Below are 144,179 nucleotides of genomic sequence, written 5' to 3'. Positions count from 1 at the left end.
TATTTGTTGGTCGGAACAAAATTGGCTACTACGTCAACTTCTTCGCCCGAAAACTCTTGGCTACTACGTCAACTTCTTCGCCCGAAAACTCTTACATCGTCTCCGGTCGAAGAGGGGCATCTGTTGACACCCAATTTTGACCCTCCTTTATTCCAATTTATTTCCTCGGGCTTCTAAATTTATTGACGAGCTAAACACTTTATTTTCACTATTATTAATTTTCACTATTTTACTATCAACGTCACTAACATTACTTTATCACAAATTTCAAAATGGTTCGTTGTCATTTTATTTTCAAATTTTTGTGCTCGTTAAATTAATTATACTTTATCAAGTCTTTTATCTTCTACATATTAATTTCACATAGTATATATTGTACTAGTTATTAAATTAGAAGCCCAAGGATAATTAAATAAAGAAGGGAGGACCAATTCTTTCAGCCAATTAATGGCCCATTTTCGGACCAATAAACCGGCCCATATATTAAATTCAACAGCCCAAACGTGACCAGCCCATATTTTCCCATTACCAGTCCATATTTTGACTCACCAGCCCACAACAACTTATGTAACCCGCCCCACTATCTAAATAAAAGCCGAAAATCACGGAATATCTCTATCTTTTGTGAAAGTCAAAAAATGGCTTTTAACCTTTTTACATCATCTTTGCCATCTCATTTTCCATTCTCCGATGTTTTGTTTATGTGATCGGTGTGACTAAAATCTATTTGTAATTGTACGATTGATTGCTGAGACCTAAGCTGCTACAATTTAAGACTAAACTTCATTTGAGTTTGCCTTAGATACCAATCGACTACTCCCTCGTCCAGATGGAATACTACACTTAGATAAAAGATGACAAATTGAGCAGGCAATCAGTCGATAGCATATTCTGATGATCTTATTTCTTAAAGTCGAGATAAATGTGTACACCAAAAGAATATATTTTATAAATCAGTCCTCATTTTACTAACAAAATCAATTTTTCTTCAAACACGAACGTTTTTTCTCTTTTGGTCATCAACTCCGAATGTTTTTTTTTTAGGTCACTAACATGAGGTTATATTGAATTTAACAGGGAAGAGGTTTTTGTGTACTTATAAGATCGTTTTGGGTCTCTACCAAAATGGATTTTCATAATAAAATATCAATTTGATATCTAGCATCTATATATATCCATACTTTACACTTAGCTTAATTAAATTTGAGTTCGGTCGGATTAACCATTATTAATGGAATTTAGAGGATGCCTAATACCTTCCCTCTAGGTTAGTTGAACCCGTATCTAGAATCATATGGTTTCGTAGACTTAAAATGGAGTTAACTTTAAAAATAACTTTAGTTAACTTTAGGTGCCCTAATTCACCGTAAAATAATTAGGTGGCGACTCCTAACTTTAAATAACCCCGGAATTACCCGGATGTTATAAACTATTTTGACCCCGGTTAAAATAGGGTATAACAGATGGTCTTGTGTGTTTTGACGATTCGATTCAAAAAGTTAGAGATGCGGTTGCGTTTCTTTTTTGTAATGCTAATAGGGCAGGACTTAGAGATTTTAAGAATGCTTGTGTGGAAAATAACCTTAGACCTAGAAAAATTCAAGTAAAAATTGAGACTAGGTGGAACTACACTTACATTATGCTACAACAAGCATATGAGTATAGGATTCCCATATAACAAGTTCACAACAAATATAATATTAATAGTGATGATTGGTTAAATTTTTCGCATTGGGAAGATGTTAAAGAATGTATTGAACCCTTAGAAATTTTTTATAATGCAACTCTTGCTTTTTCTAGACAATTCTATCCCACGGTAACCGGAATTTTAGCCTACTTAGCGGAAATAGCTAGAGTTTTACAAGAGTATAAATATAAACCCGGTTATCAAGCGACTATTTTTGTAATGATAATCAAATTTAAGAAGTATTTTTCCTATCCCAACTTTATTTATTTTGGGTTCTCTTTTAAATCCTTATTTAAAAGTGTCTTATACTAAAGCATTGGTTGGTCAAATTTATACATTTTTAGAAATTGAAGAGGGAGTTCAACCATCTTTAGCTGAAGCCGAACTCGCTATTGATGACGAGTTTAGAAAAGTTTTTACTCATTATTCTAATTTGGAAGAACGTGCTACACCTGTTGCTCCACGCCCTACTACTTCTCAAAGTAGCAAAAAGGGCTTGTCGGGTTTGTCGCATTTAAAAGTTTTACATTCACAGCCAACTTCTTCTTGTAATGCAAACTTCGATGAATATAACTTTTATTTAATGCAGCCAAATGTGGATATCAAGGAACTGGATGAATTGGACGTCTTAGCATGGTGGAAGAAGTACAAGGCAAGTCATCCAATACTCTCAAGAATGGTTCGAGATATCCTTACGGTTCAAGTATCAACCGTGGCTTCGGAGAGCGCATTTAGCCAAGGAAGACAGCAAATTGGAGACCATAGACATTCATTATCCGTCTTTATCTTGCAAGTACTAGTGTGCATTCGCGATTGGATTAGATCGGAGCGACGCAACCAAAACTCAGAAGCGGAGGAAGGCGAAGAGGAAGAAATTGAAGATTTGATAGCAAGTGAACCGGACCAAATGAAATACTTTGAAGATATTTTCATGGCCGAATACGATATGAGGGAAATTAACGAAATGATTCAGAATTGGTGATTTTATTATTCTACTATTTCTTTACAACTCATGTATTATTTGCAAGTTAAAACAAAACTACAACTTGTAAATAAATGCTATCCAAGAATGAATAAAATATATGGCTCATTGAGCTTTCTTCTATTTACGTGTGTTCATATTTTTACTTTTATTAAGTTAGGAATATACCTAAAATATACTAAGAATATACTTATAATATACATCTACTTAAATTAAAAACTAGAAAGTTATATACTTGAAAAATAACTAAAATATATTAAGAATATATATTATAGTATACATATAATATATATTAAGGATATATAGTATACATAAAATATATTTGGAATATACTTATAATATATAGTATACATATAGTATACATATAACTATATAAGTATATATATATACTAGTTATGTGAGGCCCGTGCTGAGCCCGGGCCCAAACTCAAGATATAAAAGTAGATATTTTAACTAAAGAAAATATAATTTGTGTTAGTACAAGTGTACAACAACAACAACAATCATATACCCATTGTAGTCCCGCAAGTGGGTAGTTATATGAAAGCAAAATTTTCATTCCACTCCTTTAATATTTTAACTTCCATTTTGATGAAATTATTTACTTCAAATCAAATGTGGAGCCAGAATTTGACATTTATAACTTATGTATCCTAATTTTCTGAAGTTATTTAGTTCCAAATAAATAATATATACATAGTTAATGAACTTTTAAGACAAATACGTACTTTAACTTGTGCAGTGGATGGAGCTGCTTCTCTCTTAATTAGGGATTAGGGGTTCGAACATGGATATGGAAAAAATCTTTGGAGGAAGGCTCCTCCCGATAAGCGCGATACAGTGCGAATTATTTAGATTAATTGGGCTCAAATGCAAATATCATGCACCAACCAGAAAACCAAAGAACATGAAAAATGAGGTAGGAGGTTCGATAGTTTTTGAAAAGTAGACCTTAAAAATAAAAAAACAAAAAAATTGACTTACATAAATAAGATTAGGACCTAAAAGTAATTAACTAAAAAGTTTTAAAATTTTTGAAAATTATTGTGAGGACTACAAAAGTCCCCAGGTTCGATAGTTTTTGAAAAGTAGACCTTAAAAATAAAAAGCAAAAAAATTGACTTAAATAAATAAGATTAGGACCTAAAAGTAGTTAATTAAAAAGTTTTTAAAAATTTTGAAAATTATTGTGAGGACTATAAAAATCCCCACATTTGCTCATATATATAATAGTAACAAAAAGTTAATTTGAGGGATCATGTATTACCAAAATAAGTTTGGAAGTGTCTAGATTTATTGAAAATATACTTTAATATATATGCAATAAAAACCAAATACAAGGGCAAAATTGAAATTGCAAACCATTTGGTTAGCAAACTCTCCAACAAGAAAGTTGAGAACTAACTAAGGCCTACAAAATTCATTACATTGCCACTTATTATATATAGTAATATATATATATATATATATATATATATATATATATATATATATATATATATATATATATATATATATATATATATATATGTTTAAGTTATACATATAATATACATATAAGTATAACTTAAATATATAAGTATAGTATACATATAATATATATTAAGTATACATATAATATATATTAAGAATATATAGTATACATAAAATATATTTGGAATATACTTATAATATATAGTATACATATAAGTATAACTTAAATATATATATATGTTTAAGTTATACTTATAATATACATATAAGTATAGTATACATATAATATATATTAAGAATATATAGTATACATAAAATATATTTGGAATATACTTATAATATATAGTATACATATAAGTATAACTTAAATATATATATATATATATATATATATATATATATATATATATATATATATATATATATATATATATATATATGTATGTATGTATACTATATGTTTAAGTATAGTATATGTATACTTAAACATATACTATATATTATAAGTATATTCTTAATATATTTTAGTTATTTTTCAAGTATATACACGTATATGCTGTATTGCTGACTTGCTGTTAGCCTGTTAGTCAGTAAATATTTAAACTTTACTTATAAACTTATATAACATATGTAAATATACCTACAATATACTAATAAATACTATAATATATATATACTATACGAAAAAAAAAAAAGGGTTTTGGACTGTTTGAACCGGACCGGTTCCGGTTTTGGTTTTGTAACCGGTAAACCGGAACCGGTGGCCGGTTCCGGTTTTTTAACCGGAAACCGGCCGGTTCCTTAACCGGTTACCGGTCCAGTCCGGTCCGGTTTGACCCGGTTAACGGGCTTAACACATGGTCACTCGACTAAACTCGATATATTATTTGTATAATTCTGAATATACATCTAATATTAACTAAAGGAACACATGGTAAAACCAGACCGAGAGAAGCACTGGTTAGGGGTTGTGTTTATTTCCTCAAGGTCACAGGATTGAACCTGAGCTCCTGCACGTTTTATGCTCTTTTTTCTTTTTCTTTTTCTAAAGCAGTCTTTTAGCTTTCCTTTTTATATTGTTCTAAATCCTTTTTCTTCTATAATTCTAATTACCCAAAAGTAAAAAATGTGTTTCTTTTTATATTACATCTAATGACTTTTTTACCCCTTTATTTCTAATTACTAAGTCCCAAAAGGCAAAAGAAATCAAAAAACCCCGTAGGCGTTAAGTGACAATGAACCAAAGGCAAAAGAAATGATCAAAAACCCCCGTAGCTAATGGTGAACTCATTCTTTTGAAATCTTGGATTCGCCTCGGTCTGGCAGGATGTTGATGTTGATAACAATTATAAGAGGAGCAAGTGGATTTGGATCAGCTTTGAGAACTGTTGAGTAAGTTACTGAAAAAATGCTGACACTCTAAAGTCTTATTGAGAATGTTTATGATTTTACATATGGAAGTCGGTTTCGCGACTAAATACCAGAGAGAAAGGAAATTGCTACATCGATCCCTTTCATATACAATATTTTTTTACGATTGATTCTCTTGCTACTCAGTTGTCAGATTATTTTTAATATCTCTACAACAAAATGAACACACAAGTAAAAGATTTTTGATAAATTGTACTACTGCTAAGCTTTTTAATTTTCTTTGTGTTAAAGAACAATTTTTCCCCAAAATTCATGAATTTTTTGATACTATAGTTAACATAAAAAATAAGATGAAGTTTTTAAAATATTCTCACATTTTTTTGTCCCTTCAAGATTTTGGTTTATTTCTATTTATTTTTTAACAACTGAGCAAATAAATGATTGAAGTTATCACATTAAAATCGTAAGTTTGAAGTGTTCGGTTACACATTTTTGTTTCGTATTCACACACACACACAAAAGTTGAGGTGTTGACATATATAATTATTTTTTTTATGAAAAAAAAATATCTTGAGATGTTGGTAGAAAATACAATCAACTTGTGTTATTTCTCGAAGCACTACTTTTAAATAAAAATATATATATTCTCAATCGTGGATATATATAATTAGGTTTTGTATGTATATAAATGAATGTTTTTTTTTTTTTTTTTATCTTAACTAAATTTATAAAAGAAATCAACTGTTGCTAAGTGCATATTTTTCATAAATGCAGGAAGCGCGAACAGTTTCACTAGTAAATATATACACCCTAAGGAGCATCTTGGAGACTTTTACCACCTTCCAGGAAGGGTGCAATCATCTCCAAAGCCTCAACCAGAAAACAACCACTAATTACAAATTTTTGAATCGAATAACTACACTTTCTAGCTTGGTTTAGGTTTCTAAAGTATCAAAGCTTCTCCTGTATTTTCATCTGTATCTGTTTTGCAACCATCTTTGTCTGTACAGTTTTGTTCTTAAATTGCTTCCAATCCTTGGCCTTCCATGTGTGATAGACCAGTCCTCTCAGTATATATACATTGATTATATACATATTATGCATTTGTTCTACATAGAGTATAAAACTACGATAATTACTGCGATTAGGGGGTGAAATTATTTTTAGCCGACTGGCTAAAAAAGGTTTAGATCCCAACTTTTACGAATTATTGTTTTCATTTTGTTTTCATCTTTCTTTCTTCAATAATCAATTACTTGAAAGAAGAATCTTTTGGAATACGCTAACACTTAGACTAGCTAAATTGAAAAGGAAACCAAAAGGTTAAACATTTTTGTAATGTATTGTGTGTGTGTGTGTATCTATGTATTAATTATCCTTAAAATAAGAGGCAAATATTTTCTTTTCTTTTAAGAAATACACAACAATGAAGATAATACTAACTATTGAAAAACAAAAAACCAATTGTGAAAAAGTTAGCTTAGTAATTAAACATACTATTATCGAAAGCAAATATTCTTAAAAACATTAATGAGAATAAATTTTTCAGAAGTTCCTAAAATTTATGTAATAAAGTGTAGCAATGGCTTAAAGGCCAAACGTAGATAGATTTGAACCACATGACTACCAGCAAGATCAATCAGATAGCATTTTTTATTGACGTTGGCATTGCAGACCAACCAAAAAGGGCATGATCAAGTACAAGACGAGCATCACCGTCATTCGCTAGGAGCATCTTTTGGACAAATTGGAGGTAATAAATAACTGATGCCCATTGTGTTTGTCCAATCCGAGAGTCCGAGCAACCAAGCCAATAGCACACGACAAGACGAGGAAGATATGGGATGCAACAACAGCATTTGGTTCACGCCGCACATGAAATGCTAGGGGCTAAATTAGGCAACCGATTATACATAACATATTTCCAGGGCATTAGGTATGCAACACAGGAAATCGAGTGCCTTTACACTGAGAATCATATATGCCTTAAGACATTTTATTTTTTTCTGAACTTTCTGTTAAAGTATTCCAGTATAACTTACATAACATTGTAACTCCCTTCTTACTTACCTTCATGACTAAAAATTTGCATCCAAGTTCTATGTGGCAACTGGCAAGTGTAAATGCAGAGGAGTATTTAGTTACAAAAGACTCCATAATCCATCCTATAACAAGCTAGTTGCAACCATGTAACCTGTAACATACTAGTGATTCGCTGTACTTGCATACTTTTGTAAGAATTCATTTTTTTTGTTTTTGCCTTCTTGGGTAGTTTTGGACAGTGAATTCTGTTTCTTTAATCACTACAAGAAATCAGCCTTTTAGTGGCGACGTAACTCTCTACAAAACCCCAGAATGTCGCCAGTGATTAGTTATAGTGGAGACTATGGCGACGCTGCGACAACGTCGACACAATGGGGTCGTCAAAAAGGACACATTTGTGGCGACTTTACTCGCCTATTAGTTGTGTCAATAAATTTATCTTTTTACCTATTAAAAGCTTGTAAAACAATGAAACATCAGAATGGCGTAAAAATAGAAAACAGTCAGTTGTTAGGCAGGTGTATTTAACTTGAATTCACACTGATCTGCTGGATTAGCTCAATTATGTTTAGTAGAGATTTATGTTCTGCTCTCCATTTCATCTAGTTTTGTTTTGTCTAGTACTTCGATTATTAGGAGTCGCTTTGAATTCACCGTTGGAGTTCAAATTGTGTAAAAACAAAACCATATGATAATTCTATTAATATGCTTTCCATCATGGGCGGATTCACCCTGCCAATTATGGTGCACATGAATCCATGGCCTCTACACCAAACTAGGTTCTTGAATTTTACAACTGATGTACTTCATGTGGTCTACTCTCTGATGGTATCTGATGAATGTACATATTCTCCATTTTGTTTCATCCTTTGTTTTGTCTACTTCGATTATTCATTTATTGGAGTCGCTTTGAATTCGCTTTGATCATTCACCGTTGAATTTATTGTATAAAAACAAAACCATATGATAATTCTAGGAATGGTGCTTGCTTAATTTCCATGACGGCTCCAGTGGTAGCTGCATTAACAATAGAGCTATAACAATGTTTAATTAGCAGATTGCCGTAATAAGTTGCATTATGATATTCACAGGAGTAAAAGTGGTGTCAATGAGCATTTCATTCTTCATATTGTGTCTTATGGAAATGCTTATATGATTTTCTTCATTCATTCCTTCTATTCATAATTTTTGTTTTTGTTTTCGTTGTGATTTTTTCTTCTCTGTTTCTTGGGAGTACAAGCAGCAGTATTTAACAAAGTGAGCTTTTGTTCTGAACTAGCAAATGTAGACCACCAAGCAAAAAATGAATTTCATAATTCCATTCAACCACCAATTGAGATAAATTTCTGTTAAACTTGCATCAACCATCCCATTATAGGGGTGAAAAGACGGATCAGCAAGAAGTAAAGTATGAAGTGACTCTACACACACATTTAAAGAATCTTTTTCTTTGACAACAACAAGGATTGCTGCTGCCAAATTTACAGCACATTTTGAAACAATCAGTAAAAACTTTCCATTACAGAGGTCAACCAAAATTTGCATTGAAGGATCATCACATTCATCCCACCAACTCTGGACTGGAATTGGCCATAGTTCTCTTTTGAGACATTTCGATTGGAACCACCTTTCGTCAACAACATTATATCCATACAAATACAGGTCATTCGTAAACTCATAAAATGTTAGAGTTATTCATCACTGGCCGTCGCATGCATGCATTGCATAGTTCGATAATACCTTTACAAACTTCGAGTACTTCTGGACGACAAGCACTGTTGTTTAAATCCAAAGAGGGATGATCTTCAATGAGAAATTCGCACGTGGTCACATTGTAAAACAGCAAACGACCCATATGAGTGTAGGAAAACAATACAATTCTTGTCGGTTCACCTTCTTTTCCTACAACCACGCAACTGAAATATCAAAATTACCAAAAGTACCTTGACAAGCTCATGAGTAAAAGCAAAATCTATAATTCAGCTCATGAGTAAAACAGAGCAGATTCCTTGACAATAATGCAAGTCAAAATGTATGTATAAGTTGCAACCATGTAATCTACCACACACTCAGTGGCGGAGCTAGAAATTTTGTTAAGGGTGTTCATACTTGAAGAAGTAAATAATTTTTTTCAATGAATGAGTGCACCAAAATTTTTAAATCAAATGACACAATATTTAGTTAAACAATGACTTTTAAGATTTATTTATGTAAAAAGTAATTAAAAAAAGGTCAGAGTACACCTGCTGGAATGTATATACTGTTGTATTGTTGTTTCTTTTAAATATTAAAAATCAGGTGAGTAACTGCCGCAGAGAATCGATCCTGCATCTCGCGAGATATTTTGCACACCCTTTACCGCTTGACTAACTCCCCAAGTTGTAATAAGGGTGTTCAAATATCTATATGTCAGGATATACAACAGTATTTTATCTATACACACAGTGTAATTTCCGGCGAAGGGTGTTCAGGCCATGTAGCTCCGCCCCTGCACACACTAGTGATTAGCTGTACTTGCATACTTTTGTAAGAGTTCAACTTCTTTTTTTCTTTTTCCCTTCTTGGTTAGTTTAAGATAGTGAATTGTGTTTAATTCTGTGAACACATTATTCTTTTTTACCGATTAAAAACTTGTAAAACAATGGAACAGCAGAATGGTGTAAGAACAGAAACCAGTCAGTTGCTAGCAGGTGTATTATCTTGCATCACATTGATCTGCTGAATGAGCTCAATTATGTTGATCAGAGATCGGTTCTTGAATTTTACAACTGATAACTTCATGTGGTCTACTCTCCGAAGGTGTCTGATTTATACACATATTCTCCATTTCATCTCGTCTTGTTTTTCTAGTTCAATTATTCATTATTGCAGTTGGTTTGAATTCACTTTGACCATTCACCATTGGGTTTCAAATTGTATAAAAGCAAAACCACATGATAATTCTTGTAATGTGGCTGTCATAGCAAGTTGCATTATGATATTCACAGGCTGTGAAATCAGCGTCAATGAGCATTTCACTGTTAGATTTTCTTCGTTGAGCATTTCGCTGTTTGATTTTCTTTGTTCCCTCTTCTGATATTTTAGGCTTTTGTTTTTGTTTTAATCTTCTCTTTTCTGTTTCTCAAGCAATACAGCGAGTTTTTATTCTGAACTATCAAATGGTTCAAAACGGTTTCAAGATCGGTTAGTAACATCTCTGTTCTTATAGTAATAAAGTCTAATCATTACTAGTAGTCTTCAGGAAGTTGTACTAGCCTGGTGCTTGGACTTTGACAGACTAAATTGAATTCACTGGTATAAATTATTTTGAGTGCCATATGCAGAAGAATTGCTTAATACTCCATTTTTTTTTTTAAAAATTTGTGAGCTAAATTTTATGTTTCAATTGAGATAGGTTAGTAGAAGAGGCAGAGTAGACAAGCAAACAAAAATGAAACTTCATAAAGTCCAATCCAACCACCAATTGAGATATTATTACCAAGCAAAAATGAAATGTCATATAGTCCAATTCAACCACTAAAAAGAGTACTTACATCAAAATCCCATCATTGGGCAACGGCAAAAAAGAAGGATCATCAACAAATAAAGTATGAAGCGACTCTACAGACACATCTAAAGAATCTTTATTTTTGACAGCGACAAGGATCGCCGCTGCCAAATTTCCATCATCTTCAGGAATAATCAGTAGAAATTTTCCATTAAAGAGGTTAAACAAACGCGGTATAAAAAAGCAACTATCGTCCTCAAGCGGACTCATGGGTCAAATTGTCCATAGTTCCCTTTTGAGACATGTTGATTGGAACCATCTTTTTTCAACAATATCATATCCATGCAAATACAGGTCTTGTGTCAACCAATACAATGTTGAGTTATCCACCATTGGCTGTACTTGTCCGCGTATATGATCTAGCGTGTAAATATCTTTACAAGCTTCCAGCCCGTCTGGGGTATGAGCTTCGCCATAGTTGTAGTAGCAGGGATGGTCTTCATAGTGATATTCACCTGTAACTGCGTTGTAAAACAACATATTATCCGAAAGTCCTACAATCATTGTTGGTTCACCTTCTTTTTCGATAACCACACATTCATCAAGTTGTTCATAACTCTCGATATCCAACAGAGTAACCTTGAACCCGAGGAAAATTACTGAAAGAAGACATGATTGGTTCGTCTTTGAACATAGTAAGTATCATCATCAATAATAGTCCAGCCTCCTTCCCATTCACAATTTAGTTCTGCAAAGGGACAAAGTTGCAAGGGCTCTGGCTTAGGCCGTACCGTCAGAGCATAGCAGGCCCAACATTCAGTTTTAGGTTTATTGGTGTCGATAACGGAATGTAAGATCAATGACTTAACGTCGATGCGATACCATACATATGCCTTATTTGTCAAACCGTACAAATAGACAATTGGAGATTTTTTTCATGGAGCTTGAACTCTCTACTTTCGTTACCATTGAAGCAACTCTTAGGATTTTGGAATAATCGTAGTGTGCTAGGTTTGAATATATGTGATGAATAGGGTTAAGGACTCTCATTATGCATGAATATATTTGGTGAATAGGGTTAATGATTCTAATTATATAGGGTGATAAAATTAGCACATGAAAAGCCCAATCAATTCAAATTTTGGGCCGGCCACGGACCTGTCAATTTATCAAGGGAAAAGTGGTCATTTTTTTGTGCGGATTGTCCTTCAAAGGCACTGGTCTTTAATTTTTGTCCCTCAAATTGGTGGTCTTTAAATTTTGACCTTCACCTAATATTCCGAGCTTCTGGTTTCGAACCCCAACTCAGTAAAAAAAAAAAATCGCAAGGCAGAGGTTTGTAGCAAAGTTTGGCCTATTCGGGCAAAAGTTAGGTCTTAAGGCAGAGGTTTGTAAAATTCCAACTAAGTTTAAAAAAAAATGCCTTAACGCAGGGCAGAGTTTTGCCTTCTGGTGAAGGCAAAACTCTACCTTAAGGTAGTGTTTGAAACTCTGTCTTGCGAATTCAAACTCTACCTTGTGATTTTTTTAAAAATTTTTTTGACTGAACAGGGAATCGAACCAGAAATCAAGGAATTTTTAGCGAATGCCAAAAATTAAAGACCACCAATTTAATGGGAAAAATTTAAAGGCCAGTGCCTTTGAAGGGAATCGATCAAATGACCCAAAAGTGGGCACAAAAAAAAAGGCTCCATTTTAAGCAAATGACCCGCCTTGGCCGTTCGGCCCAAATTAATGCCAAGTGTTAGCCGCCTAGCCCATTCACTACAAAAAGAAAATCAGACTTTTGTGGCGACTTTAATCGCCACAAAAGAGCGAAAAGTCGTCACTAAAAGATTTGCTACAAAAGAACATGACTATGTTTGGCGACTAAAGTCACCACAAAAGATGGAAAAGTCGCCACTAAAGATCGATGAAGAAAATTCATATTGACCCTTTAAAAACAATATCCCAAACATGATTAATATGTGTATAATTAGTAAGTATACATTAATTATACATTTATTAAACAGAAATTATACACCAATGATACGATTTCTAGGTATACATTAATTATATATTTATTACAGAGAAATTACATTGATTACACCTCTATTATACACAAATTATACAATAATGATATATATTCTATATATATACTCTAGGGATAAATATTCTATACGATCACGATACAGTTTTTATACGTATGATACATTTTCTATACATATACAGTAGTGATACATATACAAAAATGATATAGTTTATATACATATGCTGCAATTAGTTGAAAAATGTATTATGATGGCCATCTGTGTCCTTTACCCATTTATCAACTCAGCTCATTTTGACTAGCCAAATTTAGTCCATCTAAAAGTTGAGTGGGTATGTAACCCAATTTACCCCCGAGAAACCTTGTCAATTTTTTTTAAAAAAAGTATTTGATATGTTGTATATTGCCAAATAAAGAAGAAAAGTGTTAGGTACTTAAATAAACAAGAAGAAAACAAAAAAGAAAATTAAAACTTAGTAGGAGGTGGGTTGATTGAGTTATGATTTATTGTTTAGCTCAAAATTATGGGCTAGTCTATTTCAGCCCAAGTAATCTTGACCCGCTTAAATTCAACACAATCTTCCCCTTTGACACATGTATAATTATGTTCGGAAATCTTGACGTTGCTTCCATATTAGGTGGCTTGTTAGGGTTTTGCAGTTCAATCTTTATATCAAAGTCGGTTCGTCAAACTATGGTCGACTATGACTTTGACAGAATGCAACTTCCAGCTTTCAGAATGAAAACTCACAAAAATTCCTTCTGGATGGATAAACAAATGTATAGGCTTTTGATGTTCCTTGATAGGTATACTAGCTGGTATAGGAGAGATTAGAGATAATCTCTTAGCATATATTTGATTTTTGTAAGCTTATGTGAAATCCTACTTGATTAAAAGAATGGAGTTTATTCCATTCTAAGTAGGTACAGGGAGTTTAACTCCTCTGTTGTGTATTCTGCTACTCTATTATATAAATATATATGATGCCATCTTTTGAGATGGGAGAGATTGATAAAAAAAAAAGATATGGCAAAAAAAAAAAAAGCTAAATGTATACTACAAGTCTGCAACTTATGAGTAAATCAGAGAAAATTCCTTGACAATCCAAGTCAAGATGTATCTATAAATTGCTACCATCTCTACTCCCCTGTTTCAATTCATGTGACACTCTTTTCTATTTAATCAGTCTAAAAAAGAATGACACTTTTTTATATTTAGTAACAACTTAACCTTGAACTTCAATTTTACTTTAAAGATGACTTATATCCACACAAATACGAATGACTTGCCCTAAATCATATAGTACTATTTTAAAAGTCTATCTTTCATTCTAAAATTTTGTGCCAGTCAAACACCTACATTGAGACTAAGGGAGTAGTTAATCTACCACCTACTAGTGATTAGCTGTATGCGCATGCTTTTGAAAGAAATCAAGTTTTTCCTTTTTCTTTTTTCAGTAATTCTGTTTATTTTGTGTCAAAACAATGTTCTTTTCTTTTTCCTAGTAATAAAAACTTGTAAACAATGAAACGACACTATGGCGTAAGAACAGAAAGCAGACAGTTGTTAGGCAGATGTATTAACTTGAATTCAGTTAATGAATTCCCTGTGAGCTTGATCAATGTCTTGTATTTGCATCGTAGGAATTAGATGACTAATATATGATAAGCACCATATCCTCAAAACAATTGAGATAAATTTATGTTAATAGAAGAGGCAAAGCGTGAATGAGACCACCTAGCAGAAATGAAATTGCATATATTCCAATTCAACTACTCCCTCCGTCCCAAAACACAAAGTTTAAAAAATAAAGGAAGACTTTTGAGATGTGTAGTCTAAAACAAGCCTTAAATATTTATGTGACTATAAATCATCTCATAAAGTTAAATTATTTCTAAATATAGAAAGGGGACAATTTTTTTTGGGAAAGACTAAAAAGGAAAGAAGGATAATTTTTTTGGGATAGAGGGAGTACCAATTATCTTAAACTTGCATCACCATCCCATCATCGGGCAAAAAAGAAGGATCATCAATAAGTAAAGTATGAAGTGACTCTATGACACATTTAAAGAATTTTTTTCTTTGACAACGTCAAGGATTGCCACTGCAGATTCTCCCCTATCACTATATCTGCCACTAGGAACAATCAGTAGAAACTCTCCATTACAGAGGTCAACCAAAGTCGGCCTTGGAGAAGGATATTCACTTTCATCCCACCAAGTCTTGGGTGGAATTGTCCATAGTTCCCTTTTCAGACATTTCGATTGAAACCATCTTTTTTCAACAAGATCATATCCATACAAATACAGGTCGTAGGTAAACCAGTACAATGTTGAGTTATTCACCACTGGCCGTACTTCCCTGCGTACATGATTTAGTGTCCTAATATTCCCATATTCACAAGCTTCGAGCCCTTCTCGAAGACAAGCATCTCGATGAGTAAGCTCTTCTAAATCCAAAGAGGGATGTTCCTCACTGAGAAATTCACCTGTGGACACATTGTAAAACAGCAATCGACCCCTACCAGTGTACCATTGAAAAAATACAATTCTTGTCGGTTCACCTTCTTTTTCCACAACCACGCAATCGGAATAATCAAAATCACCAAAAGTACTCTTGATATCCATTTCAAGCACTTTCCACTTTTTTGAATCAAGGTCATAAATTTCACCCCAGTAATTCTCTGTATCCCGGGGTTCCTCTCCTCCATCATCGCCTCCTAGAACGTATAATTTTCTACCAATCGAAGCGACAAAGGGCGTTGACCGGGCTAAATTCCTGGAAGAAGATGTGATTTTCCAGCCAGAACTAGGATTTCTTGCGTCGAGTTTAAGCAAATTCCTAGTGTTTTGCCCATTATAGAACCCTTCTGTATAATTGGTTCCGCCAACATAGTAGATATCTTCACCATCAATAGTCCAACTTCCTCCCTGTTCCTCATCCGTCATCCGAGCAAAGGGAGAAAGTTGCATGGGCTCCGGATGGGCCCGTATCGTCATAGCATAACACTTGGAGCATTCCGTTTTAGGTTTATTGGTGTCGATAACAGAATGTAAACGTAACGACTCAACGTCAATGCGATACCACACATATTTATTTCCACAAGTTTTACGGTGCAAATAAACCACTGGAGATCTATTCTTGGAGCTTGAAGCCTCTACTTTCTTTTCCATGGAAAAGGCTGTAATAATATGTTCAGATTTAGGGTTGATTGGAATAGTGATCAGAGTAATTAAACTTTATTTAAATAAGTGGTAGTTAAATACGCGAGTTAAAAGAAATATGATACCGTGAAAATAGGAAAACTTAACGACGCTGCTAGCTTCCATATTAGGTTGCTTTTCAGTTGAGAGTTTTAGGGTTGAATCTATATATAAGTCGGTGTGTTTTATATTTTTGTATTTGTACTAGGGAAAATGGCAATTTTAGTCCTTATGTTATAGCTTTTATTCCACTTTTGATCTTTGTGTAATTCAACTAAGCATATTTAACCTTCAATTAACATAGACGTGCGCATTTAGTCCCTCAAACTAACTGAAGTTAAAATCTTAACGGAATGATTACTTATTATCAATTTTGAGAATTAAAGAAAATAAAAAATAAAGGTAAGTGTGTTATGAAGCCTAGTCGCCATTGTCAAGCATCCATCGCCTACTCATCCCTCTTCATCTCTAATCAAATTGGATCTGAACTATACTGATGAGAAATGATTCTTTATGTTTTGATGATTTGACAAATCTTAGGGAAAGCTATGATTAGGTTCACTTGTTGAATTTGGTCAACCTTATGATATCTCATGTACTGCTATGTTGACATGCTCCTTGAAGAATCAGATGCAATCAATCACACTACACAAGCGACATGATATGGTTATGTATGAGCGACCAGATACATCTTCAGAGGGACCAGATACGTTTTCAGAGAGACCATATGGGATCAGGTCCCCAGCCATTGCTCGGTCAACTGTACAACTGTAAAGCTACTGACATCGCAGCAGTGCAACAAGAGAGTTGTTACAGCTCGTTCAAAAACAGATAAGGGACCAAGTCCCTGGGCCGTTGAAAAGTCAACTCTACAGCTGTAAAGCTGCTGACATTATAGCACTGTAGCAGTGCAGCAGTACAACAACAGAGCAACTTAACCCAATGGACCAAAGTTTATGGGTTGTCACCTTCACTCTCTCTTTACATATACAAACAGCATGTTCCAAGTGAAGACTCATTCTTGCAAAATCAGAAAATTGCTGACATCATAGGTATACATTTCCACCTCTTGAGGTGTTCTCAAGAACAAAGCTCGAACAAACAGAAGGATCAGTTCCCATCACTGAAGATATCTTAAGTCCTTAGATTTGTGTCACGACCTAACCCGCTGTGAGTGGCACCCACACTAACTCCCTAGTGGGTGAACCATCTACTTAACCAACAACCCAACCGATTACCAATTATTTAACCAATTTTAGATAAGTTATAAATATCACAATCGCAATAATAAACCAAACGTTCAGTCATGCCATTGAACAAATATAAGTGCGGAAATCCTAACTATTACAACCCCAAAATCTGAAAGTCATCGTACAAGGACACTAACCAAAACAGGTCGAAGGAAATAACAACTGTCTAGAATAACATAGTCAATGTCTGGAATAGAAATAGACATCAATGTAAATAGAAGATCTTCGAGAGGCCTGGCATGAATAGTAGCTCACCCTCGAATTTGTCAGCAACTGGCCTCACGCTAAATACGAGGTCTGGTATCGATCTCTAGATCACAATCTGCACTCAAAAGAATGCAGGAAGGTAGTATCAGCACAAACACTATGTACCGGTAGGTATCATAGGCCGAATAAGATTAGTATCATGTATATAATCATAAAATCAATAGAATAGATCGACTGGTCCAACAACACATAATCATACAACCATCAGCAAGAATCAACCAATACTGACAAGATAAGTCAACAAGAAGGCAGTAAATAGATGAATTCATCTCAACCACATCATCACTCTCGCACTCGGTCACACATCCGTCTCATATCTGTACACATATGCTAATTGGTAATGTTTGCCCAATAGCTATGACCTGCAGGGAACTCATGGTGTCCATGTACCACTCACTCTGAAAAGTCTAGAAATCATAATGCTAAGTGAGTAACGGATCATCTACCCAATAATAGTAATTTGGTGAAGAAGCCCCTCTACTTTTGGTCCTCTTTCATTGGGTGAACAATTACTAGGTGTGAATTATTCCTAACATTGGCCTCAACATGCATAAGATATCAATTCATGAGTTTTATATTCAATTTAACCCTTAACGAGCAGTTTTTATGCTAAAGTTGTCACCTTTATGAAACCCTAAGTCTCAAATCACTATTCTCATGTATCTAGAGGTTGAGTTCTCAAATGGGAAGTAATAATCTATGTTTTCAGATGATAAACCAACAATAATATTCGTAACCCATCTATCATTAAAGAGTTCTTAAGTCCAAGGGTTTCTATTCCTCAATTCACCATTATAGACCCCTTTAGATGATGTTGAATGATAATGTAATGAAGGAAGAACAGGTTGAGACTTACCTCTCAAGAGTCTTCTTGCCCTAGCCTTAGAAAATCACCCTAAGTGTTTCTTGGGAACTGTCTTGGAGTTGTGTGAATAAATAATTCGGAGTTAAGTATTTAAAACACAGTTTCTGCCCCCGTCGACCGCTGCAGCGTTCGATACGTTCGTTGTGGCGGTTTCGCTATAGCGGGTTGACCCTCGCTGTAGCGGACCTCACTAGTTTCCATGGCCCGTCATGGCGAGCACGAACTCGCCATAGCGATTCCGCTATGGCGGTTCCCCATCCGTTACAGCGGACTCCTTATTTCCCATTTTTTCGTGGCGGCGATTGTTGACACCCAATTTTGTCCCACTTTTCTCCGAAATATCTATTTACGCCTCTAGTATTTTTGGCGACTTAAAAAAAGAAAAAAAAAATAATAAATAGATAAAAAAAAATTAAATTATTTTAACTGGCTTTATTATTATTATTATTATTATTATTATTATTATTATTTTGTTACCAGTATTATTATAATTCACATTTTTTTTATCATTTCAACATTTTTTACCAGCTAGGCACACACATCACATTTATTTTCGCGTAATTTAATAATAGCATTTACTTACTGTTGAATTTCAAATATATTATTGCATGGCTATTACGGCGTCATTTTATTTTCATCTGAGTACTAATAAATACATACTTTATATTAGGAGATATTGTAGCACACTTAGGATATGATTAATTAAAATGGGTCTCTTATTTAAATTTACAAGCCAAACTATTTTCATCCAGCCCAATATTTTAAAACAACCAGCCCAAATCAGTTAACCCACATTTTATTCCCAACCCACATTTTAATACCCAGCCCAACATTTTTCACCCCCAGCCCACATTTAAAATCGACCCAGTCCAAAAATGGACCCGACCCGTTTCTTAATTAAATGAAAAACAGGTACGGTTCCCTCTCCTCTTCATTCTCATTCCCACCACGCCGCCCCACTCCCCTCCTTCATCCCCACCACCCACTCCTTATCTCTTTTCACCCACCGCACTTCCCTTTTTTGCTTTTCTCTCTCTCTCTCTCTCTCTCTTTTCTTCAACACAAAAGAACAAAACCCTATAAATAGTGGCGAGTTGAATCATTTTGGACAGACTGGAACACCAAAAATCCCCTAGAAAATATAAGTTTGCAGCAATCACAATATTCTCGACATTGGTTTATCGTACTAAATCAGCTTCTATTTTATTTCCCCCCCCCCCCCCCCGGTATTGCATTGAATCCAAGTACGCAAGCTCAGATTCGATAAATTCGAATTAAGTGTGTTAATTCCTAGATTGCAAGTAGGTGTAATCAGAATGTTGCTCAGTTAGTGAGCACCGCCCTCTTGATGCTTAGCACCGCCCTCTTGATGTTTAGCACTGCCTTCTATATGTTGCATGGGCTGAACACCGCCCTCTTGATATTTCTGCATAAGGCTGAGCACTGCCTTCTATCTGTTGCATGGGCTGAGCACCGCCCTCTTGATGTTACTGCATAAGGCTGAGCACCGCCTTCTATCTGTTGCATGGGCTGAGCACCGCCCTCTTGATGTTTCTGCATAATGTTGAGCACTGCCTTCTACTATATTTTGCGCTGATTAAGCACCGTCCTCTCGATGTTTCTACATTAAGGCTGAGCACTGCCTTCTACTATATTTTGCACGGATTGAGCACCGACCTCTCGATGTTTCTACATTAAGGCTGAGCACTGCCTCCTCAAAACAGATACGCTCTCTTTACTCATAAATTATCATTTTAACTATCCGAGGGCATCATAGTCTAAAGGCATCATTTTCATAGCCTAAAGACACCATTTCATGGCCAAAGGAATTTACTTTTATGCATCATCATCCAAGGGCATCATAGTCTAAAGGCATCATTTTCATAGCCTAAAGACAACATTTCATGGCCTAAGGAATTTACTTTGTGTATCATCATCCAAAGGCGTCATTGTCTAAGGGCATCATCTTCATGGCCTAAAGACACCATTTCATGGCCTAAGGATCTTATTTTTCATGACCCTAAGACATCTTAGCTAAAGACATCATCTTCATTGTCTGAAGGCATCTTCTCGTTGTCTAAAGGGAGTTTGCATCATGTTTAACTATTCATCGTTGAGCACTAACCATTTTATCCAGAAAAAAAAATCTTTTTCTTACCTCTTTGAACGAACTATGCGCACCTGATTCTCATCAAAGATGAGATACGTAGGCAACTCTTCTTGGGTTCGGTACCCTTATGCAAAAAATACAAAAAAATAATAATTTAGATTCATATCTTTGACTTGGTTGCTACCAACACAGTTAGGATTGTGCATAGGAAAGAAACAAGTAACAATCAATATGATGGAGAGGACTGACTTCGTGGTAAACCATAGATTCTTTTGGTACCTCTCATTCACACTTTAAGTGACACTTAAAAAATTCTCTTGCATGCTTGTAAGACAAGAACAAAACCAACCTCATTGTTTCATGTGCATTGTGTGGTGAGCTTTAGATAGCGTTTAATTGCATTGCATTGTGATCTAGAACTTGGCCTGAATGTCTGTTGAGGCGAAATTATGAGTAACACTCGGTATAGGAAAGGTTCGTAGGCCTTCTTTGACCCGTTTGAGCCTTTATAGCCACCAAATGACATTATCCCTAGCATTCCCCCTTTGAGCCTAAAGCCTTTTCTTTGACAACCACATCATAAGCCTATACCATTTCTAAGTGCCTACACGCACTATCCCTTTCTTGGCCCGACCTCCCTGAGCGCACTAAAAGTGTGCAACCGCGGATAGAGATCCAAGCTGAAGCTTCCAAAGAAAAAAAAAGGGATTCAACAGTCCCATAAAAAATAAAGGCTAAGAACGACCTCCAAAGCAAGAAGGAGCCCAAAAAAAAAAAAACTCAGTCATTTGGGATCTCGGACATACAACCCGTTATTCCTTTTTTATTTTTCACACTCCGGCATACAACCCGGAATTAGCATCAAGACTTCGGGCGTACAACCCAGGTCAATTCACTTAATCCCCAAAGAGTCTCGGCATACAAACCGAACTCCAAAAAAAAAAAAAGAGGCTCCAACTTGCAAAGGAAGTCGCACAAGTACAAAGAAAGGGACACTAAACGAAGCAGATCAGTGTCAGAGCACACAAATACAAAGCACAACCATAGTGAACGCTCAGGGAAGGATTAATCACTCCTTAACCAAATGATATCCTACCCTTTTTCCAAGCCTACATTACAAACCCATAACAAGCCCTACGTGATTCTATGCCAGGGGTTCTCATATTAGTGGATACTTACATGATGGCCAAGCTTATGGTATCATAATTGCATGCATTGAACATCTTTCTGACTATGAGTGTACTTCTCTAGACATCCCAAAGTTAAAAAAAATATATACTGAATATTTGTAAAAAAGGGACTTTCTTCCTAGTGAGGGTACGTGAAACATGAGGATAGACATAGTTCAAAACCTTTACTTGAAGCAAGACGAATAAATCTTGTCGATACTTAGGTATGTCTGAGGTACCACTTGAAGCTGTAGGAATTACCAATAAGCAAATCTTGGACGATAAAAATGGTGATTCTTATGCCCAATACTAATTGTTGGTACCAACTGAAGTCGAGGCATGTTATATCAATCATTGTTAAAAAAAACAAAAAAAAACAAAACAAAACAAAAAAAAATTCAAAATTCCATTTGCTTTGGCATGAACTACGCCTGACCTGATTCCCACGGTGGGATACGTAGGCGGCCTACACGGGCCTCGGTCACATTATTAGAAAATCTCAATTTCGCTTTGCTTGTAGTTTGAACTACGCTCGACCTGATTCCCTCAGTGGGATACGTAGGCAGCCTATGTCAGGCTCGGTCTCGTCATTTGCAAAAGCTCAACATCCTCCTACGCCAGAAACTGGGACAAATTTTAAGGGCGTCATCACAGCTCAACATCCTCCTGTGCCAGAAACTGGGACAAATTTTAAGGGCATCGTTGCAAAACGACATCGAGGGACATGAAAGTTGTGGTCAACAGAGTCATTAGACAAAAGAAACTTCGGAGAAGGGGCATTCGCTTTGTTTCACAATGTGTCACAGTTCCAATTGACCAAGACTTAGATATGGCCGGAGGTTACAAGTCCAGACAAAGTTGGAAGCATGAAGCGTCAAGAGCTAGATATTCAAAGTCAACACGAATCAACCCCCCTCCCCCCCAAAACTTACAATTTTTCTTTGGATGCAGATTTCCAAGTTGCGGAAGCTAAAATATGCAATGTTTACAGCCTTGCAAGGAGTGCGCGTAGAATGGTTTGAGCTTTCTTATAACAATTATGCTTTTCGAGTATCAATAATTTTCAAGATTTACAATGAATTAATGCTTGAGTCTTGCGAAAATTCTTTCGAACGTATCGATGCACAAATTTTTCCTATTGGTTTCAAATACCCCGCACTGCACATGCATTACTACTTTCAAATGCACCGCATATATATTGCTTTATTATTTTAAATGCCTTGTGAATGCTCGCAAGCGCACCGCACATGCATTGCTTTATTTTCAAATGCCTTGCGAATGCTCGCAAGTGCACCGCACATGCATTGCTTAATTACTTTCAAGTGCCTTGCGAATGCTCGCAAGCGTCCCGCACCTGCATTGCTTTATTATTTTCAAATGCTCTGGGTATGCTCACAGACGCATTGCACCGCACACACGCATTGCTTTGTTAATGCCCTGCGAATGCTCGCAGACGCACCGCACTGCACCTGCATTGCTTTATTACTTTCAAATGCCTTGCGAATGCTCGCAGGCGCACCGCACATGCATTGCTTTATTTTTCAAATGCCTTGCGAATGCTCGCAAATGCGTCGCACATACATTGCATTCAAATGCCCTGCAAAGGCACTACACAAATGCTCGCAAGTGCACCGCACCTGCATTGCTTTATTATTTTCAAATGCTCTGCGTATGCTCGTAGACGCATCGCACCGCACCTGCACTGCTTTATTACTTTCAAATGCCCTGCGAATGCTCGCAGACGCATCGCACCGCACCTGCATTTCTTTATTATTTTCAAATGCTCTGCGCATGCTCGCAGACGCATCGCACCGCACCTGCATTGCTTTATTATTTTCAAATGGTCTGCACATGCTCTTAGACGCATCGCACCGCACCTGCATTTCTTTATTATTTTCAAATGCTCTGCGTAAGCTCGCAGACGCATTGCACCGCACACATGCATTGCTTATTTAATGCCCTGCGAATGCTCGCAGACACACCGCACCGCACCTGCATTGCTTTACTATTTTCAAGTGCCTTGCGAATGCCCGCAAATGCACTGTACATACATTACATTATTACTTTCAAGTGCCTTGCGAATGCTCGCAAACGCATCACATATACATTGCACTATTACTTTCAACTGCCCTGCAAACGCATAGCGTCATGCCGTCTTAGAAAGCCTCATTTCTCATAAATCATTCGGCTTAAATATCCCATCAGGTTTAAGGCCTCATTAATCATCGCCGAAAGGCATCATTCTCATGAATCATCGGCCTAGAACCTCATTCGCATTAGCCTCAGCAAAGGCTATCACTTATTTAAATCATTGCAGCTTTTATGGGTTTATTCTACATCGCTTTACTTTCGATATTTATTTTTACTGACTATTTTATATAGTTTAAGTTTCGCAAGAGCCTTAGCACAACGTGGAACTATTTCTTCGGCAGCAAACTGGGGCAATGCATTGGGAAGGAAAGAAGACTTCCCGATAAGGGTCAAAGATCTACCTCGAACACTCGCCTCCAACTCCAAATATCCCGCGTGCATTCCAGCACATCCAATTTTCAGAATTCTCGAGTTCTATCATGATACCCAGTGTCATCATAATTCGACACTGGGACAATATTTTGCAAAGATTCGCGCCAATCGGGATTTTGTATTCATAGGTGTCGTAGTTATCCCAAAACTACACGCGGCCTGATTCTCGTGCAACCCGAGATATGTAGGTAACTCGGAGACTGGAGTTCGGTCGTAATCCTCTCAACATTTCTTTACCCTTAGTCCTCTAAAATCCTTTAGCCGGGACAAAATAGGCTACTAAGTCAACGTCTTTGCCCGAAAATTCTTTCATCATTACCAGGCAAAGAGGGACAAGTTGTTGACACCCAATTTTGTCCCACTTTTCTCCGAAATATCTATTTACGCCTCTAGAATTTTTGGCGACTTAAAAAAAGAAAGAAAATTAATAAATAGATAAAAAAAAAAAAATATTTTAACTGGCTTTATTATTGTTATTATTATTATTATTATTTTGTTACCAGTATTATTATAATTCACATTTTTTATCATTTCAGCATTTTTTACCAGCTAGGCACACGCATCACATTTATTTTCGCGTAATTTAATAATAGCATTTACTTACTGTTGAATTTCAAATATATTATTGCATGGCTATTACGGCGTCATTTTATTTTCATCTGAGTACTAATAAATACATACTTTATATTAGGAGATATTGTAGCACACTTAGTATATGATTAATTAAAATGGGTCTCTTATTTAAATTTACAAGCCAAACTATTTTCATCCAGTCCAATATTTTAAAACAACCAGCCCAAATCAGTTAACCCACATTTTATTCCCAACCCACATTTTAATACCCAGCCCGACATTTTTCACCCCAGCCCACATTTAAAATCGACCCAGTCCAAAAATGGACCCGACCCGTTTCTTAATTAAATGAAAAACAGGTAGGGTTCCCTCTCCTCTTCATTCTCATTCCCACCACGCCGCCCCACTCCCCTCCTTCATCCCCACCACCCACTCCTCATCTCTTTTCACCCACCGCACTTCCCTTTTTTGCTTTTCTCTCTCTCTCTCTTTTCTTCAACACAAAAGAACAAAACCCTATAAATAGTGGCGAGTTGAATCATTTTGGACAGACTGGAACACCAAAAATCCCCTAGAAAATATAAGTTTGCAGCAATCACAATATTCTCGACATTGGTTTATCGTACTAAATCAGCTTCTATATCCCCCCCCCCCCCCCCCCCCCCGGTATTGCATTGAATCCGAGTACGCAAGCTCAGATTCAATAAATTCGAGTGTAGATCCGAGAACCCGGCCCCCGCATCTCAGATTCGCTGCACTCGAAAAAGGTCAGCATATTTCCCTCCTTTAGTATATTGTTAGTTTTTTTTTTGTTTATCTGCATTAAGTTGATTGGTTATGATAAGTGTTAGTACAAATTAGGCAGATATATGTTAAGTGTTAGTCTTGTTTGGTTATGTCGTCTTAATTGTTAAGTTTAGTCATGTTTAAAAAGCATTCGAATTCTTGTTTATATGTTATTATCAGTTTAGGTTTTTGAATCAAGCATGCCAAATAATTAGTTTAATCAACATTATGCCTGTTTTAGCTCCTGTTCAGCATGTTGATTAGTTTAATGTCTTGTTTAGCTGCACCTCTCTACTATTTCTTAATGAATCCACCTCTATTATACTAAGAATATGATATCAGTAGCTCTTGGGCCATGTTTAAATAGTATCTCTCCTGTATAGCTCTACCTGTGCTATTAAATTCATTAATACAGAGTATGATGCATGCCTAATGGTCACTAGTGGTTTATACATTATTGGTAATTTATGTGAGTTGGATTAATGATATTTAAAGGGATTTTGAGCCATCATGTGACTAGCATAAGATCTGTTTTTTTTTGCAAAGGATTAGCTAGTTAGATAAAATGTGCTGTGTTCTTGTCTCATCAGTGTCAAAATGTGTTCTATGTGCTTTATATGCTTGTTAGTTAACTGGTAGATTAGTCTAGTAGATGTTAGTGTTAATAAATATTATGATAGTTTCTGCTTAGATTAGGCTTATGAAGTTTCATCTATGTCCAGCATATAAATTAGTTGGATAGTTAGCCTTAATATGGTCCTTCTGAGTCAGTTTTGTTGTTATGTTGCTTGTAAACTACCTGGTTGGCATCTCATGGTTAAAGTGCTGAAATGACTGATTTAATTTTGCTTGCACTCATATGGAATGAGTAGTGGATAATTTAGTTCTATCATACCCCATCTTGCTTAAATTTCTTAAACTGCTGGCCTGCCTCTCTGCCATCCATGTATATTTGCCTTGACTTAGGGTTGTTAATGTAGCATCACCTCTTTAAGTAACATCTAAGTAGGTCTCACTTGAATCCTGTGTTAGCATTAAGAGTCTGCTGCCTTGCAGCAGTTGTGAAGTGTAATGTTTGTTCTTTGTTTTACCTCATTTGTGATATAAAAAAAATGATCTTATAATAGTCTTTTGACCCTGATTCAGAATCTTCTATTGGTTATGTATAGGAAGGGTTCTAAAACCATGCTTGAATAATTTTAGGTTAGCCTATACTTATCTCTATGTTGTCTGTATGTTGGAAGGAGTTAGATTTTAGTACATGCTCTCCGTGCAAAGAAAAAAAAAAGAGAAAGGGATCTGGAGATATTTCCTTTTATTTTCTTTTGAACTTGACTATGCTTATGTGTAAGACCTGAGAAGACTGAGCATGCTGATTATACCATGTATACACCACTGTCTATGATTGCTGGTCCTTTATGTTATGCCATGAATAAAGTGTAGAGTGAGTTTATAAGTGTGAGTTTGCAGTTGTTGAAAGTTCCAAATGCTGTTGGATGTGTCCAAAATGTATGTCCTTGAATCATGACAGTCCTTTTGCTAAATTCTGTAATTTCAATTACATGTGACTTGTTTCCTATATGTTAGAATGGGGCTGGGAACATCTCTAAATGTTGTCTGAATCTTGTATATCTCTCCGCACATGCCATGACCTGCTTGCCTTCTCACTCTGACTGTTGCTTTACTATGCCAATCTGTGCTTGCTGATTCTCTTTGGCTTCTACATGACATCCCCTCCTCTTTTGACATGTCTCTTGGCTTGCTTCTACTCTCCTGCTCATTCCTTTGGCTGTATCACTACTGCTGCCTGCACTATATGATTTCTAGTCCTTCCTTCTCTTAAATTAGAAACTTCCTGAGTTTGGATACTTTTTTTATGGCAAATCTTGGAACAGTTGTGCATACTTCATGCCTGGCTATGCTTGGTTTCCCCCTTTGTATTCGATTTTATCATGGTCACACATGTATCATAATAATCCTGTTTCTTGTCTTGTATTCGCCTGCTGATTTTGGAAAAATGAAGCTGCCTATGTGTGTTTGCCTAAACTACTTGGCCTTTGTCTAGTTTGGCATTTGAGTTAACTTAAAGTGCACAATGCTTTCATATAAAAAAATGATAAGGTATGACTTTGTAGGTCCTTATTCTGCCTCTGTTCGTCAACACTAGCATGTGTGCTTATCTGACTTAAGCCTCTTTTTTTTTTTTTCCTTTGATAAGAAATGTGACTGTGAGTTTGAATATTTGTTTAGAAGAACTTATGACAACATGAGTTCCTTTTATGAAGTAGGTACATCATAGTCAGCTCTGTCCTTTTTTTTTATGAGTGAACTTGAATAAGCATAAAGCTTAAGGGGCTCTGTAGCTGCCATAATATATTAGATGACTGAAAGTCCGATCTTGTGTTTGGTCTGGGTCATGTTTAGTTTGTCAAAGCTGCCTGTGTTTCTAAGTTTAGCATGACTAATTGTTTGGTTATCTCAAATACATTGCATGAAATTACTAAAGCATAGCACCTTCTCTAAAGGTAGTTTAGGTTTCCCTACTCCTTGGAGCCATTCGTGTCTTTTTTGTGTGGTCTTTATCACCCTGCAAACTACCATAGTGTTACGACTGCTACTGCTGTGCTGCCTATCTGCTTGGCTATGATATCTGTTGTTTGGAACCATGGTTATGCTCGTAAGAATCTCCTATGCTGCTGTTTTGTTTCTGCCATTGTGTCTGCCCTTTGTTAACTATTGGCTGCTGTAATATAATGTCGACACTATACTTAGGAAATCACAGGAAATAAATGCTTCATATGATGAGAGTGTGATATTAAGCCTAGCTGCTACTGTTTCGATGTTTCTAAAATTGAATTTCTGTGTTTAGCATAGTCGATTGGTTGGAACATTTTCAATACATTTATAAGTGTTTTAATCTTGTTAAGGTAGTGAGGTTGTATATCTATGTATTTTGAAGTATGTTCATGAAAATACATTAATAGGGAGGTTATATTGGTCATTATGGATCAAGCTTAAACCCTCCCCGGTGTTAGCCATGCCTGGGATTCATGAAATCCCTTGGAACTTGTGCAACATCGGGAAGATGGGGGCGAAAGCTTTCCAATACTAACCATCTAGACATCCTTATGAATGTGTATATGCGAAGTATACTCAAATATACGTAATATATACATAAATTGCTTATTCTGAAAACTGGAATGGCTCTACTGTGTTTGGGGCCTGCTTCATTTTTTTTTTTGTGCGTTTGACACATTTCTGGGTCTGTTCCCCTCTTCATGGCTGTTTCAGCCCTGTGCATATTTTATTGGACTGCTTTTGTTTGGTATATGGGCCTCATTGCACATGCAATCTGATTTTACATGGCATAAATTTCGGCTGCAAGTTCTCATTTTGGGCTCGAACATTTTCTCTAATTGTTTTTTTTATTGTGTTGTGTATTAATACTTGGTTTCTTATTTAGGCCTTAGTTTTTGTTTGTTTATATACTAATCCTTTTCCTTTCATTTTTTTATGCATGATCATCGCATGCGAGTCCGAGGGACTCGTTCTTCTCCCGCATTCGGAGTTGGGCTAAAAGCCCAGCGAAATCTTCTCGGGTCATCCCCATCAGTTCTGTCTGCAACAAAGAAAATAGAAAAGATTCTGGGCCAAACCCCAATGGCAGAAGTAGAACACAGCAGCAGTCCAAATGGGCTGAGCCCATTATTTTATTTTATTTCTTATGCAGTTAACTTGTATTATTTGACTAACCCTCTACTCTGTTTGTTTTTCTTAGCTTAGTCGAATTATAGGGATTTAGTATGATTGGTCTCAGAATGATGGGTAGTTAATCTAAGGAAACTAATAGTTAATTCCGCAAGTTACATTTTCTTCTATTTATATTAAAATTATTTATAGCATCTATGATATTTTTTTTTATTTATAATTGAGTTTCAAAAAATGGCGTGAATACATATTTTGAGTTAAGGAAATCATATTTTATCCTTACTATCTTAGAAAATAATAAAATAAAAAATGGCATTAATACGCAAATACAAACTCAAGTATATTTTGTAAATAATTCTTGAAGTTGTTGAGTCAATTACGCATATTTTAAAGTATAGTTGATGATTGTTTGTTTCAAATATTTATTAAAACGCTGCACAAACCTGCATTTTCGTCTACTCATATGCAAATCATCTTTTGGCAAGTTTTTATTTAAAATAGCATTATTATTTAAAACCTTAGTAACCTTTGTAAGTTTTTTTTTTTTTTAATTAATGGCATTTGAAATTTCCCTTTTTTGCAAATTATCTCATTTTTCTGCAAATAGCGTTTTATTTAAAGCTTTAGCAATATTTATAAGTTTTCATTTTAAATGGCATTGAGGTTTTTTTTTTATGCAAATCATTATACTTTCCTATAAGTCTTATTAGCATTCTTTTTATTTTTAAACCTTGGAAATATTCATAAGTATTATTTTAAATAGCATTATTACATTTTTTTTTCTTTAAAATTTTAGCAATATTTATAAGCTATTTTTTTTAATTTTAAATATTATATTTGCATCTTTAGCCCTAATTAATTAACCTGAGTTTGGCCGGATAATCGTAGTTAACGGATTCTAAAGGATGCCTAACTCCTTCCCTTTAGGATAATATAGAATCCTTACCTTGAATCACACTGATTAAGCAGACTATTAACGGAGGTTTAGTTAGCTTTACCTTAATTAATAATTAGGTGCCCTAATTCATCTTAAATCAATTAGGTGACGACTCCTTAAAATAAATCAATTTAGGAATCTCCAATATGTTGTACTCTATTTCAACCCGTTTAAAATGGGGTATAACAGCGATAAGCCCACCGCTACTACGGCCTCGCCGCAGCAGTAATATGTCCGCTATAGCGATGCCACTTAACCAGTGAGCTTGATATTTCTCACCCAGTTTTCACTCTACAACTCAATGATTCATCCAAGGCCTTACAAACACAAACCAAACATGCAGATCAATGTAAAAACATGGTACGATCTCACTCGTGACCTACGGAGGTCTAAGTTACTACGTCACTCCCCCAATGGACACAAATCAAGTGTTAGCAAGCACAGCAGTCAAGTTTTAGTTTTTAGACTTCTACATTTTGAGTTTTTATTAGCTTGTTCTATCCTTGGGAAGGTACTATTAGGTAAGGTGGTCTAGATTTTCATAATGACCGAGCGGGTCGTTATGATTTGTTTGAATCTTTGTCTTTTGTTCTATAAATTGTAAATCTATTCTTCTCTTTTAAGAAGTTGTTTGTAGGTATTGTGAATTCTCAAAAGTTGCTTGTAGGAAGTTTATCTTCACAAGCTTTTGAGTGGTACACTAGGCTAGAGTTGTCACACCCCGAACCATGGCCTGGACGTAACACGGCACTCGGTGCCTGACTGCATGTGACCGAGCGAACCACATGGCTTGTTGAATCATCATGATACATAACATATGCGGAATATAACGTGAATGCATAATGAGCCTTTATAAAACATGGTAAGTCATAATACTTAATAAAATACTTGTTTAAGCATGAGTGAGCCAAAATGGCTATACGACTCCAAATGTCTGACATGACATAACTGACTTGTCTAGTCTATGAAACCTCTATCATGAGTCTGACTGAAAAACATACTTACTGGGACAAGGCCCCCAGCATACCTTTAGATGCATAATTAATCATAAAACAAAAGTTGACTAAACCCCGAATGAGATGGGGCTCACCAATAAGCTGATACGAATGTTGTCCTACTGAGCAGATGTGTCGTCCTGTATATCAGTACCTGCATCGTGAAATGCAGGCCCCCGAGCAATAAAATGGGACGTCAGCACATTGAATGTACTGGTATGTAAAGCAACCGAAAGAAACAACATGGGACATGGAATAACATGATAAGAGCTGAAACTGAAAAACTTGGACATGAACATGAGCATGAGTACATATGTATATATATAACATTAGTAAAAACATGATAAGTAGGGAGAGCAATAACTTATAACCGATCCATGGTCTGGTGCTTGCGTCCCGCCAGCAGAACACTCAGTCCTTGCCAGGGAACATGAGATTTGCTAAAATATGAAAGGATCCAGTCATTATGAGAGATCGTCCGGGACATGGGTGGAGCGATCCTCATCCTACGGTGGCTACGTAGTTTCAGGCTATCTGAAGCCCTCCTCGGTAATTAATGCAACTCCCAAAACATGAACATGTAAAATAGTGGCACTTTCTGCCCATGGTATATCATGAATCATAACTTGCTTGTACATAGTGTTCATGAATCATAACTTGCTTGTACATAGTGTTCATGAATCATAACTTGCTTGTACATGGTTTTCATGAATCATAACTTGTTTGTATAGTTTCATAAGATAACTTGTCATAGTCTTGCAAAACATGTTTTTGGTTCATGAGTAATAACAATAGTTCGAAATCATATATATATACTTGTCTTGAAAACATGCTTGTAACTTGCTGGATGAAATCATAAAGTTTCATATAAACATAATGAGAACACACGAGGAAGAATTCATGATTCATGGATTTAGCTAGGATTCCTAATATCCGTAATGGAAGATTAGGAATACAATGACGAACATAGATACAAAATTCATGTACATACATACATAATTACGGGCTACCAATATGTTGGGTTTAATGCCCTAGGATTTGAACTTCATAGATTTTACGAAAACGGATCATGGGGAAGAACGTAGAGATTCCCACATGTGGATGGAAGTTCTACATACCTTGACTTCCTGCTTTTGAGTGTATCACAATGTCCTTCAATCCCTTCAACTTTAATCTATAGCAATACCGGTCATAGGGACTCTATATTAGCAACAATATCCATGTTTTGTTCATCTAAGCATTTTATCAAACACTTGGTGGGCATGAAGCTCCACAACCTTCATTAATGGTGTTTTCTTCCCCCAATCCCCATTCTATTACTTCTAGCTGATTCTACAATCTCAATTAGATGTAATTGACATCATTCTTCATCACCCATATGAATACAACAATCCCAAGTCAACAATCCAAAAACCCTAGCATAGTTTATATAATTCTCTTTATCAAACCCATTTACTATTCTCCCAAGAACTTATCAACACTTTAATCATCATGAAACATCATAAAACTTACCTTGGTTATTGTAGGAATAAGCCTTGAGTTGAAATGCTTCACTTGAACAAAACCCTAGTTCCACCTTCTATGGAATTTCTTGACTTGAATGGATTTGATGTGTTTTTCACACTTAGTTTTGTGGATTGATGAAGTGGATCTTTTGTTTCACTTGGATTCTTGCATATGAAGTGTTTGGATGGCTCTAGAGAACCCTTGAGTCGTGTAGGAGAAATGGGAATGAAAAAAAATGGGTTTGGGTCTCTTATTAATATCTTAAAATCTGACCCATCGGGCAATTCTACGCCCATTTTTACGTTCCGTATAATGGTTTTACGGTCCGTATAACTTACCGTAAAACCATTCCAGTGATTTGGACATTCTGTGCTCATTTTACGGTGGGTTTTACGCCCCGTATAATGGTTTTACGGTCCGTATAACTTACCGTAAAACCATTCCAGTGATTTGGACATTCTGTGCTCATTTTACGGTGGTCTGAGTCAATTTTACGGACCGTAAAATTGAACCGTAAAACTGACCCTCAAAATATCATTCTCTGTGACCATTTGACGGACCGTATAAATGTTTTACGGACCGTCAAAATGTTATACGGACCGTCAAATGGTCCGTCAAAATTCTCTGCTCGGACAGTCTGTCGTATAATGGGCATAACTCTTTGCACAGATGTCCGTTTGAGGCCCATAATATACCGTTGGAAACCTATTTCAAAGGGCTACAACTTTCATCAAGGAAGTTTTCCCAAATTCCAAATTAATAATGGGGTTATGGTCGTTGGAAGTAATACCATCTATAAACTCACTTGCAAACATGCCCCATAGAGTGGCTTCCAACTTTTCTTTGCTCAAAACAATTTCTTATGACATAATTGGTTTTCAAAAAACTTCCTATAACCATCATATTGGTTCCATTATATTATCATCTTATGAGTCAAACTTTTCGTCCGAAGTTACGAGGTGTTACAATATCTCCCACTTAGGATCATTCGTCCTCGAATGATAACCATTCAGGATTCTACAAAAATTTCGCCAGAGTTTCCCCTGTAATAAGGCACTACCAACCTGTCACAACAACCCATAATATCATTGCCTCACAGGGCTACATCACAATAGCATTATAAATTGGCCACACACGACCAATAGCATGAAAAGAAAGCTTACATACCTCAAAATCTTAGTGCTTCATCATAAATCTCTTCTGCAGGCTGAAACAAGTGCGGGTACCTGGATTTCATATCCTCCTCGGCTTCCTATGTAGCTTCCTCAACTTTCTGACTCCTCCACAGGACTTTCACTGAGGCTACTTCCTTAGTTCTCAACTTGCGAACTTGACGATCAAGAATGGCTACAGGGATCTCCTCATAGGTGAGGCCATCCTTAACTGTTATAGCATCAGCAGGAACAACCAACGAAGGGTCTCCCACACACTTCTTCAACATGGATACATGAAAAACTGGATGAACAGCAGCTAACTCTTGTGGCAACTCAAGTTCATAAGCTACTAGACCAACCTTTCGTAGAATTCTGTAAGGTCCAATATATCTGGGACTAAGCTTCCCTTTCTTGCCAAATCTCATAACACCTTTCATGGGTGAGACTTTAAGGAACACCCAATCATCAACTGAAAATTCTAAATCCCTTCGTCTCACATCTGTATAAGACTTCTGGCGACTCTGAGCTGTTTTCAAACGCTCCTGTATTAACTTGACTTTCTCCACAGCCTGATAAACCAAATCTGGTCCTAACAACCCTTCTTCACCAACTTCGAACCAACCAATTGGTGATCTACACCTTCGCCCATACAGAGCTTCAAATGGTGCCATCCCAATACTAGCATGATAACTGTTATTATAAGAAAACTCGATGAGAGGCAAGTGATCATCCCAATTACCTTTAAAATCCAAGACGCATGCTCTCAACATATCCTCCAGAGTCTGAATAGTACGCTCTGCCTGGCCATCTGTTTGTGGATGAAAAGTTGTGCTGAGGTTCACCTTGGTACCCAATCCTTTCTGAAAGGATTTCCAGAAGTTTGCTGTAAATTGAGCACCACGATCTGAAATAATGGACACTGGTGTCCCATGCAATCTGACAATCTCATTAACGTACAACTTGGCATAATCTTCTGCTGAATATGTGGTCTTGACTGGCAAAAAGTGTGCTGACTTAGTAAGCCGGTCAACGATCACCCAAATAGAGTCATGTCTCCTAGCTGAACGAGGTAAACCTGATACAAAATCCATATTGATCATTTCCCATTTCCAAATCGGAATATCAATATTCTGAGCCAAGCCACCAGGCCTCTGGTGTTCGGCTTTGACCTGCTGACAATTCGGGCACTTAGCTACAAAATCTGCCACATTCTTCTTCATATCGTTCCACCAGTAAATCTCCTTGAGATCATGATACATCTTAGTGGAACCTGGGTGAATGGAATACCTGGAATTGTGAGCTTCTGACATGATTCGCTCTCTGAGTCCATCTACATCTGGGACACATAATCTGCCTTGGTACCTCAAGGTACCATCATCTCCCCCTTGTTCAAAAGCCGTCGTCTTATGCTTGTGAATCCCCTCTTTCAGCTGCAACAAGTAGGGATCATTAAACTGTTTCTCCTTGACTTCAACGACTAAAGAGGAAAGAGCACTATTCTGAACAACCACACCACCATCCTCGGATTCCAAAAGTCGAACTCCAAGATTGGCCAGACGGTGAACTTCCTTTGTCATAACTCTCTTATTCACGTCCACGTGGGCTAAACTTCCCATGGAATGCCGACTAAGAGCATCAGCTACAACATTCGTTTTCCCCGGATGATAGAGAATATCCACATCATAATCCTTAAGCAATTCGAGCCATCTCCTCTGTCTAAGATTTCGCTCCCTTTGCTTGAAGATATACTGCAGACTTTTATGATCTGTGAAAATATCAACATGCACTCCATACAAGTAATGACGCCATAACTTAAGTGCAAAAACTACAGCTGCCAACTCTAAGTCATGAGTCGGATAATTCTTTTCGTGAACCTTGAGCTGACGAGATGCATAAGCTACAACCTTACCATGCTGCATTAAGACACATCCGAGACCAACTCCCGAAGCATCACAATAAACCACGAACCCTTCAGTTCCCTCTGGCAAGGTCAAAACTGGAGCAGAAGTCAATCTTTTCTTCAACTCCTCAAAGCTTCGCTCACAAGCATCTGACCATTGGAACTTAACTTTCTTCTGAGTCAACTTAGTCAATGGAGCAGAGATAGAAGAAAATCCTTCTACGAAGCGCCGATAATAGCCTGCCAGGCCCAAGAAACTTCTTATATCAAAAACTGAGGTGGGTCTGGGCCAACTCTTTACGGCGTCAATCTTCTGAGAATCACCTTTAACACCTTCACCCGAGATCACATGGCCTAAGAATGCCACTGATTTAAGCCAAAACTCACACTTTGAGAATTTTGCAAAAAGCTCGCGATCTTTAAGAGTCTGCAACACTATTCTGAGGTGTTCTGCATGATCGGCCTCATTACGGGAATACACCAAAATATCATCAATGAAGACAATGACGAATAAATCGAGATAAGGCTTGAAGACCCTGTTCATAAGATCCATGAAAGCAGCTGGCGCATTTGTCAACCCAAATGACATAACAAGAAATTCAAAATGGCCATAACGGGTTCTGAAAGCGGTCTTCGGAATATCAACTTCCTTAACCCTTAACTGATGATAGCCTGTTCTGAGATCAATCTTGGAATAACATTGGGCGCCCTGCAATTGGTCAAATAAGTCATCTATTCTAGGAAGAGGGTACCTGTTCTTAATGGTGACCTTGTTCAGCTGACGGTAGTCTATACACATGCGTAAAGAACCATTCTTCTTTCGGACAAATAAGACTGGCACGCCCCAAGGCGAAACACTGGGCCTAATAAACCCCTTGTCAAGAAGATCCTTCAACTGGGCTTTTAACTCTTTTAACTCTGCTGGAGCCATTCTGTATGGCGGAATAGATATCGGCTGAGTATCGGGAAGTAAATCAATTCCAAACTCAATCTCCCTGTCAGGAGGGACTCCTAGAAGATCTTCGGGAAAGACCTCTGGAAATTCATTTACAACTGGTACAGATTGAAGAGTTGGAGTCTGAGCATCTGAATCCTTGACTCGAACTAGGTGGTAGATATAGCCTTTGGAAATCATTTTTCTAACTTTTAGGTAAGAAATGAATCTACCCCTGGGTACTACTGAATTACCCTTCCATTCTATGACTGGCTCATTAGGAAACTCGAATCTTACCACCTTAGTTCTACAACATACTGTGGCATAACATGAAGCTAACCAATCCATACCCATGATCACATCGAAGTCTACCATTTCTAATTCCGCTAAATCAGCTATGGTTCTGCGGTGATAGACTAAAACCGGGCAACCCCTGTAAATACGCCTAGCTATAATTGACTCCCCAACTGGGTTGGACACCTCGAAGGGTTCATACAATGTTTCAGGTTCAATACCAAATTTCTTAGCAACAAAAGGGGTTACATAAGATAGGGTAGATCCTGGATCAATAAGGGCATATACTTCAAAGGTGAAAACTGTGAGGGTACCTGTGACAACATCTGCTCTAGCCTCTGTATCCTGACGACCTGTCAATGCATACAAACGGTTCTGACCTCCGCCTGTATTGCCGGACCTTGCCGTTCCACGCCCTGCTGGGCCTGATTGTGACGAGGAGCCGCTGAATTTATGGATTGCGTCATATTACCTCCGGTTCCCTGTCTGGCTGATGGACAGTTCCTCTAAATGTGGCCCTTCTGTCCGCAACCATAGCACACATTTGTACCGATACGACACTCACCTAAGTGTCTCTTGGTACATTTGGTACAAGCTGGAATAGTATAGACTGACTGACCCACACTAGCCTGAGAATGAGAACTCGATGGTCTAAAGTTTTGCTTCTTGTCATTTCTGAAATTAGGGACTGGGGCACTGGCTGCAGATGGAGCGGGTCCTGCCTACCTATTCTTAAAGAACCGCCTACCTCCTCCCTGACTAAAGTTACTTGAAGATTTAGCCCTCTTGTTGAATTCTCTATCCTTTTGTTTCTGCAGAGCTTCCTCCTCCTTCAGTTCAACTTCATTACCTTGCACAAATGCCAAGATCTTAGAGATAGTCATCTTATCATTCTGAGCAGCAGTCTTGGCATCTCTATGCAATTCGGGTTTCAACCCCAGTACAAATCTCCTAACCGTTGCCCTCATGTCGGGAACCATATGAGGAGCATATCTGGACAGCGAAATAAATTTGAGATAGTACTCTTGAACGGTTAAGCTACCCTGCCTCAACCTCTCAAATTCCATAGCCTTTGATTCCCGGACCTCGATAGGCATGAAATGGCCAAGTCAACGAACTCATCCCAAGTAGCAGAAGATGCTTCCTCCCCTCGAGATTGTTCCCATGTCTCATACCAAATTTGAGCAACATCCTGTAATTGAAAAGCACCAAACTCTGCTGCCTCAGTCTCAGTGACATGCATAACACGAAACACTTTCTGTAGGCCATCAATAAAATTTTGCGGATCCTTCTCAGCCTTAGTCCCTGTGAAAGTTGGAGGTTTCATTCGCAAGAATTCCTGAGTTCTTGAACTATTTGACCCACTACTAGCACTTAAGCTAGGGGCTGATTCTTGTCGTTGCGCCTGGTTGGCAACAATCTGAGTAAGCAGCTGGATGACTCCTCTCATATCCATGTCAGAAGTGTTAGGAGGTGTAGCCGTAGGAGCAGTGGGGACTGTTGTTTGAGTCAGAACAGTCTCTTCGTGAGCTACTCCAGCGGCAGCTCTTTGGCTGGTGGCTGTCTTTTTCTTCTTGTAAGTTCTTTTGTAAGGCATTTTCTGAAAACACGTACACGCACGAATTAGGAAGCCATCCTAAAAATACTACTCTAACTGCACGATCTAGAATATGAAAGAAATGAGACAATCCTGAATGTCTTGGTGGTCACCTGTTTATATGTGTGGGGCCCTCACACATATAAAAGAGACCCCACTGGACACGGTTTCATAGACTCCCTAAAGATCCTTGAACCTAGGCTCTGATACCAAGCTTTGTCACGCCCCGAACCATGGCCTGGACGTAACACGGCACTCGGTGCCTGACTGCATGTGACCGAGCGAACCACATGGCTTGCTGAATCATCATCATACATAACATATGCGGAATATAACGTGAATGCATAATGAGCCTTTATAAAACATGGTAATTCATAATACTTAATAAAATACTTGTTTAAGCATGAGTGAGCCAAAATGGCTATACGACTCCAAATGTCTGACATGACATAACTGACTTGTCTAGTCTATGAAACCTCTATCATGAGTCTGACTGAAAAACATACTTACTGGGACAAGGCCCCCAGCATACCTTTAGATGCATAATTAATCATAAAACAAAAGTTGACTAAACCCCGAATGAGATGGGGCTCACCAATAAGCTGATACGAATGTTGTCCTACTGAGCAGATGTGTCGTCCTGTATATCAGTACCTGCATCGTGAAATGCAGGCCCCCGAGCAATAAAATGGGACGTCAGCACATTGAATGTACTGGTATGTAAAGCAACCGAAAGAAACAACATGGGACATGGAATAACATGATAAGAGCTGAAACTGAAAAACTTGGACATGAACATGAGCATGAGTACATATGTATATATATAACATTAGTAAAAACATGATAAGTAGGGAGAGCAATAACTTATAACCGATCCATGGTCTGGTGCTTGCGTCCCGCCAGCAGAACACTCAGTCCTTGCCAGGGAACATGAGATTTGCTAAAATATGAAAGGATCCAGTCATTATGAGAGATCGTCCGGGACATGGGTGGAGCGATCCTCATCCTACGGTGGCTACGTAGTTTCAGGCTATCTGAAGCCCTCCTCGGTAATTAATGCAACTCCCAAAACATGAACATGTAAAATAGTGGCACTTTCTGCCCATGGTATATCATGAATCATAACTTGCTTGTACATAGTGTTCATGAATCATAACTTGCTTGTACATAGTGTTCATGAATCATAACTTGCTTGTACATGGTTTTCATGAATCATAACTTGTTTGTATAGTTTCATAAGATAACTTGTCATAGTCTTGCAAAACATGTTTTTGGTTCATGAGTAATAACAATAGTTCGAAATCATATATATATACTTGTCTTGAAAACATGCTTGTAACTTGCTGGATGAAATCATAAAGTTTCATATAAACATAATGAGAACACACGAGGAAGAATTCATGATTCATGGATTTAGCTAGGATTCCTAATATCCGTAATGGAAGATTAGGAATACAATGACGAACATAGATACAAAATTCATGTACATACATACATAATTACGGGCTACCAATATGTTGGGTTTAATGCCCTAGGATTTGAACTTCATAGATTTTACGAAAACGGATCATGGGGAAGAACGTAGAGATTCCCACATGTGGATGGAAGTTCTACATACCTTGACTTCCTGCTTTTGAGTGTATCACAATGTCCTTCAATCCCTTCAACTTTAATCTATAGCAATACAGGTCATAGGGACTCTATATTAGCAACAATATCCATGTTTTGTTCATCTAAGCATTTTATCAAACACTTGGTGGGCATGAAGCTCCACAACCTTCATTAATGGTGTTTTCTTCCCCCAATCCCCATTCTATTACTTCTAGCTGATTCTACAATATCAATTAGATGTAATTGACATCATTCTTCATCACCCATATGAATACAACAATCCCAAGTCAACAATCCAAAAACCCTAGCATAGTTCATATAATTCACTTTATCAAACCCATTTACTATTCTCCCAAGAACTTATCAACACTTTAATCATCATGAAACATCATAAAACTTACCTTGGTTATTGTAGGAATAAGCCTTGAGTTGAAATGCTTCACTTGAACAAAACCCTAGTTCCACCTTCTATGGAATTTCTTGACTTGAATAGATTTGATGTGTTTTTCACACTTAGTTTTGTGGATTGATGAAGTGGATCTTTTGTTTCACTTGGATTCTTGCATATGAAGTGTTTGGATGGCTCTAGAGAACCCTTGAGTCGTGTAGGAGAAATGGGAATGAAAAAAAATGGGTTTGGGTCTCTTATTAATATCTTAAAATCTGACCCATCGGGCAATTCTACGCCCATTTTTACGTTCCGTATAATGGTTTTACGGTCCGTATAACTTACCGTAAAACCATTCCAGTGATTTGGACATTCTGTGCTCATTTTACGGTGGGTTTTACGCCCCGTATAATGGTTTTACGGTCCGTATAACTTACCGTAAAACCATTCCAGTGATTTGGACATTCTGTGCTCATTTTACGGTGGTCTGAGTCAATTTTACGGACCGTATAATTGTTTTACGGACCGTAAAATTGAACCGTAAAACTGACCCTCAAAATATCATTCTCTGTGACCATTTGACGGACCGTATAAATGTTTTACGGACCGTCAAAATGTTATACGGACCGTCAAATGGTCCGTCAAAATTCTCTGCTCGGACAGTCTGTCGTATAATGGGCATAACTCTTTGCACAGATGTCCGTTTGAGGCCCATAATATACCGTTGGAAACCTATTTCAAAGGGATACAACTTTCATCAAGGAAGTTTTCCCAAATTCCAAATTAATAATGGGGTTATGGTCGTTGGAAGTAATACCATCTATAAACTCACTTGCAAACATGCCCCATAGAGTGGCTTCCAACTTTTCTTTGCTCAAAAACATTTCTTATGACATAATTGGTTTTCAAAACACTTCCTTTAACCATCATATTGGTTCCATTATATTATCATCTTATGAGTCAAACTTTTCGTCCGAAGTTACGAGGTGTTACAAGAGTTAGTCTAGGTGTATTAGTTTGAATTCTCAGAAGTTGTTTGTAGGGTGTTTACCTACTTAAGATTTTGAGTGGTACACTTGTCTAGAGGTAGTCAAGGTGTATTAGTTTGCTTGACTAGAGGTAGTGAAGTGTTGCTTGCAATAGGGGTATTATAAGGGTTGACGGATTAAGTGTGTTAATTCCTAGATTGCAAGTAGGTGTAATCAGAATGTTGCTCAGTTAGTGGAGTTGAAATCCTACGTGGTAGGTCGTCGTTTTTAATCCCTTGAGCAAGGAGTTTTCCACGTAAAAAACTTGTGTTATTTTCTTACTGCACTATCTCAGGGAACTGGTAGAGACCAGATCCCTTCATACATTGTTTGGTGGACGCACGAACTACATCATATACCTTCACTGAAGTTAAGGACAAGAAATGGAGTCACCGTGTAATCAAATTGGGCCCGAATCTTTCTTGTCGAATTTTGAATAGCATTACTAAATTTTCTTCTTTTCTTACCTTTGTATAATTCTGTATTTTGACATATAATCTTTTTAATAATTTGATTTTAGCTTTACCATTTAAGGGTGGATGAATATATTGTGTTGCCAGATCTGACTCTCAAGAGGATAATTCAACTATTTAAAAAAAATATCACGACTATAAAAAAAATTGAAAATTTAACCTAAGAATTCTCCAACAAGAAGACGCCGATGGAAGTTACTAAGGAATCTCCCATGTACTGCTTGGATTTTAGTTGGTTAGACGGAGCTTTAGAAGATAGCAATTTGTGAAGTTGCAAGTTGAGACAGTTAAGGTAAGGTGTCTTTCCTTCTATATGTGTATAGGTTTATTCAAGCTCTGGATGTGGTTAGTTGCTACAAGTTGGTGGATGGCTGTGTGGTTGAGTTGAGGGTCATTTATAGGACGTTTTGGGGTTGTTCTTGTTGCCTTTGAGGTGTTGGATGTATGGTTGTTGGTTATGGTTGTTGTTGTTGTTGTTGTTGTTATTATTCTAAACTTTAGGAATAAAAATAAACAGGGGAGGTGTTGTCTGATTTATCATAGAATGAGTTTGTCGCTCACTAGTTAGTTGGTTTGTTTCTCTTGTTGGTACTAGTGTCATTTTATTTGTTGTAGATAAGCTTCTAGGCATGTTATGCAGTATGTTGGTATTATATGGTGTTGCGAGGCTGCTCTAATAATGATTTAGGTGCTGGAAATATAAGAGTGTTGTATATGAGCTAGTTGATATTTTAGAAGCACTTGGTTATTACTAATTAGTAAGTTGAAGATTGAATTGATGTAACTGAATTATTATTTGTGTGGTATGGTATGTTGGGTTGTTCTTGCTGTAGGAAGGGGCTAGAGATGTTGACATATATGTATTCATGTGTTATTGTTGATATTGTAAGGATTAGAAGGGAGTTAAGCGAAGATATATGCCGTAGAAACTCATATAGAGTGAGTTTCCATTCTTGGCTAATTGTTATGCCTCCCTTTATTGATAGTAGTGTTATTTCTTGTTGTAGCTTGACTTGTGAAGGAGGCTGGTCTTTCCATCTCAGTTCAAAGGTAGATTTAAAAGTACGTGAGGCTATCCCTTGATTCGCCGCTACGGCACAACATGCATTTATTGTTTCCTAAATGGCTATGAAGTTCAGAACTTATAAGCGTAGTGAATCCATGATATAAGTCTCATGAATCCCTTAAGAAAGGTTAGATGTTCAAAATCAGTTGTTAGTCAAGCGTTTTGCATCAGTTGTTATTCAAGCATTTTACTCATAGAGTTGAGTTTTCTAGTTGCTATGATGGGATTAGGGTTTTCCTTAAGTATGACGATGTTGTTGCTTGCAGAATATGATTAGAAGGATTTATAGAACACAGTTTAAGATAATTGGTACCTAGGATGAAGTGTATAATGACTTCCAGAAGATTAGTTGAGAAGTTGCATACCCTTTACTTAAGTAAGGTACGTTGAGAGCTTTCGGGTCATAGTATTTCAATAAGTTGAATGATATAGAAATAGTTGTTCTCAGATTCTTATGAGTGTAAGAGCATTCAAAAGTTGTTGTCAAGTATCATAGACTTTCTATCCGTATAAAGGATGGCTCTATTCTTATTGTTACTAATTTCTCGATAACAGAGTCTCTTTGTAAGTATTGTGTTCTTATTATTGAAGAGTTTTTTCAGAGCTATCGTACCTCTTTGGTTCAAGTTCTTGTAAGAGATCTAGCGTCTAATTTACTCAATCCACACATTTCTACGTACTAGTTTTACACACTTGCGTTGCACGTGAGTCCAATGCAAAAGTATATATGGTATGAATCATATTACAACCACATTGTACTTTAGCACGACTTTTTAAGCAAGTACAACTTGAAATTGATGAATAATCAGCCTACTCAAATGACGTCTTTATTGAACGACAAACGATTATTCATTCTCAGAACCTGCAAAATTTGAACAACAAAATTAATTGGTTGTTAAATGTATAATGAGTTACATTTTTATGTTATTAGGTTTGATTTTGAAATATATTCTATTATACCTAATACTTTCTATATGTGATGTTCTTAGTGTATGTTTCCTTTTCTTTTTGGTTAGTCTGTCGTGATTAGAACTCTTATTATGGATATTGATATCTTTCTTGAAAATGCAACATATAAATATTGTCGATGGGAGATCATTTCCCAGCCTAAAAAATAGGGAATGATGAATTCGTACTAATTTAATTTAGGGATAATTTCAGAGACCTCCCTCCATGTTTCGCTTCGTTTCACTCAACTCCCCTTTGGTTTACGTTATTACGCTTACCTCCCTTATTTTAGTTTTTTTTTAACAATTCTTTAACCTAATTATCATTAAAATAAAAAATTACAATATACCAAATTTGCCCTTACTAATAAATTTGTAAAGATGCTCTTTAGAAAATTCCCTCGAAATAAAAACACCATAAATATGCTAAATTTTAAATTTGAATTTAGTGAAAGGAAAATTTATGCTTACATCTCCAAGTTCTTACTTGTGTACATCAACTATAAGATAAGCTTCACCGGATATTAAACCATACACTGTAATTCATTACAAAGTCCAAAGTCATCCAAATAAAATACCCTGAATATTCCTACAAACATTTGGTAAAAATGCATATTCATGGTGCCCTTTTTCTGCACAGCAAATATCCGAAGTAATTTGCTACATTTTTCAAATCCCTACCTGCACTTTTCATTTATTCGATTAATAACTTCCGAAATTATGAACTGATCTTAAAGAACCAAGCGGCATGAATTTGGAAACCGAATTGTCAACAGAACCTCCATACCAATTATTCATCTTTTAATCCCTACCCTCTTTGGTCGATTCGAACAAAACGTTCATTTTGTTCAACTTTTGCCACAAAATTGAAACTTTGTTTTCTTTATAATCTATATCATACTGTAATTGATGCAATGCAATGCATTTATCACTATCTCTCAATTTTTGAGCTTGCTCTGATTCTCTTGCACATGAAACTCTAAAACTGAAGCCATTGAAAAATGAGGAAGAGGATGAAGAACGTGGAACAAATATTAGAAGAGAAAATTAGGGAGGGCTTTGACTAAAAGGGAGTTGCTTTTTATTTTTAAAGAACGTTTAGCAGAGAAGATATTCCAAAAGAAATAATTAATTAAAAAGGTTTAATATTAAAAAGGGTAAACTAGTCAAACTATAATTTTTTATATTAATAATAAATAGGTTAAAATAATTGTTACAAAAAAATTAAAATAAGGGAGGTAAGCGTAATATCGTAAACTAAAGAGGAGGTGAGTGAAACGAAGCGAAACTTTGAGGGAGGTTTCTGAAATTATCCCAAATTTAAGGAGTGAAAATTATTATAGTACAGAATATAAAACACACCGACCTATATAACGATTGAACCCTAAAAACTCTCAACTGAAAAGCCACCTTATTAGTCCGTCATGGAACTTGCAACTCAAGTATTCACTACCTATATAAACCTAACTTAATTACTAGGATTAATTATTCCAATTAATCCTAGATCTGAAGTTTATCATTAGAGCTAATTCCAATGGCAACGAAAATATTAGAGGCTTCAAGCTCCACGAAAAAATCTCCAATGGTTTATTTGAACGGTGGTGTAAGAAATAGATATGTGTGGTATCGCATTGACGTTGAGTCGTTACGTTTACATTCCGTTGTCGACACCAATAAACCTAAAACGGAATGCTCCAAGTGTTATGCTATGACGATACGACACGTCCCAGAGCCCATGCAACTTTCCCCCTTTGCTTACATGAATTATGAAAGGGGAGGAAAAAGTTGGACTATTGATGGCGAAGATATCTACTCTGTTGGTGGAGCTTCCAGGGATTTGCATAAATTCAACGTCAAAAATTCTAGTTCTGGTTGGGAAATCGCATCTTCTTCCAGGAATTTTGCCTGGAAAGATCCCTTTGTCGCTTTAATTGGTAGAAAATTGTATGTTCTAGGAGGACGCGATTACGGTTTAAAGACGGAATCTGAGAATAGCTGGGGTGAAATTTACGACCTTGATTCAAAAAAGTGGGGAGTGCTGGAGATGGATATCACAAGTACTTTTGGTGATTTTGATCATTCCGATTACCTGGTTGTGGAAAAAGAAGGTGAACCGACAAGAATTGTACTTTTTCCGTCATTCACTAATATGGGTGGATTGCTGTTTTACAATGTGACCACACGCGAATTTCTTATTGAGGAACATCCTTGTTTGAAATGGATTAGAGCATCCGGGCTAGTGGTGAATAACTCAACATTGTATGGGTTTACCAGCGACCTATATTTGTATGGATATGATCTTGTTGAAAAAAGAGTTGCGATCGAGATGTCTCAAAAGGGAACTGTGGACAATTCCACTCAAGTGTCGGTGTGCTGATACTCCAGAGCTAATTTTGATTGACCTCTGTAATGGAAAGTTTCTGCTGATTGTTCATGGAGTTGGTGCAGAATTTCCAGTGGCAATTCTTGACGTTGTCAAAGAGAAAGATTCTTTAAATGTGTCCGTAGAGTCACTTCATACTTTAGTATTTGATAGTCCTTCTTTTTACCCCTATAATGGGATGGTGATGCAAGTTTAACATAATATATCTCAATTGGTGGTTATATGTGGTCTCATTCGCGCTTTGTCTCTTCTATTAACATAATAAAGCTTTCTACTCTTGTACTTACATTCCGTTGTGGATCCCAATAAACCTAAAAGGGAATGCCCCATGTGTTATGCTATGACGATACGATACCTCCCAGAGCCGATGCAACTTTCCCCCTTTGCTCACGTGAATTCCCATGAAACTTTCCCCCTTTGCTCACATGAATTCAGAATTAGGAGGAAGTTGGACTGTTGATGGCGAAGATATCTACTATGTTGGTGGATTGTGAATCCACAGTCCCAGGATCGAGATTATAATAGTCCAAATCGAGATGTCTCAAAAGGGAACTATGGACAATTCCACTCAAGTGTAGGTGTCGTGAACCTTCTCCCAATTTTGATTGACCTTTGTAATGGAAAGTTTCTACTGATTGTTCAGCGTCAATCCTTGACGTTGTTAAAGAGAAATATTATTTAAATCTGTCTGTAGATTCACTTCATACTTTACTTGTTGATGATCCTAACTTTTGGCCCGATGACGAGATCATGATGCAAGTTTAACATAAATTTATCTCAATTGGTGGTTGAATTAGAATATCTATGAAATTTCATTTTCGCTTGGTGGTCTACTCTCCGAAGGTGTCTCATTCACACTTTGCCTCTTCTATTAACATAAATCTATCTCAATTGCTTTGGTGATGTGTTTTTGAAATAATTTTCTGTTGTATCCGTGTTCTCTTTTATGCACTATATGTGTTTGAAGATCAATCAAACTCGCACTTTACTAGAATTATCATATGCTTTTATTTTTTGGAAAATAACACTCTATGTCTATTCGAAGAAAATATTTATTCGAAATGGCTCATATTTCTTATATTACCCGAAATGGCCCTTTTATATATTATTATACACTTTTATACAGGTTTATACATTGTCTAAAGTAAGTGTATAATGTTGTATATTGTGTGTATAAACACTGTTGCAAAAAAAAAAAAAAAAATTGGTTGTGCGAATGTAAATAAAAATATGACTACGTGGATGTAATATTTTATGTTGGATTGTATATTACTGAAATTATACGATTTGAACTTCGATGTGAATGATCAAAGTGGCCTCAATGCGGCTCCAATAAATGAATAATCAACAGAGACAAAACAAGATGAGGCCCTATCTGTCTAGTTACTAGAGTCAAACCTCTCTATAATTGTCATTCGTTACAACAGCATTTCACTATAACGGCCTGATTTTCTCTGGAACAGATTTTTCATGTTATATTTTACTTCTCTATAACAGCATTCTGCCTATAACAGCAATGACATCCGTTATAGCGGTAAAATTACCTCTTTATAACAGTCATACTCAAATAGCGTGTAATAATATTTTGTAAGAAATATATTATGTGACAACAAAAGTGTCGATGAAGAGCCTCAACCTACTGCTACTTGGAGATAGAAGAGTCAAATGTTAAGCACTTAGACAGCCTTCAAGGGAAAGCTATTGAATTTCCTTTTGCTGAAAGTTTGGACAAAATTTTTCGTCAGTTCAAGCGTTATATTATCACTAAGAGACTAGAATTTATGAAACAGCCTACAATTGTTGAGTTCTTACGTCAAACTTGAAATATCTAAATTCTCAATTAATTTAAAATGCATATGTTCCATATATTTTAATTCTTTATCTGTGTGGTACAACTAGTTATGGTTTTAGTAGTAATTTATTAGTCTTTTCAATTTTTAATTTATGAGATATGAAAATCAATTGAGATTTTAAAATTTACAAGTATATTGTTTTCGTTTATAACATAAAAAGTACAAAAAGTTAATTGTTTACGTACTTTCATTTATAACAGCTAAATGTGATCTAAATATCGAATGCCAGTATACATGCACAACAATACCTCACTATAGCAGCCATGAAATTTTCGAACAAACGCTGTCACTATAGAGAGGTTTGACTGTAATTGCAAGTCATCCAGATGGAAGGCAAAAAATGGGAAAACTTTCTTTCATTGAAAGTTTTTCGTCTCCAGTAATTGAACGATGGTGCTATATACGATCCCAACTTCAATCGCCAAGCTCACTTTCACGTTCTGATCAGTAGCAAATTGATCCAGGATTTGCAGTTTATGGGTTCCCTCAACGAACTTAAGTTAATATACGAAAATATTTGAGTTCAAAATCACAAATTTATAGATATACTTATAGTTTTCTTAATAGAAATACAAGGTTTATGGAAAATTGGATCAATCTAACTCTTTTGCATATGACGCTCAATAACAGCATACCTATAATATAGTTAAAACTACAGTTATTGAGCGTCTATATCAAGTTAAAATTGTGAATTTAACATAGTCACTTTCACGAGTTGATTACTTAAAAATGTCACTCAACTGTAGAAAATAGGTCTACAAAGTCACATTTCTTTCTTTTGTAAAAGAAAAGTCTCTTTAACTTGTGCTATTTTACTCACACATGTCACTTTTTTTCTTCTTTTGTATCAAAAAAGTCACTTATCTTTTGTTGTTTCACTCAAATGGTCGTTCAAGGCGGAACGTGATATATCCGATTACAATGAATTGTGATACTTGGTTTTTGCAAGCAAAAAAATAAAACATATTAAACCAATCTTTGATCAGAATGTAGTGTATTTAAAAACTGTACGCCTGGACCTAGGTAATCTAAGCGGCATCAGGAAACTTTACGTAATTATACAATTTTAAAATAAACATCACAGAATTTTAGTAATATTTTCAAAATACAGTGGCCAGAAAATAGTCACTCCCTCTGTCCCAATTTATGTGATACTTTTCGCTTTTCAGGATTCAAATTGCATGAACTTTGACCAACATTTTAAGATGTATTCTTTCCACCAAATTGATATGAGAAAAGTTGTAATTTATAAGTAGTACTTTTCATGTAGTTTTCAAATATATAAATTTTAATCTTAAATATTGAGTTAATCTAATCCAATTTAGCTTTAAAGTTTCAAATTGACTCTCGAAAAACGAAAAGTATCACATAAATTGAGACGGAGGGAGTAAAAACCCAACGAAAATAAATTCTCCTTTTTTCGTCTCAATCAATCACTCCAAAACTGCATGAAGCAGCTGGGCTTAAGTTTAGGCGTAAGCCAGTGAAAATTACTATAGTACAAAAATATAAAACACACCGATGTATATAAACATTGAACCCTAAAACTCTCAATTGTGAAAAGCCACCTTATTAGCCCTTCATGGTATCATATTTCTTGCAAGTCAAGTATTCACTTCCTATTTAAACCTCTAGGATTAATTATTCCAATCAACCCTAGACCTGAAATATATAATTAAAGCAGTAATTCCAATGGCAAAGAAAGTAGAGGGTTCAAGCTCCAGGAAAAAATCTCCAATGGATTATTTGTACGGTAGTACAAAGAATGAATATGCGTGGTATCGCTTTGACGTTGAATCGTTACGTTTACATTCTCATATTGACAGGAAAAAACCTAAAACTGAATGCTCCAAGTGTTATGCTATGACACTACACCAAAAGAGGCTTTTCGTGGCAATATATTTTCCTTTTAGCGACAATAGTTATTGCCACAAAAATATTTACCGGCAATTGGTTAATGTCATTAGATCCAAGATCGGTAAAGCCTTTAGCGGCATTTATTGTTAGAGCTAAAATTTGATATTGCCGGTAATAATTGATTCTAGAATATAATTGGCGGCAATTAAGTTATTGCCGCAAATTAAATGCCGCTAAAAGCATATTTTGTTGTGGTGTGACCATACGGCCCCACCCTGAGCCGATTCAACTTTCTTCCTTTGCTTGGATGACGGATGAGGAACGGGGAGGAAGTTGGACTATTGTTGGTAAATATATTTACCACGTTGGGGGATTCAATTTTCCGGAAGGGCAAAACACTAGGAATTTGCTTAAACTCAACGCGAAATATCCTAGTTCTGGCTGGAAAATCACATCTTCTTCCAGGAATTTAGCCCGGTCAATGCCCTTTGTCGTTTCGATTGGTAGAAAATTATACGTTCTAGGAGGCGAGGATGGAGGAGAGAAAATTATACGTTCTAGGAGGCGAGGATGGAGGAAAGGAACCCCGGGATACAAAGAATTACTGGGGCGAAATTTATGACCTCGATACAAAAAAATGGAAAGTGCTTGAATTGGATATCGAGAGTACTTTTGGTGATTATATTGGTTCCAATTGCGTGGTTGTGGAAAAAGAAGGTGAACCGACAAGAATTGTACTTTTTCCATCGTTCACTAATTGGGGTCGATTGCTGTTTTACAATGTGACCACAGGCGAATTTCTCATTGAGGAACATCCCTCTTTGGATTGCGGTGCAGAGGGGATAGTGGTTGTATTGGTTTACCAGCGACCTATATTTGCATGGATATGATCTTGTTGAAAAAAGAGAGTTGCGATCGAGATGTCTCAAAAGACAACTATGGACAATTCCACTCCAGCACTGTTGGTGTGGTGATGATCCAGAGACAATTTTGATTGACCTCTGTAATGGAAGTTTCTACTGATTGTTCATATAGGTGGGCCAGCACATCCAGTGGCAATCCTTGACGTTGTCAAAGAGAAAGATTCTTTAAATGTGTCTGTAGAGTCATTTCATACTTTACTATTAGATGATCCTTCTTTTCACCCCTATAGTGGGATGGTGATGCAAGTTTAACATAAATATATCCCAATTGGTGGTGATATGAAATTTCATTTTTGCTAGGTGGTCTCATTCACGCTTTGCCTCTTCTATTAACATAAGTTTATCTCAATTGTTGTGTTGATATGGTGCTTATCATGTATGAATCATCTAATTCTTATGATGCAAATTCCAGACATTGATATGTGTGTGTGTGTGTGTGTGGGGGGGGGGGGGGGGGGGGCAAAATGAATTAAACTGTTTTTTGCATAACACACTCAATAACTAGTAGAAACCTATGTCAAGTTGAAACAGAGAATTCAATCTCGTCTAAGTCCAGCACCAGAGTTTATAAAGATGTATCTGGATAAAGATGCACCTTAACACCACATAATAGGCTTTACAACTAAAAGAGCAGAGATGCTACTAACCGATCTTGAAGCCATTTTTTAAACCGTTTGCTAGTTGATCAGTAAAATAACTGCAATTGCTGTATTCCCAAGAAACAGGAAAGGAAGTGCAGAAAATCAAATAGAGAAGTTCCATAAAACAGAATATGCAGAGTGAAAGAACTGGGAGTGAGTGAGGAGGTGCAAGAGGTTGAAAGTGGTTAGGTTTAAGAAGAGGTAGAGGTAGACCGATGAACTCAGGAGAGATGCTTAGAAAGGACATAACCTCAGATAGGAGAGTATGGAGGTAAAGGACTAGTCGGTAGTCAAGCGATTTCTCTCTTTTATGTGGGAGAGCATGGTTCTAGTATAGAGCACTTTTGCCGCTCCCTCTTCCACTACCTATGTTATTACTATGATACTATCATATCTTAATCCTCTAGTCTGTCATTACTGTTGTTTCTTTTACTTTGGCTGCCTTTACTATTTTTGTTGTCAATACTTTTCTTTTCTTTGGTACTTCCATAGTAGCTTTCTACTCTGGTATTTTTCTAACCTGTTTCGAAAAGTGACTTTCTTGAGCTGAGGGTCAACCGGAAACAATCTCTCTACCCCACAAAGGTAGGAGATAAGGTCTGTGTACACTCCACCCTCCCCAAATCCCCTTGTGAGACACGCTGGGTATGTTGTTGTTGTTGTTGTTGTTGTTGTTGTTGTTAATGCAGCTACCACTAGAGCCATCATGGAAAGCACATCACTAGAATTATCAAAGTGAATTCAGAGCGACTCCAATATATGAATAATCGATGTAGACAAAGCAAGACGAATGAAATGAAGAAGATGTAGGCCACATGAAGTTCATCAGTTGTAAAATTCAAGAACCAATCTCTGCTTTCTATTCGTACGCCATTCTCCATAACAATGTGAATACAAGCTAAGACACCTGCCTAACAACTTACTGCTTTCTATTCATTAACCATTCTGTTGTTTCATTGTTTTAAAGAATAATGTAGTAACACAAACTAAACAGAATTCACTATCTTAAACTACCCAAGAAGGGAAAAAAAGAAGTTGAACTCTTACAAAAGTACGCAAGTTCAGCTAATCACTAGTATGTGCATTGGTAAATTGCATGATTGCAACTTATAGATACATTTTGACTTGCATTATTGTCAAGGAATCTGCTCTGTTTTGGCCCCTGTCAGTCCCACTGTCAGAAATCTCTACTAAATGCTCATACACACCATACTGAAGCGCCGCGAGCATAAGATTTGAATTGTGCGTGCTTAACCTATGAAGCACTGCCACTGAACATTCCGTGTTCTTTGGAGTGCCATCTCTGATCAGATTAACAAGTGTTTCAATGAAAGAAAGTTTTCCCATTTCTTGTCTTCCATCTGGATGTGCTGCAAGTAGTAACAATATAGACAGGGCCTCGTCAATCATCACTACGTTTTTCTTCTCCAGTAATTGAAACAACGGTGCTATGATCCCAGCTTCAGTCGCCAAATGCACGTTCTGATCACTAAAACACAGATTGAAGAGTGCAGTTATTGCATCCTTCTTACCTCTGATAGTCCCATTACTTAACAAATCTATTAACAGTGCTATGCCATTTAATGAACTTATAGCTTCTTTATTTTCATCCAGCATAGATAAGCTAAACAATGCAGCTGCAGAGTTCTCTTTCGCACCAATATTTCCATTCTGTAGTATCTCAATTATGGCTGGAATAAGTTCTTCTTTAGATATAAGCTTTTTATTTGTTTCGTCAATCGATAAGTTCAAAAGTGCCGTCACAGCATGTTCCTTAATTCTTGAATCTGGATAGGATAGTAGTTGCACAAGCGGTGGGATTCCTCCATGATTTACTATTAATGTCCTATTTTCTGGATTTTCTTTTGAAAGCATCTTGATCGCTTTCACAGCCTTTCTCTGCACTTCTAACTCATTAGAGGATAAATCTTGAATCAGGGACAAAAAATGTCCATCAATTTCAACAGAGGGGCTCTCGGGTTTTGGAGGTGCCTGCTTTATAGGAGTTGAAAATTGTTCTTCTCACACCATTGTTGGATCAAATTCTTCAGAACAAAGTTCGGGGCCAATAACAAGTGCTCCAAAAATTTCCCGGTTTTTGGACATGTTTGGCAATTGGAATCCAGCAACTGTTTTATGTTCTCTTTTTCATATGTCTACAATAGATGACAATATGGGGAAAAAATCAGTCATACGACTTGTCTGCTAATACACATGTCCAGTAATTTGGATCCATCCTACTGGTATGTACAATAATAAAAAATGATACAGTTTCTTATCATATCGTACTATTTTTTCTCCTTTTTTTAGAGGTATGGTAGCTTGAAGAGAAAAATCTCATCTTAGAAGTAGTGAACTCACCTGCCCGGTTGAGACAGTAACGGGATCCGTCATAATCTCTAACGTGATTGGACAGAAAAATTCATTTGGAATTGCCAACGAAGTGGATTTCTCGTGAGCTTTAGGCATCAATAGTTCAGTTTCTTCGAGCCCTGCAAACCGTCTGAATTTGTTTAGAAGACCTACAATTTTTTGCGTCTCTTCCGCATGGCGACCTTTTTTTTTTTTAACTACTTTTCTTACTGATATTGTTTCTGCCTTTAGATTGTCAATAGTACACAAACCTAGCTTGTGCCCTAGTCTGTCTATGCTAGCACTATCTGCATTCCTATCATTCTTTGTGGACAGTGCAACCATCAGATCCATGGCGAGTTCCATGTCTTGACTATCATTTCGCCTTACAGCTCTTCTAAATTGCACTCTCAGTAACTCCACCTGAAAACAGTAAATGATTGACATCATAAATCTATATTTAATCATTAGTTCTGGTACTCCAAAAGTATCAAAAAATGTTTAATTAGGTAAACCTTTTGGAACATTTGAGCACGTTATAGCCAGCCAGTCGATACAACAATCTCCCAGAATAGGCTAAAACAATTGACTCACTGAGAATGCAGCATTGCACTAGATTTTTCAATTCCTTGAAAGTATCAGACTCTAAGTTTAGTTTCCTTTATGCAAATAATTAGTATGCCAAACTAAAATTACAGCTCAACACTTGGGTGACAGACATCAGCATCAACTTGTAGCTTTCTTACCATACCAAGAAGATATCTATTTGATCGTAATAAATACAAGTATGCCTCAATCCCAAACTTAAGAAGTTGGGGTCGGAGGCTATATGAATCTCATTGGCCATGTCGCTCCATTTAAGCTCATCTCAGGCCAATATTACATCCTCACTGTGGTGCAATATTAGGCAAAATGCTTACCATTTTTTGGGGCAAAAAAAAAAAGGTGTTTGCAAAATCTAATCAGAGAGGCAAGACTCTGGTCTCCATATACACTCTTTTACAACAATACCTCAGTTGTGCTCCCCTTAGCTCAAGTATCTGTCAACAGAGGCGAATCCAGGATTTAAGCTACGTTTATGGTTTTAGCATTGCACTCATTGTATTTTTTAAGTTATAGGTTCATATTTACTAATTGGTGCAACTTTCATGGATTTTTATACATAAATTTATGCTCCGCCTTGAAAGTATTGGACACAGATGAACCTAGTACTAATACTCTGCATCTACTTCTGTCAATCAGCAACGCGAAAAATGAGTTATGGAATAAATTTTAGTACTGTATATATTAGGTACCTGTTCTTTCTGTTCATCTGAAATTCCCAATTCATCATAAGGCATGCCCTTCCAGAGCCTGACTTAATCTTTCATACACAGAATGGGATCTTCCCATTACTGCCTCACTTTCTATGGCCTGCATATATGTAAGTAAAATTTAAAATAATTAACCAACCCAAAGCCGGTAAGAACTTACCCGCACCCTATATTTTCTTTACACTAAACCGATATACTTTATCATGGTTAAATAATAAATGAGGTGAAAAATGTACATAAATCAACCATAATTAGGTGATAGAAGAGTATGCAGATGATACATGTCATATATACTACTCTCCCGTCCCAATTTATGTGTAATGTGATATAGTTTGACTAGGCGCAGAGTTTAAGAAACGGAAGACTATTGAAACTTGGTCTAAAACAAGTCATGGATATTTGTGTGGCCGTACAAGTTGAAGTTTCAAGTTAAATTATTTCTAAATATAGAAATGTATCATTCTTTTTGGAACAGATTAAAAAGGAAAGTGTATCACATAAACTGGAACAAAGGAGTATCATTTGATTTGGTGTAAACACTGGATGCAGACACCATAATATGAGTTGTAAACTTGTAATAATACAATGATGACATAATCAATTAATTATAAGAAAAGGGGTTAATTACCAAGTAAATTTTGCTACCACAATGGCAAGTTTTTAACAATTTCTTGGCAGAAGAAAATGTTTTTTTCAATTTCATCAAACATTCGATGCCTGATTCGGGGATTTGTCCTTCGAAATCTCTAATTTCATCGAAAAGAGGTAACAAAAGCTTTAATCTTTCAACAAGTTTATGACATTCCTCTCTTTGTGATCTCCTATACTCTTCATAAGATCCAACGGTATGAATAACACCGATAAGTTCGCGAACCAATTCTTGTTTATCTTGTGGGCTTGTTTGGCAACTTGATCCGAATTCTTCCTCCACTGTTACCCCTTCTTCAAGCTCGGGATCCCGACCCATCGCCATTTTTATGCGTCCGAAACAAATTCCCTAGAAAAATTATAAATTGATAGAGTGTTGTCTGTTTGAAAGTTGAAAAAATGAAACCAAAACCCTAACCTAATCTTTTTAAGAAAAAGTTAAGGCTTTGATTTCTATTATAGTCAATCAATGCTCTATTTTGGGAAAGAATAAAGTTGGGATGGTTATATTTGGTTCAAAGTTGGAGGAGAAGATGACACTAAACATTTTTTGCGGGGATTTTGAAAGTTCGTTATGTTCGGTAGTCCCCAAAGCGCGCTCTTATTTTGTACTTCGAAGGGATAAAGATAATAATCTCATGAGATTATTTTATCCTGTGTAATAAATATTATTTTAGTTCAGAATTATTTTATCTCACCATTTTAGTATAAACAGTGAGATAAGTTATTCCATATAGAAGGTAGGGTAAAATAATCTTATTGGATATCCCTGTCTATCCCATCCAACCAACCAAACGATAAAGTATTGACGGGCGAGAATTCAAGATTTTAATTCTATGGGTTCCGACATAAAAAATTTCAATAATTTATACTCTTTTAATGAATTTTAATTTAAGTTAAAATTACTAAATTCGAATGCATCCATAACTTAGTACACCAAATCCGCCCCCAGGTGTGGTGTATGTTGAGCAAGTGTGGCTTTGGCTTGTTATAAAATGTAGAGTAGAACGAACTACGATAGATTATTACTTAACTCAACCTCATAGTAAAGAAAAATAACGAGTGCAATGGTATTTTTGCCAAAAAAAAAAAAAAACTAATAATATTGGACAACCCCAAGACACCTATAATAATTGCCATAACATAGACCACAAATAATACATAGGTGGACACTGGACAGTAATAAAGAAAATTTGTTACCCATTGGTATACATATAATGAATTGCATCAGCCTTCTTTAGCGTCTTTCATATATGTGTTTTAGTCCCGATTACTCACATGAGTATAGAATCTATGCTTGAGCGTCCTATTGGACGCTTTATTGGACGCTTTACGGGATAGGTGAGAAATCACTCTACATCTTCTTCTGTTTTTGGGTTATGATTTTGTCGAGCCAACTAGCATTCTTTCTCACTATGTATTTTCCGAACAAAAAAGATCACATACTACTAAATGAAATTCGCTCTTCAAGAAATCACTAATGAAATCTAGATGAACATGATATATATATGCATATTTTTGTTAAAATTTATGTGATAATAAAACTAATTTAACATACGTACATTATTATTAAATCATAAAATGTCAAACTTGTTAATACGCTGAAGTTTGTTCAAGTGTTTGACAACTTGTATTATACATGCGCAGAGTGGTGCTCTGCTCGCACTAGTTCTTCTCATTATGTGATTGATCATTGCAATTTTCTCTAGCTTAATTTGTTAAATTATATATAGTAAGATGGAAAAGGTAACAAGCTGAATATTGGTAAGAGTTCCTAGTATTGCAAGTTTACATGTGATTACTAGATATTATATCTATTAAAACAGTAAAATTATATAATTATTTTATGTCATGTTAAATAACTAAACTCTGATCATTATAAGAATATTTGTTTATTATCAGTTTTTATACTTTTATCCAAAACATGTAACTACTTATTTTTAAATCAGTTTTAATATGAACCTAAAAGCGTTTTCCAACACTTCATGCTTATCATCTATTTTTTGTCACGATAGGCTAATTACAGTCACAAAATTATTTTGCCACAACACTTCATGCTTACCATTGTCACAACCCAACTAGGGGCCGCGACGGGTACCCGATACTTGTACCGATCACCCCTTATCTCGTATCGTACTTTTACAACTAGGTGGGCCGTATAGACTATACCGTATCTTTTTTTTCTTTTTTTTTTTCTGTTACTTAACGCTAACATTAATAGCATAATTGTAAACATGGACTAATAAACTTTGCTAGCACCTTATACAACGACGAGGACAACAAACGTACAAAACATCTGACTGTACATATCTGTCTACGAGCCTCTAAACAAAGTACATCCACATATACAAGAAGGGTCGGGTTCTACCGTGCCCGAATATATGCACAAAAGTAGTACCAAGAAACTGAGGCTCCGGAACAACTGGAGCGCTGCCACAGTACTGCTGATGGAGCTCCTAGGAGTCAAATCTATCTACCTGCTGACCTGCGCGGCATGAAACGCAACGTCCACAAGAAGGGACGTCAGTACGAGTAATGTACCGAGTATGTAAGGCATGAATAATAACATACGGCAAATATAGAACAGGGATAATGACATAAAAGAGATATAGCGCATGTCATGAGGTAGAAACATAACCTGTACATATAAGTGCACGTTGGCGGATACCATGCATGTTTAGCGCTGCGGAACGTGCAGCCCGATCCATGTGTGCATATACTATAACATATTGCTGCGGCACGTGCAGCCCAATCCATATACATATAATACTTTGCTTTTTTGGAAAACATTTCTTTTCATATATATATAACATAGATCATATCATATTGCCGAGGCGTCGGCTCCGGTCCATTTAACCATATATCCCGCGTCCGGGCATCCCGCGTTCGGGACGATATCATGTACCATACTCCAACTGATCAGGTGGCTATGCGTCTATAGCGCCTTACCTTTCCCCATCTTCCCCATATACATTTACATATACTTATAACATGTATACAGCATGCATGAGAGTCCAAGGAAACCATGTTCGCGTCGGAGTGACGTAAGGTCGGTAGCCCCCGATTACATTATGGAATAATCATGATCGTCATGTCTCACCTTGAAGGAACTAATATTATAAGGCGAGACTACTAATGGAGAGTAATATCATGAGAAAACATAAAACAGGATCATAAGGTGTCGTTTCGTATACTTTGGAATCTTTAAAAATAGTCATCATTCATGAATAGAGTTGAGAATTCAAGAAATAGCTCAACGTTCTCATGTCGACACTGAAATCATGAACTTGGAACCTTTAATCATGGAATCATCATTGTCATATTCTTCATATAAACATTTTCTTCCTTGACATCATCCATGTCATTGTAGAACATATTCATCGTAATCGTCATAGAAATATTCTCATTAGAATAATTACGACACTTGTGAAGGCTTTAGTGTAATCCGATTTCATTTAACAAGTTGTAGATGTTAGATGCAATTGTTTCAATAAGATAGGAAAAACTTAATTCAATTCTATTGAATGAAAAAGGGTCAATTTCAATCTCGGATTTCTAGGAATAGGATCGTCCCCGAGGCTCGTATTCAAACTTAGTATGTTTAAGACATGCCAAAGAAGGAAGGGTGAATCCTTACATACCTTTTTCCGCTCCTTATGCTATTCCAAATTCAAGTTCCAAATCCTCCAAAATCTACAAATTGGTCACATTTACCAAACCTTAATTAGAGCATTTAGAAGTGGAATCTTAAAGTAACACTTGTCTACCGAAATTTCGGCAGCACTTCCCCTGTAAATACACCATCCCCAAAATCTAATTTGGCCAATTTCAATCAACAACAATCCGGGAATTCAACCCGGCCAAACTATCAACATAATGTCAACAACCATTCTAACAATTTCCATATTCAATCCAAGATACATTCTAACAACTCAATCAATATACTACTTCCTTCAAGACCTTTCAACCCCAATAAAAACAATAACAACTTAATAATTTACGCACTAACAACATCATATTCCATACACGCAAGAACATCATATTCAATTTATATAATCTCCCAAAACAAGCCTCCAACTACTAAACTTCACTAAGCTCATTAAGCTTTTATTTGCAACAAAAAAATCCACAACACAACAACCAAAATACTAAATAAACTTGCTCACCATTCCTTCATGATTCACCAAATATACACGGCTATACATATAATATACAACTCACGGCCAACATCATGCACACATGGCTACAACTTCACTAAAATCATCCAACTTCCATTATTAACATAACACCCACAACAATAACAACTCAATACTAGATAAAATAATTAAAACATGATTTCTACACACACACATACATGCACGGCCACACCCCTATATTCATATTCCTCATGAATTTCATCCATTTTTTGTACACTACAACATGCACCAATATCCATAACATATAAAGAAAGAATTAAACCTTACCTTCTTCCTTACTTCTTCACTTGGATAGAACTCACAACTTGCAAGAATATGGGTTTTTCTTGCTCCAAAGACCACTTCACTTTGCTAGGAACCCTTCAATTAGTAGAAAATGATTTTTAAAGAAATTTTTTTTCCAAGTTTCTTGTGGAACTTGCTCTTGGCCGAATGGCCTTGAAAATTTCTCCTTTTTCTCTTGTTCTTTGTTTTCTTGAAAAGTCTAGAAAGTCCCATGGAAAAGATGACTAAGTCATCTTTTATTTGGTCTCTTAAACTTCTAGTTGGGCCTAAGCCCACTCCAATTGGATGACTCAAATGGCCCATTTTAATTCCCAAGTCCATATATGCATTTGGGTCTTACAACTCATGAAGGATTTTTATTTTTTTCAAATTCCAAATTTACCCTTAGTCTCTCTCCATATTTCCATGAGTCATATCGCGAATTTCCCTTTTTGCCCCTAGCCTTCCTTAACGTTTCCACTTCAAAATTCTTCATAAGCAACTTGTATGCCAAACAAAATGAAAATAAGGCCTTACTTGTTATCTTCCCGCAGTTATCTTGAATCATCTGATTGCACAAAAATGCGGGATATAACAACCATCTAATCAGCTAATCCAAATAGGCTAATAGTCACAATTTTTTTTTTTTTGTCACGTTAAAGTAACTAAATCTTGCCTACCATAACAGTAAAGTCACAAGACTTTTTTTTGGTCATATTAAAGTAATTGTATTTTACTTACTATGACCGTGGAATCAATAAAATAGAAACACCGTATATAAAACAAATTAACATACTGAAAAGGTAGAAACTACTCACATTGGAACAATGTCATTATACCCTTTAAATAAAATAAAAAAGATTTTGACGAGAGATTGCCTGGTCTGTGGTGTACGCCATCTGCAGTTATGCAAAAAAATTCATTTGGGTTCGCAAGTCCCCAATATTATCGGCTGTATTTTATATAAAATTCTGTTTATTCCATTGAAGACCGTAATCAAACTGTATTTTTCTTTAATTAAAAAGAACAGATAAAATTACTGATAGACGTTGTTCCTTACATGGCCTTCTGTGCTGATACATTTGTTACAATTAACTCCCACTATTGGCAACAAGGTACTTTTGTACAATCTAAAATAAGTAATCCCTTCCTCCTAATTTATATTACGATATTTGAGTGAACACTCAATTAAATAAAGAAATACTTTTGAAGCATGATCTAAAATAAGTTATAGATATTTATGTAGCTGTAAGTTAACTAACTGACAGTAAAATGAGAAATTAAATTAAATTATTTCAAAATAGGAAAATAACTTTTTTAAAATCTAAAAAGGAAAGCATATCAAATAAATACCTAAGATATGAACCTATGTCAAGGGCACTCACAATATATATATATATATATATATATATATATATATATATATATATATATATATATATATATATATATATATATATATGTGTGTGTGTGTGTGTGTGTGTGTGTATCTTTTTTTTTAAAATTGTTTTTATTACATAGGGGGTAGGGAAAGGGGATATGGGGAGGGGATTACAATGTGGGGATTCGAACCCTCACCAACAAAGTGAAAGTTCAGGTAGCAAACCAACTAAGCTACTAGATTCCTACTGTGTTTACCCTTAGTGTAATTTTCCGAAGTAGTGAATTCAATTGAACTTAACATTATAGATAGCTCCGCCATTGGTGTCATTATCTCGTACTTTAGAAAGTAATGAAGTATGGAGTACATATATCTAACTTAAATTGAGATTGCTCTTTTCTAATCATAAACACACAGCAAATCGATGGCAATATTTTGTAAATGCTACTTAGCAAGTTAGTAATGTCATATAAGTCATTTTTCATTTCGCGATGATTGAATTTTGTTAATAACTAACACCCCTAGAGAAAACAATAGTAATTCATAGTCTTCAAAAAAAAAAAAAAAAGAGAGAGAGAGATATTTTGCCTAAAGAAGCGTGAAATCACAGTTGTAAATGGTAATCTGTGTACAAACATTATTGTTGGAAAGATCTCGAGACTGATTTTTTTAAATTTTTTTTAAGTAAAAAAGCCAAGCCAGCACATCATTAAAAAGACCTTTAATATGAAATTTTTTGAATGGGAACATACACGACTTTTCAACTTACCCCATAATAAATCTACTAGCCGTTAGTTTCAAAAATATGAAGGAAAAAAACAAAAAATACAATACCTATTTTCCCTTTCTGATTTTCTCAATCTTCAATGACTTACAAAAACAACCCATTAAATACTCTGTAGATAAAGAAAGAGAGGTACTTTTTTTTTCAAGATTTTTCTTGTCTTTTTTAATCATTTTGGGTGTTATTTTTGCAAAAGATTGGATCTTTTTGACAATCAGTGTAAAGGGTTCTTGATTTTGCAGGTTTTATGATTTGGGGTTTTTTTTCTTTAGCTTGATTCTTGATTGTCTCTTTAAAAAATAAAATTTTGGGTGTTTAATATGGTTTATTTTTGTCTTTTTGAAAATCATTTGGGGGCTATTTTTGCAAAAAGATTGGATCTTTTTTAGAATCTGTGTTAAGGGTTCTTGATTTTGCAGGTTTTATGATTTGGGGTTTTTTTGTTAGCTTGATTCTTGATTGTTTCTTTAAAGATTGACCCTTTTTTAAGAAAATAAAATTTTGTGTGTTTAATATGGTTTGTTGTTCAATCTTTAATCAGGTACAAGATGATTGGATCAGATGAAAATTGTCAAGGTGTTATCAAGCCTTCAAATCTTCAAGGTAAATTTTGAATAGATAAAATCATATATAGTCTATTGCATTTGATTTAGATTAAGGTATATTAAAACCCCAAATTTATGAGATGGAAAATAATCTATGGTTTTGTTATTAGGGGTAATGGGGAATAATAGAAGGGCTCTAAGCACAATAAATGGGAATATAGTTGAAGCTCCATCATACCCTTGTAAGATACACAAGAAAAATGGCATCATTGAGTAAGAAATGATTAAAGTCTTTAATCTTTTGAGTTCCAAGATATATTTTTTTCACTCAATTTCATTAACCATTTTGATCTTTCCAATTCTTTTATAGCAAGAATGCTGATAGTGCTAAGAATCCTCCTCCCATCCCATGTCATCGACCAATCACGAGGTCTGATTCTAATTCTTGGTTGAGATAGTTCTTAGTGTTTAATACTTTTATCATCTAGTCTATTTTTTTTTTTTTGTTTTTAATAGTATGGGGGATTCTTGCTGCTTCAGGAAGTATGCTGCACAAATGGCTAGCAAGCAACAACAACCAACCGTCGAGGTACATTTTTCAAAAAAGTGCCTTGTTGAGTGTTTTTTTTTTTTAGCGAACTTATACCACTAGAAAGTGTATCTAGCGCGGCCTTGTTGAGTTTTATTCTATTGGAGATGTTTATGGTGTTGTGTTTCATAGGTATCAAAGCCACCGGTCCAAAGAGCACCTAATAGAAACGAATCAGAAGGTCGAATCATTATTGATGTAGAAGATTATAAGGCCAAAAGTGACTATGCTGTGCCAATGTTTGTGCAACACACGGAAGCAATGATGGAGGAAATTGATCGGATGGTATAATTGATTTGATCTGTACTTCTTTCATTCCGGATGATCTAGACTGCACTTTATTTTGTGTTTTTGCGTAGGATGATGAGATAGAGATGGAAGATTTAGAAGAGACGTTAGTTGCAGACATAGATAGCGCTGATAAAAAGAACACACTTGCAGTTGTGGAGTACATTGACGATATTCATGCTTACTACAAGAAAGCTGAGGTGAGAAATTATTTCCACTCTCCCCACACGTTTTATAAGAGCTCAATTGATTTTCTTAACGTATATGGATAGGGACTTGCTATATAAGTTATTATATAGGCTTCTCTATCTGACGCACCGCTATTGAGATGATTGATTCTTATTAATATGTTGTATCATTTACAAAAAATGGGATTATCTTTAAATATAAAACTGACTGAACTATTGTGAAACAAAAAGCTGATCATGAGATGTGGCTAAATTTTTCACTTGAGTAAACTATGCTAAGCCTTGAATGGGGACTAAACTATGCTAAGCCTTGAATGGGGACCTACTTTAGTTAACTTTCTCCGTGAGGATGTTACTTTTACAAGTATTTCCTTTTTTATTTATAGCCGATCCCAACTTGAATTGGACCGAGGATGTTATTTTTATAAGTATGTCCTTTTTTTATAATTGTCTTTTACTTGTTCAATAAATAAAATGAGCTTAAATGAAGAAGTGGGGATTCATATAGCTGACCCCAACTTGATGATTGGGAATGAGGCTTAGTTGTTGTTGTTGCCGTCGTCGTCGTCGTCTTGTACTTGTTCAAGTTCTCTCTGTGTCTTTCTCTACACCCAAAGAATGACTGAATTATATAAAACATGTATACCTGACTGAGGGAGTCACTTTTATGAATTCCTTTCTTATTTCAGGGTTCTGGCTGTGCCCCTCCAAACTATATGGAACAACAATTTGATATTAATGAGAGGATGAGAGCTATTCTCATTGACTGGCTGATTGAGGTATAATAAAAACTATGGCCCACCGCCTCTCCGAATTCCATGAAGCAACCAACACAATGATTTGCAGCCTCACTAATAATATCCTATCAAATCTGTAGGTACATTACAAGTTTGTACTGATGGAGGAAACTTTGTACTTGACCGTAAATCTTATCGATAGATTCTTGGCAGTCCAACAAGTGGTTAGGAAAAAACTCCAGCTTGTTGGAGTAACGGCTTTGCTTCTCGCCTGCAAGTATGAAGAAGTTTTAGTTCCTGTCGTTGATGATCTCATTTTGATCTCTGATAAGGCTTACACCAGAAAAGAAGTGCTTGATATGGTAAATTTTAGTGCTTTCTTAGTTTTTGGCCCGCCGCCCAAAATTAATTACTGGCATAGCCGAAATATACAAAATCTATACACTAATTATGTATATTATATGTATTATTTTCGTATACTGTATATATATTGTACGTATACTTATACTTGATATACAAAATCTACATTTGCTGGCTATTTTATAAATTAGATCATCAAAAGGCATTGGATCTCCAAATTTTATGCTTTACCTGAAATTTAAGTTTCAGCCCCTCTAATTTAACTAAAATTTCATGATGTCATTGCCAAAGTTTTTCCAGCTGACCATATAACTTTGATTGATTACTTTCTGCAGGAGAAGTTGATGATCAATACCTTACAGTTCAACCTATCAGTGCCTACAGCAAATGTGTTTATGAAGCGATTTCTTAAAGCTGCTCAGTCTGATAAGAAGGTTACTGGAAATTTATTAAATAAATGAATATAGTACTAGAGTATTGCTTAGAGAAATGACTAAGTACTGACAATTTTTGGTTACTCTTGGATCAGGTGGAGCTCTTGTCTTTCTTCATGACCGAACTATGCCTCGTTGAGTATGAAACTCTTAGGTTCCCTCCTTCAATGCTAGCAGCTGCTGCAATATTTACTGCACAATGTACTGTACTAGGTGTGGCTAATGAGTGGAGTAAAACTTGCGAGAAATATAGCAACTATACTCGAGATCAGCTCTTGTAAGTACCTATTTTACTTTCTTTGCAAAGATGATCTATTTTTCTGGAATGCACGAAGAGACAGCTCAGAGTGTTGTGGTTCCTTCTTCTTTATTTTTTTTTTTTTTTTTTTTTTTTTAAATTTAAACAGGGAGTGCTCGAAACTGATGGTTTCTTTCCATCAGAAGGCTGCAACTGGGAGGCTTACTGGCGTGCACAGAAAGTATAGCATCTCTAAATATGGCTTTGTTGCAAAATTCCCACCTGCTTCTTTTCTTTTAGAAGCTTTTACCACATGATGTTGAATGTTGTTGGAGTGGAGAGCAACTCTAAGCAACATAAGTTGCCTCTGGCCAGTGGTATTAGATTTTCGCTTTCAGTGGAGATGTGATGTGTTTTTGTTTGATTATATGGTTCTATGTACCAAGATCCAAGTACTTCTATAAATTGTTGATACTATTTTGTGAATCTAACAGTTGTATCCTATATGGTTCTATGTACCAAGATCCAAGTACTTCTATAAATTGTTGATACTATTTTGTGAATCTAACAGTTGTATCCTTGTCTCTGCTATTTGTGCTGATAATCACTTGGCAAATCCTTTTGTTTGTATAATAATCACTGTAGTGAACCATGGTTCAGAAGAAAAGTCTTTCCTGTTTTCTTCACATGCATAGATATGCTATGAAAAAGTTGTCTTGTGAATCTAACAGTTGTATCCTATATGGTTCTATGTACCAAGATCCAAGTACTTCTATAAATTGTTGATACTATTTTGTGAATCTAACAGTTGTATCCTTGTCTCTGCTATTTGTGCTAATAATCACTTGGCAAATTCTTTTGTTTGTATAATAATCACTGTAGTGAACCATGGTTCAGAAGAAAAGTCTTTCCTGTTTTCTTCACATGCATAGATATGCTATGAAAAAGTTGTCTTGGGGACGCCGAAGGATATGGCCTCGTAATGGTTGAAACCACGAAGTTTCAAGTTCAAAACCTAGTAAATGCAAAAAATGCTAGGCGATTTCTTCTCATCTGTCCAAGTTTTGTGGACAAATTTACCCGGTACTTGTGCTGGTTGGAGGTATTAGGTACCTGTGGAATTAGTCAAGATGCGCACAAGCTAGCCTGGACAACCACGGTCATAAAAAATAAAGTTCTCTTGGGGGGAGCTGAATATCCTAACCAACTATAATGTCTCTTGACCCCTCTATGAAGTTAATTATGGTAACTGAAGAAAGCCAAGTTAATGAGGTCATTGTTGACTTCGGATGAAGAAGATATGACATGTTTAGCAAGTAACAAAAAGTCCTTTGAGCTTTTGCTTACTTAGATCCCAGCTCTTGTATAGTTCATTGCCCCCTATACCTAGATATTGGTGGCCCAACTAGATGAATTCAAATCTCTGTATTGGTGTCTCTCCCTTGTAATTGTCGCTCGTTTAAATCACGCAAGCTTTCATTGTTCTTTCCTGAACATTGTTTCCTTGACATTGGCCCGCAACTCTAAAGGTACGATATTGACTGCCTACCCTAGCATATTGAGTGCAATCTAGCAGGCATCCGATTGGCCTGAAAGTGAACCACTCTTTTGTAACAAGCAAGCTACCATTCAATTCTCTTGTAGAGACTATTTCCTTGACATTGGCCCGCAGCTCTAAAGGTATGATACATGCAACCTCGCTTACAGACTAAGTGCAATCTAGTGGGCACCCGATTGACTCAAAGTGACCACGAACATCAAATAGTTTTGTGTTATGTCGCCTTTCCAAGACATTTCAGGAATGCACCACGTTACAGTCAGCTACTTCATAAATTTGCAGTGAGATCTTGAATTTGTTAGAAAATTGACTTCAAGTGACGAAAACAATTGGTGATGAGGTTTCAATAGTTTAATCAATCACATGTCCAATCTACAAATTATAATGAATTAGTTAGAAAATGACTTCAACTGGAAAACTATAGCTGATGAGCTTTCAATAATTTAATCACAGATCCAATCTACAAATTACAATACAACAGTCCTCTTCTATTTAAATATTTTATTCATATTGATCCATAAAAATTGACAAGGCTGATTTAACAATACATAGATGAAGATTAATATTGATTCACAAACTCGTGTACTTTAAAACAATCGCCCACTACACAAATAGAGACTAAAATTATTATTTGGTCTCTCTAATTTGAATTTGGATATCAAAACAACTTTTCTAGAGACTAGAGCCTGTTTGGATGGGCTTAAAAAAAGCAGCTTATAAGCTAGAAACAGTATAAACTAGAAACAACTTATAAGCCAAACGGGTCCAATTAATTTTTTGAGCTTATTTTAAGCACAAAATGACTTTAAGCTGGTCAGTCAAACACTCAAAAAAACTGAAAACAGCTTATAGACAACTTATAAGCTAATCCAAACGGGCTCTAGATTTATCATTTATTATAAGTTATCAATTAATGCTCATATTAAATAGAATTACTGCAAGTAAATAATTTCTTACACAGTTAATGCACATAAACTCAAGTTAGTTAATTGTCCACAATTATATTTTACCATTTCTTTTGGGAAAGTTAAATGGGATTATTTTTTTCTGGTCAAAGGGGTAAGATTCCATAGTACAAATCACAAGTTATTTCAACTTCAAAGCTTACCTTCTCAAGTAACGAACAATCCAAAGATCTATCAAATCACAAACAAACTCCTCTTTCTTCCCTTTTCTTTTTTGCTTTTGTTTTTTTTCTTCCTGTTTCTCTTCCCTCCCCTCCCCCACCCCCCACCGTTTTTTTTTTTTAAATACTCTAGTATAACAACAACAATAACACATATCCAGTGTAATCTCAATTTATACTCTAGTATATTAATAATTTTTTAAACTATTACTTTCTCCGTTCCAATTTATAGGGGGTGTTTGACTGGGCACAAAGTTAATAAAAAAAGGAAGACTTTTGAATATTGTGGTCTATAACCAGCCAAAAGAAATTGTTGTGGCTAGAAATCATTTCATTAAGGGTAAAATAAGAATATTAGAGTTAAATTGTTGCTAAATATAGAAATGTGTCATTATTTTTTGGACTGGCTTAAAAGGGAGAGAGTGTCATATAAATTTTGACGGAGGGAATATTTCTTCGTTTGTTGTCTTTTGTCATTTTCAATTTATTATGAACTGTGTTATAAATAATTGATTTACTACCGTCAAGCGATATAGTGGGATGAATAAAAAAATTCGCCCTTAATTTAAAAAAAAAAAAGAAGGGAGAAATAGTTTTGTACCCTTTTACAAACTTTTTTTTCTAATTTTATGATCTTTTTACAAAATATCTTTATTTTTTTACACATAAGAAATAATAAAATAATAAGAGATCTGAAAAAGTCATTTTCTTGTATGAAAATTGTAAGAGTGAAAAAAAAAAAAAAAAAAGATCTCATTTCCTAGGAACTCGAGAAATTCCTGAATTAATCGGAAATTCAAAACTGATACTCCCTCTATCTCAATTTATGTGATACACTTTCCTTTTTAGTATACCCAAAAAATAATGATACATTTTTATATTTAGAAATAATTTAACTTAAAATTTCGCCATTTACCCTTAATGAAATGATTTATAGCCACATAAAATATCTATGACTTGTTTTAGACCACAAATTTCAAAACTATTTCTTTTTGCTTAAAATTCGTGTCTAATCAAACTATATAACATCTGAAAAGTCATTTTATTTTACTATTGAAGGCAAGACATCTCATTTCCTAGGAACTTGAAAAATTCCTGAATTAATAGGAATCCAAAACTAATACCAAACATTCATGAAACCAAAAAAAATGGATATGTCCAAAAGCTAAAAACAGAAAAGAGCAGAGCAAGTGTTTCCTACAATGCAATCCTTGTCCATTATGGGGTCTAAAACCCCAAAATCCTCTCTCCTCAAAAGAAGAAAAGAATAATAGTCACAAAATCTGTATTCCCTATAACAACCCTATAAACCCTCTCCCTCTTTCTCCTACCACCAATCATCGCCGCCGCCCCACGGCAACGCCTCAAGAGATATGGTGGGATGAATAAAAAAAATTCGCCCTTAATAAAAAAACGAAGAAACAGTTTTGTAGCTCTTTACAATTTTTTTTTTTTTTTAAGTTTTATGATCTTCTTACAAGATATCCTCATTTTTTCACACAAGAGCTATTCCCTCAGTCCAATTTACGTGACACACTTTCTTCTTTACTCTGACAAAAAAAAAATGTTACCTTTCAATATTTAGAAATAATTAATTTTATGAGATGATTTACAGCCACACAAATACCTAAGACTTGTTTTGGATCAAAAATTTCAAAAGTCTTCCCTTCTTTTTTAGATTCCGTCCCAAGTTAAATGATGCTACATATGGATCACAAATTTCAAAAGTCTTGCCTTCTTTCTTAGACTCCGTCTCAAGTCAAATGATGCCACATAAATTGAAACAGAAAAAATAATAAAATCTCGTTTGCCGTGAACTCGAAAAATCCCTGAATTAATCAGAATTCCAAAACTAAGGGCCTGTTTGTCCATAGATACCAAAAAAAATATTCTTTTTTTTTTGGAATTTTAGAGTTGGAGTTGTGTTTGGCCATAGTGTTTGAAATTGTAATTTTTGTTGAAATGTAGTTGTAAAAAGTGAAAAAATCACTTTTTTTGAAAAATCAAGTTTTTTTTTCGTTTTTGGAATTCCGGAATACAACTTCAAGTTGTATTCGGAATTCTTATGGTCAAATGCTGAAAAGTGAAAAAAGTGAAAAAAAAAAATCTGAAATAAAGTAAATAATTCTTGTGGCCAAACACCCACTAAGGAGCCGATTGGACATGATTTAAAACCATGAGATGAAATCATATTTGGACATGCAATTTGGATTTCTTAAGTTGAATTTTTTCTTATAGACATAAAAACTCCACAAATTGTGAAAACTATCAAAAAAATTTCAATTCTTATACAATTTTATCAAATGAGCAAGTCATGGTTCATAAGAAAATTAATACGATATTAGAAGGCCTTTCTAAAAATATAATATCAATTGATCAAACTTTAGTTCAATAAAGAGAAAAATTTAACATGAATATTAATGTAACTACTCTTTAATATAATCCTCCCACATGGTATGAACATAAATAACGGTTGATAGAAGTTAATGAGATTGGTAAATGGGTGGTAGGAGTAATTATTAAAAATATCTATCAACTTATGAATCTTTTTTTACAAAATATAAACTTATAGGTCAAGTTTTATATTTAAAAAATTTGAAATCATGATTTGGGATCCCAAATTATGCCTTTTTGGATGATTTGGAATTTCATCATGTCCAAACGCTATTTTCATCTCATCACTTTGAAATCATGACATGAAATCGCATGTACAAACGCCAGCTAATACTCGTACCAAACATTCATGAAACCAAAAAATATTGAGAAAAGGACCAAAATCATCCATAATGTTTGGGTTTAGATCAAAATCATACATATTCTTTCACATGGAGCACTAATAGTACATTATGTTTGCATAAGTGGTGCACTTTTAGTCACAATCCCAAATAAATTTAACGGAAAAGAACAAAAATGCCCCTGAACTTTTAGAAAAGGTATAAAAATACCCTTTATTCATCTATTTTGCTAAAACTACCCCTCAATTCAACTTTTTGGCTCATTTATTCCCCTTGACTAACGGACAACACTAATTTTTTTTTTTTTTAAAAAAATTAAATTGCACATGACATTTTATTACTGAAAAATTGATTTATTCTTTTAAAAAGAAATCTGAAAATTTGATTTTTTTTTAAATTTGGAAAAAAAAATTTAACGAGTAAAACCTTGACTAACGGACAACACTAATTTTTTTTCTTTTCAAAATGTGAAAAATTGGATTTTTATAAAAATCTGAAAAAATTAATTTTTTTTATGGAAAAACTGTGTTTAAAAAAAAAACAAGAAAACTATCTTTTTTTAAATCTAGAAGAAAATTATGGAGTATTAGTTTTGCACATTTTACTTAAAAAAACAATCAGTTTTTCAGATTTAAAAATTGAATTTTCTAAAAAAAAAATGGGGTTTCCACCAGTTAAAAAAAGTTTTCCAAACTTAAAACAATTCCACATGTTTTAATGAAAATCCAATTCTGTTTTTTTTTTATATATATAAAAGGCTTACTACATTTGTTTTTTAAAGAAATGGATGTTGAAAAATTATTTTTCCTTATTCTACAAATAACGATTTTTCAGATTTCTTTTTAAAAGAATAAATCAATTTTTCAATAATAAAATGTCATGTGCAATTTAATTTTTTTTTTTTTTTAAAAAAATTAGTGTTGTCCGTTAGTCAAGGGGAATAAATGAGCCAAAAAGTTGAATTGAGGGGTAGTTTTAGCAAAATAGATGAATAAAGGGTATTTTTATACCTTTTCTAAAAGTTCAGGGGCATTTTTGTTCTTTTCCGTTAAATTTATTTGGGATTGTGACTACAAGTGCACCACTTATGCAAACATAATGTACTATTAGTGCTCCATGTGAAAGAATATGTATGATTTTGATCAAAACCCAAACATTATGGATGATTTTAGTCCTTTTCTCAAAAAATATTGATACGTCCAAAAGCTAAAAACAGAAAAGAGCAAGTGTCTCCTTGTCATTATAGGGTCTAAAACCCCAAAATCCTCTCTCCTAAAAGAAGAAAGAATAATACAGTAACAAATCTGTATTCCCTATAATACCCCTATAAACCTCTCTCCTAACCATCGCCGCCGTAGTATGGCTATCCCACGGCGGCACCACCAGTATCACAGCCATACCCGGTTCCTAATTCCGGCAACTTTCGCCATTCTCTTCCTTTCTTAACTATTTTTTAATGAGTTAAATAGGTTTAAAATTGGTATTTTTATTTTAAAAAAACACTGTTTATTATTTACTGATTATTTTGGGGGCAAATGCCATGTGTCCTTATGTATCCGTCCTTTTGCCACGCTATTCGGGAGTTGACTACACACACTTTATATTTTTCATTGATTTTTAAAAAAGTATCTAAGTAGTTCAAATCCGGAGTAGTAGAGACGTTCAATAGGTACAAGTCTGAGTTCATGTGTCTAAGTGGAATCTCTGGATAATTTTAGGTGGCGGCGAATGGCTTACCTCGTGTAAAGTGCTTAATAGCGTAAAAAATGTGTTTATACACAAATATGAGCCTACTTGGCGTAAATATTTTTAAAAATAGTTCGTAAATATTTTTAAAAATAGACATATATGTAATTTTCCCAAAAAATTGCCTTTAGTATAAAAATCTCGGATCTAAATCCCCAAATCTGAATTATAGCCTATTTGAAAAGTGCTTTTGGCTAAAAGCAGCTTGTATTTAGTCAATTAATTTAAAAAGTACTTTTGAGTAGCAATTAGTGTTTGACCAAACTTTTAAAAAGTGCTTCTATGTGTATTTTTCTCAAAAGTACTTTTCAAAAAAGTGCTTTTGGGCAAAAACTATTTTTTAGCTTATGAAAAACTGCTTCTCCTACTCTCCAAAAGCACTTATTTTCTCTCAAAAACTTGGTCAAACACCTCACTTTTTTTTTAAATAAGCACTTATTGAAAAAATAAGTACTTTTAGAGAAAAAATAAGCTTGGTCAAACAGACTATTAATCGGAAATCCAAAACTAATACTGCCTCCGTTTCAATTTGTTTCAAAATTGACCAATTTGAAAAATCAAACAGAAAATTATATAGACTTATAATACTCCTTTTTAAAATATATAAATTATATTATAAATACTACTGATGTGTCCAAAAGCTAAAAACAGAAAAGAGCAGACCAAGCGTTTCCTACAATGCAAATCCTCTTGTCTGTTATGGGGTGGTCTAAAACCCCAAAATCCTCTCTCACCTAAAAGAAGAAAGAATAATAATAATACAGTAACAAATCTGTATTCCCTATAATACCCCTCTCCTAATCATCGCCGCCGTAGTATGGCTATTCCACGGCGGCGCCACCACTATCACAGCCGTACCCGGTTTCTATTACCCGCAATTTTCGCTATTCTATTCCTATTTTTCTTCCTATTATTCCTTGCACCATCTCCTAATGATGATGATAATAATCACTTACGACATTTCTCGGTACGTTAATTAATCACAATTAACTAACTAATTGATTGAGATTTCATAATAACGTTAATATCAAATTTTTAATTGAGATTTAGTTAATCAATCACGCTTATATACGATAAAGTGTTTATTTATTTGTAATTTTCTGAATAGCTGCTTATTATTTTGATAATAACATTAAATGTCAAATTATGTTAGTAGAGGAATGGATCCTGCTATTTTTTTTTTTTATTGAGATTTAGTTAATTGATTGATTCATATACGATAAAGTGTTTATTTATTTGTATGTTTCCGAATAGCTGCATATTATTTTCATAATAAGATTAAATGTCAAATTATGTTAGTAGAGGAATGGATCCTGCTAGTTTTTTTTTTTTTTTTAAATGAGATTTAGTTAATTGATTGATTCTTATGGATTCCTCGGTACGTTAATCAGTCGAGCTAATTTGCAAATAATATTTACTTAATAGCTGCATTTCATTTTTCATAATAATGATAAATGTCAAATTATGTCGTAGAGGACTGAATCCTACTAGTTTTTGATTGATTCTGATAGATTCCTCGGTATGTTAATTAATCGAGCTAATTTGCAAATGATATTTACTTAATAGCTGCATTTCATTTTTCATATAATAACATTGATAGTTAAATTATGTAGTAGAGGAATGGATCCTACTAGCTTATTCAATGATATTTAATTAATTGATTGATTTATATAGGATTAAGTGTTAATTTGGTTACATTATTTGTTATTTGTAATTTTCCGAATAGCTGCATATCATTTTCAAAATAACGTTAAAAAAATTCAAATTGTGTAATTGAGGAATGAATCGTAGTGGTTTTTTTAATTGAGATTTAGTTAATTGGTTGATTCATATACGATAAAGTGTTGATTCCTCAGTACGTACATCAATCACGCTTATTTGCAAATATTGAACCTAATAGCTATTTATCATTTTCATGATAATGTTAAAACTTAAATTTATGTAGTTGACGAATGAATCCTGCTAGTTTTTTAATGAGGTGTAGTTAGTTGATTGATTTATATACGATAAAGTGTTATTTATTTGTATTTTCCGCATAGTTGCATATCATTTTCGTAATAACATTAGAAGTCAAATTATGTAGTAGAGGAATGAATCCTACTAGTTTTTGATTGATTAATTGATGTACAATGAAGTGTTAATTTAATTATATTATTTGCTAATTGTAGAGTAGGAAAGTTAGGATTTAATCTGAATCTTATTGGTTTCCTTGTAATTTGATTGGATCTAAATCTAATAGCATTTGATCACGATTATGAACTTCTGCACTGATTGTTGAGTTCTATATCAGTGCAGGAGTTCATAATCGTGATCTAATGCTATTTCCCTAATAGCTGCATATCATTTTCGGGACGTTAAATGTCAAATTATGTAGTATAGGAATGAATCTGCTTAGCTGATTCCTACTAGTTTCAGATTGAGGTGTAGTTAATTGATTGATTCGTATAATAAATTGTTAATTTAATTACATTATTTGTTAATCATTCACGCTTACGAGCAAATGATGTTTCCCTAATAGTTGCATATCATTTTCATAATAACGTTAAAAGTCAAATTATGTAGCAGAGGAATTAATCCTGTTAGCTGATTCCAACTAGTTTTTGATTGATGTGTAGTTAATCGATTGATTCATATATGATTTGTTATTTGTAGGGAGGCAAAGGTGGTGTTAATGAGATTGGAGTTCCTACATTTCGTCTTCGGGTTAGGATTTGATCTGAATCTTATGGTTTCGTTGTAATTTGATTAGATCTAAGGTTTCTAATGTGGTGCATTGATTGTTGAGTTCTAGATCAGTGGAGGAGGAGTTCATAATCGTGATCTCTGGAGTTCTAGAAATTCGAAGTTCTTCTATGGATGCAGTAATGCCAGCAGTAAATTCGCAAGTGCGTAAACTCTAAAAACACTCATCTTGTTTTGTAGCATTCATTTTCCATTTTTGGGAAAAATTAATCAGCTGGTTATAGTGTGTTTTATGTATATTAAAGGAATTATTATTAAAGTTTAATTTGATCATTGAAAGTCTGATTATGTATTTTTACTGTTTCAAATCGCAGAAGCCGAAGCCATCACACATCCAAATCGATACTTGTTGATTGTGACCAGTGGAGGTCTTAACCAACAGAGAACTGGTGTAAGAAAATATTTCCAGATTTGGTTTTTCAAATCTGATTTGTCTTTTAATTTGTTGACTAACAAGAATGAGATCCTAAACAAGAAACTCTTTTTTTTTTTTTTTTTTTTTTAATTTAATTTAATTTTTTAAATTTTTTTAACACCAGTAGACGAATAAGGTAGTTGTTTTAGTGATTGTTATATTTTGTGGGGTAGTTCAAATGAACTTGTTTTTTCTAATTCTAGATAGTTAATGCACATGCAAGTCCGAATAAAGGAATAAGGTTGCTTTAGGTATGTAATAGTAAAACTAGTCTATTTATGAGGAATGTCATCATAAAAATGCCTTCGGATGTGCTTTTCTGGATACAGCTACATTGGAACCTGGGTTGAAAAATCAGCACCCTTAATAGGGTTGGGATGGGTATTGTAATAAAGAGGTCCAAATGAAGCTGGATGGATATAGAAGACTCTTTTAGCCAACTCAACTAGTTTGGTATTAGGACATAGTTGTTGGTATTGTTATAAACACAAGCACATAGTGACAATTTAAGGCATTAGATTTCACAGTGAACAATTTCCATGTATTATGAGGTTTTCTATACCAGTAAGTGGAGGCTTTGTTCAGCTGGTGGGGCACAACATCTAATAGTCGTTCGAGTGTTGCTGAATTTTATATGCAGTTTTTGGCTTTCTGTCTTATCAATGTTGTTGTAAATGTTTAGTTTTTGCAAGATATCCTTGATTTGTAAACGACTGCAACTAATTTGGGACTGAGTTATAGCTGATCGGTTGATTGATCATTGATTCTTTAGCACTTCAAGATGCACCTAATTTGATGTGAAAGAGAAGTAATGATTATGAATCTCCTGGACAAATTTCATATCCAGTTATGGAAAATATGTCTGCATAATCATGTTTTGGGATTTGATAAGCGAGCTATAGGTGTTTGCACTTTAAGTTAAATTGGCTACAGAAGATGCACTTATGAATTACCAGTTCATGCTAATATAGGTTGTCAAATACTCCCTACAAGAATTATTTGTATTCATGCCTGATGAGTCTAAGGTCCAAGATGCTTATAAAGTAGGCAATTGGCTCCTCTATATGTAAAATGATTCTGATAATTCTATGTTTTTCCGAATATACGGCCCTTTGAGTTGGCACTCCTTTCTGTTATCATCTGTCTTCTTTAGCTTTCTGCTGGAACCAAACTACAAGAACGATGTGAAAGTGTTGAATCTTCAATTGTTAACAGTGTAAGCTGGCCCATCTTTATGGCAGATAACTGATGCTGTTGTTGCTGCTCGCATTTTAAATGCTACTCTTGTTGTTCCAAAGTTGGACAAGACGTCTTTCTGGAAAGATTCTAGGTGAGTATTAGAAGAATGATATATTTTCTTGCATATTGGTTTCTCCAACCATCACTGAATATATGTACATTTAAAATGCTAAGGATCCTGCATGTAACTGTGAAAGTGAAATGCTCTCCTTTTCTCTTGCAGTGACTTCTCTGATATATTTGATGTTGATTGGTTTATAAAACATCTAACAACAGATGTTTCAATTATAAAAGACCTTCCGCTTAGAAGAGGGCAGATATGGGCGCCATATAGAATGCGTGTTCCTAGAAAGTGCAATGAGAGATGCTATATAAATCGTGTATTGCCTGTACTCATGAAAAAACATGTGAGTTTCAAGACACTTATATTTCTTAGTAATTTGTGGATGAAAAAAAAAACATATCTGAGAAGCACACTTTTGTTAATTCTTTATTGTACTTTGAGTTGTTGCTCGTTACTTTTTTGGAGTATTTACATTCAATCTCAGGAGTTTTACTATGAACCCTATAAGATTCCGAAAATTTTTGCATCCTTTTCAGTTGTTGTAACTTGTAACTGGACTTCTAAAACTTACTGGAATAAGGAGTTGAGTCATACTTGTGTACTGCCTCAAACTTCTTGCCAAATTTTACTTTTTATTGATACTTTGGTAAAGTGATCATTGATTCAAATGCAAGCAATGCAAATGTTTTAAAGTTTTTGAAGAATCGTGAATTAGCCTGGTTATGAGTAGTAAAACTCATTTATGCTCAAGGCTTAGGGGAAGGATTTTTTTTTTTTTTTGATAAGATAATGATATTTTATTAAAGCTGGTACCAAAAAGGTACTGCAAAAATGCACACTTAACAGAAGGATTTGTTATATGTTATGTCCAAGTTCAATACTTTGTACAGCTGGTAAGTGGTTAGGATGTTAAGACAATAGGATTAGTAACATTTGGATGCATGAGAAAAGCTTTCCATCAGGAATTATCTTTTAAGTATCCAGATTTTGTTATTAACTCTTTTAGAGTGGAGGTTGAGGAGATTATTGTTAGTATATTTTCTCAAGTTTATCAGCCTTAAATGTTTGAAAATTGTTTTTCAAGAGAACTAGGCCCCGAGGCTTCACTAAATCTAATATGTTTATTTTGGGTCTTAACCCAAAAAATACAATTGCCTGTACAGTAAGTGGAAAACCAGTCCTCTATTTCAAATAACAGGAAGTATCTAGTTTATTCCTGCTTGCAGGGAACAGGGGATTGTTCCTTCCTGTATGCTGTCTATTAGTGTTGTTTATTATTGATATCTCAGACCTGTATTAGCAGTCTGCTTCTTGTGACAGGCTGTACAGATCAGCAAGTTTGACTATCGACTTGCTAATAAGCTGGATACAGATTTGCAAAAGCTTAGATGCAGGGTCAATTATCATGCCCTGAAGTTTGCTGACCCTATACTTGAAATGGGTGAGAAATTGGTACAGCGGATGAGGATGAGTAGCAAGCATTATATTGCCCTTCACTTAAGGTTAGTCATAAGATCCCACTTGATTTAATGATTTTCTGTTTCTTATTTTATTTCTTTGTCTTTTCCTTTCGTCCTCCATTTCCTTATGGCTGAAGAATCAATGCAACTCCTGGGCATTTTTCTGTGTGTGTTTTATTGCACGTATCACCCTTCAGTAAACTAAAGAGTTTGTCTAATAGCAATCACTGTTCACAGATGCTCCTAAGCTGAAATGAAATGTTATGTTTGTTTGTAACATATGATGATTTTGTAGGAAGAATGTAGTCCTTGATAGTTTTCCTATCACATATGAGATGACTGGCTCAAATTCCCATGATAATTTAGTTGATGTATTCTCTTTTTCCGCTGACATGTTCACTTTTGATGGGAGGAAATGCTTTGCTGCAATTTGGGAATTCTAGAGAACAAAATTTTTGCTTATAGTGTATTGTTTACAGGTTTGAGCCTGATATGCTTGCATTCTCTGGATGCTATTATGGTGGAGGGGATAAGGAGAGGACAGAACTGGGAAAGATACGGCGGAGGTGGAAAACTTTACATGTGAGACCCTGAAAGTTTCAAGTTTTGGTCATTTCCTCATAATGAATATCAAGATATATGCAGTTTAAAGATCTGATTGTTTGCTCCACTTATGCATGTTTTTCTGTATTTATATCTCTCACTTGTGTTCTGATTTTCAATTTTGTATGACACAAAGTAAAAGATCTATCAAAAAGAGATTAAGAGTGACAGTGGATAATCTGGGAAATAAACTGGATTTCTGTCATCCTTGTGAGGCCTAGATATCTTTCTTTCTCTCCTCTCTTCTCTCCATTTCTATGTTGTTGGGGTGTGTGTATAGAAACAATATTAGGAGAAAGAAATGTCAATACACAAAGAAATGTGAATACACACACCAAGTGAGAGAGAAGCTTTTATGAGGATGTTTAATGGAGGCAATTTCCCCTTCTTCCACACCATATGATACAGTAGTCCAAGGACTGAAGTGCGTTTAAACTTTTTTTTTTTTAATACATGTGCAGAGCAGCAACCCGGATAAGGCAAGGAGGCAAGGAAGATGCCCTCTTACTCCTGAAGAAGTTGGCTTGATGCTAAGAGGACTTGGATATGGAAAAGACGTTCATATTTACGTAGCATCTGGTGAAGTGTATGGAGGTGAAGAGACATTGGCTCCGTTGAAGGCCCTTTTTCCAAAATTTTACTCCAAGGACACTATTGCCAGCAAGGAAGAGTTGGAACCGTTTTCTGCATATTCTTCTAGAATGGCTGCTCTTGACTTCATAGTTTGTGATGAAAGTGATGTATTTGTCACTAATAACAATGGAAACATGGCAAAAATTTTGGCAGGACGAAGGTATGCTGCTTCCCTTTCTGGCATTTCAAATTATATTTAGATTCTGGCTGATATATCTTTTCTTTTTGATGTAGGAGATATTTTGGTCATAAACCTACCATTCGCCCAAATGCTAAGAAACTAAACCGTGTGTTCTTAAATAGAAATAACATGACAAGGGAAGAATTTTCTTCTAGAGTACGTACATTTCAAAGAGGATTCATGGGGGAGCCCAAGGAGGTGAGGCCAGGCAGGGGTGAGTTTCACGAAAATCCATCATCGTGCATTTGTGAGGATTCTGAGGCTGAAAAGAAAATGGATTGGGGCCGTCAAAAAATTGGTAAAGGCAATGTAGCTAAGAAGAAAGACAGGGATGATATGAAGAAAGATATTGAGGCAGTTGTTCATGATGAAAATGTAGACGATGAGCCAGAAATGGCTGATCCTGAGGATGAAGATGATGAGGACAGCCCTCCAGGCGAAGTTTCACTTAGTAGGTCACAGGTTGAAGCTTCGTCCAATGGAACAAGTACTGACTACGACCCTTTCATGTCTGAGGAGACTGAGTTGGATGAGTTGCTTTCAGATTAAGAAAGGATCAAAGATTGCCTTTTAAGAGGGGTTGCTTGTATATAAACCACCCTTCCGTAAATGAGTTATTCGGGCATTAACCTATCTTCAACGTGTTCAATTTTGAATGCCATTTTGGTCTAAACTGATTCTGCGGCTGAAGCCTTGACAACACAGTAACGCGGATCGACTTTTCCTAGAGATATTCTGTTTAAGAGTTACTGGATATTGGTGAGCTTATCTTTGGGGGCGGGAGCTAGAAATTATAGTAGCTTGGAGACCTCGGATCCATAATGCTTGAACACGTGAAGAAAGTGTAGCCGCTAAGATGGAGCTCCTGAGGGAGAAATTTTTTACTGGTATAGTGTTCAACAGTCTGTATACATAAACGAGAATGTTAATTGCTAATTGACTTACTAACTTTGTTGAATGAGAATGTTAATTGCTAATTGACGTACTAACTATGTTGGGTAAACATTCGTCGAGAGTTAAAATATAACCTGCATTTGTCTTTTGGTAGATCCATACGTTTGAAGATGACATGACTGAGCTTAAAGGTAGAAGTGGGGATCCATATAGCTGACTCACCTTGTTTGGGATTGAGGCTTAGTAGTAGTTGTTGTAGAATTCATAGGTTTGAACTGAGTTCTGTTTAGTCTTATGCAGTTATCGTTTTAATTCAGGGTGATTCAGTCGTATGATCATGGTTCTAGCCACTTTCATTTCTTGAAAAAATCCAATTTCCAAAGTTCAAGGTGCGGTATGAGCATAAATAGTTGTGTCGTTGGCTATGAGTTTAGATTACTGAAAGATGTACGCTTTTATTTTTGTTATACTTGCAACGTCTGCAAATGCCCTCTATCTTAATTTTGTCTGCGCCCACATAAATTAGCATAAATTAACATAATCTGTTTTAGAAACCTAAAATAGAAATCAACCCAACCAAACTCGAAACCAACTGGATTAGTTTTGAAACATAATGTCGCTAATAGTTAGTTCTGGATTTGAGTTTGACAAAGTTTTTGAACCCAAACGCAACATAGAAAGACAGCTCGTAGCTACATGATAAGCTTCTGAATCCAAAGGCAATAACCATGAGGGAGCAGTGTGTGGGGCTGCAGCTGCATTCACAAAAATGGTCTCAGCTCAGCTTGTTTGTATTGTATTGTTTTGACGAATACATTATTTGGATAGACTGTATCATTTTTCATCGTTACATAATGTCGCACGTTAGCAATATGAAAGGATAAAATTTAATATTATAAAGAAAAGTAGGGTACCGGGTAGGGTTATTATAAAAAGGGTAAAGTAAAGGATAAAATAAAATTATTAAACAATAAGCAAAGGCAAATTGAGAAGAAAAAAAAGAAGAAGGTAACAACGCAATCACACCAATACAATACGATAAAATTTAGGCATAATACATAAACAGGTTCTCAAACTTGACCTCTGCTGGCAAGTATGACCTCAAATTTTGGGTGCGCACAAGCAGGTGCCTCAACTTGTATAAAGTTGAACACGTAAACACAATTGCTGACGTGACACATAAATTTTGGAGTGTCTAGATGATCATTTTGTAAGTTGGAGTGTTCACAAAGTGGAGACAAGTTGAGGTGTCTACTTGTGGACACCCAAAGTTGGAAGACATATTTGTCAGTTGAGGCCAAGTTTAAAGGTCTGTTTATGTATTATTCTTAAAATTTAATTAACAACTAAAATGAGCATTGTACTTAAAGTTACAATTTTTTTTAAAAAATTGTTTATATATAATTGAATCAATAATAAAATTATATATTTAAACTTTAATTGTTAACTGTTAAGAGTACGGACTCAAAAGATAGTTGCTGCGGTTTTGTCGGGAGTTAAAAAAAAAACTGTTAAGAATAGATTATTTTCGTTCTATCAAATACGAGTTTTTTACCTGACGTACTTGTGGTTGTGGGGTAAGGCCATATTGCTGGTTGTGAGAACTTTGGTATAGGCCAATTCTTAGATTTGCCAACCATATGATTTTGTGCGAGTATGCCGCCACCAAGTTCTGTGATTTTGACTAAAATCTAGCCTTTGTGGGGTTTGAAATTTTGTTCGCCCCTTATAACTCGCCTAATGTTTTGTCAACGAAGTCTTTTTCTCATTTTGAGCTTATCCAAACACACACGACATACCATATTTGATTATCCACTTCTTCTACTTCAACAATGTTTTTTTTGGTGAAACATTTCGGCTTAATAATTGGTGTCTTAAATTTATGGGCAAATTTTATTTAGACATCAACTACGATCTATTTTAATTGAATACGTTGACACACGAGAAAATGTTCATATTAGACACATTTGGTTCAAACTTTTAAAATTATTTACGCGTGCTCTCAAGCGTCAAATAGATAGTTATGATTAAAATATCATCCCATTTAATTATGCACATCAAATTTATAGTTCGTCTAAATGAAGATTACGACTAGTATCAAATACGAAGGGTTAGTAATGTATTAAACCAAACATTTTATTCTTGTCCTCTTTTCTATGTACATCATGATCATGTGGCCTAGCTTTCACCATGAAACATGTGTCAGGAGTCATGTGGCGAGTTAGGAATTTCCACCGTCAGCATGTATCTTTGCCATATCACCATTACACTTTTGTTCTGTGGATTCATATTAAACTAGTACATTCACCTAGCAACTTACACCAGACAACCGCAACAGACGTCAAGCCATTGGCTGAAATGTTCACAACGAAGTAAAACCAAAGAGTCCCCTATATATGGAGTAATTCCATATTTTCGAGGAAATTGTTTTTCCTCTTAATTTATGTGATACAATTTTTTCAACTTCATCTTAAAAAGTATTATTTTTTATATTTAAAAATAATTTAATTTTAAAATTTCATTTATGACTAATGAGATAATATAACTACATAAATATTTAAAGCTTTATTTTTTTATTTTTAAAATTCACTATGTTCGGCAAATGATGCCAGATAAATTGGAATGAAGATAATACTAAAATGGAGATTGAATAGTTATAATTTAGAAAATTTGTGTTCTTTATTTTCTTAAAAAGAACATGATTGCAATCAGAGGCAATTTTAGGTATAAAATTTGGGTCACGTGAACACATGGTCACTCGACTAAACTCGATATATTATTTGTATAATTCTGAAAATATATCTAATATTAACTGATGAAACACATGATCAAACTAGGTCAAGTGAAACACTGGTTAGGAATCGTGTTTATTTGTTCAAGGTCTCAAGATCGAACCTGAGCTCCTACTTATGAATAATACTCATATATGAAAAACTGTTACTTACTTTATGTTTTACGTAATTGACATAAGTTATGTGATTCTTTTCTTATTTTTATTTTTATAATTGATAGACCCAATTTATGATCATAAAAATGTAAGCTTTAAATCTACTGAATTATGGGGGAAATAAACCTCACACCATTTGTTTTTTTTTTTTTTTATATATATATATTTGTGAGTTGTGACATAGAATAAAAGTTTATCCAATGACCGTTTAATTGAGTTTTAAAAGATTTGCCACTTGGAAGTACTTTGATTTATGTGTGCCATGCTGATTCACCACGTACACGTGGAAAATCTAGTGTGGCAAAATGGATACTCAAATTTATATAGCCTAAAGGACCCACTCTTTGCCTCGTGTATACCAGTATAAATTAAATATTCCAATTTGCATCAATCCATAAGGTCATTTTACAAGCTCACTCACTCACACTGTCACATTTTCAGATCATATTTTTTTTGCTTGCTTTTTTAGTCCTCAGCAGTGTAAAATCACACAAAGATTCTGCCCCGAATTTCTGTCCTCCAATGTCGTTATTTCCACTTGCCATTTTCAATTGAACTCTTTTCGTCCATTTTCAACTTCAAATTAAAAAAAAAAAAAAAAACTCAATTTCAATGGCATTTTCTTAATACAAAATTTGTAATGGCGGCGCCTTCTCATGGATTAACGGCGCCATTGAGTGGTAAGCTCAAAAATGTCAATTTTAGAATTGGATTTGTTGAATTGGGGAAGAAGAAAAAAAGGGTTTTTGTGAAGTGTTGCAGTTCGGGTTTTAACGGGTCAGGAATATGTATTGAGAAATGTGAGAATTGGAAATTTGATTCCAGGAAGATTAATCATAGTTATCGTGTCAAAGTTCAAGCTTCTTCTTCTACTATGCCCTTTGCATCTCCAAAGTGAGCTTTTTTCCTTCAAAGTTTCTCCTTTTGCTTTGGTTGTACATGACTTCATTGCTGTGTTTATCTTGCTATTTTCCTTTCTATCTTCAATTGTTGCTCTCATTACACTTCTTTTGAGCCGAGGGCAGTGGCGGAGTCAGGATTTTCGCTTCTTTTGAGCCGAGGGCAGTGGCGGAGTCAGGATTTTCGCTAAGGGGTTAAAAAATACAAGATAGTAAACAAATGAAGAAGTTAAGGGGTTCAACATCTACTCTATATATATATACATAAAAAAATAATTTTTTTCGTCGAAGGGGGTCCGGAACCTCCTAGACATTACCTGCCGAAGGTCTATCAGAAACAACCTCTCTATCTCCACAAAGGTAGGGGTAAGGTCTGCGTACACTCTACCCTCCGCGGACCCCACCCGTGGGATTACACCGGGTATGTTGTTGTTGTTGTAGATGATTAGATGGGGCATCAATTTGAGACTACTAAGATGTCAGTTGTTTCAAAAAAATCTTATGATAATTGAGAGAATTTGAAGGGACAATAGACCCTTGTGGTCCGGCCCTTCCCCGGACCCCGCGCATAGCGGGAGCTTAGTGTACCGGGCTGCCCTTTTTTAAAGAGGGTTTATCTGTTTCATCTTAGAAAGGGTAGTTTCCTTCTGCTATGCCCTTTGCATCTCCAAAGTGAGTTTTTTTTCCTTCAAAGTTTATTCTTTTTTGCTTTTGCATCATTGTAAGGTAGTCAAACCCTTTTTCATTTTTTAGTATTTTTATTATGGTTATAGATGGGCCAACAATTTGAAACTACTAAAAATTCCATGATAATAAACTAGACAATTTGAAGGAAAAAAGAGGGTTTATCTGCCACCCAAGGGTGTGTCCTAGTGGTCAGGGAAGTGGGGACTGAGAATCATGAGGTCTAAGGTATCCCGTGGAATTAGTCTGAGGTGCGCGCAAGCTGGCCCGTACACCACGGTTATCAAAAAAAAAAAAAAAAAAGAAGAAGAAGAGGGTTTATCTGTTGTATCTTATGAAGGGTAGTTTTCACTTGAACTTTAAAACAGATTAGTGAGTGAATTTTTTTGAAATGTAACAGATTAGTGAATGAAGTAACATAAAATTTTGTTAATCTTGTTCAAATTGAGCTCGGTCATTGCATTTTCCAGTCGATGAAAAGCATAATAGTGCATAGGTCTCTGTTTTTTCTTATAAACATGTAAAACAGTAACATAGTGGTGCATAGAGTTGAGAATTGGGGGATTTGCCTTCTGGGTCGAGCTCGTCGCACATGGCTTGCCTAGTGCGGGTTATCTCTCCTGTGTGGTTTGCGGGCTATTGCACAGAAGCGGGGTTTACCCTGTGCGCACCCAAAGGGTAGCGACTGCGGGTTCCCATGTCATCAAAAAAAAAAAAAAAAAAAAAAAAAAAAGAGTTGAGAATTGGGATTTGGTGTCATGAAACCTAAAATTGAAGCTTGCTAGTTGAACTAGCCTTTAGGGAAAAGCAATGATCTTATGGTAGTTTTCATGATGCCCTCCTCAGTTATGTCAACTCACCTCATTATAGGTGTAGATGATAATCGGTATTGAAGGTGGTAGCTTTTACCTTGTATACACTCTATTTATAAGAGAAACTTTGTAGTAGAAAATGGATACACGACAACTAGCAACAGGGTAATTACTACCTAAATTACTACTCTTATAAAATCCCTAGAATCATATGTGCTTCAGATGCATACAAAATCTCATTGTCATCCGAAGTGGAAGAAAAGTGTTGTTTATTTAAATAGAAAAAGAGAAAGAAAGTTGAGAAAAGGTGTTCTCTTTCGCTAAAGATCATCTTTTTTCTTTCCAAATGCACCACAATGTAGCTTTACAAACATTTCTTTTCATGTTTTATCATTTGATTCATGTTCCCTTAAACTTCTAGCTCTCTTTGACTGTCTTTCGCACGACTATTTTCAAAACATATGTAGAATATCATTCCATGAATTCTCCATTTTGCGATGGACAAAAGATGATTCACATGCTTTGTTGAAGCTACTTGTAATATGTTTTGTTAAAACCTCAATAACAATTGAATGAGAGTTATTAATTTATTTTATATATCATTGTCATGTCTCCAACCCTATCGTGAATACCCCTAGGCCCTAACTTTGTCAAAGCCTTTCATTGATTCATTGTGAACAATAGATCTGTTATCAATATCGACATTCATAACCCGTGACGTGTCTGCATGATTCATCTTTGGTACAATATATTTATCTTGTGAGAGCACTTTTCTATCTGCGATTCTCACAATATAGACAGAATTTAGAAGTATCTGAACACTAATATTACTTGTTTGTTGCCTATAAAAGGATATATTTGTGTTGGCTTGGTATCACTATTGTGTTTAAACTACTAAAATGGTCGCGCATAGCAACGTCTGGGAATGAAGTAAAGGTCCATAACCTGTGTTGAAGGTCAATCACCAACCTATTCATTGTATGCTTGGTAACCTTGTTATGAAAACTTGAAAGAGTCTTTGAGTTTACCTCAACTTTTCCCTTTGCCTCCTTTGCTATGATTGATTGTAAAGGGATGTTTGTTTGTTTGTAATAGTTTCTTATTTTGTAGATCCAGATTTGTTTCAAAGCAAGAACAGTTCTTCCCACGCTGCACCCCAAGAAATTCAGGCCCTCAGTCCCATGACGCTCCACCAAAACGAGGTACTAATGATTCTCAGTTCATTCCAAGATTAAGTCATCTCCTCTAATTACGTAAGGGCCTTAGTGGTACTTGATGATAATTTTTTTTGCTTCTGCTTTCTTTCTAGACACTGGTATTGCTAACGAGAAAGAGTGGGGCATCGATATGTCAAACGAGAATATTAACGAATCTGGGACTAATGAAGATGGCAGTACTTGGTATCGAAAGAGTGGAGAAGACATTGGTGAAAATGGATACCGGTGCCGATGGACAAAGATGGGTGGACAGAGCCATGATGGCGCCTCAGAATGGAAAGAAATGGTACACATGTTATTAAGGTTGTGTTGCTATGGATGTCAAAAGATTGTATTAAAGAAACATACTCAACCAACATGTTATATGGAAATACCTTGGCCAACTGCCAAGTACTTACATGTACCACTTTCTGAATTGAATGAGTAATTAACTGATCTAAATTCTCAACTGTATGGTCAAAGAACCCTCTTTTTAATTTATAATTTTAGTGCCTCAATGACTATGCCAAATTACTTTGCTGCAAAACTAGACATTTCTACACATCAGAGACCAAAGGGTTTGAACAATTGAACTTTAGCAGCTGAATTTCATTTAGAGTGGCAATCCTAATCCCTTGTCTTATGTTCAACATAATAATTTTTGTGAAAGCCCTGATATTAGGAAAGTTATTTTGCATTTTTTGTTTCTGACAAGGATATCAAGAAAATTATTTGTATGTAATTGTTGATAGTTGTATCTTCATTGCAGTGTTTCCTACACTTTTGGTTCAAACTAAGTTTTATATTTGGTCAACAATATAAAATAGTAACTCAGAGAGTAAAGGCACTTAAGTAGATTTAACTGATGCGGATTCCCTTAAAATGAGAATTGGGGTCACTTAATCATGTTGATACCAGAAGAAACGTAATTCTAGGTTTTTCTTGTCAAAACTTCAGGATGCTTTCTCATTTAGCTATTAGAAGAATTTATTTTCAGTGCTGGTTAGGTTTGTGGACTGCCAGGAATCTGCTGATTAGCTTTCGAATAAGGGAATCTGTGTTTTGTTATATTAGAAATTACTTTTCTGTGCCGCATTTGAAGGCAGTGCATTTTCTGGTTAGAGCCTGCGGATGCTTTGCATATTATTGAGCTTCCTAACAAGCTAGGTTTGTGCTGGTTTTCGCTCTTTAAGGAATTTTTTTTTTTTTTTTGGATAAGGTAAGTATTTTATTAACAAATGGGCAAGTCCCTGTATACAAGCCGTATACCAAAAGAAGAGAATCTACACCAAAATATGATTCTCAACATAGGAGATCCAATCCTCTATACAAATAGGGACCTCATAAGTGCACCAAAAGGAAACTAGAAATAACACACTACTTTGCAACTTTACAAAATCTTGCTCCATCCCTTCATATGCCCTCCTATTTCTCTCTTTCCAAATAACTCACATGATTGCTAAGGGGGTTAACCCCACATGCTCTTTAAGGAATTAACAGTTAGTTTCAAAAAAGTTAGTGATTCGCATTTCTAGTTTGTCATAGTTACAAGTTTGTAAGCCTATACTATGTTTCTTGACAAGTGAGATTCTATTGGTTAACTATGAGGATTTACTAATCCTTATTGATCAATCCCTTTGCGTATAGAGTTCATGCATACTATTTAAAAACATTGCTTGAATCAAGACTAGAATATAAACATGGGTTATCAAATATGCAACAAGATAAGCATATACTAGGAGGTTCTTGACTAAGTTGCGCAGACTCTTCACTTTCGTTGCCACACCCGTGTCTGATTCTCCAAAAAATGCGCTACTTTTGGAGTGTCCGACACGCACCCATTGATACTTTTGAAGAGTCCGAGCAACATAGGTTCTTGATCATTGCTGATTTGCAATAGTAATTTGTTGGCATTTCTTTATAACCTTATCAAGTATCATCCCAGGTGGATGCATTTAATTGGATTTCTTGATCTCCTTGACAGTGGTGGGAAAAAAGTGACTGGACTGGTTACAAAGAACTAGGTAATGCTAATATTTTGTTTTCATATCAGTTCCCTTCAATGACCTACATTTTCTGTGTTGTAACCATATTAAGCATTGATGTATTATTTTTTTAGTCAAGCAATTGTCACTTGTACTTCTGAGATTCATGATTTATTCACGTTTCATTTGTTTGATGATTGTGTAGGTGTAGAAAAATCTGGGAGAAATGCGGAAGGAGATTCATGGCTGGAAACATGGCAGGAAGTTATTCACCAAGACGAGTGGAGGTTGTATATCCTATTTTTTGTGATCTTAAAAGCTGCTGAATACTTCTGATTACATTGGTGTTGTGATATCATTGTATTTAATGCTTTGGCAGAACCATTACACATATATAACACTGCATTTTCTTACTGCAGCAATCTAGCTAGGATAGAGAGGAGTGCACAAAAACAAGCAAAATCAGGTACAGAGAATGCTGGGTGGTATGAGAATTGGTAAGACTTGCGAAATGGAAGAGTCATGATCATGTTGTAATGAACAATGAAATAACCTGCAAATATGTTGTTAAATCACATTATTTTGGTGCAGGTCAGAAAAGTATGACGCAAAGGGTTGGACAGAGAAAGGGGCGCACAAGTATGGTAGACTAAATGAACAATCATGGTGGGAGAAATGGGGAGAGCAATATGATGGGAGAGGATCTGTCCTTAAATGGTATCTTATTTTTCCCTTATCATAAAAAAAAAAAAAGGTGTCTTATTTTTCATCTGTTGTAACTTGTTTTGGGTTCCAGAATCCTCCATGATTTGTGTAAGTCATGTTGGCATAGTGGAACAACATTGACAGCTAAACTATTGGCACATTTGGTTGAAAGTCCTAGAACTGTGTCTGCCTTATCAGAAAAAGTCCTAAGTCTGTCTACCTTGAATGACTTTATATCTTATCACATGGATACCTTGTATGCTGAATATCTGTTAAGCTAATATATAATGGGGAAAAAACTCAAAGCCCAGAATTTTAACAAACAAAATGTATTTGAAAAAGGTTTAGCAACTACATTTTGTTTGTTAGTAATAAGCAAAATGTATTTTAACGACTCCTTAAAATATTTTCTTTTTTAGATACTTTAGAAATACCCTTCATTGGGTAACCTGTCATCTTTAAGAGGCAACTTCTAGACAAACTTTTAAAAGTTATATTTTTTAATAGACAACCATCCTGCATAGAAAATTTAACTTGTTTTCTTAAAGATAAAAATAAGTTGCTTCAAGTTGTCAAATGTAGATGTATCCTAAATTTGTAGCATTTGATGAAAGGGAACTTTGTCCTTTCAGGATATGCTGAGACTTGTTGGAACTTTTGAATATGAAGTGTCATCAAGTCCAGCTTTTTGTACTTGCTGCAGTACCTCCTTGGTAATGATTATAAATAAAATCTTACCTTATCAATCACAAAATATTTGAATGCAAAAGCTTAGATATATGCCTGCAGTAATTGTATAATTGAGGTTGATGATTTGCATTATAAGATGATAGGGTGCTTAACTGCTTATTGTATGACCTGTTCTTTGTTAACAAACGATTCACCTTGCGAAATGGTTGAGACTATATTCAAGCTTGCTCTTTGTTCTGAGGCATTGAAAAGGTGGTTTTTGTTGCTTATAGAATTTTATTACTCCTTTTCTCAGGACGGATAAGTGGGCAGAAAGTGAACTGGGAACAAAATGGGGAGACAAATGGGAGGAGAGATTTTTTGGTGGCATTGGTTCACGGCAAGGGGAGACTTGGCATGCATCACCTAGCAGCGAAAGTAGGTCCTATCTTGTTTTTTCTTAGTTGTCAACTTGGTTTACACATTTTTGCCTCCCTAAAGACTAGGGTGTTGACATTTACCTTTTACTTATCAGAGTGGACTAGGCTGTTGAAACAAAAACCCAATCACAATTTAATTTCCTATAATAATTAATTATTCAAGCTAGAAGGAAATCCGCCAAAAATTATATGAGTTGATATGTTCGTAATGTCTGATGTCTCAAGGATTTCCTGAATTTTCAATTTTAAAAATGATACATACAAATTTGGGGGTAAATTAACTATCTTTTCTTGAACATTGATGTGATATTTAAACTGCCTTTTTTCCTTGTAATTATCCAGGGTGGTCAAGGACGTGGGGAGAGGAGCACTTTGGAAATGGGTATTTCATGACTATAAATTTATTGTTCCATTGCATTCGATGATAACTTACAAGTTGCCTGTTGATTTCCTCGATACATTTTCCTCTTTAAAACCCAAATAATAATTTAAACAAGACTTCAAGTTATGCCTCTTTTTTTCTGAATCAGCAAGGTGCACAAATATGGCAAGAGCACTACAGGTGAAAGCTGGGACATGGTTGTGGATGAAAAAACGTACTACGAGTAAGTGAGAGTCATCTATGCACTGTAAAACTTCCATGATGAGGAAAATTGTGAATGGTTGAATCAATGTTTGCATGTTATCCTTTATGTTCTGTATACGTCGAAGTAAAACGTCTTCTTGTGATTTAAGGGCTGAGCCTCACTACGGGTGGGCAGACGTGGTAGGTGATTCAAGCCAGTTGTTTTCTATACAACCTCGAGAACTACCTCCTGGTGTATATCCAAATATTGATTTTGGGTCATCTATGCCTCCAGACGATGAGCCCCCTCCAAATAGGTGATTTCTTCTCATCTACCTAAGTTTTAGCGGGCAGAGTATTGGTAGGAAATAGTAGGTACCGGTGGTATAGTCGAGATGCGGGCAAGTTGGTATGAACAAGGCATCGTCTCATTGATCAAGTTCGATTCTCAAAAGAGCTAGTTACATTTTGTCAGAAATTATTTGTAATCTTTTGCTACTCGTCATTTATTTCATTCTTTCAGCATTGTGGTATTTGCGTTTGGTTGGATTCTAATGGAAGAGGGAATTCACCTATTTTACATGTCTTGGTTGAAAACAACCTTCTGAGCCTGTTTGGTTTAATAATCTTCTGGTTTTAACCAAAAACTAATGTCATTCGTGTGTAATAGGCGAGTTCAATAGGATATTGTTGGTAATGTTTATTTTTCTAGTGTACATATTGAATAATTGAAATGCATTTTATTTCAAAACAATAAAATCAGATGTATAAGATATGGCACTACAGTCAAACCTCTCTATAATTGTTATTCGTTAATACAACATTTACTATAACGGCTTGATTTTTTTCGAAACTAATTTTTCATGTTATATTTTATTTCTCTATAACATCATTTCACTTATAACAGCAATGACATTTATTATAGCGGTACCCTTTTTGTAAAATTACTTCTCTATAACAGTCATACTCAAACGTGTAATAATATTTTGTAACAAAAAATATATTATGTATAAAAAAAAATATTAAAATATTTATGGTAATCATAATTAATGTCATGCTCATTAAATGACAATAAGTTCAACTTACAACAAGCAATTAACACACTTGTAGAAGCATGGAATGGATGTTAACACCTCTACCATTCTCCATTGTTGGAGAAATATCAGAATTCTACCTACAGATGATAACCCCACTATTAATAGTGAAAATTTAGAACTTGTTGACGATGTTGGTAGTGTGTCATCACTTGTAGCTCAAATCTCCATCTCATAACACCAATCAAGCAATGAATGCTACCACTTATATGGAGTTTGACGCAATACTTTCAATCCTTGAAACTTACATTGATGAAGAGATTATTGCACAAGTGATTTGAATGGAAGAACAAGAGACAAAAATCGGATGCAGAAGATGACAACGAAAGTGTTGATGAAGAGTCTGAGGTGAGATGGAAGAGTCAACTATTAAGCTCTTAGACAACCTTCATGGGTAAGCTACTGAATTTCCTTTTGCTGAAAGTTTGGACAATTTTTTTTGTGAATTCAAGCGTTATATATCACTAAGAGACTGAAATTTACGAAACAACCTACAATTGTAGAATTCTTACATCAAACTTGAAATATTTAACTTCTCAACTAATTTATAAATTCGTATGTTCCTTATATTTTAATTCTTTATCGGTATGGTACAACTAGTTATAAATTTATTAATAATTTGTTAGTCTTTTTAATTATTAATTAATGAGATATGAAAATCAATTGAGATTTTAAAATTAATTAGTATATTGTGTTTGTTTATAGCATAAAAAGTACAGAAAAATAATTGTTTGTGTACTTTTGTTTATAATAGTTAAATGAGATCTAGACATCAAATGTCAGTATACATACATAACAACACCTCACTATAGCAGTTATGAAATTTTCGGACAAACACTGTCATTATAGAGAAGTTTGATTGTACATGGAAAGAACAATGCTTAGTCTTTGCTGTTCCGAAAAATCAAAGAAACTAATGATGCCAATGTATCAGTAAGGTGACCTTATAGAATAGTTGAAGCGAAAAAATTAATGTGAATTTGATTCACACACCAAACCATGGTAATTTACTACAACCAACAACAACATAGCTAGAGAAATTTGAAAAAGTGGGATCTGGGAAGGGTGGTGTACGCAGATCGTACCTCTGCCTTGGAAGGTAGAGAAGTTGTTTTCGGTAAACCCTCGGCATAAGGACAAACAATTCAAAGTAAGATGAAAAAGAAATAACGAATAAAACATGGCAACAAACTATAAACCATGTAATTTACTACCAAATAATAAATTAAGGAAGCAAGACATACTTATTCTTTACTTAATCATGATTAAGTGATAAAGTTTATATGGATAACAATCACTAACTTATGCCTTTTAACACAAATGATGATGTATATAAGCAGAACACGAAAGTTGACTACTTTTTCAGTTTTGCACTATACAAAAGCCAATCAATGAGAGAAAAGTGTCCACAAATTTTCCTGGAATAAAAGAATTACATTAGATGCCTCATAAAGAAGGGAACGGTTCAATCTGTACGTTACAAAAGTTAAAACAAGAATGAAGCACTGCTGGCTGCATATAAGTATGTACATGGCAATGGTTAGCCAAAACGCCTTACAAATAGAAAACACTTAGAAATAATTAAAACGGAAAAGACTCAAATATGCTATCGAACTATCATAAATGGTTCATTTATGCCATCGTCAATAGTTCGTCTCATTTATGCTATTGACGTTACCAAAATGACTCACTCATACATTTTTAATTAACGCCGGTTTTACAATACCAGATATAACACGTGGCCTATTAAACCAAAACAAATTAAATCCTAAATTAAACTAAAACCTGATCCAGCCAAGCAGATGGAACAGAGATAGTTCTTAAACCAACAAAGCAGCAGCTTCAACACAAGAATAAGCTCAATTTCTTTTCCTGATAAAACAGTCAAAAGTAGGCAGATTTGCAAGCAAACTTGAATATAACTCTCACATATAGACCATATAAGAATAAATTCCCTAGTGAAATGTAAAAAAGATCCAATCTTTAACCATATAAAAATTGTAATGGAATTTTTGTAAACTCATAAATCTTCAGCAAATTAAAAACTGTAAACAGATTTTTGTAAACTCATAAATCTGAACTAAAGCAACTTATAAATCTGTAAATGTTAGGAAGAGGGAAATAAGAATAGGATTTGGGTGGGTCAGGTGTATGGGTTGGGTTTTAGTTTAATTTAAGATTTAATTTGTGTTGGTTTAATTAAATGACGTAGACCTCTAATTGGAGTCCACGTGTCATATCTGGTATTATAAAACCGGCGTTAATGAAAAATGGCATGGATGAGCCATTTTGGTAAGGGTGATGACATTAATTAGCCAAACTATTGACGAGCGACATAAATGAGTCATTTCCGATAGTTCGATGACATATTTGAGCCTTTTCCATAATTAAAAAGGGGTCAAGAATGAGACTCTCACCCATGCGTAGAAAGGGCAGAAAAAGGATTAGACTCTCTAGCCTTCTTCCTTTATACAGAAAAAAGGATTAGACTTTCTAACCTTCTTCCTTTATAATACATACTATACCTCTATAAACTGTTGATTTGTTAAAAGGCTGGAATGTACAATCTTCAAGGCTGGAATGTACAATCTTCAACCATGTAAAACAGTTAATAGCGACAAAAAGAAAAGAAAAAATGAAACTGGCGACGCATAGAGAAGACAGATGGACTGGAACTTCTTTGTTTTTATATATTAATAGACCCTATACCTCTATATTCTATAAAAAGAAAGCGCGAAGTAAGCCAGGTTCAATTAGTTCTTCTAACTTGTCGAAGACTCGTCAGTTTGTGATGCATTGAGGTGAAGCTCTAATAGACCATAAAAAGTCGAGTTTTAAATAGGTAAGCTGATCCTACTTCATGTACAAGCTGATTATGTGCAAGTGCAATATAATCCCAAGATTGACAGGTGTCACCAGGTACCAAAGCTGCAACCAACATGCTCTTGGGTGATTACGTGGAGTCGATCTTGCATCATAGCCATGGATCGATAAGGAGGAAAGCGTATGCGGTCTCTAGAGGTAGATACTTAATTGACGTCCAGAAGAAAAGGAGCACCTTTCTCTGCTCAGCAGACATACGCCCAACTATCTGCACGGAGGGAAAGAAAACAAACATTAATTGTTGGTATGAATCAGATCTCCTAACACTTGAGGTTTAACTTGTCCTAACAACATTCAGGATGGCAACAACCTATTCCAGGTTACATAATCAAGTTATCTGGGATCGGATCCATATCCATTCCGCGCATAATGTTCATGCTTCAACCTTATCCCTTTTATTAAGTGTCATTCAGACAAAAACTTGTGCTACCAGTAGAAAAACTGGTAAAGTAAAAAAATTAGTACACCTCTCCAACTCCCCCAAAACAAATGTTGCCTGGTGCAACTATGTATAAAATGAAGTTTCTGTGTCAGAAATTTAATGCTTTTACAAATACTCCCTCCGTTCCACTTTACTTGACCCTTGTTGACTTGGCACTCCCCTTAAAATGTATTTATTAGGGGTTTTGTTTTACTAAATTATCCTTATTGATTATGCTTTGGAAATCTAAGTTTGAGTACTACTACTACTTTATATAGTTAATATTGGAAGAAAATAATAAATCTCTCTTGATTTGCTAAAATAGACAAGTAATAAAAAAGGAAAATCTATTTTTAGTATAAGGGCCAAGTAAAATGGAACGGAGGGAGTAACGAAGATAGAGGAGGTGAAAGTGTAAAGTTCTAAATACTGTGAGAATATACCGACTTCGTGTACTTTCCAGAACCAGGATATTTGAGGATTGCTTTCTTTGTAGCCATTGTAATCTGTATGTGCTTTCCAATCTTCCACAGAAACAGCACTTCCACTCCCATCAAGCATCTGGTCAAGATCTTCAAGGTCTAAACTCCGAAACAAGGAAATTTTGAGACTTGAGGTAGTTATATCAGCAAAACCTTGAGAAAAGTGGGCTATCTGCTGAGCAATTGATGTGACAAACCGATGTTGAATAAGAAGATTAACATACTCCTTCCTATTCTTACTGTTCACAACAATATCTTACCCGTTGGGACAAAGCTTGACCGCTTTCCTGGACCCCAACTCTTCAGCTTCACAAACAAATGTCAAGCTTGGTGTATCTTGATCTACCATCTCAGGATCCATCTCCAGTATCTGCTTGCAGCTACTGTACAAGTATGGATCTGCATCCTTAATGTCTTGCAATGAAATTTTCTCTCCAGCCAAATGCAAAAAGAACACACCATCGAACACAATGCCAATTTGTATTTTACGCATTAAAGCCAATGCAATCATCCTACCAGAGAAGCAGAAATACTCAAGGTGCAATGGATCCACCTTATATACTGCAAGCACAAATTGTAGATGAGCATAATTCACATTCTAACAGAGAGTAATATTACTTTCCCTGATGCATTAAATGATTATCTCAAATCGCTAGCAATTATCATACAAATAAAGTTCTGCTGGAAAAGCCCTATGATCAGTAAATTCCCAGTGATCTAACCACATATCTTAGACGGGGAGAAAAATGATAACATGACTCAGAAGTAATGAATATGCAGTGCGATCCAAGTATTATTTATGCAGCATTTCTTCTTTAGACAAGTAAAAAGTAAGATGTCGCCAGACGGGTGGATTTACTCAGTAAAATAAGGTGCACGTGAACCCACGGTCTCTCCGCAAAACTAGATAATTTGTATACATATTTCTTTGAATTGATCTAACATTATCTGCTGACCCCCATGCTCCAAAAAGGCTAAATGATACACTTGGTTGCCAGATCAAGTGCAAACCGGAGACTTATGAGTTCAAGTGAGAACAAAAGGTCACATAAATATGTGCATAAAGGCAATAAAAGCTTACCTGGATTTGGGAAAAACCTTCTCCGGTCATTTGGGGAAGCAACAAAAAAAGCATTCTGAGGATTGAAGATCGCTCGACATACCAAGAGAAACCACTCCCTCAACACACCAGGCCCAGTAGCTTCTTCATTTTTGAATCCCATAAATAGACCGCCTCGCAGCAATGCGGGGTCCGCATGTCCAATGTATTCAAATGATTCTTCCAACAACTGGGACCTGTCAATGAGCATCTCATGCATCACCTGGTTTCCGTATCTAACTTCTTGAAGCATCATCGTTGCGAAATGTCTCCTTACCTCGAAATTGGTTACCTCCTTGCGCTCAATAACCCACCAATAATAGTCAGTTTTTTTCGCAAATGTCATAATCAAAAAGCACAGTGCAACCTTTCTTTGCCTCCTCTTCCGCCAAAACACCTCCAATCTTAACAATTTTGAAATGCTATTTAATTCCTTCAGAATTACAAGATACTGACACCACCAGGATACAATAGGTTTGCCTTTTCCTTTCTCTTTTAATACCAACTGGTCTTCCAATTTCTTTAAACACAACTCCATTTTGTCTAGCACATCGTTAAAAATACGAAGCAAATCATACAAAATACGATTTGAGCAACATTATTATACGATTCGAGTCTGAAGGAAAAGGATACTTGCTTTTCAAAATACCGGAGATTTCTGCAATTAAGTCATTGATAAGTTGCCACGCCTGAGGATGATCTGTGTTCCGCGGCATTCGACTGGCGAGGTGCATAGTCATGTCGTTTTGGATGCCACTGTTTGACAAAGTTTGTTCACACTGGAGCCGTTTTCCCCTGTAAATTAGCCGTTGCTCGTTGTGGTTATACCGGTGATCAACATGATTTTAAAGTGAATGAATTCCACCAGGTCCGTAGAATTGACTCGGATAACTAAGGTTTTGCCTCCAGGAAACAAACGGACGAAGAACTGAATCCGACAGACAAAGAACCTCGAACTGATACACAATTTAAAGGGTTTTATGATAAGCTTGTATGGACTTAATATGCGTTGAAATCTAATCAAACTCCTCAGTTATAATTGATGTGTCCATAAGTGAAGAGTTGCACTTTTCTATGTGAAAAATAATATAGTATTGATAATGAACAAACGGTAAAACTGGGAAAACTCATCAATTACAAAACTATTGTCGCGAGCTACTGCTTTGAAAGTGATTTTGATCCGACCAGAATGCAAATCATTTAGATCAATCTCTCTATAAGGTTCAACAACACTTCCCAACACATACACCTGTGGCTAAAAGTTTTAAGTTTACAAAAAGTTATTGTCCTGAACAACATTGAGAAGAAAGGAGAATGCGAGAATTTTGTGGTACAGAAGAAGTTCACAAGGGGTGTTGTTTATGTAGGACACGTTGTTGGGGCTTTTATATAGGGGATTTAACACTGAGCTGTTACAAAATTTACTCACAGAGTTGTTGCCATTCAACCACAGAACTGTTAGGGTCGGTTGGTTGGGGAACAAGTTATCCCGGGATTAGTTATCCTGGATTGTTATGCTACCCTCAATGTGGGATAAAAATAACACTACAATCCCGGAATTTTATACTAACCAAAAGTGGGATAAGGCGGCACTAAATTTTTATCTCATGACTATTTTTGCTCATCCATCATACCAAACGATCCCTTACAATAATAGTTGGAGCGGCTATAATTCTGGAACAATTACTCTTATTTAAAAAAAAAAAAAAAAATTATTTTTTATTACATAGGGGTAGGGGAAGGGGAAATGGAGAGGAAATTACCGCGTGGGGATTTAAACCCTCACCAACAAGGTGAGAGCTCAAAAGCATACTGACAGGGAAAAATAAAATCTGGCTAAAAAGGTTGGTCCCATGCACAAGAGTCGAGTCGAGCCGGACGACGGCGAGCATATGTGTTTGCCAAGTTTCAACTCAATAATTATGGAGGAAACTCAGCAACTCTTATCAGGAAGAGGTTGAAGTTTGTATAAAAAGTGTTCAAAATGGCTTTCATCTTTCCAAGTAGGACGGTTGGTCTTCCACAGAAATAAAGGATAGGTGAAAAGGGACCCACAAAAGAAAATAATTGTCTTTGCATTATCAACAAATAATAATGCCAAACATTTTGAATGGTTACCTCAAGAGCTACCTGATTATACATATATTGGATAATATCCCTAAGATAGATATAATAACTTTTTCTCTACCCCATCTTAGAAAAGATCTTAAAAGATTGTAGTCTTAGAAGACATTTCAACAAAGAATCAAGTTTTTGAAAGTGTTTCCTTGTTAGAAAAGGGCAATTTGCATGATTGTCCTTATTTGGGGGTGGTCTTTAATTTTTGCCTTCGCTAAAATCCCTTGACTCCAGGTTCGAACCCCGCTCAATTAAAAATTTAAAAAAAAATCGCAAGTTAAAGTTTGGATTCGCAAAGCATTCAGACAGAGTTTTGCTATCTTCAGGCTTAAGTAGAGTTGCAGTCAAACTCTATCTGATCAAGCAGAGTTTGACTACAAACTCTACTTAAGGTAGAGTTTTACCTTCTGGCATAGCCAAACTCTACCTTAGCCTTCAGGCATAAGGCAAAACTTTACCTTAAGGCCTAACTTTACTACAAAACTCTGTCTTGTTATTTTTTTTTTACCGAGCTGGGGTTTGAACCCCAAACTTCATGGTATTAGGTGAGGGGCAAAAATTAAGGACCACCAATTTTGAGGGACAAAAATTAAAGACCAGTGCATTTGAAGGGCAATCCGCACAAAAAATGTTAGAAAAATACGTACTTGTTTATTGCTTAACCATGATTAAGTGATAAATGGATAACAATCACTAACTTATGCATTTTCACAGAAAAATGATGATGTATATACGCACAACACGAAAGTGACTACATTTGCACTATACAAAAGCAAATCAATAAGAAAGAAAAAATGTCTTGTTCACCAACAGATCAGTGAGGTCCAGAAAGCCAACCCGGCCCAACTAGTTGATCAGGTTGGCCTTTAATTGATTGAGCAAACTCCAGAAAGGGTGTCATTTTGAAGAGGTGAGATATCACATAAAGAGATTGATTTTTCTTTTTGGTTTCCCAGCCAGTGCTTAGTACCTGCATTGGAGCCCAATTAAATCCGGATTCACACCGGAAAGTTCCACACTGGGGCTCCAGAAAGATGACATTTTGAAGGGTGAGATATCACATAAAGAGAATTATATATATATATATATATATATATATATATATATATTTTTTTTTTGTGGTTTCCTGCCAGGTATCTAACACCGCAGTGGGGCTCGACTAAATCTGGATTAGCGCCGGTAAGTCTCACATTGGAGGTAAAGCGCTCTCTAACAAAGACAGTTTCATACCCAAGGCTCGAACCCCACATAAAGAGAATGATATGCAAACACGGCACAAGTGAAAATATAGATGCCAACATGCAAGTTTGCAATACTCAGTAATTTTGGACTGGAATACGAGAATTACATTAGATGCCTGATGAAAAAGGGAAACGTTCAATCTGTACATTACAGAAGTTAAACAAGTATGAAGCTAGCTGCATATAAATATATACATAACAACGGTTAGCCAAAATGCCTTAAAAATAGAAACACTTCGAAATTACTACTATTAAGAAGCACCGGTTGGTGCTCCTTTTTTGTCGTCCGTTGTGGACCCCCCAAAAATATATATATATATATATATATATTTTGGGCCCCATATTAAACAGGCCTATAAAAAAAAATTGCTTGAGTATAAAAGCGTAGAAGTATATTAAAGTTTAGAGAAAGGTTAAAAGTAGATTGAGTATTGCAGAGAAACCAATCAGGGGCCTTCTTTTTTATCAATATACTAGAGATTGAGTATTTATATACTATACATTACTTATTGATTTAAGGGCCTTATAGCCTGTTTGGCTAAGCTTATAAAAATAACTTATTTTAAAAAGTACTTTTGGCTAAAAGCAGTTTGTGTTTGGCCAATTAATTTAAAAAGTACTTTTGAGAAGCAATTAGTGTTTGGCCAAGCTTTTAAAAAGTGCTTCTAAGTGTATTTTTCTCAAAAGTACTTTTCAAAAAAGTGTTTTTGGGCAAAAGCTATTTTTTTTACCTTCTGAAAAACTGCTTCTGCTACTCCCCAAAAGCACTTATTTTCTCCCAAAAGCTTGGTCAAACACTTCGTTTTTTTTTAAATAAGCACTTATTGAAAAAATAAGTACTTTTGGGGAAAAAATAAGCTTGGCCAAACAGGCTATTATTTTCTATCAATTAATTAACTCTTTCCTTTTAATGATAAAAAGTACTTAGAATACATTATAATTTTTCAAAATAAACTATATTGATGAAATATGGGGCCCTAAAATTGAGAGGCCTAAAGCCTAGGCTTTGGAGGCTTCCCCGAAAAGCAACCTGCCATATGAAGAGGTGAGATATCACACAAAGACAATGATTTTTATTTATTTTTTTGGTTTCCTGGATGGTATTTGCTACCTATAATGGGGGCCGCTTAAATCGGGATTTGCACCGGAAAGTCCCACAGCGGGGCTCCAGAAAGAATGACATTTTGAAGAGGTGAGATATCACCTAAAGAGAGTGATACTTGTTTTGGTTTCCCACCCGGTATCTGATACCCGGAGTGGGACCCGACTAAATCTGAATTAGCGCCGGGAAGTCTCATATTGGGCGGTAAAGCGCTCTCTAACAAAGACAATTTCATACCTAGGGCTCAAACCCGACATAAAGAGTATGATATGCAGACACAGCTCAACTGAAAATATAGATGCCAGCATGCAATACTCAGTAATTTTGGACTGGAATACAAGAATTACATTAGATGCCTGGTCAAAAAGGGAAAGGTTCAATCTGTACATTACAAAAGTTAAACCAAGTATGAAGCACTGCTGGCTGCATAAATATATATACAAAACAATGATTAGCCAAAACACCTTACATATAGAAGCACTTCGAACTAATTAGGAAGGAGTGAGGAATGAGACTTACCCACGCGTAAAAAGGACAGAAAAAGGATTAGATTTTCTAACCTTCTTCCTTTATGAATAGATACTTATACCTCTATAAACTGTAGATAAAAAGAAAAATAAGGGTTCGAAAGTACAATCTTCAACCATGAAGAAACAATTAATGGGGAAAAGAAGGGGAAAAAATGAAACTGCCAATGCATAGAGAAGACAGATGGACTGGAACTTTTTTCTTTATTAATAGATCCTATACCTCTATATTCTATAAAAAGGAAGGGAAGCAAGAAGTAAGCCAAGTTTAATTAGTTCTTCTAACTTGTCATAAACTCATCAGTCTGTGATGCATTGAGTTGAAAGTATAGACCATAAAAAGACCAAAGTTTTAAATAGGTAAGCATATACAAGCTTCATGTACAAGCTGATTATGTGCAAGTTCAATATAATCCCAAAATTGGCATATATCACCAGGTACCAAAGCTGCAACCAACATGCTCTTGGGTGATTACATGGAGTCGATCTCTCATCACAGCCATTGATCGATAAGGAGGAAAGCGCATGCGGTAAAAGCATGTTTGTGCAGAAGGCAAGTGATCACAAGATTCCGAGGTTTTGTAAATGGAAAGTCTAGAAGCCAAACCACCAAAACCCTCTAGAGGTAGATATTTAATGGAAGTCCAGAAGAAAAGGAGCACCTTTCTCTGTTCAGCAGACATACGCCCAACTATCTGCAAGCAAGGAAAGAAAACAAACATTGATTGTTTGTATGAATCAGATCTCATAACACTTGAGGTTTAACTTGTCCTCACAATATTCAGAGCGGCAACAACCTATTCCAGCTTATAATAATCAAGTTATTGGGATCGGACCATATCCATTCTGTGCACAATGTTCATGCTGCAATAGTACCCTTTTTATTGGGAAAAATTATGTGATATAACGACTTAGACCTACTAATTACAAGTTTTAGCAATACTTTAAAATAATTACAAAAATTAGCTAATTTTTCATTTTATAGCAGATTTTTACTCTATGTATGTTTATATGTATGACGGCCAGTGCATATGTGTACGTATAACTGTATGTACCTACGAATACTAGTGTGACTGTATGTGTGTATGACTGCTAGTGTATGTGTAGTATGTTGTGAAAAAACTGTTGCTATGTTTTGAAAACTCAATAATATCACCAGAATTTGTTATTAGGGGCATAAATAGTGTTTTTTATGAAAATTCCCCTTTTATTAAGTGTCATTCAGGCAAAAACTTGTGCTACCAGTAGAAAAGCTGGTAAAATAAAAAATTAATATGTGCAACTTTGAATTACATGAAGTTTTTGTGTTATAAATTTACTGCTTTCACAAATAATGAAAAAAGAGGGGGTGAAATTGTGAAGTTCTAAATACTGCGAGAATATACTGACTTCATGTACCTTCCAGAACCAGGATATTTGACGATCACTTTCGTTGTAGCTATGGTAATCTGTATGTGCTTTCCAGTCTTCAACAGAAATAGCACTTCCACTCCCATCAAGCATCCGGTCAAGATCTTCAAGATCTAAACTCCGAAACAAGGAAGTTCGGAGACTTGAGGTAGTTACATCAGCAAAACCTTTCGAAAAATGGGCTATCTGCTGAGCAATTGATGTGACAAGCCGATGTTGAATAAGAAGATTAACATACTCCTTCCTATTCTTACTGTTCACGACGGTATCTTTCCCACTGGGGCAAAGCTCGACCATTTTCCTGGACCCCAACTCTTCAGCTTCACAAACAAATGTCAAGCTTAGTGTATCTTGATCCACCATCTCAGGATCCATCTCCAGTATTTGCTTGCAGCTACTGTACAAGTAAGGATCTGCATCCCTAATGTCTTCCAATGATATTTTCTCTCCAGCCAATTGTAAAAAGAACACACGATCGAACACAACGCCAATCTGTATTTTATGCATTAAAGCCAACGCAATCATCCTACCAGAGAAGCAGAAATACTCAAGGTGCAATGGCTCCACCTTAGATGCTGCAAGCACAAATCGTAGAAGAGCATTATTTACATGCATTACTTTCCCTGATGCATGAAATGATTGTCTAAACTGCTAGCAATTATCTTATAAATAAAGTTCTGCTGGTAAAACCCTATGATCAGGAAATTCCCAGTGATCTAACCACATCTTAACGGGGAGAAAAATGATAACATGACTCAGAAGTACTGCATATGCAGTGCAATCCAAGTATTATTAATGCAGCCTTTCTTCTTTAGATGAGTAAAAAGTAAGATGTTGTCAGATCAAGTGCAGACTAGAGGCTTAAGGGTTCAAGTGAGAACAAAGGTCACATAAATATGTGTGCATAAAGGCAATAAAAAGCTTACCTGGATTTGGGATAAACCTTCTCCGGTCATTCGGGCAAGCAACAAAGAGAGCATTCTGAGGATTGAAGATCGCTCTACATACCAAGAAAAACCACTCTCTCAATACACCAGACCCAGTAGCTTCTTCATGTTTGAATTCCATAAATAGATCACCTCGCAGCAATACAGGATGCGCTTGTCCAATGTACTCAAATGATTCTTCCAACAACTGGGACCTATCAATGAGCATCTCAAGCATCGCCTGGTTTCTTACTTCTCGAAGTATCATCATTGTGAAATGTCTCCTTACCTCGAAATTGGTTACCTCTTTGTGCTCAATAACCCACTGACAATCGTCACATCTTTTTGCAAATGTCACAATCAAAAAGCACAGTGAAACCTTTCTTTGCCTCATCTTCTGCCAAAAGACATTCTCCAAGCCCTTAAACAGTTTTGAAATGCTATTTAACTCTTTCAGAATTACAAGATACTGAGAACACCAGGATACAATAAGCTTGGTTTTACCTTTATCTTTCAATCCCAACTGGTCTTCCAGTTTCCTCAAGCACAACTCCATTTTGTCTAGCAAATCATACAGAATACGATGCAAATCATATGAAACACGATGCAAACGTTCAGTGTACTCTCTGTCACATACTGCTTCACTGGTGCCATCCTTTTTCAACGGCAAGCTAATTGGAAAGCCAAATGGTAGTTGCAACACTTTCCTCACCAAAGACATATACTCAGTAAAATCACGCACAGTGCTCACTGATAACTCCATAGACTCAACTGATTCGATACTCAATTCCAAATCATGGGATAACTCAGCTACTACTACATCACGTACAAATGGAAAAACATACTTTAATGCTAATAACTCCTTAGTATCCTTGCACCTCGCGATCCCAATGGACTCTACTATAGGCCCTAAACTACTCCGACAAAAATTATACAAACGATCATCAAGCCCAGCAGCCCCTCTCAGTAGCTTACAGAACTCTAACAGTATTCGAGCACATGCATTGTATGTGTTCTTAGGCAATTCACTCTTCAATGAATTGATAAAGGTACGAATGGAATAATGAGCAGTAAATTCGATTGTTTTTTCTGCAGACATATAAAGCATTACTAGAGCTGCAGGAACCGATGAGGAGATGAATACGTGGAGGTGTTGAGAGGCTTTGCCAATATTATCCTTTGGAGTCATGGTGAGAAACTTCATCAGCATCTTTGTGATATGATGCGTGTCCGAAAGAGTCGTAGGATAATTGCTTCCTAAAATATCGAGGACTAGTGAAATCAAGTCATCGACGAGCTGCCACGCCTGAGGATGATTTGTGCTCCGCATTCGACCAACAAGTTGCAGGCTTTCGTCCTTCTGGATACCATAGTCTGCCAATGTTTTTTCTGACTGGAGCTGCTTTCCCCTGTAAATTAGCCGTTGCTCTGCCGTGGGTATTCCGGTGATCAACATGATTTTATAGTGAATGAATTCCACTGGGGCCATAGAATGGGCTCGGATAACCAGCGATTTGCCTCCGGGAAGCAAACGGACAAAGAACTGAATCTGAGTTAGCATCCTGACAGGAGAACCGACTAAGCATTCAGAGGGAACAATTTGTTCCTTTTTCACTAACAACTCCTCAGTAGTGATCCCAATCGATTCTACTGAAAGCCCTAAACTAGTCCGACAAAATTTATACAACCCATCATCAAGCCCAGCAGCGTCTCCAAGTAGCATACAAAACTCTAACACTATAGGATTACATACATTGTACAAAGGTGCAGGCAACATAATCTTAAATGAATTAACAAACGACCGAACGCATTCATCAGCAGTAAATCTTCTATAACTATCTGTAGACATATAAAGCATTACCAGAGCCGCAGGAGCCAACGACAAAACAAATAATTTGATATGTTCACAGGATTTTTCAATTTTATCCACAGGGGTCATAGTTGTAAACTGTGTAAGCAACACCATTATACGGTCCAAGACCGAAGGAAAACAAGGATAATCTCCATTCAAAATACTGGAAACAATCGAAATTATATCATTGATGATTTTCCAAGCCTGATGATGATTTGTGCTCAGCATTCGACCTACGAGCTGCATACTCGTGTCGTTTTGCACCCCACATTCAGCTAAAGTGTGCTCACACCCAAGCTGTTTTCCCCTGTAAATTAACCGCTGCTCTTCGATCGGTATACCGGTGATCAACATGATTTTGTAATGAATGAATTCTATTAGGTCCGTTGATTTTGCTCGGATAACTAGGGTTTTGTTTCCAGGAAACAAACGGACAAAGAATTGAACCTGAATTTGGTCTTTTTGCTTTTTTATAAGGGAAGAACAAGGGGCTGAGGATTCATCAGAGCTACCTGTTTGATCAAATTTACGCTTGTTGGTGCGTTGCGGGTGCGGTTGTTTACGGCGTCGATACATTACTGACTGGTGAAGTGAAGTTTAAAGGGTTTTAGGACAACGTAGAAATCTCAGAATTTGTGAGAAAACGGTGGAGTTGAGTTTCGTTACAAACGGTGGAGTTGTGAGTTTCATGACTAATAAATATTGGGGGGTGGGACCTGAAATTAGAGAAAATGATGAAAATGGTTCCTAATGTATTGACTTTGTTTCCATTTGGAGAGTTGCTTAGGAGCTAAGTTATTCAATTCAGTTATTCATCCGTAAAATTAATACGGTGTTTGATTTGCAATTGATTTACAGTTTAAAAAACTGTATAACTGATAGTTACATGATAGGTTGGAAAGTATTCTTCCTACACTGATTTCCTCAAATCAGTCTAATTTTGTAAAAAAGGGGAGTATATTTGAAAACATACTTCTCACGCAGGAGATTGTCTCAGATATTAGATTGAGAGTAAGCCAGCTAATGGTGTTATAAAATTGGATATGGCAAAGGCCTGTGACAGGGGTTTCTTTGAAATATCTCATGCATGTGTTAAGGAGGATACGATCTTATTAATTTGATTAGGGATTTGATTGAAATAATTGGTACTCTGTGTTGTTAAATGGCAACCAACTGGTTTCTTTCAGTCTTCTAGGGGAGTGAAGTAACGAGATTCACTATCTCTAGCTTTATTTCTATTATTTGCTGAAGTTCTCTCAAGGGCATTAAATTCTTTATTTGAAGATAACAATTTTATTGGATATGGAATGTCAAAGTGGTCTTATCCTATGAATCATCTTGCCTATGCTGATGATACTGTTATCTTTACCTCTGCTGATGCATACTCATTAAGATGCATCATGGAAGTATTGGGGCAGTATGAACAGGAATCTTGTTAACTTATCAATAACGATAAAAGTTCTTTTTATATGTATTCAAAGGTGGGTATTGATTTAATGCAACAGGTGGAGGAGATTACTAGATTCATGAGAGGACAATTTCCTTTCATACACTAGCTTGCCCTATATTTCATTCCAGAAAGAAGAAGATCTATTATTTAGAGCTTATCAAGAAGGTGAAAGGAAGATTGCATTCTTGGAAAGGAAAGTTATTATCCTTTGAAGAAAGGTTGTACTTATCAGAAGTGTTCTTCAAAGTATGTCAATTCATCTTCTCTCAATTTTGGCACCTCCCAAATGTGTTATAAATGAACTTCATAAAACCCTAGTGAATCTCCTTACTTCACTCCCCTAAAAGACGGAAAGAAACCAGTTGGTTGCCCATTTAACAACACAAAGTACCAATTATTAGCAATCAAACCTCTAATCAAATTAATAAGATGCTCTGCAAACCCTATCCTCCTTAACACATGCATGAGATATTTCCAAGAAACTTCTATCATAGGCCTTTGCCATATCCAATTTTATAACAACATTAGCTGGCTTACCTCTTAATCTAATATCTGAGACAATCTCCTGTGTGAGAAGTATGTTTCCAAATATACTCCCCCTTTTTACAAAATTAGACTGATTTGAGGAAATCAGTGTAGGAAGAATACTTTCCAACCTATCATGTAACTATCAGTTATACGAGTTTTTAAACTATAAACCAATTGCAAATCAAACACCGTATTAATTTTACAGATGAAAAACTGGATTGAGTAACTTAGCTCCCAACCAGCTCTCCAAATGGAAACAAAGTCAATATATTAGGAACCATTTTGATCATTTTCTCAAATTCAGGTCCCAACCCCCAATATTTATTAGTCATGTACTATAAATCTTCTCATTTGTAACGAAAACTTCACAACTCCACCGTTTTCTCACAAATTTTGAGATTTCTACGTTGTCCTAAAACCCTTCAAACTTCACTTCCCAATCAGTGATGTATCGACGTTGTAAGCAACCGCACCCGCAACGCACCCAACAAGCGTAAATTTGATCAAACAGTTACCTCTAAAGAATCCTTAGCCCTTTGTTCTTCCCTTATAAAAAAGCCAAAAGACCAAATTCAGGTTCAATTCTTTGTCCGTTTGTTTCCTGGAAACAAAACCCTAGTTATCCGAGCTAAATCTACGGACCTAGTAAAATTCATTCATTACAAAAATCATGTTGATCACTGGTTTACCAGTCGAAGAGAAACGGTTAATTTACAGGGGAAAACAGCTTGAGTGTGAGCACGCTTTAGCTGAATGTGGGGTGCAACACGACACGGGTATGCAACTCGTAGGTCGAATCCGGAGCACAAATCATCATCAGGCTTGGAAAATTATTAATGATATAATTTCAATTGTTTCCGGTATTTTGAATGGAGATTATCCTTGTTTTCCTTCGGTATTGGATCGTATAATGATGTTGCTTACACAGTTTACAACTATGACTCCTGTGGATAAAATTGAAAAATCCTGTGAACATATTGAATTATTTGTTTCGTCGTTGGCTCCTGTAGCTCTGGTAATGCTTTATATGTCTCAGCATAGTTATAAAAGATTTACTGTTGATGAATGTGTTCAGTTGTTTGTCAATTCATTTAAGACTATGTTGCCTACACCTTTGTACAATGTATGTAATCCTATAGTGTTAGAGTTTTGTACGCTACAAGGAGACGCTGCTAGGGTCAATGATCCGTTGTATAATTTTTGTCGGAGTAGTTTAGGGGTTTCAGTAGAGTCCACTGGGATCACTACTAAGGAATTGTTCACGAAAAAGGAACAAATTGTTTCCTCTGAACGCTTAGAGCCCGTTTGGATTCGCTTATAAGTTGCTTATAAGCTGTTTTCAGCTTTTTTGAGTGTTTGGCTGGCCAGCTTAAATTCATTTTGTACTTAAAATAAGCTCAAAAAAATAATTGGGCCCATTTAACTTAGCTTATCTAAAGCAGCTTATAAGCTGAAAACAGCTTATAAACCAAAAAAAAAAAATTAGACTACCCAACTTATTTTTTTTAGCTTATAAGTTGTTTGTAGCTTATTGGTATAAGCCCTTCAAACAGGCTCTTAGTCACTTCTCCTATCAGGATGCCAACTCAGATTCAGTACAGTAACTTTTTACGTTTTAATGTGTGGGGGCCCTTTCAATAATTGGGTAATGAAATAATTTCTTGGGGATTATTTCCTTACGGGGGTAATTGGGTACCTTATTTATATCCTAACAACTAATATAGGCTACATTATTATTCCTATATTTACCTTTTGCATTCTCCCTTCTGCATTATTATTCCTATATTTACCTTTTGCATTCTCCCTTTTACTATTCTATTCTCAATATTAAAAAGTCTATCAAGTGGTAACTTACGGTGGCTTACAAATTACAAATAAAAAGACTTGATTCTTTCAAGATACATATGTTGCTTATATAATAATGTTAACAGTTCTTATAATTGCTATCTCAATCGAAAGAAGTTTTTTAAAATTAAAATTGATAAAATCATACAAAGATCAACAATGTCTCAAAAGATATTGAATGGATTAGCTATATATCATAAAATAATAATTAATGACTTCGTATGTAGAAAAAGTTAGAAAAATATTAAATAAAAATATATATGACGATCTTTCCTTTAAAAAATAGGGTCTTTCTGAAGTTTAGCTTTAGACCCCCAATCTTGTTGAATGTTGAGACGGTCCTGTATATAGAAGTTTTCTCAAGTGAAATTTATCTTTCAGTTTAGTGTTTAGGTGATTCCCAAGTAAAATTTTGTATGCCAAAGAATCTACGTTCTAGAGCCCGTTTGGATTGGCTTATAAGTTGTTTTCAGCTTTTTTGAGTGTTTGGTTGGCCAGCTTAAAGTCATTTTGTGCTTAAAATAAGCTCAAAAAAATAATTGGGCCCATTTGACTTAGCTAATCTAAAGCAGCTTATAAGCTGTTTTCAGCTTATAAACCAAAAAAAAAAATAAGTTAGACTACCCCAACTTATTTTTTTTTAACTTATAAGCTGTTTGCAGCTTATAGGCATAAGCCCTCCAAACAGGCTCCTAATACAGTCAAAATACATTTCAGTTATTATTAGGGAACTTGAAAAAAGGAGTTGTAAACTGAATCAAATAGGCCCACAAATTAATGCTTATGTTTAATTACAAAAAGGGATCTTAATTATAACAAATCACTTTAGCCTCAAAAGTGATCTGTGTTTCTACTTTCTAGCAATAACTGTCAACAAACGTGATCCGAATTTAGATTATTTGGTTTAAAATAAGTATGATCTCATCATATACATATATTTTCATACCCACAAATAATAAATTCAGTTGAATCCACCAAAGCCTACCTTAGATCTGCTTCTATTTAAAATATAGTACTTAATTAGTTTATGCTAAATTGTAAATGTGTAAGAAAAAAAATAATTAGCCCTGTGATGACAAATAAGAGATGTAATTAAGGATTTTGAAAAAAGAAGAAGAGGAGTTTCCATGAGGACTTCGATAAAAAGTATGGATACTGGAAATTTTGAAGTGAAATGATGAAATTGAAATGATCAGAAGTTATAGGAAAAGGAATAGCTGAAAAGGGTTAGATTTGACATTGTAATCTCACAAATAAGTTATACTCCAATTTGCCCTTTTATTACCTTTTCACCATATTTACCTTTATCATCCAACTTTAGGGTCATTTTTACCCTTGTACTCTAAAAAAAGTCATATTTATTCTTACTCTGTTAAATTTCTATGTCCCACCTCAATTTTCGTATGTGATATATATTTTTTTCAAATTAAATTTGGTCACTATTCTTGCACCCTTACCTTTATCACTGGGCTCAACAGTACTAGCCATCGAGAGGATTTGTAAAATCGGATATGATCCACTTGTCTTTAACCCTATTTCTCAAACAACTTTAATTGATTATCCTATAATCAATTTTTAGCGGTACACACCCCTACCCTGGGGATAGAAAGGTTATTTCGGTAGACTCTCGACACAACCAACCAAAATAAACCATGAGAAATATAATTCCTGGCTTGTCCAAATTTCTTTTACAAATATCTCAACTCCTAAAGTCATTTTGTTTTACAAATATAACTCAAGTAGTCAAGTTTCACTCTACATACTTGTTTCAATTGTCAACCCCAAACACACTAAACTATAAGTATATACAGTCAAACCTCTCTATAACAGCATTCGCAAATAACTATACCTCTCTATATTAGTTATGTTTTTTCGGAATTGATTTTTTATGTTATATTTTACTTCTTTATAACAATATTTTACCTATAAGAGTAACAACTAACTTTATAACAGTACGCTCTTTGTAAAATTATTCCCCATATAACAACTACTTGGTTTTTTTTTTTGGTAATATACTAATCGGAAAAGGCTCAAATATGCCATCGAACTATCGGAAATGGCTCATTTATGCCACTCGTCAATGGTTTGGCTCATTTATGCCACTCGTCAATAGTTTGGCTCATTTATGCCATCGAACTATCGGAAATGAGTCATTTATGTCACTCATCAATAGTTTGGCTCATTTATGTCATCGCCCGTTACCAAAATGACTCATCCATGCCATTTTTCATTGGCGCCGATTTTATGATACCAGATATGAAACGTGAGCTCCAATTAGAGGCAGTGGCGGAGCCATAGTGTGGAAGACGGGTTCGGCCGAACCCACAAGCTTTTGTTCAAACCTTATATTTGCTTTAAGAAATTTGTGTAATATGTATCAATTAGTAATTTAAAACCCAGTAATTTAAAGATTTGAATTCAGAACCCACAAACCTCAAATTCTAGCTCCGCCTATGATTAGAGGTCTGTCGTTTAAACCAGCCCAATTTTAAATCCTAAATTAATAAAAAATACGACCCATACATCCAACCCACCCACAACCATAATCTAGTTGGAGGTCACGTATCATATCTGGTATTGTAAAACTGACGTTAATGAAAAATGGCATGAATGAGTCATTTTGATAACAGGTGATGGCATAAACGAGCCAAACTATTGGTGATTGGCATAAATGAGTCATTTTCGATAGTTCGATAGCATAAATGAGTCAAACTATTGATGAGTTGGCATAAATGAGTCATTTTTTATAGTTCGATCGCATATTTGAGCCTTTTCCGTATAATAATTAACCATCTTAATAAAAATAGAGTATCTATGATCATCAATATCTATTTATAAAAGTAAAAATTGTATTAGCTTTCTTTAATGTTTAGTTAGTGAATTATGCATAGATTTGAGATTTAAAATTTACATAATTTTGTTATTTTATATAACATTAAAAAAATAAAAAATAGATTTTATACATTTTTTTTTTGCCTATAACAATCAATAATTATTTAAATGACAAATGTTGTATAACAGTCATTCTCTATAATAGTCAACAATTTTTGGATCCAACGATATTTTTATAGAGAGGTTTCACTGTAGTAGGAAAACAAATACTCTACCCACTGTATGCGTCACCCTGCAATTACTATATCATTTCATCTTGCTCGGCATATAAAACACAATCAATAAAATGTTTTTCTGGAGCGAAATTTTCCCAGCTAAAACATTGTTTCGAATTTTTCCGTACCAAAATCACCCAAAATTTTGAAAAGAAAAGCAAGATCGTAGGCCGTACCACAAAACCAGGGACCAGTAGATGGGGAATGAGACCATTTTAGTACGTAAAGTGTGTTTTTGAGTCATTTATAATACGTTAAAGAACATTTTTTATCCAATAGGTGGAATTAGGGCAATTTTGACCTAATAGATGAAAGGAAGACATTTCGAGCCATTTCTAATACGTAAAGAGCATTTTGACTCCTTTTCTTTAAAAAGTGGTCAGTTTGGTCCTAAGACTTTTGCTGTCAAAATAAAGCGAAGCCCTCGACATCTTCCTCCATACACAACCTAGCTAATTTCCGCAATCGAAGACATTCTAGGCTTTCTTACATTCATTGAATATATTCAACATAAAATCGCAATTTTCTTCAAGCCCTGCTCCTGCGTCGAAATTGTTTTCATGGCTCTTTCAAATTGGGTTTGGAAATTTTGATGTGGATTCTGAAATTTGATTGAACGATACAAGAAGCTACCTTTGTTTTGTAGTTTGATAGCTCATGTGCAGTGTACATGCCGAGGGCCTCCAATTATTTTGACAACAAAAAATAACGATTATTTTTACTTATATGGCTTAGGACTAAACTGATCATTTTTTAAACATATTCAAGACCATTTGCACCACACTTATACATTAAGGACCAAATGGGACCAAAGCTCATATATTACGAACCATTTTGATTATTTTCTCTCTGAAAAAAAAAAAACTTCACGAAAATTTTACTCCTAAAAGGGTAAACAAGATTTTCTAGATTTAAATATATAAGATTTTCTAGATTTAAATATATAAAGATATATTCCCCTCACCATAGTTAAATACCTTGGTAGTTAATTGAATCCAAAGTATTGACTTTAAGGTATGGACTTTATGTGCGTAGAAACTTAATTGACTTCTCACTTAAAATTGATGATTTCATAACTGAAGAGTTACGTCTTTCATGAAAGGTTACCTTTGAAGAGTTGTTTGTTTTACATATATTGATGGTGATTCGTAAGACAAATACGATAATTTTTCTCTACCCCATCTTAGAGAAGATTTGAAAAGATCATTATATCAAGTTTAAGAAAGATGTTATTACTATAAGAATTGAGTTTTAAAAGAGTATTATCTACCGTTCAGTTATCAATGGATCGAGGTAAGTGTTCATCACTCTCTATTCATTTACTTGGTCTTGTGTGGATTAAATCTAGTTATTTCAACATCCTATTTTGAAAATCTAAAAATTGAATATGAAATACAAATGAAGAATTTTTATATATAATTTGTGATGTATAATTAAACATCCTCATGTTGGGAAAAGGATGATTAATTAGCTTTTCAAATAAACAATTTGCACTACATAAACAATTGCACTCATGTTAGGAAAATGATGATTAATCACATTGCTTATTAAACCAATTCCCTTTCCATTCCTTGCATCTCATGCATGCATGTGTTTACGAGAACATACATTGCACGATCTCGAATAGGATTGGTTTCTTTTTCAACTGACATTTAATTTGCATATTATTAAATTGTAAATGTAATAGTATATCATTAAATCAGAACCATAAACTAAAGCTAAACTATCATAAGGGACTAGACAGACTAGCTAACTAACATATAAGCATAGATTAAAACATAAACACCAACACAAACTAATCATACATAAATAAACAGAAAACACACAAAAATGCTAAAAATAAATGAAAGGAGAGGGGTTTACCTCTTCTTTGTGCAGCCTTTGTCGAAAATGGATTTGGGAAGCCTAATTCCTCCATCTCCGATGCTCAGCCACAAAAGAAAATAAATTTTTAGACTAAGTTCCCAATTACTTAAAGGTTTCAGTTGAAAGCTAAAACCCTAGCTAAACTGGGCACTATTGCTCTATTCGAAGATAGACTTGTGTAACTTTTTTCTAATTTTTGAGACTTGTAAGGAGTCAGTGAATGTGAAGGGTAGGGTTCTGTGTATATAGAACCCCAAAATCCTTAAAGCTTTTTTCAAATTCGATGCGGGACAATCAGTTTTCAACGAATTCTCTTTAATATGTTTGAATCACTATCAACCAATGACAAACGAGTATTCAAAATCGAAGTGAGTACAAATCCCTTAACCTTGATTTGTAGAAAAAGTAAAAGAAGAGGAGAATTATACCTCGTTTGGCCGAAGCATGGTGGAGAAAGGGAAAAGCATTAATTGCTTTGCCCAAATCGGTTGAGCAACCCTGGCATAAACAGTTGTACACTGCGAATTTATCATTTTTGGCTTGATGATGCGATGAGAGAGGAGAGCAAGGCGGCGTTAGGGTTTCACCACAAGAAACCCTTGTCTTCTGAAATGAAGACTGTAAGGGTCGTTTGGTAGCATATCTCGTAGACATTAGGGACTTGGTCCGGGTCTTGGTCTGATTGGAATAGGCCCGGTTTGTTTAAAAGTAAAAGAAAAAGGAAAGGCCCAAACATGCATGTATATATGTGTATGTGTATGTGTGTGTCTATATATATACTAGATGGAGATGCCCGTGCTCAGCACGGGCCTAACACTAATAGTGGCAACAGATAAGCAGAAGGAAATGAAAGTAATAGACAATTCAATTAATTCCAGATTTGGGGTATATAATCCAAATGACGAAGAAATAAGATTGCTACAATTGATTTTGGAAATTCTTCTTCGGCCTTTTTTCTTGTCACTTCCTTCTAAACAACCTTATTGTTGTTTTGACAACAAAAACATACTTGACTTTCGTCGACTTCAGCCTTCAATGTCTAGCATAAGTTTTGAGGAGGTTATTGCTGCATCTCCACCAAAAAATACGTTTTCAAGAACTTCCTTCCCCTAATTGCATAAGACTTTTATGAGTGTTGAATGTAATGAAAAATGCTATCAGAAAGCTCAGTGTATTTGAATATTTGCAGGGCAGCCGTGGTTGTAGCCTTCCTCGTGAAGTGAAGTTTCTGAAGAAGTAAAAGTACTTGTGTGAATGAAAGGTCTTATCATAAGGTCTGCACAATTCTAACAATATATATCAGCAAAGTGTCGAGGCACAACTTGAAGCTTGAAGAAACAGGAAGGAACAAATTAATTATGTCATGTTTGAAATAGATCAAATATATTCAAATAACCATGACCCAAAATTAGCCTATAAACTACACATGGTTTAAATAAATCTAGAAATTAACGCATAATAGCAAACTTGGTATAGTAAAGTGGGACTCACCATGAATAGGGTCAGTCATGAGGGCTGAGCCGACAATTGAATTGCTTTAGCCTAGCAGTGATATTTTGATAATAGATTCCCTCTTTTTCTTGAGCTCCATTCTCTTCACGACAAACAGGTCTTCCTTTCACCAAAGAAACTCGTCAAACAACCTGATCCAACTACAGGACAAAACCAGTCCACAGCATTTTCGATCCACATATCTCTGCAAATCTGCACATGTCAGAACATACATGCCCGAACTTAGGTAATTAAATAAGGATTAAATATATCGAATCTTCAAGAAGAAGAGAACAGTTATACACCAGCAACCTCACAGAAGCAACGGGAATCGATTTTACACCACAATAAAATCACCGAATATAGTCATGAGTACATTAATGTGAAAAATTAAGCAATAAACAACAACATCATCATCATACCCAGTGTAATCCCACAAAGTGGGGTCTGGAGAAGGTAGAGTGTACGCAAACCTTATCTCTACCATGGAGGTAGAGAGGTTATTTCCGAAAGACCCCCAGCTCAAAGAAAAGCAACCACATCAGTCCGGTAAAGAAAATAAGTAACGAAACCATGGGAAAATACTAAATAAAAGAAGCTCACTGAAAAATAATTACATTCCAATGAAGAAACTAATAATGCAAATATATCAGAGGAAGCAAAAGCAAATTTTTGATCCACAAATTTCAACAATACATGTCTAAGTGGGAATTTCTCTATCTGCACTTTAACTCTTATACTTAAGGAATTTTGAAAGAAACTCGAGGATACTAAAGAGTGCAGCTTGGCCTTGCAGGATACATCGCTTTCAGAAAAAATACTCTACAATACTTAAATGAGTTAAAAGCAGCGAAAGTTAGACATGTCACATATGATTGGACATTCAATTGAATACATATTTGGTGAGGCAATGGAGTAATATTTATCAATGTGTTATTCCATAGGTAAAAGTCTACAAACAAAAGCAACATACCCAGCGAAATCTCACAAAGTGAGGTCTGAGGAAGGTGGAGTGTACGTAGACCTTGGGAGGTAGAGAGACTGTTTGCAAAGTCTACAAACTGAGATGTGAATTTTATTACTTAAATCATCAGCAAATGGCACAATAGTTTGAAACAAAAAAACTATACTTTCTCAGTGCATGCAGTGCACAACACAAGAAAACTCCAGTCAAAATAGTAGACACTAGTTAGGCAATTGCATTATTTATGTAGCCTTCCATGCTGAAAGGGGTGGAGTTTCAGCAAAACCAAGAAAAACACATGATATGAAGCAAATGATTATTCAAATGGACTATGAACCTCGAAAATTCACCCCACAACCAGATTTGGACACTTACTTAAATGAACTATCACTTACCGGTTAACAAAAAAACACAACATCAGCGAAAATTGAATAAAAGTTGTAATTAGATTTACTTATCGGGAAAAGCCATATTTTGATTCAGATACAATTGCTGATATGCACTCCTAAAAATTCAAGAAAGAATGAAAATAGCTACCATTGAATTGACTTTAGTACCAATTTGCCCTAAATAAACATTAAAATTACATTTTGTCAATCCGAAATCATGCTTACCCAGAAAAATCAAGGCTGAAAATCATCTGTAACGACATGCCAAAAAAACCAGATAAAGCTCACGGAAGAAGAAGGTGATGCAGGGAACTGACTAGAATGGAAAGGAAGGTGAGATGAACAAAAATGACACAGCAAATGGTGTCCAGCTCTACTCCAAAGTGTGATGGAGTAGCAAAACTGGCAGGTTAAACTGCCCCTGTTGGTCCCATTCCATTTTCAGCACAAGGTACAACTTTTATTGCTATGTTCCTACACCCCAACTCTCATTTCTGTATAGTAGGAATGTGTGTGTGTGTGTCTATCAATTAATTTAACAAATAGCCAATTTAAAAGTATGGAACTAATAAATCATTTCAATTATAGTCATGTTTAAAGTATAGAAGCTAATTAGCCTTTTCAAATATAACCATGCAGAAAGATAATTGGCCCTAATTAAAGCGTAACAAACAATTGTCTATTTCGATATATATACATACATACATACATAAACATAGATTTATATAATATAGATTTGTACAACAAACAGATTAATAATGTACATAACTGGGAGAGTAATACGGAAACATAGTTATAAAAACTTTCATGAATCTTATTACGCTGTTCATCTCTTTCTCTCAACCACTGTTCTTAATAATCCTCTTCTTTAACCGCATCCCGGACATGGCCAACATTTCGTCCTTTATGATGTTTGGACATTTTAATGGCCTCTCAAAACCTAGGAATTTACAGGTTAATCCATTGAGTTTATTAAGAAATTAAAAGACTAACCATATACTAAGAGTAATATATCCATAATAACTAGAAATTATTTAAACATAGATTTATATAACATAGATTTGTACAAAAAAAATAGATTAATAATGTACATAACTGGGATAGTAATACAGAAACATAGTTATAAAAACTTACATGACTTAAAGACGGAGAGAGGTTTCCCTTTCGGGGAACCCCAAAAAACTACTTCTGAAACTTGGAAGATTATTGAAAACTAATACTATTATACAAAGAGAGATTTATATCACAAAGGTTTTGATTGGGAAAAGGAGTTTAGGCATTTGATGAACGGAATATGGATTGCTTTGGACTTCGGGTGCTTGTATGGGTTGTCTTACAGATTCTGAATTAATTAAGTTTATTGTTGTAACACTACTTCCTATGATAATTGTTCCTCTCTCTCTCTCTCTCTCTCTCTCTCTCTCTATATATATATATATATATATATATATATATATATATATATATATATATATATATATATATATATACACCAAGGTGCTATCAATTAATTTAATAAGTAGCCAATTTAAAAGTATGGAACTAATTAATCATTTCAATTATATCCATGTTTAAAGTATAGAAGCTAATTAACCTTTTCACATATGACCATGCAGAAAAGATAATTGGTTTTTCAATTATAACCCTAATTAAAGCATAGCAAACAATGTCTGTTTCGATCATGGTCATAACTAACTTGTGACATAATTAGCAATTTCAATTCTAATCAATTTTGAAGGTAATTGCAATTATGGCCAAATAAATTATAATATTGAGACATAATTGATTATCTATTTAATTAATCAAATTACTTCATTAAACGGAGTACAATATTTATCAATTTGGTATTAATAGCTTTAAAACAATTAGTTGAGCAATTGTTCTCACTATTTGTGAATTAAAATTCTGACGAATATGTTTCAAAATTATAAAAAATATACAGCATACATAGGATGATATTAAATAATATATTTGATGATATTTTGCCGAGTGAACTGGAAAAATATCACTGAAATAATTTTGTAAAATCATTTTTGACTTGTAAAAATGTGTATTTCATTCTATTTGTGACTCAAGAACTTTGAATAACTAAAGAAAATAAATGCAGGGCAAAAATTAGGTGTCAACAATTGGATCATTCAATCCACATATATATGTATATTGGGTCATTCAATCCACCTAAATACTAAAGCTCAATTGAAATTTATCTTTTAGTTTAAGTGTTTTGGTAAATTTTTGCACGCCTAAGAATCTAGTTCTATCCAGTCAAGATTCATTTCATCAGTTATTATTAGGGAACTTGAAAAAGGAAAAGGAGTTGTGAACCGAATCAAATAGGCTACAAATTGATGCTTACGTTCAATGACAAAAGGGATCTTAATTATAACAAATCACTTTAGCCTTAAAAGTGATCTATGTTTCTACTTTCTAGCAATGGCTGTCGAACTACTGCAATATTAGATCTTCACATATCCAAGGTGATCCGAATTTAGATTATTTGGTTTGAAATAAGTATGATCTTATCATATGCATGTATATTCATACTCAAAAAGTAATAAATTCAGCTGAATCCACAAAATCCGCCTTAGAATCTTAGATCTGCTTCTGCTTAAAACATTACTTAGTTTATGCTAAATAGTAACAGACAATACGTGCAAAGAAACTTATTTAGCCCTTTGATAACAAATAAGAGATGTAATTATGTAATTAAGGATCCTGAAAAACGAGAAGTTTCGATGAAGACTTTGATAAAAAGTATGAATACTGAAAGTTTTGAAGTGAAATCATGTAATTGAAATGATCAGAAGTTGTAGGAAATGGAATAATAAATTGGAATCTATATGCCAACCCACACTTCATCCGTGATTGGGGTCTCTAATCCATGAAATTGGTCCGACTACTTAGCTTATAATTGCAACTTTATAGCATTGTCTCAAAAACAAAATTGACAATAAGGGAAGGAGGTCATTTTTTATGCAATAGATGGGAGGAGGGTATTTTGAGCCATTTTTAATACGTCAAGGGTATTTCTGAGTCATTTCTAATACGTGGAAAGTATTTTTTATCCAATAGGTGGAAGGAGGGGCAATTTTGATCCAATAGGTGGGATGAGAGCATTTTTTAGCCATTTCTAATACGTTAACGACATTTTTATCCTTTTCCATTCAATATATATATTCACACACCTAATTTTGGCCCTCCAATAACTTTATTTAACTATTCGGAGTTTCTTGGATCTCAAAAGGAGTAAATATGCATTTTATAAACCAAAATGATTTTCTTCTTTCGATAAATTTTATCATTTCATTTGGCAAAATAATTTCAACCATATATTGTGAATCATTTAAAAGTATTTTGCATATTTTACCATTAATAGTAAAGTGTTTGTCAAAACTAATTCAAAATAGTTCAAGACAATTATTCAATTAATTGTTTAAACGGAAAAGGGCCTAAAATACACTCAAACTATTAGAATTGGTACAAAATTACCCTCCATCCACCTTTGAGCCCCCAAATACCCCTGACGTCCACCTATGGGGTCAATATACCCCTGCTATCTACCTATGGGGTCTAATATACCCTTATTTTTAACAACCCCATCTCATTTATGACATGTCAACATTTAATTGGTTACCCCATATAATTAACTAATATAATTAATTTTAAACTATGTTGACCGTGTCACGACCCGGCTAGGGGCCGTGACGGGTACCCGGGACTAACCACCGAGCACCGCTCGTAATATTACTTCTTAGACTCATTCAACAATCATTTATCGATTTCATGCTTATTTTACAAAAGAAACCGCTTTCCATTTCAAAACATCATGCTTTTATACAACAACATATATCGATATATTTACACAAAATCCGCGTCGTGAAACCACATGACCCATATTGAGTATCTACGAGCCTCTATGAGATGACATCTACACTTGTACACAAAAGAATCATCATAGGCACCTCCGGGACAATGGAGGGCTTTCAATCAGCTAGCGGCCTCTAAGAATCCGGAGCAAGATCTCCTCCCAGTCTACCTGTGGGCATGAACACAGCGTCCAAAGAAAAAGGACGTCAGTACGAATATTGTACTGAGTATGTAAGGCGAGAATGAAATAAACAAACATAATGGAAAGATCATGCGTCATGAGACAAGGACATAACCTGCACCAGGGTCATAGGAAAATATATTACTTACTTATATCACATTTTATACAATCATAGTATACATATTATCTCATCCCATACGTCATCGCGTACATCATCATATACATCATCACATCATAATCTGTATCGTCACCCGCGTCCGGGTAACCCTCATATGCCGCCCACTAGTGGTGATCGTGCCCAGCCCTCTAGGCTCGGTGTAACATCGCAGCCCGCATTAGAGGTGACATGCCCGGCCATATAGGCGCGGTGGAATCATACGCAACCCGCAATCGCGGTGACATGCCCGGCCATATAGGTGCGGTGGAATCATATCATCACAAAACCAATCATAACATATAACTATTCACATCATCATCATATTACAACTAGCATTGTTAATCATCCTTTAGACATCTCATACATTAGCATTAAGAACATACATTAGGCTTTGAGACAACCACACTATGTCGGGGTGACGTAAGGTCGTGAACCCCCGAGTGTATTATGGACCTTTATGAGTATCATGCCTCACCTTGAAGGGAGTAAAACATAAGGCGAGTGTTAACAATAATAGCATCATTAGCATTGTAGGAACATCGTGTCACAATTTCTCGAATCTCTATACTCTAGCTCATTATCAAAATTATCATGTTCGTAGGTGATTCAATATATAGAAGGGCTCATAAGCTTCATCTTATATAAGGATTATGGAAAACTTGAAGGATTCATGCCTTTTGGAAGAAGAGTTAAGCCTCACATACCTTTCTCGTTTAAGCAATCTAGCGTTTGATTCTTCTTCTTCAATGTCGCGTCTCTACCTTCAAAAGAGGATTCGTACTAACATTAGTCAATCAACCATAAGAACGCGCTACTAATTCTAGAGAAATTTGGGCAGCACTTTCTTTGTTTATACTACTTGTCCCGTATTTCATATCAACTCCCAACATCTACCACACAACTCACAATATCGCAAGCAACAATCATCATTTATATATTTTAGGCAAAATCCACCATTTCTCTCCAATTTCTTCACATTTATGGTTATAGGTTCAATATCGTATTTTCCCACATATCACACTTATCTCATGATCTACATATCATTTATAATGTATTCATACTCACAACACCCTGTCACACCCCATTTTAACCGGGTTTATTTAGGGAGTATGACGTATTGGTGATTCCCATTTATTCTTTTGTTTTAAGGAGTCGCCACCTAATTAATTTAACGGTGAATTAGGACACCTAGAGGTTAACTAAGGCCAAGTTAAAACTAAACCTTAATTAATAGTCTGCTTAACCAATGTGATTCTAGGTAAGGGCTCTATATTATCCAATGTGATTCTAGGTAAGGGCTCTATATTATCCTAAAGGGAAGGGGTTAGGCATCCTTTAGAATCCGTTAACTTACGGTTATCCGACCAAACTTAGGTTAGTTAATTGAGATTAAATATGAGGTTTAAAATTTAGAAAGTGACTTTAAAAGAAAAATGATGTTAGTTGAAATAATATTTACAGAAAATATATAATAATTTGTATAAAGAAACTTTAAATGCCTTTTTAGAATAAGACTTATAAAGGTTATTAAGACTTAATATGAGAGACTATTGAAAACAAGATTAATATTTGTATAAAGGGGAATCTTAGGATGCTGTTTTTGAATAAAATTTATAATCGTTAATAATAGTTTCAAAGGAAGTGGCATTAAGATGAAGTTTGCAAAATATGATGATTTACCTAAAAATAGAAGAAGATGCGAACTTACACGATAAATATTTGAACGAACTAAACAATGGAGTATTAATTGACTTTGCATTTGAAGTGTATAAACGAGATTATGTTTTATTAACTACATTCGGCTAAAGGCTAAAGGTGTGCATAATTCGAACAAAACTTAAAGACATATTTGTGAAATATCCTTTAATTTTCTATTTTTTGCGTGTTAATAGCGTTTAAAACGCCTAGTATAATAAAGTATGATTTGTTGATTCAAAATATATGGTCAGGCTATTTTGAAAAATCAATTATTCTTAAAATAAATATTATGAGTATTTAGATAGTCTTGACGTAAAGACGAATAAAACAAAAGAAACGAGCACGAAACCTACGAAATTAATAGTTAGTTTTCCTAAAGTTAACTACTCATTATATTGAACTAACCCACTAAGGTTCATCTAAGTCGACAGGATAAAAACAAAATAAAAGGTTAGTCGCATGATACATTTTAAACACATAAAAAAAAAGAGCAAATTATATCAAATGGGCCCAGCCCATTTTTTGAGACTGTTGTTGCTGTGGGCTTCGGCCCAGTTCTTTTTTTTTTTTTCTTCTGCAGGCCACGGATTGGGCTGACACGGAGAGGGGATTTCGTTGGGCTTTAGCCCAACATCGAATGCGGAAGTGGACGAGTCTCTCGGACTCGTATGCGATGATCATGCAACAAATGAAAAGGAAAAGGATTAGTGCACGATCATCACACATGGGAAACTTAAAGACAAAGTATTCATGTACAAATGAAACATTCAACCCAAGAAAAAAACAGAGAGCTGGCCATCGAACTGATAACACTTGAAACGAATGAAATGGGCAGTGAAACCGAGATACCGAACAAAACAGTCAAATAAATAGATGCAATCCCAATTAAAATGACAGCAGTCCAGAATTAAGGCACACTTAGGCTAACCAATTAAGCATCAGGTCCTCAAGCACTACCAGTTTGCATAACAATACACAGGAATGTTCAATTAAACATATCGACTATTTCATAACAATGATAGAGAGAGATATTATATTCATACGGAGAACCAAATATAAGAAAGACAAACAAGAAGGGCCATGTGCAGGGGTTCACCATGTCAACACAAACAAGATGCGAAAGTGTAAAGCTTGCAATTTAAGCAGAAAAATACAACACCAGCAAGAAGGGATGCAAATGAACTTAAATATTCAGTGATAATTCATAACTGATCCTTAATCTTAGACAAGCTTTGTAGCATAAGACCAGTATACAAGAGACATGCAGGACATATTTGTATTATAATTCAGATGAATGAAAGGGAACGAAGGAAACAATTATGACATGCAGTTTCAGCCACAATTTGAGGAAGGGGGTAATACGAGGTCTTTAAACAAAGCCAGTGATTTAGATTTGGCACCTTCCTGAGATAAACTCACTACCCAGACCTCAACTTAGGCCAAATGTTAGTGTGAAACTTAATACACAGGGAATTAAATAGCACAGTTGACCAAATGTGTATTAGACTGAATCATGACTCATTCATTTTTTAACTCAGATAAGCAACCAGATAAAAAGTTGGTTGATTGCACTATCATGTTTAACCAAGCAGAATCGCATCATGTTTAAACCTTAATATTATCATGCGAAACTATTACTAACTCGTTTGACCCAACAACATGTGAATCTTCCTAACTAATCAGTTCCAACGAGACAACATATAAATCATGACTAACTAGAGCAAACCAATATATGACACGCATTTGGCATAGACAGACTGATTTCATGAAAAAAAAAAAAAAAACTAACAGATTGACCAACTACTTCAATAAATGGCAAATGACCAAACTAATCATGATTGAGTAGATATTGTTAGTAATTAGCGATTTCCAGGGGTTCCAAACTTATATCTATTTGCCAAAATTAGCTAGGCATACTCGTGTGAACCAACATCAACATCAAATAAACTAATTAATCCGCATATGGTCAACAACCAACGACTTAACAATAATAATTAAACCTAAAGCAAACTTATTAAGACAAATTCTAGACTAATCTTGAATAAACGCAATCAAATATTAAACGTACAGATATAAACCGCAACTTGAAGAAATTATACTAAAAAGAGGGAAAGTTTACCTTCTTCGGGTGCAACGAAATGGGTGCAAAGCCTCAGATCTACACTCGAAGACTATTGAAACAAAGCCGTTTGAATTCACAACAACAGGCACAAGCAGATCGAAACAGGAAAAACAAACATCCGAATATTTGGACTCGATGTTTTTGAATGATTTAAACCACTATAAAACTCGATATTTTGGAAATTTTAAGGGTGACTCAGAACTCTTATTTCAGAGGGGGGGGGTGTCAGATTTCGTATCTTGAACGGAATAGGGTAGGGGTTTTCGACAGAACTAACTGTTCTTCGAGAATGTTTTCGATCCAAAAATAGGGGTTCAAGAACTCATTTTTGCGAGTGGATTCTTGCCGATCCCCCCCCCCCCCCCTAGACGACTAAAGATGGGATTATTTATAAGATGGATTAGGGTTTTGTGTTTGAGAGGAGCGGACAAAGGAACGTGGGGACAGGGTGTGGTGGAGGCGTGGTGTGTCAGAGGTATGGGTGGGAGTGACAGTAGCGAGTGGAGATGATGATGGTGGAGACAGGTGTGGTGCGGCGTGGGGTGTGTCAGAGGTGTCGGTGATGGGGATCACGTGGTGAAGATGGAGGTATGGGTGTAGGTGAGGTAACGTGGGGTATGGGGCGTCGGAGTGATGGAGGAGATGGAGGTGTGAAGGAGGCGGAGCAGAGGAGGTGATGAGGCGGAAGAAGAAAATGAGGGGAAGCCCTAAAAGGGTTCCCCTTATTTTGAGTAAAACGAGTCGGACCCAGTCCATTTGCGGACTGGGTCAATTTTTAGACCAGGTATTAAAAGAATAGCTAGCGAATTAAACACGGACTGGTCTACAAATTAGGGTAAAAAAATATAGGCTGGTCAAAAATATTTATGAGTTGATTGGACTTTGATTTGAAATCCGAATAATCAAAATACGGACTGAGTGCAAAAAATAGTTTGGCTTCTAAATTTGGATAAAAAGACCCATTTTAATTAATGATATACCGAGGGTGACAAAATATTGCTTAATACCAAAAATGTGTGATTATTAGACTCGGGTAATAAAATCATATGGTGTTATAATAGCCGTGTAATAATATATATTATTTTTCTTTGAAAATCCGCACTAAATAAATACTATTATTTAATTATGCAAAGATAAATGCGTAAGCTGGTAAAATGCCGAAAATGATAAAAATTGTGAATTATAATAATATTAATAAATAATAATAATAATAATAATAATAATAAAATGCGGTAAATAATAATAATTGATAGAATGATACAATGGCGGTATTGATAAAAGACTAATAAGTATATATTTTTTATTTTCCAAAAATATTAGAAGCGCAAATGGGTATTTCGGAGGAGAAACGGGACAAAATTGGGTGTCAACACACCCTAACATTCATGATTCAATTCAACTACCATTCAAACATGACACTATTCACTCTTGAATGACCCATTTGCTATGCTTCTCTACAAGTCGGGTACCTTAACCTTCTAATACCTTAAACAACATGTAATGGTCATGAAACTTACCTTGGATGATGATTGAACAATCCTTGAGTGGAGTTTCCCTTCTAGCACCAAAACCCTATCTCCTCTCTTTTGGATTTTCTTGAATTAGATGAACTTTGGCTAGGTTTCATACACTTGGGTTCATGGATTTGATGTTATTGATCATGGATTTCCCTTGGATTCTCTTGTGGATGAATGTTAGAGAAGGTTCTAGAGGTTTTCTTGGCCAAAAATGAAGAAAAAATATGATTTTGGACGAGTTGGGTATATTTAAAGTGGTCCAGAAAATTCTGGACCGACACAACATGCGGCACGCTTTGCGAAACGCAAAGCATGCTATGCGGGACGCATCTTGGGTCGCAAATCTTGCCAGCTGACCAACTCTCACTGGCACACTTTGCGGTGGAACTGCGGAGCCGCATGTCGTACTTGCGAGCCGCATGTTGCGCCGCAAAGTGCGCCAGAATGTGATATTTCGCCCCGAACTGTCTATCGTAGAATGGCCATAACTTTTGATACCGATATGCTGTGAGGGCCCACGACCTATGGTCGGAAATATCTTTCAATTATCTACAACTTTCATCCTGTGGTGGTTTTCCCAAATTCCAACTTTATAATAGCGTTTTTGCCCCTCCAACCCAGATCATCCGAAAATGTTTCCTTAACTCGCCCTTTTGGATGGCTCATGCCCATATTTGGCTTATGGGTCCTTCTTGAAACTTACTTGACACTTCATTACCAATATAAGGGACATTATAATTCTTCTCCAAAATGTCATTAAGACATCATTAATTCGATACTCGTAATTGCCCTTCGTCAGTCAATTCACTGTGCACGAACGAAAATTTTCCGAGGTGTAACAGACCGGATCCCAACCCACCTACCCAACAAACTCGACCCGCCCCAAATTAAATAAGGCTAAAAGCGAAGCAATTTTATCAAATTATCACGTATTTCTACTGGAAACAATAAAAATTGTGGTACGCTAATGCTTAATTCAAGCACTAATACCAGGCTGTATAATATTGATCCACTGTTCGCTCAATTATTCTCATCCAACTAATAACCTTCTAAAAGGAAGAGTAATTTAACAAAACCCAAAAGAAAAGGAAAAAATAGATAAAATTAGCCAAAAAAAAAAAACAGTATGCAGTGAGTGATGGGTAACCATTTCCTTTCGCACTTACCAGGAAATACTTATGGTATACTTGGGGCAGGTCGATTTGTCAAGTAGGTAGGTTGGGATCCGGTCAACATAGTTTAAAATTAATTAGATTAGTAAATTATAAGGGGTAACCAATTAAATATTGTCATGCCACGTCATAAATGAGATGAGACTATTATAAATAAGGGTATATTAGACCCCATAGGTGGACGCCAGGGGTATATTTGACCTCATAGGTGGATGTCAGGAGTATTTGGGGGCTCAAAGGTGGATGGAGGGTATTTTTGTACCAATACTAACAATTCGAGGGTATTTTAGGCCCTTTTCAGTTGTTTAAATTGTCAAATGACTAATTGACAAATATTTTACTCCGTTGATTCGAGAAAATTGATTAATTGAATAAAATAATCAATTACAAATTTACAACTTGCATAACTAAATTCAATTTATTTTCAAAATTAACTACAATTAGTTATGTATTAATTGTGGCTACAATTGGGATAGTCAAGTGCTATGTGTTAATTGTGGCTATATTTGAAATAGCCAATTGCATGATTAAAGGTCACTTAGGGTTATAATCGCAATAATTAGTCACTTTATGCATATAGTCGTGTATGTAAAAGGGTCTAATTGGTTAATTAGTTCTAATTTGATCATGATTGAAATGTTATTAAGGATCTGATAAGTTGGTATTTTACCAACCTATCTCTTTTTTAATCTTATATTTTTGCTATGTTTGATTGATAAAGTAGTGCATTTAATGTCGTTTACTTCTATTTTATAGGTTTTTGTAATTTAGAAGTGATCGGGAGAGAAAACAAGTGAAAACAAGTCAAAAGAGGCTAAATTGAAGAAAACGGAAAAATGGCTAAAAATGCAAAAAGGGGTCAGATTTGCAAAACTGAAAGTTAGGGGCTTATTTTGTCATATTTTGACTTTGGAAAATTGGGGAATTATAAGAGGAAAACTTCCCACGTCTTTGGCCATTCAAACAAGTCTTGGAGAGCTAGGGTTCTTACAACCACACTAGAGGATTAAAGATTTGAAGACTTTGATGAGAAATTTCTTAATCTTTTACTCATTTCTTCAATTTCTTGCTATGTATTGACTCTTTAAGTGTGTAGTATTTCATTCCAATGCTTGAAACTTGTTTATGGAAATATATGTTAAAGTCTTGGATTGAAACTCTTGTTATGCTTATGTATTGTATGATGTTTATCTCTAATTATGTGGGTCATTGTGTCTTTAATTAATCTTGTTCTTTAATGTTTCTTAAGAGATTAACTAATCCTAGGTCTCGCCCATTTACTTCGATTTGAACTCGAAAAGGAAAATTTGAGGTTGGGAAAAATTAATTCACAAGTATTTGGGGCTTTAAACTCCATCTAATAACTTGATCTAGGAATAGTAAAGTTAACTTGAGATTCAATTGGTAGTGCTTAATATCACACCTTGAAGCTTGGAAAAATTTAGAGTGAAATTCATTGACTTGATTGGAAGACTTTCAATGAGATTTTAGAAACCATTATCTATTAACATAAACTTGCTTAGTTGTAAAATCATAAAATACATTGGATCGTTACTTGAGCGTAATTTCCCTTGTATCCATGCTTGTGGCCATTGATCATTTTCCCCGCTTTTTAGTTAGTTTTATCTTTGTTAGTTGTTAAACTAAAAATCAAATATTAAAAAGCGTTTGGCTTAGTGTAGAAAGTGAAAATTTCTTATTTGTTTGATCGCCTAGTATATTGTTCCCTGTGGGATTCGACCCCAACTCATAATTGGGTAAATTATATTGTAACGATCGTGTACACTTTCTCTTTGAGGGTGGATTTGGACATTTATCAGGGTCAAGCTTTTAAATTTTGTTTATTTGTTAAATTAGCATATTTCACCCCTCCATATATAGACATGTATACACGCATATACACGATATACGTATATATAATGGCCAGACCCGACCCAAATCCCAAACGACCCCTTAAGTTCACAAAAACAAAGGCCAAACGACCCTTTCAGGTCTTATTTGATTGAGACAAGGGTTTCCCTTGAGAAACCCTAGCAATCGCAAGGCCCCTTTCTCTCTCATCGTCAACAATGGACGAGAATGGCAAAACGGCGGAGCCATTTATTTTTTCCAGATCATGCATGGCTGATAAAGCAAAAAGCATTCAATACTCTGTCCTTATGCCACCACAGTTAACCGTTAAAGGGTAAAATCGCCACCCTTTCTTGCTTTTTCTGATTTTTTTTCTTAATTACTTTTTTCTATACCTAAATTAAAATACTCGAATTTCATTGGATGTGTTTGATTTGAGGGGGAAACCAAGAGGATTTTCCCCCAATTCGATCACCCCACATCGAAATTTAGGGCAAAGGTTTCGGATTTGGGGTTCTATATAAAGGACCCCATATTTCACATTTTCAACACACCCACACTAAGATATACTCACAAACATACTCGAATTACCTAGGGTTTTAGCCTTTGGCAGAGACCTTTAAATTTTTGAGTTTTAGTAAAAAAAAACAATTAATTATTTTATTCTCTTGTTTGTGGCTGAGCATTGGTGTTTTGGAGCAAAAGGATCCACCAACTCCATTCTCGACCAAGGTTGTTGTCACGATCGATTATGGGCTCGTGCGGGCACCTACCTTCCTACCTCGGTAGGCGAACCCTCTCGTTTATACAACATTCAATCTCATATCTTTCTTTTATAAAGCATTCAAATTTAAGAAAAACAACGGAATTTCATCTATAAATACAAACTTGATTATTACATAATTTGACAATACGTTTTTACAGACTCGATACAATTTCCTATGACCTGGTCTAGACTAATACAAGAGTGACTAAATGAATTTCAGAGTGTCATCATATACTAAGACACAAACTCCAATCCCGAAATAAAATGGGAGGAGGCCTTCCGGACAAGCACCGCGTAACTTCCGTATATACTTCGATCAATCACCTGAAACAATCTACACCCCAAAAAGGGGTGTAGCAAGTGCAATATCAGTACAACCACACGTACTGAGTAAGTATCATAGGCCGACAATGGTTAGTAACACATATTGGTAAAGAATTCACAAAAAATGATGATAAACACCAAGTCAAGTCACATATCCCGTAACAATAGATCACAACTTTAAGTCACAACAAGTCTATCATATATCATAAGTGGGCTAACACATATACAATTTCTCAACATCTTTATCATTCCTAGGTCGCTCGTCCGTGTTCGAGAGGAGAACTCATTGTTACGACACCTTTATGTCCAACCTCGCTTAACACAATACACTACTAGTTTTAGGTTTGTTTAACAAGCACAAGTCAGCAATGTAAGCCACAAGAATCGCGTTCAATTGTTCATCATTACCTACGTATGGCATCTAACCCCATATGATAAATCTGAGTATATCTAACTTTGGCACAATCAACGCAATAAACTCAACACACAATCATTTCAATACAGTCATCACAACAACTCACTCAAGTCATAATGCAATGCAATGCAATAATGGTATGAATGTGATGCCATGCCATGCTATGCAAATGAGATGTACACATGTACTCCGGACGGAAATATCGACGTCTCGGCAGCACAACCCAGTGTGACTCGCGAAGTCTGAGTGCTACCCGTCCCGGATCTTTGCCAAATAGACAGATGGGACCCTGACTAATTGCTCACAGGGGAGTCTCACCGGCACCACTATGGGGGACCCGCGGAGCCCATGCACTACAATCGAATCCGGGATAACATCGGAAATGGCCATGCACAACGATGCCCGAATATAACCATCGGACATCGGTCTCCTCATCATCACTCAAAAGAGTTGTCAAATATCAGTTTCATAATTCAACGATTCCGGAATTGAACCTCGGACATCGGTCTCCTCACAATCACTTAAGCAAAAGAGTTTAGCAAGTACCAGGTTCATATAAACAATAATTCCGGAATGGATCTTCGGACATCGGCCTTTTTCACAATTACTCAAGTAAAAGAGTTTATCAAATATCAGTTTCGCTCAATCAACAATACCGGATCATCGCCGGATATCGGTCATGCATGATAATATGAGAGAATGCATGCAATGTATATGTCAATCATCAACAAGTAAGCTCAATATTGCAAATACCTCAACGGGGTACGCCAACAATATATCACATCACAATACCAACAGTGGGTATTACTAACATATATCCTAGTACAAATTCCAACAACGGGTATGTCAATCCTATTCCCAAATCAGGACAACAAGCGAAATTCGCTAACTACCCACTACACACACGGCATCAAGCCAACACGACTAAACAAACAGACACATATAACAGGGCGGCTAGTCCCAACAAACATCAAGTCGATCGTTTGACATACGGTATTACCATTTTCCTAACAAGCTTATTTACTAGTATAAGAATCTCACCCTACATTCGTGTCACTTGTTAACAATTAAATTGGATATCATTCACTACCGTGATTCATTTTATATTTCCAACTAGCGCTTAGATTCGCTACCATAATCTCATCGATAGGCATAACTAGATTCCATTTGCTACTCCCAAGTCACATAAATCAACCAATAATCAACAAGGCCACATCAATACCTAAGGAGTCTACAGGCCACAAGCCCGAACAAACATGTCACACATAACAATACCATCCTAAGATTCCATCCCATATCTCCAAATCCTATGCATACATTCTCCGTTTCTTCTACAAAATAATACGAAAACTAACCGGAGTCTACCGAAAGGAATCCATAACCTACCTCATGGCCAAGCGGGTGCCACGAACATCCAATGAATCCTCAATTATGTCACGCCCCGAACCATGGCCTGGACGTAACACGACACTCGGTGCCTGACTGCATGTGACCGAGCGAACCACATGGCTTGCTGAATCATCATGATACATAACATAAGCGGAATATAACGTGAATGCATGATGAGCCTTCATAAAAGATGGTAAGTCATAATACTTAATAGAATACTTGTTTAAACATGAGTGAGCCAAAATGGATATACTACTCCAAATGTCTAACATGACATAACTGACTTGTCTAGTCTATGAAACCTCTATCATGAGTCTGACTGGAAAACATACTTACTGGGACAAGGCCCCCAGCATACCTTTAGATGCAAAACTAAATAAAGAAATACAATGTCTAAACCCCGAATGAGATGGGGCTCACCAATAAGCTGGTACGTGCAAATCCTAATGAGCAGAAGCGTCGTCTTGTAAATCCGTACCTGCATCGTGAAATGCAGGCCCCCGGGCAATAAAAGGGGACGTCAGCACATTGAATGTACTGGTATGTAAAGCAACCGAAAGAACAACATGGGACAAGGAATAACATGATAAGAACTGAAACTGAAAACCTGGACATGAACATGAGCATGAGTACATATGTATATATATATATATATATATATATATATATATATATATATATATATATATATATATATAACATAAGTAAAAACATGATAAGTAGGGAGAGAATTTCATAAACCGACACATGATATCACCACGTGGATACGTGGAGTCTGGTACCTCGCCGGACCAGCAGAGCCCCTATACCTTGCCAGGGTATAAGGTGGTAACGTGCCTGATGGATCCATTCAGTGTAAAATTAAGGTATCGTCCTAACTGGGCAGAGCGATCCTTGTCCTATGGTGGCTACATAGTTTCAGGTTATCTGAGCCTTCTCGGTAATTCGTGCAACTCCCAAAACATGAACATAATATAGTTGGCTAAGAAGCCCATGACTTTCGTGAATTAACTTGTACTTGTCTTGTAATCATGATTTCACGAAATAACTTGTAAACATGGTTTCATGAAATAGCTTGTAAACATGTTCTTGATTTATGAGTAATACAATAGTTCGTAATCCTATATTTGTAATTGACTTGAAAACATGCTTGTAACTTGCAAAATAAAATCATACAGTTTCATATGAACATAATGAGAACACATGAGAAAGAATTCATGATTCGTGGATTAAGCTAGGATTCCTAATATCCGTAATGGAAGTTTAGGAATACAATAACGAACATAGATACAAAATTCATGTACATACATACATAATTACGGGCTACCAATATGTTGGGTTTAATGCTCTAGGATTTGAACTTCATAGAATTTATGAAACGGATCATGGGGAAGAACGTAGAGATTCCCACATGTGGATGGAAGTTCTACATACCTTAACTTCCTGATTTTGAGCGTATCACAATGTCCTCCAATCCCTTCAACTTTAATCTATAGCAATGCAGGTCATAGGGATTCTATATTAGCAACAATATCCATGCTTTGTTCATCTAAGCATTTTATCAAACACTTGGTGGGCATGAAGCTCCACAACCCTCATTAATGGTGTTTTCTTCACCAACTCCCCATTCTATTACTTCTAGCTAATTCTACAATCTCAATTAGATGTAATTAATATCGTTCTTCATCACCCATATGAATACAACAATCCCAAGTCAACAATCCAACAACTCTAGCATAGTTCATATAATTCTCTTCATCAAACCCAATTATTATTCTCCCAAGAATTCATCAATTCACAACTATAAATGATTAGGGAGTAGAAACATTACCTTTTATGAGTAGTCACCACGAAATCAACATCCCCAAGTTCGATCTTTAGCTTAGAATGACGGCAACAACTTGTACTACACTTTATCCTTCACGAGCCTCGGGATTCGGGGCCTTCAACTTGATTGATTCTCTACTTTCTCTCTCTAACTCTCCCCTCTCTCTCTCTCTCTAAAATTTGAAAATGTGATGAAATGTGGCTGCTAGGGTTAACATTTCCCTTAAATACCAAGGGGAAATGGGTTTGACCCAACTTGAAACCGGGTTGGGACCTTTCGGTCTTTAAACGTCCATATCTCCCTATCCCGATGTCACATGTGGGCCCACGACCTATAGTTGGAAAGGTATTTCAATTATCTACAACTTTAGTTCTTTGGTTTTTCCCAAATGCCCAATTTATGATAGGGTTATGGCCTCTCGAAGTTAGGTGACCCGAAACGTACTTACGGACCAAAATACGCCCCATGTTACTGTCCCGTATCACGTAGTACGGACCGTAACTTGGGACCGTACCTTAGTGAAAATTTCCAGTGAGGTTCTGGAAATTTTTGGTGTGTTACGGCTCATTGTTACGTCCCGTAACACGTGTTATGGCCCGTAACGTCCACCGTAACACAGGCAAAATTTCCAGCGAACAGGCTTCAGTAAAATGGGCATAACTCTTTGCACAGATGTCCGTTTGACCCCCATAATATACCGTTGGAAAACTATTTCAAAGGGCTACAACTTTCATCAAGGAAGCTTTCCCAAATTCCCAACCGATTTTCACGAAAGTTGACTGGAAGGCAGGCGTATCGAAAACTTAGCCGATTCTATAGGATTTCAAGTGCCTTACTATTAGCCATATTGAGACGATCATATCTCCTTGCTCTGATCTCTGATTGGCTTGGTCCTTATATCGTTAGAAAGGTATTTCTACATACTACAACCTCATTGAGGGTACTTTCCCAATTCCAAACCGATCAAGGAGTTATCGCTGCCCGAAATAGGCCTATCAACCATTTTCGCAAAACGTTCAAACCTTCAGTGTTTCCACTAGAACTCTAATGATATGAGCTTAAACTCAGTTCCAAGATGCGGGGTGTTACAAATTAATCACCACCGCGTAATCCATATGAAAAGCCCGGAGACAACCATGAGACCCAGGAGTAGAGTTCATCAATAGGGTCTTTCCCAAGGATTTCGAAATTGCTAAGGTAGATATGGAATTTTTATCCTACCTAAAAACTCACTATCACAACGCTAGTTGATAGATCAACCTCCATTTAGAAAATTTATGATCTTACTCAAGTTGCTAGTTTGGTCATTTTGCCAATTTAGGCTTATTTTAAGAAACTCATTTCCAAGATCTAAAATAGAGACGCAAAGGTATTTTATTGGGGTAGGTGAAGGATTTGGTTGGAAATCATGTTAGGATGATGCGCATAGGAAAAATATCCCCAAGGACTTTACAGCAAGAAGAACAAGGGTTCATCATCTTTGGAACTTAAGGGATTTGAGATTCCCATTTGTGATTCTAGACAAGGATTCTTAATGAGAATCAATATTTGGGAGAATGGATGGAAGAGGTTACGGAAGTAATCTTTCCCAAGGAAGTGCCATTTTTTGCTCCAAAATTACTTCAAAGGCGGCTGGACTCTCTAGGGTTTTGAGAAATGAGGTGAATTCCCAAAATGTCACTTAAATAGGTGGAATTAATTGTGTGAAACCACCCCGGCGGTAGGCGTGCTACTACAGCAGTACCGCCTGGGCGGCCAACATGCCGCTATGGCGGTCAAGTAGTCCCATGCGGCTGCCGCTACAACAGTTGGTACACCGACACAGCGGCACCGCTGTAGCGTCCACGGTACTGCTATAGCGGTCTGGCCCAATTTGTTTGCTCACACTTCTATTGCTTACGCGATGTGTACGATGATTTTGTTTTGGATTGAAAGGTTTCCAAGATGCGAGGAGGTGGGGACATCATTAGGCCCCATAGTTGTTGCCTCCCTTAGAATTTAACCGTAACGACGAAACGGGTCATTACAGCTGCACACAAAAAAAGTAAACCTTCTTCCTTTACATTTTTTTTTTTACATTCTTAATGTTCTTCATCTCTGTTTATTTTATGCTTATGTGATAGTTAATTATTAGTGTTAGTGTTAGCTTAATATTTAGTTTAAATTCTTTTGATATTGATTAGTCATTAAGCATGTTAAGTTTTGATAGTGTATGTATGTTTAGTGTTAATTAGATGTGGTCCAGTCAACTATTTGCAAGCATGTCATCTTATCTTATTAGTTGTTAGATTAGCATGATGATTATGTATTAGATGCCTGTTTTGGTTGACTTAATATGGTGTCATGTGTAACTATGTTAATTTCTGGCAGATTAGTCTATTAATAGGTTTTTATATATATATTTGTTTGATATGGTTCTCTGCTTAATCTAAAATTTAATTAATTTATGAGTTTCAAGTTAAATCTGACTAGCATTAGTTGTTATGTAGCTTAGTTTAGAAATCATACATACTAGGTTGTTATCTTCTTTGTATGTATCAGTGTGGTTTAGCCGGGTTTAGTTACTGCTTCAACCTAACATGAGCTAAAATAAGTTTAACTAATCATTAGCATGCCTATAAGTTCTGTTTAAAGTGAAAATTGTCCAATTATGTGTTCATTAGAAGTTGTTTAGTCCATAGCCTGTTTGAACATGATCCATGCTTAGTTCTCGTCAGTCATATACCTTAATAAACCTATGTTCGATTCATGTTTGTGCTTTAGCCTGTTGATTCAGATAAGATATTTACTTGGATGCTTTGACTGTCATTAATGTATATGTATTTATGAGAAGGTTCATTTGTTAGTGGCTTGTATATGTCCCTGTTTAGTTTTAGCCTCTATTGCAACACTGATTTGGTTGTGTTACTTGTTGTGAACAGTTATAGGTCCTATTCTCATCTAATATTGATAAATGAGTTTAGACATTGACATATTTATACCTGTTTGTTTAATCTAGTCTCATGATCTGAATGGTAATCCTGTTTGGGTTTCAACTTGAATCCTGTACATGTCCATATGTTGTTTGGCCTTAGTCCTTGCATGAACCATTCATGATGTGTGGTCTCTCATGTTCATTTCATTGCCTTTGTATCAAATTTGTCCCCTGCATGTGAGCGTATGAGGCATTAAGCCCAGACTGAATAAAATCATGTTTTAATCAAAAGTATTCATTAAAAATGGAAGAAAAGGTCTGTTTAAATAGGGTTAAGAGGTTGTCACTTGGGAATGACAAGGCAAGGATGATAAAGGAAGGACTTGAGTATATTTTTGTATATTTTGGATATAGGTGCATATACATGATGTTGGAATTGGTTGAATTAGATGCCTCTCTGTTTATACAAGACTTTTCCTCTTTTTCTTTATTTCTTTCTTCATTGAAAACCTGCAGTGATGAGGTATATACAGTAGATATACCAGGTATACACACCTCTTATATACCCTAGTATACATTAAGTTGTATATCAGGTATACCGTGGATATATCTCATTTGTGTGCCCGAGGAAGGAAAGTGTAATTACTCAAATGGGCTGAATGCATGAATATCACCTTTAGCCATAACGAATGGGACTGTTCTCTATCTACCTAAAATTAATTAATCTGTTTGTGGACATGGATTGAATACGATATATGTATATATATGTTTGTTTATGTGATTATGTCTCTTTAAGTACTTGTTAGTTTATTTAATAAGTTTAGGTGCTCTCTAACTGTATCTCCCCTTTTCCCCTCTTTCTTTGCATGAAATTATCATCGCGAGTCACTTGGGCCGATTATCCGTAAACTCTGTTGGGCCAAAGGCTCAACTTGTTTTTTTGATCGAGTCCGAGGAGATAAAGGCCCAATCATGAGTGAAAATGGCAACTGATGGGCTTAGGTGAGCCCACCAGCCTAACCCTCTTCTTTCATTTTGCATTATGTTTAATTATAATATTGTATATGTAAACAAATGATTGTAATTGTTGAAATCCGATGGTTAGGATTTAGGAATTTTTTTTAAACTTGGCTTGATAAAAGATAAATCATGCATGTAATCGGTAAATGGATTTTTGGCAAAGTGATATATATATATATATGGAAAAAACTGTTTGTGAGCTTATTTTTAGAAAAAAACTGGAAATTGATTTTTGATATAAAGAGGATAAAATTGATTTTCCAGAACAGAAAAAAATCAAAAATGGATTTCAAAACTTTGAGAACTTGAGGTTTTTTGTTGCAGACCTTTTTGGGCCCAAAGCCCAAACCTTAAGTTGAAAAAATAAGAGAAGATACACTTCTTTTTTTTGCGCGGATTGCCCTTCATTTGGGGTGGTCTTTAATTTTTGCCCTTTAAATTGGTGGTCTTTAAGTATTGCCCCTTGCCTAACACCCTGAGGTTGTGGGTTCGAACCCCAACTCAGTAAAAAAAAAAAATCGCAAGGCAGAATTTTCTCGAGGTAGAGGTTGCAAAATTCTGCCTGATGCAAATTCTGCCTATTTGGGCCTTAAGGCAGAATTTCTGCCCATGCAAATTCTGCCTTGAAGCAGAAATTTTGCCTGAAGGGCAGAATTTAAAGACCACCATTTTGATGGGTAAAAATTAAAGACCACCTCCAGCGAAGGGCAATCCTGCAAATTGCCCGATACACTTTAACTGTAGTTTAAGGTAAAGGTTTAAAAATAGGATATGGTTGACCTTAAAATTGGATTGAGATAAATGAATTACAAAAAAAAAAAAAAAAATTATACTTATTAAACTATGATATATTTACGAAGGAAATATACTCAAATCATTTTTTCTCAAATTTTATAAAGACTAAAATGACATGACATTGGACCAAATTAGTGGAACTCTACTTAAGAGAAATATTAAGTGTGTTTTGGTCTGGAAATGCAATGAGTTCAACCCTTATACATATTTTCAAAGGAAACCCAACTCTTTTTCCCTAAAAGATTTTTGCCAAAAAATGAGTTATGATAGGCTATGACAGTTTTACAAGAAAGAAAACTCTTTTTGCAAATAATCACAGGTAGTCACACATTGAAGCTTCCACGCTAACCGTATTCTACGGATTCTTAATACTAGGGTGGTTAAATCCTTCCATAGGGGATCACCAGAACCCTTACCTCCAACTCTGGTTTAAAAGAATTTTCTCTTGTTTGATAAACCCTTTTCCACTTGGTTTTCCTAATTTCTCTAATAAATTAGGTGGCGACTCTAAAAATACGAAAATTCGAATAGAGCCCACATCTCTTAGAAGTTTTTATGTACCCGCATAAAAGTGAACTGTAACATATATATATATATATATATATATATATATATATCATTTTGGTTCTAAGCCATATAAGTAAAATAAATCGCTATTCTTACTGTTAAAATAATCGAAGCCCTCGGTATCTTCCTCCATACACAATCTACTTTTTGCAAGCGAAGACATTCTAGACTTTCTTGCATAATCCATTGGATATATTTATTATTTAGTATAAAATTACAATTTTCTTCAAGCCCTACTCCTATATCGGAAAAAATTTCAAGACTCTTTCAAGTTGGGGTTAGGAATAGTTTGATTGCTCACGTGTAATGTACATGCCAAGGACCTCCATTTTTTTTTACTAACGGAAACAAAACAATCATCTTTACTTATATTGCTTAGAACCAAACTAATACTTTTTTAGAATACGTTCAAGATCATTTACACCGTGTTTATACACTAAGGACCAAATGGAACGAAAGTTCAATACTAAAAAACATTTTGATCATTTTCCCCATAAAAAAAAAAAAACAACAACAACAACTCAATGAAAAAATTTCTCCTAAAAGGGTAGACAAGATTTTCTATATTTAAATATGTAAAGATTCCCGAACCATAGTTAATACCTTGATTTAGGTAATCAAATCAAAAGTATTGAGTTTAAGGTATGCATTTTATGTTTATAGAAATTTAATTAACTTTTCAGCTAATTGATGATTCCATAACTGAAGAATTACGCTTCTCCTAAAAGGTTACATTTGAAGAGTTGTTTGTTTTACATATATTGATTGTGATTCCTAAGACAAATACGATAATTTTTCTCTACCCTACTTCAATAAGATTTGAAAAAATCATTAAAGTTAAATGACGTTTCAACCAAGAATTGACTTTTATGAGGTATTCTCTACTTGTCTACTCTATATCAAGTGTTCATCATTGTCTATTCATTTACTTGATCTTGTGTGGATTAAATCTAATTGTTTCGACATCCTATTTTGAAAATCTAAAAATTGATTATGAAAGATTGATGAAGCATTTATATAAAAACTTTGAGGTATATAATTAAACATCCTCATGTTGCGAATATGATGATTAATTAGCTTTTTAAATAAATAATTTGTAGCATATAAACATCCTCATGTTGGGAAAATGATGATTAATCGCATTGCTTAGTAAACCAATTTCCTTTTCATTCCTTGTATCTCAAGCATGCATGTGTTTTCGAGAACATACTTAGCACGATCTCGAATCGGATTGGTTACTTTTTCAACTAACATTTAATTTGCATATTATTAAATTGTAAATGTAATAGCACGACATTAAATCTGAACCACAAAGTCCAACTGTTTGAACTTTGAAGAAGCAGTAATCAAAAAAAGTGTGCCGTAATGCTTGTCAACCTGTACCCCCCCCCCCCCCCTAAAAAAACCGCCACACACACACGCACACACACAAAAAAAAAAAATGACAAGTTCAAAGTTGAGGTGCCAAAAATTTGAATTATTTTGGGTTATATGTCTCTGAAAGTAGAGATATAATCTAATTCTTCCTCCTACTTTACAACTTGTATTTTTAAACACCTCCTATTGCAGAATATACAGATTAATATAATGGAGTGAAATTGTGCGAGCGAAATACTCAATTGATTTTCTTTTTTATACTATCAGTATATTTAACTTAAATCTTTCTTAAAAAGTAGAATAAGAGCCTGTTTGGATGGGCTTATGCCTATAATGTGCAAACAGGTTATAAGCCAAAAAAAAAAAATTGAAAATAAATAAATTGGGTAGTCTAACTTATTTTTTTTTGCTTATAAGCTGAAAATAAGCTATTTAGATAAGCTAAGTCAAATGAGCCCAATTATTTTTTTTTCAACTTATTTTAAGCACAAAATGACTTTACGCTGACCAGCCAAACACTCAAAAAAGCTGAAAACAGCTTATAAGCAACTTATAAGTTAATCCAAACAGGCTCAAAGAACCCACAGGAAGCAACTATTTAGATCAAGCTCTTCAATACTAGTTTAATGTGGATAATTGAAACGTCTCAGACTTGGCAATCTTCCTAAACCGTATTAATTAATAAATTGATTGTTGTTTTCCTATATTTTATTATCAATTATTCAATCGTAGGTCAGGACCACTGTCGTCGTCATACTATTACTAAAATAAGTAGAAATATATTAATTCGTCACG

General features: G+C 35.4%; 4 protein-coding genes, 1 long non-coding RNA gene and 2 pseudogenes across 15 annotated transcripts; 3 read left to right on the top strand and 4 right to left on the bottom strand.

Moving 5' to 3' along the window:
* Positions 1–52,870: 52,870 nt before the first annotated feature.
* On the bottom strand, positions 52,871–56,876 carry LOC132602581 (U-box domain-containing protein 15-like; annotated as a pseudogene).
* A 5,958-nt stretch (positions 56,877–62,834) lies between these two features.
* On the top strand, positions 62,835–66,899 carry LOC132604185 (G2/mitotic-specific cyclin-2-like). Of its 8 annotated transcripts, none has more exons than XM_060317556.1 (12): positions 62,841–63,084; positions 63,494–63,555; positions 63,668–63,770; positions 63,868–63,927; positions 64,014–64,086; positions 64,219–64,371; positions 64,446–64,574; positions 65,252–65,341; positions 65,440–65,661; positions 65,995–66,093; positions 66,189–66,370; positions 66,501–66,899. In XM_060317556.1, exons 2-12 carry the CDS (start codon positions 63,501–63,503, stop codon positions 66,646–66,648), a joined length of 1,314 nt encoding a protein of 437 aa, XP_060173539.1. In that variant the 5' UTR covers positions 62,841–63,084; positions 63,494–63,500; the 3' UTR covers positions 66,649–66,899. The 8 variants fall into 8 exon arrangements, with proteins under 8 accessions (XP_060173543.1, XP_060173539.1, XP_060173542.1 ...); XM_060317559.1 differs by having other exon boundaries at positions 62,843–63,084; positions 64,038–64,086; XM_060317557.1 differs by lacking the exon at positions 62,841–63,084 and adding an exon at positions 63,112–63,194.
* Positions 66,900–74,136: 7,237 nt separating this feature from the next.
* LOC132604183 (O-fucosyltransferase 16-like) lies at positions 74,137–81,811 on the top strand. Of its 2 annotated transcripts, none has more exons than XM_060317553.1 (10): positions 74,137–74,463; positions 76,149–76,199; positions 76,293–76,381; positions 76,553–76,629; positions 77,895–77,983; positions 78,116–78,299; positions 79,277–79,458; positions 79,896–79,998; positions 80,481–80,812; positions 80,887–81,811. In XM_060317553.1, the coding sequence occupies exons 1-10, from the start codon at positions 74,429–74,431 to the stop codon at positions 81,380–81,382; spliced, it is 1,638 nt and encodes a 545-aa protein (XP_060173536.1). In that variant the 5' UTR covers positions 74,137–74,428; the 3' UTR covers positions 81,383–81,811. The 2 variants fall into 2 exon arrangements, with proteins under 2 accessions (XP_060173536.1, XP_060173535.1); XM_060317552.1 differs by having other exon boundaries at positions 76,288–76,381.
* A 3,243-nt stretch (positions 81,812–85,054) lies between these two features.
* Positions 85,055–93,414, top strand: LOC132604184 (protein EARLY STARVATION 1, chloroplastic). 2 transcript variants are annotated; one of them, XM_060317554.1, is made up of 11 exons: positions 85,055–85,568; positions 88,180–88,271; positions 88,379–88,572; positions 90,250–90,289; positions 90,456–90,537; positions 90,670–90,747; positions 90,842–90,967; positions 91,941–92,062; positions 92,407–92,446; positions 92,595–92,669; positions 92,800–93,414. In XM_060317554.1, exons 1-11 carry the CDS (start codon positions 85,315–85,317, stop codon positions 92,948–92,950), a joined length of 1,254 nt encoding a protein of 417 aa, XP_060173537.1. In that variant the 5' UTR covers positions 85,055–85,314; the 3' UTR covers positions 92,951–93,414. The 2 variants fall into 2 exon arrangements, with proteins under 2 accessions (XP_060173537.1, XP_060173538.1); XM_060317555.1 differs by lacking the exon at positions 85,055–85,568 and adding an exon at positions 86,200–86,245.
* A 2,729-nt stretch (positions 93,415–96,143) lies between these two features.
* Positions 96,144–100,731, bottom strand: LOC132604182 (E3 ubiquitin-protein ligase UPL5-like; annotated as a pseudogene).
* A 3,123-nt stretch (positions 100,732–103,854) lies between these two features.
* LOC132604181 (E3 ubiquitin-protein ligase UPL5-like) lies at positions 103,855–114,352 on the bottom strand. Its single transcript, XM_060317551.1, has 3 exons — positions 105,933–114,352; positions 104,995–105,581; positions 103,855–104,291 (listed from the first exon to the last, which is right to left on the bottom strand). Exons 1-3 carry the CDS (start codon positions 108,358–108,360, stop codon positions 104,028–104,030), a joined length of 3,279 nt encoding a protein of 1,092 aa, XP_060173534.1. The 5' UTR covers positions 108,361–114,352; the 3' UTR covers positions 103,855–104,027.
* Positions 114,353–117,427: 3,075 nt separating this feature from the next.
* Positions 117,428–119,888, bottom strand: LOC132602580 (uncharacterized). 2 transcript variants are annotated; one of them, XR_009567830.1, is made up of 4 exons: positions 119,650–119,888; positions 119,045–119,132; positions 118,072–118,284; positions 117,428–117,808 (listed from the first exon to the last, which is right to left on the bottom strand). It is a non-coding gene; the product is annotated as an uncharacterized LOC132602580 (long non-coding RNA). The 2 variants fall into 2 exon arrangements; XR_009567829.1 differs by lacking the exon at positions 119,045–119,132.
* Between the last annotated feature and the right edge of the window lie 24,291 nt (positions 119,889–144,179).

Source organism: Lycium barbarum, chromosome 7, assembly GCF_019175385.1.
Source record: "Lycium barbarum isolate Lr01 chromosome 7, ASM1917538v2, whole genome shotgun sequence".
Classification (NCBI taxonomy): Eukaryota; Viridiplantae; Streptophyta; class Magnoliopsida; order Solanales; family Solanaceae; genus Lycium; species Lycium barbarum.
Note: the sequence above shows the minus strand (reverse complement) of the source record. Positions and strands in the feature narration are given on the sequence as shown.

Bases quoted from the DNA above. Each gene is read 5' to 3' on its own strand.
- LOC132604184 (XM_060317554.1), top strand. From the start codon at position 85,315: ATGGCGGCGCCTTCTCATGGATTAACGGCGCCATTGAGTGGTAAGCTC. The intron at 88,272-88,378 runs GTACTAATGATT...CTTTCTTTCTAG, and splicing joins TGACGCTCCACCAAAACGAG to ACACTGGTATTGCTAACGAG. The intron at 90,748-90,841 runs GTAAGACTTGCG...ATTTTGGTGCAG, and splicing joins GCTGGGTGGTATGAGAATTG to GTCAGAAAAGTATGACGCAA.
- LOC132604183 (XM_060317552.1), top strand. From the start codon at position 74,314: ATGGCTATTCCACGGCGGCGCCACCACTATCACAGCCGTACCCGGTTT. The intron at 74,464-76,148 runs GTACGTTAATTA...TGTTATTTGTAG, and splicing joins ATCACTTACGACATTTCTCG to GGAGGCAAAGGTGGTGTTAA. The intron at 78,300-79,276 runs GTGAGTTTCAAG...TTCTTGTGACAG, and splicing joins CTGTACTCATGAAAAAACAT to GCTGTACAGATCAGCAAGTT.
- LOC132604185 (XM_060317556.1), top strand. From the start codon at position 63,501: ATGATTGGATCAGATGAAAATTGTCAAGGTGTTATCAAGCCTTCAAAT. The intron at 63,556-63,667 runs GTAAATTTTGAA...TTTTGTTATTAG, and splicing joins CAAGCCTTCAAATCTTCAAG to GGGTAATGGGGAATAATAGA. The intron at 66,094-66,188 runs GTTACTGGAAAT...CTCTTGGATCAG, and splicing joins CTGCTCAGTCTGATAAGAAG to GTGGAGCTCTTGTCTTTCTT.
- LOC132604181 (XM_060317551.1), bottom strand. From the start codon at position 108,360: ATGTATCGACGCCGTAAACAACCGCACCCGCAACGCACCAACAAGCGT. The intron at 105,582-105,932 runs GTAAGCTTTTTA...TTGTGCTTGCAG, and splicing joins AAGGTTTATCCCAAATCCAG to CATCTAAGGTGGAGCCATTG. The intron at 104,292-104,994 runs GTACATGAAGTC...CCTTGCTTGCAG, and splicing joins AAATATCCTGGTTCTGGAAG to ATAGTTGGGCGTATGTCTGC.